This window comes from Ptychodera flava, chromosome 1 (genome assembly GCF_041260155.1).
Source record: "Ptychodera flava strain L36383 chromosome 1, AS_Pfla_20210202, whole genome shotgun sequence".
Taxonomy (NCBI): Eukaryota; Metazoa; Hemichordata; class Enteropneusta; family Ptychoderidae; genus Ptychodera; species Ptychodera flava.
The window spans coordinates 4691495-4835673 of record NC_091928.1 but is presented as its reverse complement, the minus strand read 5'-3'; the positions used below and the strand labels follow the sequence as shown (position 1 = coordinate 4835673).

At 37.9% G+C, this 144179-nt stretch overlaps 10 protein-coding genes and 1 long non-coding RNA gene across 11 annotated transcripts; 4 read left to right on the top strand and 7 right to left on the bottom strand.

The window, feature by feature from the left end:
• Positions 1 to 22991: 22991 nt before the first annotated feature.
• On the top strand, positions 22992 to 70544 carry LOC139151856 (uncharacterized). The gene is made up of 6 exons (XM_070724919.1): positions 22992 to 23076; positions 41415 to 41567; positions 42007 to 42171; positions 42606 to 42887; positions 43145 to 43493; positions 70362 to 70544. Exons 1-5 carry the CDS (start codon positions 22992 to 22994, stop codon positions 43273 to 43275), a joined length of 816 nt encoding a protein of 271 aa, XP_070581020.1. The 3' UTR covers positions 43276 to 43493; positions 70362 to 70544.
• LOC139151780 (mRNA (2'-O-methyladenosine-N(6)-)-methyltransferase-like) lies at positions 45690 to 46489 on the top strand. Its single transcript, XM_070724801.1, has 2 exons — positions 45690 to 46170; positions 46446 to 46489. Exons 1-2 carry the CDS (start codon positions 45879 to 45881, stop codon positions 46487 to 46489), a joined length of 336 nt encoding a protein of 111 aa, XP_070580902.1. The 5' UTR covers positions 45690 to 45878.
• LOC139151697 (uncharacterized protein F54H12.2-like) lies at positions 48002 to 49192 on the bottom strand. Its single transcript, XM_070724692.1, has one exon. The coding sequence runs from the start codon at positions 49190 to 49192 to the stop codon at positions 48002 to 48004; it is 1191 nt and encodes a 396-aa protein (XP_070580793.1).
• On the bottom strand, positions 52842 to 58396 carry LOC139151526 (uncharacterized). Its single transcript, XM_070724452.1, has 3 exons — positions 57307 to 58396; positions 55091 to 57088; positions 52842 to 53431 (listed from the first exon to the last, which is right to left on the bottom strand). The coding sequence occupies exons 1-3, from the start codon at positions 58394 to 58396 to the stop codon at positions 52842 to 52844; spliced, it is 3678 nt and encodes a 1225-aa protein (XP_070580553.1).
• Positions 58238 to 60511, bottom strand: LOC139129340 (uncharacterized). The gene is made up of 3 exons (XM_070695004.1): positions 60416 to 60511; positions 59527 to 59627; positions 58238 to 59344 (listed from the first exon to the last, which is right to left on the bottom strand). The coding sequence occupies exons 1-3, from the start codon at positions 60506 to 60508 to the stop codon at positions 58495 to 58497; spliced, it is 1044 nt and encodes a 347-aa protein (XP_070551105.1). The 5' UTR covers positions 60509 to 60511; the 3' UTR covers positions 58238 to 58494.
• Positions 70545 to 71157: 613 nt separating the features above from the next.
• On the top strand, positions 71158 to 74955 carry LOC139129439 (uncharacterized). The gene is made up of 4 exons (XR_011551590.1): positions 71158 to 71334; positions 71676 to 71732; positions 72872 to 72964; positions 73954 to 74955. It is a non-coding gene; the product is annotated as an uncharacterized lncRNA (long non-coding RNA).
• Positions 74956 to 76652: 1697 nt separating this feature from the next.
• LOC139151465 (25-hydroxyvitamin D-1 alpha hydroxylase, mitochondrial-like) lies at positions 76653 to 83398 on the bottom strand. The gene is made up of 9 exons (XM_070724330.1): positions 82896 to 83398; positions 80758 to 80951; positions 79985 to 80188; positions 79636 to 79811; positions 79120 to 79286; positions 78641 to 78719; positions 77941 to 78018; positions 77591 to 77797; positions 76653 to 76887 (listed from the first exon to the last, which is right to left on the bottom strand). The coding sequence occupies exons 1-9, from the start codon at positions 83348 to 83350 to the stop codon at positions 76774 to 76776; spliced, it is 1674 nt and encodes a 557-aa protein (XP_070580431.1). The 5' UTR covers positions 83351 to 83398; the 3' UTR covers positions 76653 to 76773.
• Positions 83399 to 94232: 10834 nt separating this feature from the next.
• On the bottom strand, positions 94233 to 117610 carry LOC139151394 (cytochrome P450 10-like). Its single transcript, XM_070724208.1, has 7 exons — positions 117156 to 117610; positions 97333 to 97526; positions 96653 to 96856; positions 96309 to 96484; positions 95711 to 95877; positions 94594 to 94672; positions 94233 to 94430 (listed from the first exon to the last, which is right to left on the bottom strand). The coding sequence occupies exons 1-7, from the start codon at positions 117608 to 117610 to the stop codon at positions 94344 to 94346; spliced, it is 1362 nt and encodes a 453-aa protein (XP_070580309.1). The 3' UTR covers positions 94233 to 94343.
• Positions 103497 to 106203, top strand: LOC139122630 (uncharacterized). Its single transcript, XM_070688247.1, has 4 exons — positions 103497 to 103606; positions 103965 to 104228; positions 105213 to 105370; positions 105901 to 106203. Exons 1-3 carry the CDS (start codon positions 103519 to 103521, stop codon positions 105356 to 105358), a joined length of 498 nt encoding a protein of 165 aa, XP_070544348.1. The 5' UTR covers positions 103497 to 103518; the 3' UTR covers positions 105359 to 105370; positions 105901 to 106203.
• A 3750-nt stretch (positions 117611 to 121360) lies between the features above and the next one.
• Positions 121361 to 129006, bottom strand: LOC139151334 (cytochrome P450 10-like). Its single transcript, XM_070724072.1, has 8 exons — positions 128543 to 129006; positions 127271 to 127464; positions 126570 to 126773; positions 126229 to 126404; positions 123829 to 123995; positions 122738 to 122816; positions 122223 to 122429; positions 121361 to 121489 (listed from the first exon to the last, which is right to left on the bottom strand). The coding sequence occupies exons 1-8, from the start codon at positions 129004 to 129006 to the stop codon at positions 121361 to 121363; spliced, it is 1620 nt and encodes a 539-aa protein (XP_070580173.1).
• A 1904-nt stretch (positions 129007 to 130910) lies between these two features.
• Positions 130911 to 138638, bottom strand: LOC139122824 (25-hydroxyvitamin D-1 alpha hydroxylase, mitochondrial-like). The gene is made up of 8 exons (XM_070688641.1): positions 138113 to 138638; positions 136516 to 136709; positions 135685 to 135888; positions 135366 to 135541; positions 134777 to 134943; positions 133772 to 133850; positions 131841 to 132047; positions 130911 to 131133 (listed from the first exon to the last, which is right to left on the bottom strand). Exons 1-8 carry the CDS (start codon positions 138574 to 138576, stop codon positions 131008 to 131010), a joined length of 1617 nt encoding a protein of 538 aa, XP_070544742.1. The 5' UTR covers positions 138577 to 138638; the 3' UTR covers positions 130911 to 131007.
• Between the last annotated feature and the right edge of the window lie 5541 nt (positions 138639 to 144179).

The window sequence follows — 144179 nt, the reverse complement described above, 5'->3', positions numbered from 1 at the left end:
CCTTAACTGTGACTAAGGCAAATAGCCATCAAAGTCAGAACTACTTTCCACAATGTTAAATGTCGGACATTTACTTTCTGGTATTGAAGTTTGACGTCCAACATATTTCCGTCATACACAATCTATATATCGGGTCTAATATCGGTACTAGACGACACAAAAATGACTTGCCGTCTGTCGCAGCACGCCGGGTTTGAGAAATTGCCGATATTTTACTTCAAGCTGATACATATCGGCGATTTTGGGACTCTAAATTATAGTAATCGACACTGGGCAATTCTAGAATGACTTGCCTTGCGTCTCAACACGGCGGATCTGTGAAATCACATATATTTACTCGATATTTATCGGCGATTGGGACCATATGGTCACTAGAATGACTTGCCTTGTGTCTTAGGCACGTCTGATCTATGTAAAATCTCCGATGTTTATCGGCGATTCCGTACAAATGTCCGATATATATGTCAGAGATTTGCCACCTCCCAGATCTTGCAAAACCCCCCGGCAAACCCGATTTCCTCAATATGGCTCTAACTTCGATACTTAACGATACTATACTTGTCAAATCGTGGGCAAATAATTGATGTTTATCTGGGAGATCACTATGTGTAAAAACTGGTCCAGTGGTCTAGCCAAGCCCGACTTCCGTAGTCCGAATCTGACTTAAATTATACGATACTTGTCTAAAACAGTGGGTAAATATCCAACATCGGAGATTTCACCATCTAACATATCTGACCATAAAACGTAGTTTTTCTCGGGGGTCCACGATCTGACCAAACAATTCTAATTTCGATACTGTGTCGTCCAAAAGTCCAATGTTGCAGTGTCCTCGAAATTCAGTTTACTGCGACACATGCAACACGGTCGATGCGCTTTAAAACAATTACGCTATTATGACCACAAGGAGATCTTGGACCTAACAAATGAAATGCTTTACAAATGGAGAGGATATTGCATAGCGCCACTCATTACTTTGGCGATAAAACGTGAGGTGGGCCTAGGCCTAAGGTCTTTGGCTTTGACGTCGTGCCGATCAGTCTGTTAACTTTTATTTGCGAATCGCGTTTTGCAAATCTCTTGAAAGAATAAATTTCGTATCTTTGAATAATTTTGTCGGGTATTTAGCTTAGCAAAACATTTTGGTAAACATCTGTACATACAGGAAAAGTTTAACGTTACTGTCCCTCGTCTTTAGGAACAGCAGGACATCTGTCAAGTGTTACTGGTCCGGCATGAAAACAGCTGGTCTTAGGCCATGGGGTTAGCGTGAATTTCGCACGCTGGCTATGCGTGGCAGGTTGGGTGTAACCTCGCTCTGCATGGCAGGGCTGTGTGTTACCGGCGTTATACGGCCTGCCTAATTGGTGGGATACCGTATAACGCCGGTAACACACTGCCCTGCTACGCAGAGAGCTAGGTGTAACCACAGTTCCTCTACTCTGGGATGGAGGGACTGTAACTGCCTAGCCTATAGCTATGGAGACATGCCACCGTCGGCTATCCCCACCACAGCCCAGTTCCGCCGCCGAAAACAATCGTTTTTAATCCGAAATCGTGGTCGACCTCTGTTTTCGAGCACGCCCAACTATTCTAGATACGCGATATGCTGAGCTGCACTTTAAAACTTACGCAAAGCCCGGTTTTTTCTCTCTGTCCGAGGAGACCGACCAAATCACAGCCGCCATTGTGATGTGCAATGATTTCTGGGTAGGGTTCAAATGCAGGTCAAATAATGAGTTCAGATAAGTAGGTCAAATAATTGAAAGCCAAGCTAATGTCATAATAATGTCGTAATCATGACTGAATAATCGCATAATAATGGCTAGTAATGACACAAAAATGACCCAATCACCAAATAATGAAATAATAATGATGAGATAAGTTCCAAAAATTCATAATAATGTCGTAATAATCACCAAATAATCGCATAATAAAGACCAAATAATGACATAAAATGACCAAATCACCTAATAATGGCATAATAACGATGAAATAAGTTCCAAATCAAGACATCAATGCCGAATAATTGAAAAAGAACCGAATTAACATAATAAATTCATAATAATGTCGTAATAATCACCAAATAATCGCATAATAAAGACCAAATAATGACGTAAAAATGACCAAATCACCAAATAATGGCAAAATAATGATGAAATAAGTTCCAAATCAAGACATCAATGCCGAATAATTGAAAAAGAACCGAATTAACATAATAAATTCGTAATAATGTCAAGGTAATGTCGTAATAATCACCAAATAATCGCATAATAAAGACCAAATAATGACGTAAAAATGACCAAATCACCGAATAATGGCAAAATAATGATGAAATAAGTTCCAAATCAAGACATCAATGCCGAATAATGGCAAAAGAACCGAATTAACATAATAAATTCATAATAATGTCAAGAATATATGAAGATAATGTCATAATCATGACCAAATAATCAAAAAATAAAGACAAAATAATGACATAAAAATGACCAAATCACCAAATAATATCATAATAATTGTGAAATAAGTTCCAAATCAAGACATCAATGCCAATAATGGCACAACAACCGAATTACCAAGTAGGTTCCTTATTATATCAAAATAATATCCAAATAATGATCAAATAATTGCATAATAATGGCACAATATTTACATAATTATCACAAATCACCAAAATAAATGGAATAATAATGATAAGGTAAGTTTAAATAAATATTTCAAGATAATTTTGGCGGTCTTCTCACCCCATAGCGATGCAGACGACAACTACACTTGTCACGCACGGATGTATGCCACAAACACAGACCGTTGTCCAGTGGCATCATTTGAAAAATATCTGAGTTTACTCAATCCTACCAATACATCCTTGTTCCAGCGACCAAAGGCTCCATTCAACCCAGAAGAATCGTGTTGGTACGTGAACGCGCCTGTGGGTGAGAATACTCTGGGGAACATGATGAAAACTTTGAGCAAAGAGGCCGAACTATCAAAAATCTACACTAACCACTGTATCCGAGCCACGGCTTGTAAACTCCTGGATGATGCTGGGTTTGACACACGGCATATTATGTACGTCAGTGGCCATGTAAACGAGGCAAGCGTTAAAAGCTACTCTAACCAGCCATCAACGGGCCAACAACGACAGCTGTCATCAACCTTGTCCGGTAGCGTCTACGGAAATGACTCTGTAGCCATTCAAGGTCTCGTTCCAAGGTCAGCTACGGCAACAATCATGACGACCGTGGGCTCTCCGTTGATCAAACATCTCGGCTACCTATTTCTGATCAACCAGTTGTAAATAGGCGACAAATTTCATCATCGGTTTTTACGAGTTCCCGGCAAAGTCTCTCCAGTATGTTTGTCAACTGTACCTTTTATGCACCCGTGTAGGTCGAGTTTTCCCGCACACCAAAATTCAATAGTTCTCCGCAAGAAGCCATCGAAATTAAATTCATTGACTCAATTATTAATTTTCTAAAATCATTAATTATGCAAATGAGCAAAAAGTAAGCAAGCCACATCCGACAAAAACTAATCAGTTCTTGCCATTTGCAAACTGAATCTATGTACCAGATTTGATTCTGATCTGATGAGCCGTTTTTGAGATATTGAGCACACAGACAGACAGACACACAGACAGACAGACAGACAGACAGACAGACAGACGGACAGACAGACAGACAGACAGACACACAGACAGACAGACATCGCTGTGACATATGCTCACGTGTGTCAACACGTCGTGAGCAAACAAGGCCAGTCACGCATACCATTAGTAACAACGTTTAACCCACACCACCCCAACATCAAACAAATTGTCAATTCCCACTTCGATATCTTACACAAATCAACTCGCTGCAAAACTGCCATTCCAAATCCACCAATAATAGCTCATAGACGAAGTCATAATCTACGAGACCTCTTGGTCCATAGCGACATACAACAGTCAAAACTTCCAGCAGGTTTCTACAAATGCGGTTCAAACAGAGGTTGCAACATCTGCAAGTACTCCACTAATGCCACGCAATTTCAAAGTCACGTAACAAACTCCGTTTACACCATCAAACATAACATTACTTGCAAATCCAAAAACCTGATTTATCTAATCACATGTAAAAGATGCAATAAACAGTATGTTGGAGAAACTAAAACAGAATTACGCCTCAGGTTCACTAACCATCTATGAACCATAAGACTCAAAACTAACACTCCCGTCGCGATTCATTTCAACGACAATCAACACACCATTCACGACATTTCAATAATAGGGATTATCAAAATAAATAAACAAGATGACACGCTTCGCAAGAAAATAGAATCCATCTGGATTTCAAAACTGGGTACATTGTCACCAAACGGCCTCAACATTTTTAGCTAAAGTAATTTAAATAACAATTGCTCACAGCGCCCTCGGACAGGCACTATAAACACGAGTAACATATAAACACAGAGTAACAGAGTAGCAACACTTGCATGCCTTTTGTTCCATGGTCGTCTCGGTAGACTATTGGCTTTTCATATTACCAGATATGAACTGAAAATGCTCACGTGTTTCATACAGTTATGTGTAAATTTGAACCTTTGCCCATAGACCCTCGAAAAAAACGGGACAGGCAACTGCTGAGGTTTCTTTGTGCGATCTATCTTTGAATACATTAAAGTTTATTTGCCAAGCGGTCCCTGACAACAATACTTCGTACTTAACACTGAATCTCATTAACGATCAAACTGACGTTCTGAATATGTACACTTTGCTCTTGCATGGCACGTTCCGAGTAATGACACAGAGAATTTTGAGGGTTTTTTGATACTAGTCATGGTGAATGTTCTGGTAACGATGAAGATCACATTTTGGATTCAAGCCGAAGCCAAAGGGAAAAAACTAGACGATAAAAACTGTGTACATTTAGCCATAGACGCTACAGAAAACTCTTGCTAAATATCTTCAATATAAGTTTACATTCCCTACCATAAAAATCACCGATAACAAGAAACATTTACAAGTTAGACAGGTTTACACTTCCCCAGTCCTGCGAAACGAAAATCTGACCTTTATTTCATCTGTCACGCAACATTTGACGAAAATCAGGGAACACAAAAAATGACTACTCCATTGGAGCTCAAATACACGACCTCTAACATTTTGGTACTGTTTTAGCCTAAAGAAACACCAAAGTTCGGATAAGCTACACATGTTTACATCCGCAAAGTACTAGAAAATACATTTGTAACACTGACTTTTGCTGTCAGGAGAAACTTCGTGATAAATTGGTACTATCCATCGGTTGATGGATTCAGAAGCAGTAAGGTAGACATGCATTTACACAAAGCTGAACGCTGTCCTCGTAAATTTGGCCGTTCACAGTTTTCAAACAACAACATTTCAGTAGTTAACATACATACTTTACCGAATCATGGAGCACTCCTCGCACAGAAAATATTCCGACGGTTAAAATACTGCAAAAACGAGGGAAAATTCGAAGATACACGGACGATTGCGGAATGTAAACAACTCTGTGATGTCAACTGCTGTCAAGTCTGGAACTGCAGCGGTATGTGTTTCGGATTTCTATTCGAAACTTTGTCACTTTACAGCAACATACTGACTCCCTGCAGACTTCTAGTTGCGTCGAATCTCGCTACCAATATGTAAAAAGTACTTTAAAACCATTTTGACGAATTCTTCTCAAAGTAGTTGTAACACTTTTATTTCTAAAATGGACTTACGGGTAATCCGAAATAACTTATAATCCGAAAACATTATTACCGTATACCCGCATGCACGTGTCTATGAACCGGACCTTGTGCAGTCCCCGACCCATTAACACCTCTTAATTATTCAAAGATAGATCGCAAGCTGCTAATCCCATAGACCCTTTGTTCTCTATCGCAGTTGCCTGTCCCGTTTTTCTCGAGGGTCTATGCTTTGCCACATGTTTGCAACTTCATTGAAAGTATTATGATCAACATAATGAACAATATCACCGCTGATTAATTCTCAAAGGTCATGAAGTATACAAATATGTAATTAGCTGAAATAAAAATATTAAAGTTCTTTGACTGCTGTCATTTATATAGCAAGTGTAATTACCGTTGGCCAAGTCCTTCAAGCCATATATGCCGAGCTGTGAAAGCTCATTAGATATGCAAATTGTAAATTAGCTGACATGAAAATGTGAAATGACTTTCGATATTGTTTTAACCAGGTATAATCATCAATGTTGTCATGTTTTGCCAACTTTGATCAAGTAAATCCCAGTATATATCCCTAATAAGCAAAGTTCATTAAATATGTAAATTAGGAATTGACTTAAGTAAAAATGCTTAATGATTGTCAATAATGTTGTATCATGGTATCTGCATTATATGTAGCAAGTTTTGTCAATTTTGGTCAAGTCAATTCAGATATATATCTCTAATTAGGAAAGTTCATTAAACATGCAAATTAGGAATTTGCTGAAGAGAAAATGATTAATGACTTTCAATAATATTGTATTACAGTGTCTGAAATGTACATAGCAAGTTACATCAAGTTTGATCAAGTCAATTCAGATGAATATCCCTAAGTATGAAAATTCATTTAATATGCAAATTAGGAATTGGCTGAAGTAAAAATAGCGTCAATGACACTGTAGCTCCCATCCTGGACTATTTAGTGTTTGTTCTCTGGTCAGATATTTGAACATGTGTGAAAGGGATAAAGTGCATGAAGTGAAAATACTTAAATGAAATGTACTGGAGACAGTGAAATATGTTTAATGTAATTATTCAGAATATAAAAGGGAAAAATACAGAATTAGATATATCGAATACTGTGATACAACCATTAACTCAACAAGTCATTTACAATGACATAGTCCCCACTTGTAATAGGAGTACTAGTCTTGATGGGGCAGGAAAATGTGGTCATTAAGAAGTAGTCATGAGTATCATTGGAGTGTATATGTTGAGATCTATGGGCACATAGGTCTATGTCGTTGTTCCCAATTTGAAACACATGAGGCATGTCTAAGTTACGGTTCTAAATCGGGAAAAAAGATCAGACCTCTAGCAGTATTGGCCAGCCAAGAAATACATATGCGCATTATAAATGAGGTACAAGATGTGACATCTTAAGGTCTAATATCCTATCAAAATTGGAGGGTATAGAACTTGTGGTTACTGAAATATGCATATATATGTATAATCAAGGTCAAAGGTCATCAAGGTCACATGACATTTTCAAAAAAAATTATATTCCTAATTAATCCCTGTATGCCAAAAAATCAGATCTCTAGCTCTATTCGCTTGCCCAGAATTAGATGTGTACATAATTAATGAGGTAAAGCGTGTGCTGTCATAAGGTCTCCCATCCTACTAAATACAAAGGACATAGCAGCACTTGTGGTTACTTATTTATTGACATAAACATATATTTTAGGTAAAAGGTCATCGAGGTCACATGACATTTGGTCAAAAATTTCTCTCCTATAGTTATCCCTATATACCAAAAATCAGACATCCAGCTCTATTGGCTCGCTCAGAATGAGATATGCGCATAATTATTGAGGTACAGTATGTGGCATCATAACGTGTCCCATCATACCAAACATGAAGGGTGTAGCACTTGTGGTTACCGAGTTATGGAAAAATATGTATATTTGAGGTCAAAGGTCACCGAGGTCACGTGACATTTTGTCAAAAAAATTGTATTGCTAAGTTATCCCTATATACCAAAAATCAGACCTCTTTTTTTTTTTTTTTTTTTTTAATTTTTATTGGCTTTGCAAAAAGAAAAGACACAACACAGATGGACAGGCAAAAACACAGAGAAAACAAAAAAAAAACAGAAAAAGGAAACAATGGTTATATACCTCACTTTAAATCAATTAAAACAGAGTCATGAAAGGAAAATTTACTTTTTAAATTTTACAGAACTTGCTTAAATTTTTCCACTTTGTATCTGTATCTCCCGTGAGCATTATTTTATCTTTATATCTTTCTATTTTAACCTTCTGTTGCATACTTAGTAGAAATTGATCTATTTTTGGTGTTTTCTCTATCCGTCTACAATCATAGATATATTTTTTACCCATTATTATTATGTAATTGATTGAGAAAAAATTATATTTGTTTATATTAGAAGTAGTACCATCATATTTCGGAATACCAAGTATAATATTCTCTGGAGATAGCATGATTGATATTTCACAGTAATTTAGGAGACACAATTCAACATCTGCCCAAAATTGTAAAATACATTCACATTCATAGAAAAGATGTACAATACTTTCGGTCCAAGTTCGACAAAAGTACATTTGTCTGATTCGGAAATCTTTGCCATTTCAAGAAATTTATTTGTCACTATAGTTCGTGTGAGGATACTGTATTGGAAACTGCGCAGGGCTGTTTCATTTGTTATTTTGAAAGCTAAAGAAAAGTGGTCTTGGAGATTATTGATACCAAAATAATCAATCCATTTTTCTGTGCTTTTTTGTATTTTAACTTTTTTCATCACAAGAGACTTCAGTAACATTATGTAAGTCTGTCTGCATGTTTTCTCAGACACTGTGTGATTGGTTGTTATCTGTAATTGTTGTTGTTGCAATTGTTTGGCACATGACTTCCAATGTCTTGGAATGGCATCAACTAGACCTATGTATTTTAACTTATCAGAGTGGGGTACACCGTACTTGACACTAAATTGCTCAAAATTCATGACACTAAGATTCTCATCCAACAAGTCTTGAAAATTACAAATACCTTGTCTATGCCAATTTACGTACTGTACAGGTTTATTGTTGACCGTGACCCTGGGATTGAGCCACAGACACTGTGTGGGTGTATTACTATTAATTTCTTGATTCCCAGTAATAAAAATTGACCACGTAATCAAAACGTCTTGCCAGAATTTATTTTGGGTAAAACAATTTTGAGCAATGTATTTTATGTGAGTTGGAGTCATAAATTGCAAACAATTCCCGCATAAATTACTAACTGATTGAAACCATTCTTTCCATTGACATTGTTTTTCATTCCTTAATCGATATATCCATGCTATGTGGAGAGAATCGGCAAGCGTAGAAATATCTGTCATATTTAATCCTCCATTTTGTATATCACAGCACAATCTTAGCCGGTTCACTTTTGCTCTTTTGCCATTCCATATGAAATTAGAAAATGCATCATTTAACTTTTTCATTAAAACTGTGGACATTTTGGGTAGAATCTGCATAATGTGAATGAGCATTGGCACAGCTAGCGTTTTGATTACACATATTTTCCCACACAGTGTTAGTGGCCTTCTTGCCCAGCAATTTAACAGTCGAATTATTTTATTGACCGCAGGAATGTAGTTTAGCTCTTCGCATCTCATTAATTCCACATCGAAGGTAATTCCCAGAAGTGTGAACGGTTCATCTATCCAGAGTATATTTTGTTCTGTTTCAATTTTTTCTCCACAGTGAATTTTTGACCCAATCCAAACTGCTTTGGTTTTATCAAAATTTGGGCAAAGCCCAGAAATTTTTGAAAAACGATTTAATATGAGTAGTGTTTCTTTCAAAGATCTCTCAGACCCATCTAGAAACAGAAAGGCGTCGTCTGCATACTGCCCCAATAAAAATGACTTTCTTTTATTTGAATTCCTTCGATAAGACGAGATTTTCTGAAGGCTATTGCTAACAGTTCGACTGCGGTAATAAAAAGATACGGTGAGAGAGGATCTCCCTGCCGTACTCCTCTGTGTAAGTGGAAAAAAGAAGAAAAACTTCCGTTGTTTATAACACAGCTGCTTATATTTGTATAGCTGACTTCAATCCATTTACAAAAATTATCTCCAAAGTTAAAATATTTTAATGCTTTAAGCATGTAATCCCATTCTATTGAGTCAAATGCTTTTTCGAAATCAAGCAACAGCAGTAGACCCGGTAACTCTTTCGTTTTAGCAGTTGATAAAATATCGTAGACAAGACGTGTATTTTCTCCAATAAAACGGCCTTTTAAAAATCCCTTCTGGTTTTCGTGAATAATCTTTGGCAAGATCTTTTTCATTCTATTTGCCAAGGCAGATGAAGCTATTTTATAGTCAGTGTTCAGCAATGTTATTGGCCGCCAATTTTTCAACAGCTGTCTATCTTTATTCGGCTTAGGTAAACACGTGATGACACCTTGTTTCTGAGATATTGAAAATTCACCCGCTTGGAATGCTTGATTTAAAGACCGGACGACACATGGCCCAAGACTTGCCCAGAACATTTTATAAAATTCCGGCGGAAAGCCGTCTGTTCCTGGGGTTTTGTCATTGGGCATTTGTTTTAACGCTACGGCACACTCCTGTAATGATAATGCGCCTTCCAAGCTATCCCTCTCTTCAATGGTCAGTTTCGGAATGTTTTCTGTATCGGGGAAGAACTCGTTATCAGAAACAATTTCTTGACTACGCTTACTTGTGTACAGGGATGAATAAAAATGTTTTTGTTCTTTTAAAATTTCTTCTTGCCTCGTAATAACATTTTCACCTTTTTTTAATTTACAAATTGTTTTATTAACATAGTGTCTCTTTTCAAGAGAACAGAAATATTTTGTTGATTTTTCACCATCTGAGGACCAGCGCGCCTTTGAGCGCAAAATCGCCCCCTCTACTTTGTGACGTCTCAGATTTTCTATGGATGATTCTTTTCTTCTAACCTTTCAAATTGTAAATTGTCGGAGAGTCTGTACATTCTTGTTCTAAAACTTCAATTTCTGCTTCTAATTCTTTTTCTTTGGATTCTCTTTCCCGTTTTTTCCTGCTAGAGTACGGTATAGTAGCACCTCTTATTTTCAATTTAATCATATCCCACAGTAATTGATCTGAAATTGTGAATTTGTCCTCAGTATCATTTGAATCTGGATCCCTATACTCATTAAAAACTTCTGTAATAGTTTGATTTACTAGAGATATGTATTTTTCATCCTGTAATAAAGATGTATTCAGTTTCCAAAAACCCTTGCCCCTTTTAAAGTTTATAATTGAGATATTGAGAAAAATTACAGAATGATCTGTTCTATAGCCAGGTGAAATTCGACACTGGTGTGTCATTGAAGCAAAATCCGGTGAGACTAAAAAATAGTCAATTCTACTTTGAATCACTTTTGGCCTTTTTCTACGCCATGTATAGTATTTTTTATCCTCGTTCTGTGTACGCCAAATATCAACTAAATTAAATTCTGAGCACATAAGATCGATAGTTTCTTTTGCTCCAGGGTTCACAATGTTTTTGTAGCCGGAAGTGTCTATCACTGGATTTCTGACGACATTCCAGTCCCCGACCATTATGATTGATTCATTCCAAATATTTCTAGTTGCTCATGTAGAGCTGTGAAAAAAGCAGGCTCGTCAGTATTTGGGCCGTATAAACATACAAAGTGGACCGTTTTCCTTGTATAGTCATATCTAAAAAAATATATCTCCCTTCTAAGTCATTTTTTGTTTTGTGAATCTGATACTCAAAATTATGACCGAACAAAATAGCCACACCTCTGCTGTTGCTTGATCCCGAACTGAAAAAGCACAGTGCACCCCACTCGATACGCCACCTGTTCTCATCAGCTTCGGTGCAATGCGTTTCTTGTAAACAACAGATCGAAACTTGCTTTGTCTCAACCAAAGGAAAACATCTTTTCGTTTTTTGTATTCTCGTAAACCACGGGCATTCATAGAAATTATTTTAAAGTTATTATCTGTCATGACTTAAATAGTGTTTTCTTAGAATTTTAACCATTGAAGAACAAAGACACGAAAAAAGCAAAACACAGAAAGGGCAACGAAAGAGCGCACAACGAAGCGCGCAAAAGGAAACGAGCACTAAAACAAACAACGGCCACAAGCGTGGAAGGGACATGGGCAACATCAAAAATGGAAAAAAAGTTGACCGTGCATGGCGACTCCTCCTCAAGTATGACTAAAATGCTGGAGTCAAATACATACAATTTTGGTTTCACTATTGAACGAAAAGACTGCTTTAGTTTCAGTTTAATTTCTTACTGATTGTTCTTGTAAAAGTCCATCTCAGTCCAGTCATTTAATTTCATGTATTACCTTGAACACTCGCAGTACACCTTGATCTGCCCAAGCTCATTTCTGTATTTCAGCACAGCAGGGAAGGCTATGAATGGACGGCTGTTCGGCTTGTCTTTGCGGAGTTTTCTCAGGACCGGAACCAGTTTCTTTCTTGCTTCTCTTATCTCTCGTGGAAAATCTTCACTAATAAATATGTTTTTACCTTGGTACGGGTTTTCCTGAGTTGCGTTGCAGCATTTATCAGCACATTTCTTTGTCGATGTAGCTCATGAATAACACGTGTATTGGTCGCGGGTTGTTGGTGTTCTTCATATCTGTTGCTGGTTTTGTTGGTGTGCGATGAGCACGCTCAATACCAAAACGAATTACTTCCTTCAATTTCATATGATCCTTTATAAATTTGTCGATTAAAGAGAAACAGTCACCATTTTCACAGCCTTCAGGAAAGTTATAGAAGACAAGATTGTTTCGACGAAGGCGTGATTGCAAGTCAACAACTTCACGTCGCAACGCAATTACTTCATCTTTCTCTGCTTTCATATGTTTTATTTCTTCAACGTCCATGTTCAAACTCTGCATAGCTGCCTGTGTTTCTTCATTTTCTTTCTTTAACTCTCTCACCGTTTGCTCGATAGTATCCAGCTTTACCAATTTGCGTTCTATCGTCGAAAGTTTTTCCAGAACAATGTTGTTATTTTCTTGTTGTTGTTGTATTAGTCTTTCAATAGTCGAATCTCTACTAGTGCGGTCTTCAATTTGCACAACTCTCAGTTTTTGGCTTGGTTTTTCTGACCCACCTGTTGATTCTGCGACGTGGCCATTGTCCTCTGCCATGCTTTCACTGTCCTGGTTACTGCCGGTCGAACCACGATTTTCTCGACTGCATTTCTCGCCAATTTGACGGGTTGACATTTCGAATTTTTTAAACGGTGGTTACAGTTTGTCCGTGCGGGTACTATTTTCACTGTTTTCGACGAAAGAGAGAGCTTTGGCAGAGAGTTTTCTCAGCTGTTGAGGAGCACCCTGCAAAGTGATGTGTCCGTTACCAACGCATGCACAGTCGATCTCTAGCTCAGACCTCTAGCTCTATTGGCTCGCTCAAAATTTGATATGCGCATAATTAATGAGGTACAATATGTGGCGTCATAAGCTGTCCCATCATACCATACATGAAGGCTGTAGCACTTGTGGTAACTGAGTTATGGACAAATATGTATATTTGAGGTCAAAGGTCACGAGGTCATCGAGGTCACATGACATTTTGTCAAAAAAATTGTATTGCTAAGTTATCCCTATATACCAAAAATCAGACCTCTAGCTCTATTGGCTCGCTCAGAATGAGATATGCGCATAATTAATGAGGTACAATATGTGGTGTCATAAGCTGTCCCATCATACCATACATGAAGGCTGTAGCACTTGTGGTTACTGAGTTATGGACAAATATGTATATTTGAGGTCAAAGGTCACCGAGGTCACGTGACATTTTGTCAAAAAAATTGTATTGCTAAGTTATCCCTATATACCAAAAATCAGACCTCTAGCTCTATTGGCTCGCTCAAAATTAGATATGCGCATAATTAATGAGGTACAATATGTGGCGTCATAAGGTGTTTCATCATACCATACATGAAGGCTGTAGCACTTGTGGTTACTGAGTTATGGACAAATATGTATATTTGAGGTCAAAGGTCACCGAGGTCACGTGACATTTTGTCAAAAAAATTGTATTGCTAAGTTATCCCTATATACCAAAAATCAGACCTCTAGCTCTATTGGCGCGCTCAAAATTAGATATGCGCATAATTAATGAGGTACAGGATGTGGCGTCATAAGCTGTCCCATCATACCATACATGAAGGCTGTAGCACTTGTGGTTACTGAGTTATGGACAAATATGTATATTTGAGGTCAAAGGTCACCGAGGTCACGTGACATTTTGTCAAAAAAATTGTATTGCTAAGTTATCCCTACATACCAAAAATCAGACCTCTAGCTCTATTGGCTGGCTCAGAATTAGATATGCGCATAATTAATGAGGTACAGGATGTGGTGTCATAAGGTCTCCCATCATACCAAATATGAAGGGTGTAGCACTTGGGGTTACTTAGTTATGGCCATATATGTATATTTGAGGTCAAAGGTCATTGGGGTCACATGACATTTTGTCAAAAAAATTGTATTGCTAAGTTATCCCTATATACCAACCAGATATGAACTGAATTGCCTCGCGTGCACATTTTGTAAAGTACTTCTTGGGGTATTGGCTTTTATGACATTACATTGTTTTTATTCCCGAAATTAATCCAATCTATCTAAATTTGACATTATCCCCACTGTATTACGCAATGAAAAAAAAGAAAAGAAACCATTTGAAAAATTATGATCCAACAATATCTGTCGATGCAAGTGCAAATGGCTGAGCAGGCTCTTAACTGGCAGAGGTCGCGTTTGCGTATAAATTCTGCATATTTCACATATAATTGCCATGTAGAACGAGTTGACCTACTTCACAGTATCTCAATGCGCCCAAAAACGATACAATCATCTGTGCCGCGCCGTGTAGCAGCAAAATGAGTTCGTGACCTTTGAAGTACGCGTTTCAAAAAATAAATACCCATGGGAACCTGCTCACCACGCCACGCAACTCATGTACAGCTGACTATGGTGCACTTGTCAGGCGATGGTCGATGATTCTGGTTATTGCCTATATTGTCAAGTTCAATGCCTAATTTACGGAAACACGAACTCTGTCTAGTGTATTCGAAGCTCTGCGTACAGGTTGTGCACACGGCCTCTACCACGTGCTGTCCTGTGGACAGTGTGGTACAAGCCGTCGGCCTACCACCGTACCGCCGGGAAACGCAGACCTATTGTACGCAGGAGCATGGCAGGAGCTAGCCTACTGCTCCTGATTTAACATCAATGCCAACATGGAAATCTCATGAAAAATTTGTCATTGTTGGTTCTGTAGCTAATACAATCTTGAAAAGCAACTTAAAAGACACAGACTGTCAATACGTCGCCATAATATTATGCTGATCTCAGCGGAACCATGCCGGAATATAAATTCGCTGACACACACACAAGATTGAAAAGTGTCACTCTACATCTCATTCTCAGAGAAAAATGCATTGATCAAATATTATGACGCTAACCTTCGATAATCTAGCTTTTGGTTCGCTATGTCCAGAGTAACCCACACGATTCTTAAAGTCAAACGTCGACACGACGACATCAACAGTCAAAACTCAAGATTAGCGATCAGCGCGGCCGAGTGACTGAATTCAGAAATCACTTTGTGTAAAATGTTTTAGTGCAGCAGTACATGAAGTAGGTCATGGCCTTGGACTCTGTGCACGAACCTGATTGGACACTTCAATACCTTTGACCCAAAGTTATTATTCATCAGCACTTCCATGCCATGAGGCTAGGTAGAGAACGTATTACGTACGCAGTGTACGCTGTGTGTTAGGAACGCACACAGGGAATGCACAGCGTACACTGCGTACGTACGCAGGGCTAGCGAGAGAGTTGCCGACATCGACGGTTATTTACGATAAAAGAATAAAGACTGGCATTTTTGGAAGCGATCGAGTAGCTGCGGTAGGCAGGGATACGACTTGGGCCCAAGAACGCTGAATTTCGGCAGTAATTTGGCTTTTTACGTCAAGTCCAAAAATGGATTTGAAGTCACCAACTCTACGTACGGGTCTTTGCAGGGCTGTGGTGAGCGGGCTATTAATAGCTGTAGCGGAACACACAGCATCGTACGCAGGGCTAAGAACGTATGTACTCATTTCTGGCGATCGAGCAGCGAGGGAAACAATCAATTACCAAGGATGAAGCTAATTTGCTAAACGATATTTTATCTTGAATAGTGAGTTGAATGAGTAATAAAATATCATATTTTTAATGTTCATACGAGGTTGAAACACGGAGGGACCGTGGTTGAAACCAGAGCTATCCAGCTGTAGCCAACCTGGACAAGCACATTTCACAGCGCCCTCAAACAGTCGATTGTTTTCACTTGTCATACGCGGCGTAACAGAAAAATTAAAACTTTCATAACTTCATTAATATCCAAGCCACGCCCACCAAAACCTTTTCAGTTCTAGCCATTTGAATTCTGAAGATGTCTACCAAATTTGACTGAAATACGTTCAGCCGTTTTTGAGAAAATGGACCAACAGACAGACAGACAGACACACAGACACACAGACACACAGACGGACAGACAGACAGACATCGCTGCGACATAACCTCGCTGCGCGCATGCGCACGCGAGGTAAAAATCAGACCTCTAGCTCTATTGGCTGGCTCAGAATTAGATATGCACATAATTAATAAGGTACAGGATGTGATGTCATAAGGTCTCCCATCATACCAAATATGAAGGGTGTAGCACTTGTGGTTACTGAGTTATGGACATATACTCATATTTAAGGTCAAAGGTCATCGAGATCACATGACATTTTGTCAAAAAATTTGTATTGCTAAGTTATCCCTATATACTTATTTTCACTTTGTTTAGTGTGATTAGATATTATTTTAGCTCAAAAAGGGGTCCAGGGAAAGAAAGTAAGGAAAATCCAGTATTCCACAGTGTAACAATTGGCTGAAAATATAAAATTTCTTTCAGTCTCTAGAATCCGAAACCGAATCCGAAACCGAATCCGAAACCGAGTCTAATTTCAGCATCGTCTAGCCAGAGTGTAACGTGGGGATAGCGCCCTCAAACCACAGATACCGGCTTCCCATAGACTACCATGTATCAGAAAAATTAAAACTGTGATAACTTCATTAATATGCAAGCCACGCCCACCAAAACCTTTTCAGTTCTAGCCATTTGAATTCTGAAGATGTCTACCAAATTTGACTGAAATACGTTCAGCCGTTTTTGAGAAAATGGACCAACAGACAGACAGACACACAGACAGACAGACGGACAGACAGACAGACAGACAGACAGACATCGCTGCGACATATGCTCACGTGTGTGAAACACGTGAGCAAAAATGAGCTCCAAAGGTGTGAAACGTTTTGGAGGCTTTGTTTGTGGTTGATGATTACACGAGATTATGCGAAAAATATGACGAGATGGCATCGTACTGCCAGTCGCGTAGCAACCATAGTTACTTTGTGAGCTCTCAGGCCAGAAACACTGCTTCACGCCAATCAAAACATAACACGCCAGCAGTTTCATAAACATGTCCTTCCTTGACGCACATGTAAAAGAGGGTACGACTGACCGTAAACCATTGAGTAAAACCAGAAAGTATCGATAAAAGACTTTCAAATTTGGTTCAAACACACTCATTATATATTCATAAAAATATGATAGAAATTTTTAAAACTTTCCTTAAGCTCAAAACACTTCCGTTTTCGCCAGCACGTCAATTCTGCTCAGCACCACACAACAACACAAACTTTGCCGAACATACTTTCGCTTAACAATTGGCTAAAATCCGAAAACTACCGAAGGATTCATGGTCGGCACTCTTCGGAAAAGAGAGGCGAGAGCAACCTGAGGCTAGGCGAACATGGATGGGTTACGTAACCGCTTCACGCCTTAAACAATAAACCCGTTGCCACTCTATCTATCTTTCTCTATGCTATAAATAACCATTACCGCCAATTTTGAATTGCCACTTTCCATCTGCGCCACACATAAACGGTAAGAATTGTCATATTCTATATCCTTTGTAACTTTCTAATTTACTCAGCCTATAAAGTCCGTTTAGCATTTAATTAGGATCAACACTATCCGTACACTGTTCTGTATTTGTCTGTATTCTCCCTTGTAGACATCTTCAACCTGATAAAGTCCTACTTTTAGGACGAAGCGTTGTATCAAAATTACCAACAGAATAAACAGAAAATATACAAGCAGATCCGTAGACGTGTGCAATTTTATTCATCCGCTATGTATATGGAGTCCATGTCCCTATGGGCTCTCTATGGAGTCCATTGTAAAGATGACTTTCCGTGTCCTTGGAGTTCATCTGTTGTTTTGTTGTTTAGATTAAATGGCTAAATGGTCATACTTCATGTTCAAAATCAAAACTGACTTATTAAAGATTCAGTTCATCGCACCTCTACTTATACCTCCAACCGAAGTTGACCGGGGGTCACTGTCATTAGGGGCCGTCGATAATAAAAGCTGACGCACAAGAAACGTAATTCCTTCGTTTTACTTGAAACCCCCTCCCTCCCCCCTCAAAACGAAAGTTCTTATGCGAAATCAATTTCGTATTATGATGTCGTTTCTGACAAACCCACACGCACCTCTCCGATCCGCACGCCCATGAAAAAATACCGGAAGGGCACTTTAATTGATGTTTCACATACATGTTTCGCGTTGAAAAAGGGATACAAGTTGTTATTCACATTCATGTCTTTTCGTTGTCTTTTCCGTCTCCGTATTTTGTGGTCATTCTGTTCTCGATGAACGCGAAGGTAGTTTTGCGTTCTCGCTGCAAAGTCGCACTTCGAAAAAAATAGAAAATCCTTATGCGATTTTGACGCACACAAAACGAAATGAGCTCTTACCCCCCCCCCCCCCTAAACGAAGGAATTACGTTTGTCGTGCGTCAGCTTTTATTATCGACAGCCCCTTAGTATGTATGTGTTAACAATAACATGCCCTGTGGTTCACAATGCGCTGGCGCTTGTCAGGATTACGTTAATTCTTTCAATTTAACATAATAACAGAAACATTACAAAATATATTCCCTTTAAAGACCAAACTAATGAAAATACTATTAAAAATTCAAGTTCGTATTTAAAGCGTGACGGTGTATCTATATTTATTCACAGTGCAAACTGAACAATCAACACTGATAATTGGAACGTCGCCTTCTAGCACGACTGGTAAGGTTACATTAGAGTATTTGCAATATCGAACTTGGACTGCATTCACAAATACTGGGGAGCGGTATGGCTAGAGGAATCACGATTAAAATCTGGATTGTTTTAGGCCCTAACTTTAAAATCGTAATTGGTTTTAGACCTCAACTCTCTCAATATCCTATTACACATTTCAAATCCCCTCCAGTGTAGGGTGGTGATGCACGTAATCTTACAGTTTTTTAAAGAAATATTTCTCATCAAAGATGAAAGGAAACTTCTTATACTATATGTTTTCAAAAAGTCGAGAATATAAAATTTTGGTATGGTAACAGGCTTATTTGACGGATTAAGGGGAATATATTTGGTTAGTAAACGTCCATTTTAGTATTAATGAAAAAAATAAATTGAAATCAAAACTCGGGACTATTTTCTGAGATATAATATTTCACTTTAAAGGGGAGTGTTTATGGAAAAAGACGACCATTTTATTTTTCATTATCTGTCCAAATTCTAAAATGGCAGGGTTGAAAGACCGACACTGCAAAAAGTGAATAAATCATGATAAGAAAAATTAAAATATCTGCAATTCAAATTTTAAAACTGTTATTGCCAAGTCAAACAATCCTTTTGTTTTTAAGTATTTCAATAGAAGAGGTTAAGTTTCGAAGTTGTAGTTTTAGAGAGCCGTCATTATTTACGGCGTTAGCGTCGTATTTCATAGGAAAGTCTGAAATTTCGAGTAACTCCCGTGCCAACCATGATGAATTTGAGTAACTCCCTTCTCATACACAAATATTTTGACTGACCGCCCCCACTTGAAAGGTTAAATATCAATTCATGTATTTGTAAAATCTACAAGAATATAGCAATAAGTAAAGACTTCTCAAAACCTGGTGTACTCTGCTAGATAATCATCAGTTATCCCATGAGGGTTGAGAAAGGTGAACCATAGACCTCGTTTTTCTCGAGGGTCTATGATGAAACTACAAAATGAAATTCAAAGTTACAACATAATACGGCTATAAAAGCTCACGCTATAACCAGTATCCACCATATACTATTGTTTAATTTGGATGTATATCATTGACAGGGGTTTCACTAGGATATCTTTCAGGGTGGCAGAATTTTACGTACGGGGGACACGCAAGAGGCTGGGGAAGTGTCAGATTGAGGATGTCCCCTCTCTTTCGTGGAAAGTTTGAGAAATTAATGTTTTCAATTATGCAATGGTGTTTTTCAATTTGATTTTTTCTGTTTAAAAAGTGTTAGAACATCCAAAAGTAGAGAGCACAAGAGAAGGTGTTCCTCTTCGCTTCGAAAAGTTTGAGAAATTGATGTGTGCGATGTTGTAATCTGGAAAGGTGTTCAGCATGGTGTTTTCAATCCGCAACCTACGTTATCATTCACATAGCTTGAATTGAGGGGTTTAGTTTCAAAGTTGTACGTATAAAGTATACTTTATAGGCATATACATCACACCTTTCGTGATGACAAATCTGTTTAATAACACATGGTAATTGAGCGAATGGTATAATTTTTAATGATTTTAATTGTCAATCCGACGACAATTAATGATTCAGTGAGCTAAATAATACAGTATGCAGATGTCATCATATGTTTTTCGAGTCATTGAAGTTCATCGTACTGACTGGCTGGTCGTGCTTCATGTTCACAAATTTACATTTCACATTTGTGTTTCAAATTATCGCATTTCCACAACTTGAAATTCCTCACTACCAACATTACCAAAGGTGCGTTACTAGAGTTCATGCGTCAACATTGTCGTGGCTTATTGTAAACAGGCACCGTAGTTTTAAGACTAACACTTTATATTTTAACATACTTTCGGGAAAAAAAATAATATTGTTTCTCGCATGAAACATAAGTAATCAAAATGTTATCAAATATAACAGCTATTGTCCATTTAACACGTGTCGGCGTATTTTGCATTTATCCACAGTACAACCTGAACCATCAACACCGGTAACTGGAACTGACATTTCTACCAAGACTGGTAAGGTTACATTGAAGTATTTGCAAAATTGTTCAAGGCAAAGATTGAAGGTTACAGAAAATATATATATATATATATATATATATATATATATATATATATATATATATATATATATATATATATATATATATATATATATATATATGTATGTATGTGTGTGTCTCTCTGTGTGTGTTTTCCATGTATGAAAGTATGTAGATATGGTAAGATGACTTTCAATGTCATTGAAGTTAATCTGAATAGTAAGTCTAAATGGTCATACGTCATGTTCAAAATTATTACTGACTTATTAGAGATTCAATTCATCGCACTTTTACTGATACGTGACTTCCAACATTGCCAGTGGGTAACATTAGTATTCGTATGTCAACAATAACATTCCAAATTGTTCACAGTGCGCTGGTGTTTGTAAGGATTACGCTAACACTTTCAATTGTAACATAGTAACAGTAACATTACAAAATATGTTCCCTTCAAAGAACATTCTAATGAAAATACTTTTACAAGTTCCAGTTCGTAAGTATGCGTGACGGTGTATTTATATTCATCCACAGTACCAAATGAACAATCAACACTGATAATTGGAACGTCGCCTTCTAGCAAGACTGGTAAGGTTACATTAGAGTATTTGCTATATTAAACTTAGGCTGCATTCACAAATACTGGTGAGCGGTATGGCTGGAAGAATAGTGATTGAAATCTGAATGGTTTTAGATCCCCACTTTGAAATCTTAATTTGGGGTGATGCACGTAACAAGAGAGTTTTTCAAAGAAATATTTCTTATCAAAGATGAAGGGAAACCGTCATACTATATGTTTCAATAAGCAGAGAATCTAAAATCTAGTATGATAGCAAGCTTATTCGAAGGATGAAGGGGATAAATATTTGTTGTAGAGAACCTTCATTTTAGTATAATTGATACAAATTAATTAAAGTGAAAACTTGAGACTTTTCTGGGATATAATATTTTATTTGAAACAAGAGTGTATGTAGGAAAAAAACGACATATTTTTCATTATCTAGCCTCACTCTAAAATGTCAGGGTTAAGGAGCCGTCATTATTTATGGACTGGGGTTTGGAATTTGATCGGAAACTCTGAAATTTCGAGTAACCCCCTACTAAACGTGAAGAATTTGAGCAATCCTCCTCTCTTAAACAGATTTGAACAGACCCCCCTCCACTTACAGAATGTCAATACATGTATTTGTAAAATGTACAAACATACATCAAGAGAAAAACTTTAAATCCCTGTGTATCCTGCTAGATCATCAGCCGTTATCTCGTAACAGTTGAAAAAGTTGAAACCAACAAAATAAAATTTAAAGTCACAATAACTATACATCTAAAAGTTCATGCTATAACCAGAACACAACCATACAGTATTTTTAGTTTGGATGGTATCATTACACGCTTTAAGCTTGGATATCTGACAGGGCAAAATTTGAAAGTACAAGGCGAGAAAACGCTACAGGGTGTCGGGGAACGGGTCAGATTAGGGTGGTCCCTATCTTGCGTGGAATGTTTTGAGAAATTGGTGCAGGCTGGTGCAATCTGAGAGGTGTTTTTCAATGTGTTTTCTTCACTAAGTAAAACATTTAAACATCCCAAGGGGAAAGTACGAGAAAGTACGAGTTCGCTTCGCAAATTTTGACACATATGTGCAATATTTCAATCTGAGAGGAAGATTTTGCACCACGAATTGATTAATGATGCAGAAATGTATTGAGCACTACATTTATGCTTCTGATCATTGCACTCCTGCAACTTGAAATTTCTCACTACCAACATGCCAGAGGTTCATTAACAGAGTTCGTGCGTCAACATTGCTGTGGCTCATTGTATACAGGCACCGTAGTTTTAGACTAATACTTTGTACTTTAACACATTGTTTCTCGTATGAACATAAGTATTCAAAATGTTATCAACAAAGGCGCCCTTCTAAATTCCTGGTTCTCGCATTGGCAAATGTGTCAACAGCCCATTAACAGTTTGTCATTCTTTTGTTTTCCATTGAATATTTCATCAAGTAAATAATATTTATATTAGATAAATCTAATAATTGAGTGGGGGCTTTAACATGGTCGGCGTGTTTTGTATTTATCCACAGTACAACCTGAACAACCAACAACCGGTATCTGGAACTGACATTTCTACCAAGACTGGTAAGTTTACAATGAAGTTTTTGCAAAGTCGTTCAAGGCTAAGATTAAAGCTGTTAGCTCAATAACGAACCAAGAAATGAAAAGAAAATTAGGTTAACAAATATACTTGCCATCAGTCATCCTCACGCCCTTTCAGTAAAAGATGAATTTCACAATAAGTCATGTTATATATATAAATATATATATATATATATATATATATATATGTGTGTGTGTGTGTGTGTGTGGTGTGTGTGTGTGTGTGTGTGTGTGTGTGTATGTATGTATGTGTCTGCCTGTCTGTCTGTCTGTCTGTCTGTCTGTCTGTCTGTCTGTATGTGTCTGTCTGTCTGTCTGTGTCTGTGTTATATGTATGTAATGTGTGTGTTCCATGTATGAAAGTATGCAGATATCATAGCCATAGCCTGAGGGGGTAGGGGCAGCTGCCCCCCCACCTCCCTGAATGTTTACTTTTTGTCGTATGTTAAATAAAATGTTGCTCTTTTGCGGTTGAAACGAATAATTAAACATCTTTATGCGGGAAAATGCAAAAAAGAAGCCTGCGCACACATGGACTGTGCATTTTTAGTTAAGTAACATAGTTAGAGTAGTCGCTTTCATCTGAACACTGTCAGCTACCGCAATTTGCCAAAAATGTCATATAGTGAAAGTCCGCAGAAACGACGTTGTGTCTAGCAGTCTATTTTGACATTTGTCAGGAAGCAGGCAGGGTAAGCATAACATTTTGTAAGAGACCATAAGAAAAAAGTCGTTCAACATGACGTCAGGTCGCCTGAATGCATCGCAGTGAATACGAACATGTTTGATCTAATCCTTTAAGGTAGTGTGCGCCTCGAAAGTGAAAGACTTAAACTTTTTCTCAAACTTTCCTAAATAATACTTTGAATCATTCTCTTGACAAATCAACAATGAAAATCGCAGGTCACGGTGCAAAGTTTGGAACTAGCGAAACAAATTACACAACGTTTTTAACGATATTTGATATTCAAATTGGCGTCCACCCCTTTGCTCACTCTAAGGGGGAGTTAAATTTCCGATTTTCGAAAACTAGGACGGTGAAAGTTTTTCTTTCTCCAAGAGCTACAACGAAGCTCCACAAGTGATTCACCAGAACAGAAATGTAGAAGTTTGAGAGTCGGAATATATGTCCCTGGGGCGTGTTCTATCTTAATGGCAGTCAGATCTCTTTTTGGTATACTTGATGGCCCTGAAAAGGGCCGTTTGGTTTTCGAGCGCTCAATATGATCACTGTGAATCAGAGCTTGGAGTCTAGCTCTTTTAAGTGTTCAAGTGCGGTACGGGCAAAAAAAGGAAACGTTGCTGCATTTTCGAAGTAGGCTTCTACCAATGCAGCAACAGTACCGGAAACACATTCAAATATGTCTCTAAACTCCGTGTATAACTGGAGGCGAATAGCTAATCATAAGCTCACTCAGAATTCTGGTGTTACATAGGGAACCAAGAAATATGGTTGTTGTCATTTGTGTTGTTGTTTATGTTGATATTAGTCATGCTGGTGTTATTGACCAATAAAATTCAACGAACATAACTATTGTGTTTTTGTAGTTTCAAACTAATGTAGATGTTCCGTAAGAGACTACAAGGACGCTATCATTATTTGACCCAATGCAACTCTCTCACAACGTACTCTCTCCACCTACGCTAATAGGTAGAGAGTATGTTGTGGAGAAATTTGAATTTACTTATCACTAAGTCCTAATCAGAATTGAAAGGGAAGAAACAAAAATCATTATCATTGACGTGTGATTTTTATAAACTTTGGCCAAAAATATTGAACTCGAAATGCATTTTTTGGTAACGGGCGTTCACTTTATATAACACACACATATACTATATCATTGTTATAGCTTAGTTTTTCACAATGACCAAGACGTACATCGGGCGGATGGGCAGACATAGTAATTGTTACATTCAGTGTTGTTTACTAATTAAATGCAAATGATATGTAATTTATGTACCCAAATTACCAAATCATAGCTAAGCTAGGGTCTGCCCACCTTCGCAGTTTTGTCAGGCTACGGCCATGGATATTGTAAGATGACTTTCAATGTCATTGAAGTTCATCTGAATAGTAAGTCTAAATGGTCATATGTCAGGTTCAAAATTATTACTGACTTATTAGAGATTCAATTCATCGCACTTTTACTGATACGTGACTTCCAACGTTGCCAGTGGGTAACATTAGTATTCGTATGTCAACAATAACATTCCATATTGTTCACCGTGCGCTGGTGTTTGTAAGGATTACGCTAACACTTCAATTGTAACATAGTAACAGAAACATTACAAATATATTCGTTTCAAAGAACAAAACTAATGAAAATGCTATTAAAAGTTCCAGTTCGTATTTAAAGCGTGACGGTGTTTTTATATTATCCACAGTACCAACTGAACAATCAACACTGATAAGTGGAACGTCGCCTTCTAGCAAGACTGGTAAGTTACATTAAGAGTATTTGCTATATCAAACTTGTGCTACATTCACAAATACTGGTGAGCGGTAGGGCCGGGGGAAGCGCGATTGAAATTGAAAATAGACCCCCATTTGAAATCTGGATTGTTTTAGACCCCAACTTCAATATCCTCAATCACATTTAGACCTCCCTTTGATCAAACCTTTCAATAACCCCACTATTATATGGTCAAACATTTAAGGTTGTACAGCACGTAACCTGACAGCTTTTTCATACTATATATTTTCAAAAATCAGAGAATTTAAAATTTAGTATGGTAGCAAGCTTATTCGAAGGACGAAAGGGATGTATATTTGGGGTAAAACATCTCCATTTTAGTATAAATGTTAAACATTAATTAAATTCAAAGCTTTAAATTATTCATCTGACAGATTTTTGATGTTTGGATGATATCTGGCAATTACAAGGCAATACTCTGGGAATGTGCAATATTTATTGGGGAATTTTTCAAAAGTATCCGATAGTGTTTTACTTTGTTTATCAGAGACCATTAAATCTGGTTTCCTTATCATTTACAATCTGCCATCAGTATCTAAAAGTATTTATCAGACATCCGCATTTCAGAGAGTGCGATTCCTATTCCTTTTTTAAGATATATTCATTCTCAGCCATTGTTTTAAGTTTTCTATGTTGTTTTACTAAAGATGATTACGACAGAATTGTAGCTTGTTCTTTTATATACAGTAGAGAAACTTCTGTCTAGGATTCTGTGTAACAGTACCATGTTCTTTAAGAACATTCTGCTCAAGAACTATACTAAAATGCACATGTATATATCTTGTCGAACACAGCCTTTATAGTATGTTTTATTTTATTTGTGATGTAGCTGCAATATTTGGAGACACTTTTATGTATTTTGTGTGTCAACAGTTTCTTGCTTTCCTCCGGAAACACAAGTATTTTGCTTGTCAACAGTTTGTATAATATAGAGTCAGCATAAGCCAATACTAGAATTTAGTGTTAAGATATCAATTGATATTAGAAGTAAATACATAGTGTTTATATAAATATACATATATATATATATATATATATATATCTATATATATATATATATTATTATATATATATATATATCTTAAAGAGGCACTCCCACTTGGTAACATTTTTAAAACACATTTTTTAATGCCAACGGTCGATATTTCACATGGCGACTGCGCGCGGATCGCGAGATATCGATAAAAACATGTCCTCAAAAAGTTAAAGTTTTAATTCCGATGGCCCACCTGAATTCAGCTTCCGAACATAGAACGTTCGGCACTGGGGCCATTGTCAACTAAGCTATGGAGTACGAGTCTACGCTGACGCTGCTGTACGCCACAGCAGTACCACTCGCGTCGGTGAGCGGTCATGTCCCGTGGGAGAAAGCCGAGTCCTACTGACTCGGCAAAAAAACGAAAAACAAAGTTACTTTGCTGATTCGCATAGGTGACTAGTACAGATAGGTGCGGTTGATACATAGTATGCATAGTGGCCGCCGCGTGGTATGCGCGCATACCACGCGGCGGCCGCTATGTATCGAACCACGCGTAACTGTGTGGCAGACGACAAAATGTAGTCGTCAGAGGCAACTAATATTTTACACGTAAAAACTGATATCTACGTGGTATTGTTTAAATATTTAATACAACTAATTGAGAATAATGAAAACGACAAAAACTAAGGAGAAGTTTTAAAAAAGATTACCAGAGGTAAGGCATTGATAATGATGAAGTCATCGCAGTAGGAGGTAAATTAATTGCGTCATTCGAACGTTTTTGGACTCCTTAGAATATCGTCAATCAGCACAACAACACACTTTCGGTGGATTTCGGGTCATAACCACGATCGTAAACTTCGGGATGTGAAAAATACGCTCGGGAAATTACATGTTTTTATCGATATCTCGCGATCCGCGCGGAGTCACCACGTCAAATATCGGCGGTTGGCATTAAAAATATGTGTTTTAAAAATGTTACCAAGTGGGAGTGCCTCTTTAAGGATCAGAACAAGAAACTATGGCTTATATGGCTTACAGAAAAAAGTATGAAAGATCTATCGTTAAATTCATTGTCAACACTCATAAACATTTTGTTTCTATATAGGCTTTGTTGAAAAATGTATTTTTGGTTTTGTGCCGCGTTTTGGGAAGTAGAAACAAAACTGTGTTAACGCAACAAAAATACTTTTAAACTATTACATCTACAGTCTCTTTAAATGATTAAATGCAGCACAGTGCTTACTGCTTTACTTCTGTTGCTTTTTTCAAGATCAACAGTTTTCACAAGGCATGATCTGATGATATAGGTCTATGACATCAAAGAGGGTATAAGATTAACATTAAACAGGGCATGCATGCACTGCTGTTAGGATATTCATGATATACCATAGGTGTGTAGTAAGGTTTTGGATGGTACCACCACTCTCAATTTTCCTTACCATTAGTACGTGACTGTCATACAGAACTTTAAGTACATGGCAATTGTCTGGAAATTTTGCTTGTATTGTCTCCATACGCATGCATTGCTGTAGGAGTGAAAGGAACAGGTCAGGGCTACATATTGCAGTGGATATTGAGGTACACTGATCTTTCTTTAATAGAAAGTTGCTGACAAATATCGTGCATTTCCACCACGTATTATTATTATTATTATTATTATTATTATTATTATTATTATTATTACAAGTTTAGGGGCTATAAGTATTATATAGAAATCTAATAACAGTTCATTGAAGCTGTGAGAATTCTGAAAAAGAGGTGTTGTTTATTTTAATTTTGTCAATAGGGGTGACTTCTAATTGTCGTACGTATATTCTCCCCGCCAAGTTAGGTGTTCCCTTTGACATCACCACCCTTATGAATATTCATATACTTGCAAAAACTGACAGTCGCTGTGTCTATCAGCGCGTACTCACAGCTGCTGAGCTGCACAGCGTAGCCTTCGAATGCAGGCCCATCGTGGCACTAGTCGTGGGCGTGCACAAAACAAGGCACAGCGACTGTGGAGATTCTATGCCAGTGTAATTGGCCTTGTAAACGTATCATCAGCGTGGCATTTGTAGTTGTGGCGAAAACCATAAACCCTCTCCCTATGCTGACGTTGTTGGTTTTATTTTGTCCATGTGCATTAAATGTAAGCAATCAAGGAAGTTTTGGGATGGAAATAGAGCAAAGGCATGAGTTTCCGCGAGATCTGTGCTACAAATATAACTTTACGCATGCGCACTCTTTTGCCACTGTAGTCTGCCAATATGAGCATGCGCAATTGATAGGAATCAAGGAAAAAGTAACATTTTCAGTCCAAAAATAGTTACCATGGCAACTCGAAACATTAAGATAAGTCTGGTTTTTATGTTCTCTGACCCGAACTCCCCCACTATGTGATTTTCATATCAATCAAAGTAACTTTTCATGGGATATTAGAAAAACTGAAATTTTCAACCCCTAAAATGGTTACCATGGAAACATGGGGCAGTGAAATCGATATCATATTTGGTCTTTTCGACCCAAAATACCCTTATGGTGAAATTTTCATGGAAATTGAACCTATTATTATTCGCGTTATTATTTCTATATAATACTTATATTAATTATTATTATTATTATTATTATTATTATTATTATTATTAATCTTTATTTAAACTCGATAACTCCATAGATGAAACACCTCTTTTCATGGAGGTCGAAAAGTAAAAGAAAAATATATTACAGCACAAATTTGAAACACAAAAAACACAGAATTACAAATAGCAAAAACATAAAATTACGAAAGAGGCATCAGACAAGTAAATAGAATAAAGAAAGTTACTACAAGATTTCTTAAAACTAGTGAGAGACTCGGAGTCCCTGATGGATATGGGAAGATTGTTATATTCATCCACACCCGCAACAGACAAGGTGTTTTGATAAAGAATTGTACGTGCTTTGGGAACTTTAAGGAGGTTCTGATTGGAAGAACGAAGTGATCTGGAAGGGATATAATTATTGAACATACTGGTTATGTAGTCAGGGGTTAGATTGTGAGTTGCTCTGTAAATTTGGGCCATACGGTTAAAACGGAGTTTCAAGTTAATCGGCAGCCAATGAAGCTGAGTATACATTTGATAAGTGGAAAGAGGCGGAACAGTGTCAAGAATAAGTCTCATTGCATGTCTCTGTAGACGCTCCAATGCATAGATATTGCTATTGGAAGTAAAGCTCCAAACATTAGAACAGTAATTGATGTGTGGTGAGATGAAACAGTAATATCTTGTGTGAGTTGAGAGGAAGAAATGCTTTTATGCGTGCCAAAAGAAACAATTTGAATTGATTTTACTTTCAATGGTTGAAATGTGTTCACAACCAGTCTAGGTTATTAGAAATGGTGACCCCTAGTAACCTCTCTGATGAGACGCGGTCAATAGTTTTACCACCCAAAGTGAGGTAGAAGTTTTCACTGTCAATGTGCTGTCTCTTCTGAGAAGTTGTGATGATCATTTATTTTGTCTTACTGGGATTAATACAAAGTTTGTTAGTAAGACACCAATTGTCAACTATTTTCAGATCAGCATTCAGGTAAGTAGATATAGTGCTTCAGGACTTGTTTGAAACATGAAGTGTTGTGTCGTCTGCAAAGGAAGTACAGGATGAATTTCAAGGGGCAAATCGTTAACATAAATAATAAAGAGCAATGGCCCCAGTATGGAACCTTGCAGCACACCGACACTGACATCAATTACATCTGAGTTTGTACGTTTAAACTGCACAAATTGTTTATGTGTGAGTAAGTATGATTTAAAAAATGACAGGGTATGATCAGAACACCCATAGATTTTTAGTTTTTGACGACAAGATTGTATGATCAACGAGATAAACGCCTTGCTCAGGTCTAAAAGTGCTGAGCCAACGATGTTTCCACGATCGATTTCTTTAGAGTTGACCAGACCAACAAGTGTACTTTCACAAGAGTGTTTAGCGCGAAATCCAGATTGGTTAGAAAAGAAAAGATTGTGTGTTTCCATGAATTTTACAAGGTGATTGTGAATATGGCGTTCAAGAAGTTTGGAAAGTACAGGAAGTACACTTATTGGCTTGTAGTTACCAGGTTCATCTATTGGACCTTTTTTATAGATTGGACTAACACGGGCCAATGTCCATAAAGATGGAAAATGACCTTTGATAATACATCAGTATATACTGAGATAATGTAAAAGTGACTATCCTGTTATTATTATTGTCACTCTCATTTATTATCATTCCAAGGGCATATACAGGGGCAGTAACTGTGTCAATTTTGATAATTTTGGCAGTGTGTTTTGTTCGGTATATCAACTAGTTTGCTGTTTTAATCCCTAATCCACCGTTAATTTGACAACACAGCTTGTATTTGTACCGTAATTTGTATCGTTTACATTTGAAGTTCAGTCCGTACTAAAATTCAATGCGTTCTAAAATTAAATTATCAACAATAGTGTTTATATATAGGCTTTGTTGAAAAGTTGAATATAATTAGCTTCAGCATGCTGTGGGGAGATACAAGATGCCATAGTTGATACAGTGAATATAAATATTAAGAAAGAATTTTTGAATAAAATGCTATAAATTGATTCCGGAATTTGACTAATTATTATTAACATTAGAGTCCTTGGGTGACATAACAGTGTCATTATTGTATGACCAATTAAACTGAAATCTAGAAATGTAAATTATAGAAACAAAACTACTTTATCTCCCTTAACGCAGTGCAAACCTTCCTATCCCCCTCTACTAACCCCAGAAAGTTCAAATCCCACCCCATTTCCTCTGGCTTCCCGCCTATGGGATTTGTGAATGTAGCCTTAGGCGAGGGTTGAAGTATGTACCTAGCATCGAACCAATCGAATGTTGATGGGACCATTACGCAGTAATTAATCATAAAGTTGTCACTGCCAATGCCACGTAAACAGAATTCATCGTTGAAAGTGTAAGGTGTTGTAAAATGAATATTCTAAATTATTGATATTCATCTCTTCTCAAAACTGAATGGTTGACCATGAATATTGACTCACTTCTTTATGTTTCGTATTATCGCTCTCCACATATTCCTTGCTGCCAACATTGCCAGGGGGTACATTACCTAGAACTGGTTCTATCGGTGCTGGTATGTGTCTATTTCTTATTGTATAATCATCCTGAACTGCACTTCAATACTATGCTTTACTTGTGTCATATTATTGGTTAAAAACTATTTCAATGAAGTTCATAATTTTGGAAACGTCGTTATGATGAAAATATTGAATGTCGTAAATACAATGCCATTTAAATGGAAACAGTCGTCGGAACTACGCTTTATTTCGTGCACGATATCCAGATGCACCTCGTCATCAGAGCTGCTATGTAGATTAAGACAGACATGTTTTAACTTTCATCTATCACCATCGTACCTTGGTTACAGTGTTTACATTGGTCCACAGAGTACCATAAGCAGAGTGGCAACACTTGCATGCCTTTTGTTCCATGGTCTTCTCGGTAGACTATTGGCTTTTCATATTAAAATGAGCTTCAAAGGTGTTAAACTTTTTGGAGGCTTTGTTTGTGGTTGATAATTACACGAGATTATGCGAAACATACGACGAGATGGCATCGTACTGCCAGTCGCGTAGCAACCATAGTTACTTTGTGAGCTCTCAGGCCAGAAACACTGCCTCACGCCAATCAAAACATAACACGCCAGCAGTTTCATAAACATGTCCTTTCTTGACGCACGTGTAAAAGACGGTATGACTGACCGTAAACCATTGAGTAAAACCTGACAGTATCGATAAAAGACTTTCAAATTTGGTTCAAACACACTCATTATATATTCATAAAAATATGAGAGGAATTTTTAAAACGGTAAAACCCACTTTCCTAAAGCTCAAAACACTCCCCGTTTTTGCCAGCACATCAATTCTGATCAGCACCACACGACAACAACAACACAAACTTTGTCGAACATACTTTCGCTTAAACATTGGTGAAAATCCGAAAATTACCGAAGGGTGCATGGTCGGCACCTTTCGGAAAAGAGAGCCAAGAGCTTCGTGAGGCTAAGCAAACATGGATTGCTTACGTACCGCTTCACGCCTTAAACAATAGCTGTTGCAACTCTGTCCATGTTACTCTGTGATTGGTCGTATGGGTCAAATGCGACCTTTGAGCGAAGTTTCGACGACCGCATACCTTTAAATTCATGTCACATCTATAAATGTCTTTTACAGCCATATATCAGCAGTCACTTTTGTATTATAAAACCAATAGGATGAAATGTTTGGAAACAAGCGTACAGTAGCTAAAACTATATATACCGGACACGTACGGTAAACACGTTCTGCCGAGTATAGTCACTGAGAAGCATTTCTAGCCGATTTAGACCTCTAAAAAGTAAACTTTGCCTCTAAAACTATTGCGATACTTTCTCTTTTTACGAACTCTTTAGGTGCAATCGTTGGTATAGTCATAACAGTCGTTATCGTAATCCTAGTTGCGGGATTCTGGCTGTGTTCATGTACAGAAGGTGAATATTATTGTTATAGTAATGACGCAGTAGTACATACATTGTTAACTTTCACTAATTTTGCATCGAATTGGATAAAACTTTAGAATTCACAGGTCAAGTCGCCATAAATGTTTTGTAAGGGCTGTAAGCCGATATTGTTGTAGTCTACTAAGTTTTAATTTCATATGGGATAGTGACGATTTATGTAAGAATGACACGTTGAAGCACCCGATATGTTAAATCATCAATTCCAAAACTAGTTTCGATATCCGTGAACCATCGTATAACTGCCTCTATAATCATATACACTGAAAAAATGTAAACTTTTCTATTCATCGGTATCTATCCACAACAAGGTCGGTAGCAAGGAGGAAGTTCTCCACCTCAGAGGCAACATTCAATCTTCAAAGAACTCCTAGGGCAAGTGACAATGCTGAAGAACCAGTTCGGTATGAGTCAACTCCTGTCAGATATGCAGACCTGGTTTCCAGACAGGGACGTCGCCATATTGATGACGATACAGGTGAAATGATAAACTATGACAACGGATCTGTCGAACAGCATGGAATGGTGGATAATATAGCATACGAGTCAGCTGGCCAGGACAGATATGATAATGAATACACTGTAATAGATCACGTAAAAGTAAATAACTGCGATGGTATGGTCGATAATATCGCTTACGAGTCAGCAATCAGCGCATTGTAATGATGACGTCATAGCTACAAACATTTCAGCTAACTGTGTTAATTTTGGCCGCAGGAAATGATTGACAATACGACATATTGTCAGTCAGCTGAAGACCTCATTACAGAATCGTCTGACTACGCTTCTCTCGACAAATGTTAAACTATGCACATCGTCCGACACAAGAATGACATAACCGTTTCTACAGAAGAAAATGTCATAAAGCCCATACTATACACAACCTTAAAAATTTCAAAACCTTTGAGGTACAATAGGTGAATAACTGTGTTTCTAAATTTTCAGGGAGTAATATAACGTAAAGACTCCGAAAAGGTTATCCAGAGAATCCTTTTTACTCAAAATATTCACATATTAGAAGTTTTGCTTTGACATATAGCCCGGATTAGTTTTGTTTTGGTGTTTAGTTTTGACAAAAAGTGAAAGCGGAAAATGAATAGTCTACATTAAGTTAATGGTACTGTGAGAAAGATAGGAGACAACGTTAACAAGATAATCTCAATAACCTAGTAAGAAACAAAATATCTGGTCGTCATAAGTCAGTATACTATCATAAATGAAATGTTAACCGAAAAGTTCGGATTTCACTTGACGTGGCAAATATGTCAGAGCTCACTATGCACAGGATCAGTGTACCAGTATGACGTCATATTTCAGGATTTGCAGCTTACAGGAAAAAAGCAACTCTTACTGTACATAATTAATTGCAGGAATTTGCCCCTCGTTAAATAGAGAAGTAAACGATTATTTGGTTACCGACATTGGACACAATGCTTTGAAAAGAGCGTCAGAATATTGAGAGATTAAAGATTGAGATATATATATATGATATATATTACTTTTATCAGCAGCCAATAATATTAAGTGTTATTACATTTCTTCCTTATTTTCCTGTCATTATACTTTGCCTTTCTGCATTTTTTGTTGCAACTCATTTTATATTTAATGAAAAATTAAATCTCTGATCACGTAAAATAAATTTGGGTCGTTTTCAGTTTGTGAATGATTTAGATGAGGAGAATCAGTCGGTTTTACCGTAAGCGATATAAACCTTTAGTGAGGCTTAAGCTACTGAAACCGCGATATGCAAATATCTCATTTATTATTCACCGGTTGTCATTAAACTATTTTGTCATTTGCTTGGCGTCTTGCAGTTGCATTCACCAAAACGCCATGGATATTTCAGAGAGAGAGAGAGAGAGAGAGAGAGAGAGAGAGAGAGAGAGAGAGAGCACTCTATCAAATGTTGTGAACAGACGAAGGTAAGTAGTTTAGACAAGCTCCGACTTAGTCGCGGATCCTGTTTCAAGCGTTATCGTGCTAGCGAATTGTTTCCTGAATTTCAGATTTCATAAAATTGTCCTCGGCAACACTGGCAGAAGGGATTTATGACATGGTGATTTATTGCACTTGTCGCAGCTGGGTTTCTCTTGTCATGATGTTAAGAGAAGTAGAAAGAAGAAATACTTCCCGAATTTTAACCCCTGAAGCCCCCCTCGTAGCGCCACACTGATAACATATAAGCATAACAGTGGTGCTAGGCACCAAATGCATGTCTTTTGATAACGTTTGATTAAATACAGCATTTTGTCATAAAACACATAAATTTTATGGTCCTTGATGCCATTACTTAGAAAATTACCTTGATAAGATGACAAGGTGAACATGGCATTCCTCAAGTTACCGTTTCAACTACGCAGGTCGACGCAAAAACAACCAACAAATGTGGTATATTTAACTGCTTAAAAATTGTTTTCTTCCAGGAATATTTTCACTTCATCTCTAGATTGGTAGTTCAGTGGTTCTATGCGACTAAATACTGTCATTGACAGAAGCTATGCATTCAGCCATACAAAACGTTTAAGAGACCGTTGTCAACAACTTTATGTATGATTTTTAGAATTTATAGCAAAACAAATAATGTAAAATTCATATTTCTGAAGGCTGAATTTGCAATCCTTAAAATTCGTAACGAAGGCAGGTTGACATCATTTAAGAGGAACTGATATTTTGATATTTCTCAGCTGACAGCGCTATCAGCCACCGTTACTAGGGAAGTCGGAGCGAGAGTTCACTACAGTCATGTCTCGAAGCAGAAATAGAGTAATAAAATAAACAGTATATCTGTTGCTCTCGAGACAATCACGTGTTCAGTATTGACACACTCGTTTCTACCCACTGCTTCAAACCCGCTATCAGTTCTGTAAAATGTACTGCTGTAGTACAGGAAAAGTAAAATAAGAAGTTTTGTCATAAATTCGAACACATCCTCTAAGAGAAACATTGATTACTTGGGAGCTAATTTTAGTTTCATTCAATTGGGATTTTAAGTCACAATTTCTGTGCCTGAATATTTAGGAATTTCGGGAGAAAAACATTTCGCCGAGAGAAAATGCGTACAGAATTTGATCTACGTGAAAATCAGACTACTCTGTAATATAATAGATAAGTTATGGCTTACGAATTGTCACATGAGATTTACGACATCACAAAGTATTTGACCGGGTACATACATTAGCTACATGATACTTGCAAGACAAAATATGGCGACTCCTGAAGCGGTGACGTAAACAAAGTGGTGGCGCTGTGTCTAAAATGACGTACACGTCCTTCTTGTAATGTGAAACACAGTAGACGTGTATTTCGGTGAATAGAATAGCGGATAATTTACAACAAAGACTATTACAAATGAACAACTCACTCACAAAGCTAAACTTGTTTGTATAATTTATGTATGCCGTAGCAAAACTGAAATGGATAAAAATAAAGTGAAGTCGATTGCCTGTTTTTTTCCAACGATGCAGTGATCAAATGGGACTAAGCGAACGGAGTAGAATCTCGATAAAAGTGTCTTTTATAAATTGGTATCATTAGTAAGTATATCTGAAGCAATTGTCTTCTTTCGTTAGTTTTGAGGTAATCCAAGGTACAGTATAGCACTGACTGAAAGAAGTTGAAGTTGAAGAAATTGAACAAATAAATTGATAAGTGGCAATAATCTACGTTAGTGAAGTTTCATTTCATCAAGAAATAAAACTTTGAACTTCGCTTTATCTAACAGATAATCATTGGATGCGTGGCTTAAAGTTACTTTCATTGTACATTCATACGCTAATGTAATACATCATCATTATGAATATTTCGTTAAAGTTGCTTTCCTCAAACATGACCCATTATAAATATAAGAAGAGCACTTGAATAATAATTTTGTCAACTCACAAACTTTCATTGACGGATATCGCACAGTACGTTGACTGTTCATCTTCGGAAATCATCACTGGTGTTTATTTTTCGGGAGAATATGATCGATTACGTTGCAAAATAATATGTGACAAAGTTTGCTTTCCTGAGAATGCAAGTACTGCGAAACGCAAATTGAAGCCTTATTTACACAAAACATATGTTCGGGGTCGTATTTGTTACATTTTGTCCCACATACGAAAGTTGATAAACTGTCATCTGTCAAGAATGTATATTATTCAATAAACAGAAATTGTTTTGGATATCAAATATGTGTTTTCCCGATTCGTGAGAGTTAACATTTTAAATAAATCTCTGATTACACTTTACGTATCGGCTTGTTATTAACGCAAATTGTCAATTATCCAAGGCCAATTTTGTCCTTACTGCATTTCGTAGTTTATCGCGTACCCCCTCTCTCTCTCTCTCTCTCTCTCTCTCTCTCTCTCTCTCTCTCTCTCTCTCTCTCTCTCTCTCTCTCTCTTTTATGTTACATGTTACTCATCTTAGTTCCACTTTTACAGTGACGGCCATCATTAACAATCGTCGTTGATCTATTGTCGTAACTGCTGTCTAAATTACCAGCCAACCATCCTTACACACGTAAACCTTTACCTTTATTACGATGTATTAATACTGACTGTACTTTTTTGACAGAATCTTGCTTAAAGTTGCGCTAATTAAAGGGTTGATAGTTAGGCGTGAACTTGGACTCTACATTGAACTGTTTATAAGCTAAAGTTAAGCCGCTTGGCACTAGTTTCTGACAGAATTTATAAAGTCATTGATCGGTTGCTGGATTGATTGATTCACTAAGCATTTAACAAAATTTACTGCTACGTATCCATTGAGATTTTAAGATTGAAATTAATTTCACTTGAAACAAACATGGAATCCAGATATCAACACACCTTTCAAATACTCCTACACAAGTTTATAACATATTTGTAATATTTTCTAATATGATGGAAGCAGTAATGTTTTGCAATGTATAAAAAACACTATAGCGTTATCATCATTTTGTACAACAAACAAATGATGTTGACAGAATGATGACGCCCATGAGACCACTTTTGCTGATACCTACACATAAATGATATTTGTCTGATTAGTCCTTCTGTCAAGGGAACTCAGAAGTTAGTCAATATTTGTAGTGACTATGGTGATACTCATGATATTTTATTTAATAGCAAAAAGACCAAATGTATGTGTGTGAGATGCGATTCTTCTATGATTCGTCACATTCCTTCTGTGTATCTCAATGGAGTTAAATTAGTATTTGTCACAAAGAAGACACATTTGGGTTTTGTTCTCAACGATCACTTTCGTGATGATGACGATATTGAGCGACAGATGAGATGCTTTTATATATCAGCCAATATGCTTATGAGAAAATTTTCTCGATGTACCTTTGAAGTCAAGAGTGTTCTTTTCAAACATATTGTTATCAATTGTATGGCGGTCCAATTTGGATTAAATATTTTGTTAATATTATGAGGAAATTGAAAGTTGCTTATAATAATGCTGCTCGTCTTTTATTGGGTTATGATAAACGTAGTAGTGCAAGCTCTATGTTTATATCTAACAGAATCAATAACTTTGATGCCTTGCTACGAAGGCAAATTTATGGTTTAAAGCAAAGACTTCTGAGAAGCAGTAATGATATTGTACGATGTGTGTATGACTCATTATATTTAAACTCTGAAATGATAAAGTTATGGAATAAGCTTCTTTTGTATAACTTAACCAAGCTGTGTATATTTATCACCAGATTTTCTTTTGTTGTTATATGGACAATGAGTCCGAAATAAAGTTTATAATAATAAAATATTGCCCTTACTACACAAACAATATCATAGCCGCACTCTCAATCTTTGTATTTTTTATATCAAACTGACAACAAAATGTTAAACTTTGTTTCATTAGATGAGAATCTGCTCACTCGTTGTGACTTTGACTCAAAACAATGGAAGATGACTGCTAATGACTTGATGTTTGATCTCAAATAGAGGAGGAAATGAGCATTCTGTCTCCAGTATGCTATAGAGTTGTAGAAGTGAAGAAATGATGAAAGTTTGTACGCACCTCTAAAGTGAAAGACTTCAACTTTTGCCCGAACTTTTCTCAAGGAATCTTTCAACAATTCTCTTTCAAACCCAAGAATAAAAATCGGAGTCAACGTACACATTTTTGTACCAGAGAAAAAAATTACCTAAGATTTCCCGATATTTGAAATTCAAAATGGCCCCAATCCCTGTTTAACTCTATGTAGAAAAATAGATTTTCGGTTTTTCAGAAACTGAGACTTTAAAACAATTTGTTACACCCGGAGATTCAACATGAACCCAACTGGTGGTAGATCAATAAAGAGTTGTACAAGTTTGAGAGTCTGAATATCTGTCCCCCAGGCGCATTCTACCTAAAGGTGACACATGTATATATTAATATTTATGAAAACGCAAGTTTCCTTTCGCTGTTATAGCGGTGACTTGAATGGACATCAGTTTCTCTGTAACGGCGTTAGCCAATACTTTTAATTACGATTATTTTGTCTTTGTTTTCATCCTTTTTTTTCTCACAAATTACTGGTCATGACTAACAGGAAATCACTTGATCAGCTGCAACTGATCATATTTCCTCGTAGACAGTCAAATGTGTTACGTTTAGAAACCGCGATCGCTCGCGAACGAAACAAATTGACGTACGATTCGTGTGCATAAACCATTGACCATAGTTTTCGAATGTTTCTTTTATAGTTGTCTTTAGTGAAAATGTGATATTTGGATTATTTTCAAAAATTTTCCCAAGGATTTTCTCTTGTCGTCTCGGTAGTAGAATGTGTTGGTACAGTTGTACAGGTACAGTTCCCACATACTTGATATCCTGGAACCAGTGCTAGGCAGTGACTCACACGGATATGATCGTGGGCACTGCAATCACGTCATTTGGCTCATGGCATCCAATGAAAGTCATCTATAACAATATTTATTTTGACAGCAAATGATAAGAATGTGTAACAAATCGAAATTATTTTGTACATTCCTTGGAGACGATCTGAAGGAAAGCTAGATCAAACCAAGGAGCGCTGTTGAAGTGACTGAAAGAACAATACTTACGTACGTAAAAAATACGACTTTTTCAAGAACTCCGTTTGTGACATTCACTATCAAACTTCGTGTGGCCTATTACGTTTTATCCTAATAACATGGGCTATCGCAGAAATCTTCTTTCAACGAACTTAAGCCTTGTCTTCGTCATTTCAGCGTTTAAATTTTGTCAAGCACAAGGTAAGACTTACTATCGTTGTCTTATTTTTTACAAATGTCATCTTTGTGTATTAAGTACAACCATGTAAAAAAGATGTTACCTTTGTCACGTGTTCAAACTAAATCAATGTACTTGTTTCATTACTTATCTGGTGCTTTGTGGAGGAGTGATCAATATACTCAAGAATCAGTGGGATGGGCGTGTTGTGGCAAAATTTGTTTGTTTTATGTTGTTGTTGTTGTTTGTTTGTTTTTGTTAACGTTGTTTTTGATTCACGATATCACGATTGAGAAATAACGACAAAGATTTAAATATACTTGATGAATGTTTTCATGGATGGAGCCGTCGACATATCTACAGTCAGTCGGGAATTGCATCTTAGCAGCTAGGCGATGTTACAGTGAGTGTGTTGGGGGTTCGAATCCCGTTAGGGTTATAGTAAAAATTTATATTGCTTTATTTTGTATGTCTTCACATTACCACTGATTCGACCATAACCACTGTGTACATCATGCGAGTAGTTGTCGATGTTATATGCAAATGTCGAATGTTTAGACGCCTTATTTCTGCTTGTGTACACATGCTCAAATAATGTGTTGGACAGTTGGAGCGCGTTATAGTTCTCTTTTGAATTCGGGTATACGTGTTACAGAGTGAAATACTACTAATCAAAATACTTCATGTTGATCAAAGATTTAGCGCAGCCATGTATCGATATCATTGTTCAGACGTATTTCTCTAATTTGAATAATACACATGCAAGGACAAATTTAAGTTTAATAACAAAAGCTTGAAGTTTTAGTTCGGATTTAAGGCAATTTGTTATATCATCACACATATGCGTTTCATTTTTGTTGTGGTTCACAGCCTCCGTAGATCAGGTAGATCATATTTCGTGTATAGCTTTAGGCAAAATAAAAAGAATGCGTGTTTTCCAGTATTATGCCTCTGAAAATTAGGTAAGACGGAGATTTTCATTTTCCTTTTTGTTGGATAGGACCCACCCATAAAATACGGTAAAAGTTAGAAAGGTCATTTTTTAAAGTCAAAAAGATTGTCCAGGTCAGCGGACTTTTCTAGATTAGGCCGGGTCTCCTGAAACACGCGATATTTAATTGTCTTTTATCATGTATTGCCTCATTTTCTTTACCCGAAGTGGTTTCAGGAACGTCTCCATCTGTCAGGCTAGTCGGAGGCGAAACTCCATACGACGGCCGAGTTGAGGCTTTCCTCGCAGGAAGTGGATGGTCACCTGTACTTCGTAGTAGTTGGGGAGCTACTGATGCAAGTATCGTCTGTAACGAATTAGGTAATGTTTTTTAATTTGGCAAAGGCGCGATCTACTTATCATATCAACGATACTTCAACACGAGACACATTCTTATTAAGTAGGCAGTTCTAAGAATTAGGGAGTCTGTCCTTAAGAACCCCTGGCAATCAAGAGAAACACCAAGAAACCAAAACATTCCCACGTAAAAAGCAGCTTTTAACAGTTTTCTGTCAATTCTGAGTGCTGGCATATTTTAGATTTTTGTAGGGTAAGATTACATCACAGCTCTTCTTTCTAAGCAATACAGGCTCATTTAATTATCACATGATAACGTCCGTGTATGATTATCAACCCATATCCATTAATTATTGACACAGTCTACGTTTAGAAATGTGTCTCATTTGAAACATTAGCTACCCTATGACCTTTCCTGCATAAAAACGTTTTAAAACTCTAGTTAAGTGTCTTCTTTGGGCAGGTTATCATGGATTTAGATGGTGGAGTTGGCAAGACAACGCCCTGGTCGATGATACTAGACTCAGACTTGTAAATGTTAGATGCATTGGAAACGAGACATCAATTGTTCGCTGTGCTTACAAGACAACACTGTCATACCAAACAGCAGCAACAGTTGCCTGTAATTGTGAGTAATTCCTTTACAATTATACTTTCATTTATTTGCGAAACTCAATTATGACACCTAATGAACATTAGATTTACGATACTATTTGGTGTTACGATACGAATGATATCTCATTTGTGATGACGATATCTCATTTTATAAATAAACCAACTGATATTTAAGATTATGATCACCTTTGTCTTTCAAGCGACAAACCTCGTCAAATTTGAAGGGTATTTGACGGGGTTTTTATGTAGTTTAATAATTATGAAAGCAATTTTTGTGCTTTGACGTGTTTAAATGATTCATCATATTTAACTGGATCTACAGCATCATTAGGCAGTAAATTTATACAATAGTTACTTAAAACATTCAAAAACGTTTATTTAATGATTAGGATAATCGATAAACTTTAAACAAACTTTCAATCAACAAACACATCTCATATTCGACAGATGAGTCTTACGTCGGTTGCTATAACAACGACAGGAATGATCCCATATTTTCAAATCACATCAAGTATTCCCGTTGGATGACAATCCAGAAATGCCTGGAATATTGCTACTCCCATAACATGACCTATGCAGGCATTGTGAATGGAAATCGATGTTACTGTGGAGACAGGGACTCTGATTATGGGAGATTTGGCAGAGTCAGTGATGAGATGTGTACGGCCAGATGTCGCGGAGATTACAATCAGATTTGCGGGGGAATCGATGAAGCCTCCATATATCTAGGTACGCATTTGTTTTACGATCTTAGCAGAGACGATATTTTGATTTTTAGATTTCAACTTTCGACACGAAATGATAGGACTATGTCTGTTATGTCAGTTATGCCAATATTGGCCGATTTCGTTGACTTGAAATTGACGGAAAAGTTTGAAGAACGCTATCGATAAACACAAGTACTAGGTTGTCATGCTATCATTGCCGCTATACTTTTCCTTGACGTGTTCGTGCCTCACATTCACGGAATGTCTTTTCCCGCTCAGCTTCCATGGGATCATGTGGAGGTCACGTGAATGGATCAGGTACCATATTTTCCCCAGGATTCCCTGGAACTCTGCCCAGGACAATCGGAAACTGCACCTGGATCGTAACTTCTCCCTTGGAACAAGGATAGAATTAGAGTTCACCTTGTTGCAGTTGAAAAGACCTGGAGATCACGTGGTCATTTTTGAAAATCCGGACGGCAAATATCAAGAAGTAGGAAGGATTGACTATTCACCGCGACCGATGTGTGGCGCTCTTGCTCGAATGACGTCTTCGTGGAATTTCGCTCAGAAACCCAGGAGACTGATGGCGAGGGTGATGGGGGTATGTTTGTTCTAAAAGTTAACGGTGAGTAGTCTTGGTCGAAGATTCATTGTTGACATAAACAGATGTGTTAATGTAACATTCGCATCATTCCTCTTTTTATCGGTCAAATTGTCGTCTCTAACTTCGACAAGGTAGTAACATCCTGGCGGAAAACATTATTCTTCATACACATCATTTCTTGATATAAATACATCCAGAATCATCCAAAAGTGCAGGATGCGTAGGCGTAATAACATGAAAGCCCTAAATGCAGTTTATAAGTAAGGATGTCAAGGCAGCTTGATTAGGTTTCCATTGATTGATTTGTTATGGCTCCGTCAGTAACTACTGTAACATTCCATCTCCGATCACATGATTGTTGACTTTCAACATAGTACGGCCAGGCCGCCGTTTCTTCTTCCCAATCAATTTTTTCGAGTATTCCGAAGCGCATTCCACAAAGACGGCATCAACGAATTTCAGATATTCGGATATCATAGCGTAGTTGGCTGTCGTATGTCAAACGATTGTATCGATAACTGCATGATTGCATGATCGATTATAGAACGCTAGCATTAAAATGACTCCATAGTTTACGGGAAGATGCACGTAACCTCCAGCATGTATATACGATAGAAACGTTTTGGCATCATAGTTTGAAGACGACGACATCTGGATGACAACAGTACCTATCGATCCTATCAAATAGAATAAGGTTTTGCATTAGATGTGAAGGCGGCATACTTTAGAAATCGTGATGAATTGGTCCGAAAAACCAAACACTATAAATCGTTCTCTTTACATCAATGTCTTTGTATTCAGTGACACACTTCAAGCTACATTTTAATATTTCCTTGTAAATACCGTCCTCATGCATTCAATTTGACATCACATTGTCACTCTGCAGACTATGTTCTGGATTGTAAAATATTAAAATATTATTACTGGCGATGGGATGGAACCGCAAGAAACGTTTGAAGGTCTCTGTTTATCTGTTTTGTGTTAGCATTCATATCTGTCAGAATTTGTTGTAGTAAATTCTCAAATCTCATTCCCACAAATCAAAAAGATCGCTCTTTATGTATCAATCAATCAATGAGTTGCTTTATTGAATAGCAATTAAATGGTTTTGAATAGTATTCTCTGGTTATCTGCATTGTCTGCGATGAGCTTGGTGTAGTAGTCATGTTTGACTTGACGATTTACCTTATTGGTCTGATGAAACTTGTCTTTGTAAATTTGTAAGTGAATATCCAGTTTAGTGGAGCGCCATTAACGTTCAGCTGATATCCTTTTCAGTTTTCCTTGACGTATTCAAAGAGTGTACCATTCAGTATTTGGTCTGACATTAATGCGTTTCTTCATTGCTGAATTTTGATCGAGAAGATTTGACAGTTGTGAGTTGTACATAAATGCTACTGCCAGATGCACATTTGTTGGCGTCCGTTGAACGTCAGGGTCGGAGATGATATCACTTGAAACGGCACGACGAGAAAGGACAGATGAACTGGTCCGTGATCAGATAGAGTTTGGTGATGATTATTAATTGAATAAATAATTGTATCAGAGTTTGTGGTGATGACTAAGTCCAAGATGTGTCCAAGAATATGAGTTGAAGCCTGTACCATGACATTGTCTTAAGCCACAAAACTCAAGAACATCGATTAATTTGTCAGTGTAGGTGTTCAGCGATTCATTAATATGCAAGTTAGAATAGATGGCCGTCATATGCACTTACTGTTCAGGCAGAGAACCAAATAAGGGACTGGTCAGTTTCTTCGGCCGGGGGGCGGTGGATTATTTTTTTTGCCGACGTCAAAAAGTGGCTGATCCCCCCCTATTCCAAATTATGAAAACAGGGTGAACCCCCGCACGCGACAACTGTAAAACAAAAGATGGACATAAATATTATATATATATATATATATATATATATATATATATATATATATATATATATATATATATATATATATATATATATATATATATATATATATATATATATATATATATATATATACTGAGAATCTAGGAACTTGTAGTTGTCACTCTACAGGCTGTTTCATGCGCTAAGCAATCATATATATATATATATATATATATATATATATATATATATATATATATATATATATATATATATATATATATAGTAGTACATGAGACGGTATAGAACACTTGGGTAAGTTAGGGGGTCTTTTTGACTTTTTTTCACATGCTAGGGGGTCTCATTGACCAGCTTCTCCCATTGGTTCATTTAAATGCCGCAAGGGAGATTGGGATAGCAATGTGCTTTCCTGATTGGTCAGTAGCTTAATATATGCAAAAATGAGGGTATATAAGTTCTGAGAGGGCCATCTAAGGGCCAGTCTTGCTCTAGAAGTCCCACCCTCCACAACAACAACAACTCAACTCTTCATAACCATGGCAACTCCAATACTGTCACCAAGACTACTGGAAGAGGGATGGCGCAAGTGTTATTCAGTGAAGGCAGAACTGCCGTACTACTTCAACGTTAAGACTAACACCAGTGTCTGGACAATGCCCACCGTCTCTGACCAAGATGAGAGGTATGCTGATGTTCCAGGGAGGAAGAGCCCTGACTTGCCAGAGCCTTCTCAGGAAGTGCCCCTGCCTCATAAGACTCCGTCCAGTCAGCCATCAGCAGCTGCTTTGGTCCCTCCACCTTCCAAGCCTGGCACCACCAGTCAAGCAGGTGAGAGACAATTCAGATTTCTTCTACGTGACACAGAGACGTCAGCTCGGATTGTGAGTGTGCAGATGTTCAAGGGAAATGTGTACGTGGGGATACGTGAATTCTTCAAGAAACCTGACACTGGAGAACTGATACCGACAAAGAAGGGCATCAATTTGAATTTGGATCAGTGGAGTCGATTGAAAAGTATTGTGCAGAGTATCGATGAGGCTGCCAAAACACTGACGTGCAATTGACCTGGTACTCACAGACCCGTCTTTCATCCCTTTTTTCAGAGCCTTCCTTCAGCGATATGCCAAATGACTTGGACAGGAAGTAGCAAGAAGAGTGGCAAAATATGTCTATGCCAAATTTATCCTGGACCAAGTCAATGCTATCATCAACGAAAACTGTGAGGGGTGCCGAGAAGACTACCCATCTCAAAGAGACCATGAGTGCCTGTACTATGGCGATACCCCAGCAGGTCAACGAGAAGTCATCAGCAAATACTTTACGGATGCTGCCAAACGAATCAACATGCTGGCTGTGCAGAAGTCTATTCTTGCCATGGCTGAACTGTGTTACATCACCCTGGATCATAATACCCCCCTTGGATTACTTGATCTTGATGACCTGTTGGAGTTGTTGTACTACCGCTGGAGTGAAGACCCTGAAAGATGTTTTGAAGCTCTATCGGACAGTCTGTCCATGTATGGAATGGTCTTGTGCAACGACATGATCACCGCAGTTTGTTCCACAATTAGTTCTGCAAGCAGTTAATCATTTCAATTTCCTTCAATTTATAAATGTGTTTTTTCTTCGGACATTACAAGTTTGCCAAGGACACTGAAAGACACTTGCAATAAAAAGTGTTGTGTTTCATGCTTTTTGCCTTGTTAAATTTGTTAACTTTGAGAAAATAAAATTTACTGTTATTGTTTAAAATGAAAATCCAATATCTTGTCCGTCTATACTCTTTGTGAGCTAGGGAAGTATGATTGTGTTATGAATGAGTATGATTGATTGCCCCTCCCCTTCCCCCTTTATACCCATCATCCTTGAGAGAGAAAAAAAACACAGACGCACATGCTTTGTATTTTCAATTGAACAAGTTTGAAAATTTATTGAACACCAACTGGAAAGTCAACACAAGAACTAGTAACAATGTAATGAATATGACTTCTAAGTCAAACGAGTCTGTAAAAAGTTAACATCATAAATGTCAAAATCAACACCAGTCAATATTTCAATGAAATCATTCACGAGAAAGTCATTAAAAGTCAAGTCCTCCGTAAACTGCTTCACAATGTTCGACATGGACCATCCCCGGCAACGATGTAGCAGATAGTAAAGGACGTATTGTCCACACACTGAAGAAAGAGGTCCCTGGAGCCTTTGTCTGTTATAGATCCAGTCGAGAGAGTTCCTGTTGAGGAATGCCTTGAAAGGTGTCCTGTTGGGTGGACGTCCGTATGAATCGAAATATTCACCACGGTTGCTATCGGCAAAGTAGAAAGCCACCCAGTGTTTCCCTGGTTTGGTACTTGGGTCCACATTGGCCACAAAGGCAGCAGGATAGGACTTTAGTCTGGTCTTAGGCAATCGGTCTGATGGTTCCACCCCGCCAAAAGATGATGCAGTGTATCGATCTGTACTCAAGATCTCTTTCAACTTTAACGTGTCCATCTTTCACTGGAGTCAAGGAATCAACTTCAGTAATCAAAGAGGATGTTGCGGTCTCTGTCGATTTCAATGATGTTATCCAGTTCGCCATACACCAGTAAATTCACAGTATTTGGCAGGGCTTGTCTGAACTGCAGTTCGATGCCCAGGTTGCCTTCTTTGACCAGGTTCAAATGTCCTCCGTCGGCAGACAAGTCTGGTGTGAGATCAATGCAAACAGTGTGTATCCATTGTCGTATTCATAGCGATTGATGTTGATTCCTTCATCCCTGCCTATTTTATTAGTCCCAGTAAACAGGGAATAGTAGGCCATGATGAATGATTGACCACCAGCTTTGGTGAAGTCCAGTTTCAGGGGTTTGCTCTGAACTTGCTTTCCACTGACATTAAGGACCAGTGACGTCATGCCGTAATGTTTGAAGTTGAAAGGATTTTTCTTGTATGAACCGTTGAAGGCATCGTTGTCCACCAGACCCAAGACCACACGTTTAGGTAGCTGTCCCAGAAAGATGTGGTCTTTGTTGAAGGACATGGTGCCTCCAGGAATAGACAGAACCTTCATCACACAACGATGTATGGGATACTTGGACGGTCCCTGCTTTAAAGCTTCTGCATGACCCAGCTGTACCGATGGACTGAGTTTTATTTTCCTGATCAGTAGTGTTGCTTCGGTGACTACAGCTTTGAAGCCTGGATTTTCTGCAGAGCTCACAAGGGAGAAGGCATTCTTGCTTCTATTGAGTTTGAGACGTAATTCGACACCATTCATTAGATACTTGGGCTGAAAGAAGAGATCCGAATGGATGGGTCCTACCATATCGACAACTTGACTGCCCGACGTGAAGGCATATCGGTTTTTCAGTCCCTTGTTCACTTCTCCACCTTCTTTAGTGGGGTCCACTTCGTCCATTTTCAAGTGATAGTCCTTGAAGAAGAGGGCTGAACCGATATGGGTGTCTTTGGCCTCCTTACCATAATTCAACAAGGTCTCCAACAAGGCTCGGTAGGGGTAAGTAGGGGAAGGGTTGGATATCATTTTGCCATTGAGGTGTACATCCACCTGGCTGAACAGTGAATGGAGCCACAAGTTGACGGGACCCACTGCTGCATCTGCACCGAGGTTAGTACCATCAACTTTTGTAATCTTGGCCTTGATCAGAAGGAGTGTCGAGGACAGATCGATGTAGTCTTCCCCTGAACCCGAAATCACAAATTCGATGGGTCCCGATTCCACAATGTGGGTCAGGGGATGCACTTCTTCCCATTGTCCCTCTTCCACACTGGTCTGCGTTGGAGGAACTGTGAACAAGTCAAGTTCACTCTTGGTGCACTCGCAGGAGTGTTCGTGAAGAAATGCCATGTTAGTCAAAAATGTCAGGAGATCTTCTCTTTCGCTTAGCTTTGGAGGAAATGACTCTTCGTTTCGGAGTTTTACGTTTTATACCACCGCCAGGGGGAACTGAGTATCTGGAACCCCTGCCTGCCATCAACTGTTTCCCGGCTTCCACCAACCGTCGTTTTGCCGAGTGCTTGATGTTACGTCCACTGAGTGCATCCCCTGCAATGTTGAGTCCCGTTTTCAACATCTGTTTCCCTAAGACTTTAGCACCTTGTTTGAGCAAGGGTGTGGCTGCACGGAAGAGGCCTCCCAAAATACCACCCAAGCCATATCCTCTCTGCACGGCTGCCCCCTGGAACGATGCTCCATTTCCCACCTGATCCAAATAAAACTTCTTGTATGTGGCCGGATTGCTTTCATAGATTTTACGTCTATACGGCATGGTTCAGGCTACAATAGTGTAGGGCGTCGTTTTCTGAAGGCTAGTGTCACGATCACTTTCCCACCTTGAAATGGCACTTTCTGACCCATGTCGTCTCTTATGTAGACTTCTACCGTATCAAATTCACGGTTTCTCAGGGGAAGAAAGTATGGCGTGTGGAAGGTGCGGTTGATCATCTGTCCATGGATCCCTTCCACATTTTCTATTCTCAACAGGGGTGCAAAGGTATCTCCCACCAACTGGTCGTCCACTAGGTCGCAATACACATACAGAGAAGAGAGGTTTCGAACACTGAACATGAAAGGTGCATCGTTCTTCTGCCTCAAGATGGTATGGGATAAAATCCCATGATTTCAGCCAGACCTGGTAGAAAGTAGAGGCTGGTACCCTCACTCACATCAGCGGTTACTTTTCTTGATACCGGGTCAAAAGTCAACTGGATGTTGTCGGGTAAACCTTGCTCTCTCAGAGTGGTCAGTATACTTCCAAAATCATCGTAGTAACCTGCAGGTATTTTGACAAGTGTTTTCCTATGGTCTTGAATTTCGTACGCCAGCACGTTTCTGCCCTCGACCACATTGTACCAAGAGAAAGGGTAGTGTATGTCCATCAAGGCCACTTCCCAGTTGCCCCGCAGAGAAATGTTTGGGTAATTGTGTGGTAATTCACAGTGTAGCCGGTCACTGCATTGTCTGGGAAAACATCCATGGATGCATTGCTCGGTAGTGTCATGAAAAACGGATGTTCAGCCATGATGAAAGTGGCGGTCAGACTGTGAGTCTCCGAACAGAGTCATCCCTCTTATAGTTTTGCCAGATCCCTGACCCAACTATTGAATTTGGATGGCCAACCATACCACTTGACCAGATATTCAGTCTTGCCCTTTCTCTTTCTTGTTTTGAGTATTTTTTCCACTCTGAAGACGTCGTCCTCTTTCTTGACGACTTTTTGTAGTTCTTGTTCATAGAAAGTACCTTCTAATTCTCCTCATCAAAATCTTTCAGCTTGTAAGGGGTGGTCGACTTGAGATCCTTTTCGACACAGTGAAGATTTCTTCTGTCCAATTTGGCAGATAACCTTTCTTGAACATACGTTTAGTTTTGCTGATTCTCACTTGTTCTCCCACACTGAATTTGAATTTCACCGTTTTCTGTTCATTGTTACTGTACAGAGTATCCCACACCTCTTTTTCATTGGTCTTGTTGACAGACGCTGGTTTTCTCTTGATGCTGCGATGCCAAGTGTTGTTGTAAGATTGCATTAGCTGAGGAAGCACCGATAGGTAGCTAGGGTGTTGTTTCTGGTAAAGTACTTCCACATTTTAGTTTTCAGGGTACGATTGAAACGTTCAACCACAGAGCGCTTGGTTTCGTTTCCGGTGGTGAAAAATTGAATGTCTTCACTCTTCAGAAATTTCTGAAATAGGTGGTTCACGAATTCTTTGCCTTGATCCGTTTGTAGTTTTTCTGGTTTTCGTCCAGTCTTCAAAATCTGTTCAAACGCTGCCACCAAAGTGGCTCCTCGTTTGTCTTTCAAGGGAATGGCCCAGGCATACTTGGATAAAATATCAATGCAGGTGAGGATGTATCGGAACCCTGAATTGTATTTTGCTAGTGCACTGACATCCGCAAGATCAGATTGCCACTGTTGATCCATTCCACCGACAATCACTCTAGCCCTTGGAAACTTCCACCTCACTGGTTTGTGTAATGTGTAAGTGTCCTGATGTTGCATCCATTCTCTCACTTTCTGACGGGTGGTCTTTATTCCCTCCTCTTTTGCAGCACGGTAAACAGCATCGATTCCTCCAAAACTTGCGGAATGACTTGGATCGTAATACACCTGGCTTAGGTGCTGATCCAAGTCCGTCAATTTCGTCACAGGTTTCATGTTTGATGACGATGGATCCAGAGCAGCAAGCACAGAGGCACCTCACCCGTTTGAGGACATCGCCAAGGGATAGAGAAGGTGGACAACACTCCATGACAGAGGTCTCCTTTGGAATGACTATCATCAAATTGTCGAGTGATGTTTTAAAAGTTGAGCCAATTCCCTGTCATGGATGGTCGATGTTGCGGTCTTGCAGCGGTTGAAATGACAGGACGTATCTCCCTCCTTATCTTTTTCTTTTTGGCGGATGATTGTCCAGCAAATACTCCATGATCACCTTCTTCATCATCATCACCTCTTGGCTGAAACAATCCTTTTGATTTTCGCTGAGACTGAATCCAGTTCCATCTTTCCTTGTTGCCAATCAGATCTTGGGGTACATTCATGTCAGACAGCACTCGGGCAAATTGTTGCCACCCTCTAGGAGTGAAGGTTTTCCTCTGACGTAAGGTGTCGTTGATGAGGTCTACCATATGAGTTCCAGGTAAGGGGTTGCCGTCGTACGTTAATTCCCCTTTCTCATTCCAATCCACGGAGTCATGCTGTTTCACTTTCTGAAGGAGCAAGTGTGCTTTTCGTCGGAGGGATTTTGGCACACTTTCCATCACATCCTGCTCCACACTACCCAAGGGCTTTGGCTTGTCTATGCCTTCCTCTTCCGTGCCCTTAGCTAATGGAGACCCTGAAGAAAACACAGCGGTAGTGGTACCCGTTGAAGTTTCAGAGGGGAGGATGCTGATTTGAACAGGTTCCTTCCTTTTATCAATGTAAGCCCTGTACTGCTGAAGAGTCTGTTGGTACAGTTTTGCCTTTTCATCATCGGTGATGTCTTCTCTTTCCAAGATTTGTTGCATCTCCCGATCGAGAGAGGACAGCATCTTCGTCACAGGGTTTGTTGTTTGATTCTGCTGTAGTTGTATGGTATCTAGTAATTCCTGTGGCACAAGTGCCATCTTCTTGGCATGTTCCATGGGCATGGTGACAATTCACTTAAAGAGGAGACTTCCCAACACAGACAGCACAGGCCCTAGGACGGCCGAGAGAAATCCACCCTTTTGCACAAGTATCTTCTTCTTCTTTGATGTTGAAACCTTTTTATTTGACAGTGTGCGAAGATGATGTTTGTATTTGCTCAATTTCTTCTTTTGAGCAGATGACAGTGGAACACTCCCCCGAAGAATGTTCAGACAACATTCACAGAGACAATGGATAAGGTCGTTACTGACTCCCTCGATGATCCCCTCTGTTGCTTTGGATTAACCTCCTCTAACACAAAGAGAAAATGAGCATGTTTTTTCATTCAATGAGACATGATGAAATGTTTGCATTTCATCTTGTCTATTTTATGTTTTCCTGACGTAAAAAAGGCAGTCTCTCCTGGAAAGATGTTCTTGCGCAGGCGAAGGACTTCGGTGTGTTGGGTTTCAAGTCAATGAGGAGATAACCATAGGGTTCACGAGAGGCATCGGTGAAAGCTTCTTGGATGAAACGGGTGTGTCCTGGGTACATTTGTTTGGCTAAATGAGTGATCTGTGATCCGTCTCTTGGATTTTTAAACAAGACCAGATAATGTGAATTCAGACTCATGGTTCGAGTCTCTTTACCTTGATGAAACAGATTTTGTAAGATAAGCATGACAGAGAGATTACGATGATGAGAACCTTTGGTGAACAGATTGGTAATTCTCTTGTCATTTCCAGTTTCTGACATCAGATCATCAATAATCAATAAGTTGGATTGGTGAGGGGAAAACATACTGTCCAACTCTTCAGGAATGCCTTCAACAAAATGAATGCTAGGGATAAGGGCAGCCAGTTCCGTATAGGCAGGTTGATATTCTCCATAGCACCAGACAATACGCTCAGGTGACGGAAAATCATAGTTTCCCGTTCCTTCAGCAGTCGTTTGACGAATTCTGTTTTGCCTGACTGTGTGGGTCCACATATGAGAGCAGTGAATGGATGTTGTAGTCTTGCATCCATGATTGACTTGATTGATGTTGTTCAGACAGTAGACGAACGATTCGTATCAACTGGCACATCAATTGATGAGTGTCAGATTGTCTGGCCAGTTTCAAAAATCTCTGTCTTTCAACTTTATCTTCAATATTATGCACTTGTGTGAGATGATTTGCCAGTCTTACGAGATGTTTTGCATGACAACCAGGGTAAGGACAGTTCTTTCGCATTCGTGGCATGGTATACCAAGTTGACCAACTTGATCTTCACCGTGATGGGACTTTTTTGGTTGATTTCCTTTCAGTCAATCTCTCCACTCAGATCAATGTTTTCATAACATGAGACTGGCTTCCTTTTGAAAAATTTACCATAGATGATGTATGGCAGCACACACAAATACAGGAAGAACATAGGATTGGAGAAATCTCGATTATTGATGATCAGCTTCAAGAGTGTTTGCAGAATGAGACCCATCACGTCAAATGAGCCTTACTCTAAAATGGTACGAGCTTATACTAGAAAGGATGTTCTCATTTCTTGACAGAGGGAGGGCAAAATAAGGCCCGAGGGGCTGAGGGGCCTTCAAAGGGTCAAGACGGGTGGAGGGAGTCCATAAACAGGGAAAGTGTGATCTCATTCATCGACAAAGACCAATCTTCCTAGGTGGCCCTCGGGGCAGTGGGGCCCACTTTTTGGCCTTCGGGGCAATGGGACACACACACACACACACACACAAACATGCTTCCTCACTCAACAAAGGTTTACACATAAACACTCACAAATAAATTCAAACCAGCCTCTGTATCATTTAAAATAAACTCAATTGATGTCAGTTTATTACTTTACAAAAAGATTAATCAGGAAATTTTGTTTGGTTCACATATAAAAAGTTTTTAAAGATGAAAGTTGAGATCTACAGATTATTTGAACTCTCTCTCTCAAAAGACGCGAAAAACAATCCAAAGTCAATATCTAAAGTTTCATGGAGTAAAATGTACATTCTTATCTCTTTCATTTGCAAAATTTCATTTCAAAACTTCTTTTCTCAAAAATTCAAACACATACATTTCAATACTTTAAAAATGAATGAAATTTACAACTCTAATAAACAGAATGATCAGATTTCTTTTTTCTTTAAATTGCCAAAACTACCTGTATGCAAGATCACAAGTTTGACATTTTTTTTTTGAATAGGATTTATACAATAGATTCATTGATTGCTGAAACACACGAGCATTGTGAAAACAGCTTCACTAAAATTCTTTACATTATCCTCCTAAAACAACTTGAAATGCAATACGAAAATACAATGAGTTCATGCCTAAGTATAAACATTTACAATTCTTAAAATTTTCTTTAAATGAGATCTTTAAAACCTCTTGAATTGCAAAATACAATACCTTTTTCTGACAAAGCATTCAAAACTAGTTTGATAACACAATGTTTTGAAATACTAGAAAACATTTGCCACATATTTAGTAACATTAATTGATATTTCTTGGGGGGGAGGGTTTCAAATACAATGTACAGTTTAATAACCGTAGGGAAGAGTTTTGTAATTTCCAATCAGAGCTCTTTTATCATAAACTAGGGCATACTTTTTACTTTCGCTTTTTGATACTACATTACATCCAACACGTCGGATTTTGACAGGGTCATTCACGGTGATGGTTGATGTTGGACAGGTGGTGACAAGACGAGTGATGGCATCAAAGTTGACGTCTAAGCTGTTGCGGTAATTTAGGGTGATTCCCCTGACTTTACACAGAGTGGTGTTACCTTTCCTGTCGGGCTGTGCTAGACAGAAGGCGTAGTTTTTAGCTCCCCCTGACACGAACTTGGTGATGAAATTGCTGGGAGGATCCAGTTCGTTGGTGAGATCACCCAAGTAATCACCAAGAGGTGGTTCATACTGGTCTGGTTTGCTGACAAAGATGACTGAATCAGTGTCGAAGTACAAGACCCGTTCACCAATGGCCTCAAGGAGATCGTACAACTTCAGACGAGCATAGGCAGTGGTAAATGCAGCGATGACAACATTGGTGTTGACAGCCCCCTCGACAAATTCATCCCGAAGCGTATGTTGAACAGCAACCATGTCGTCATTGACGAAAGACAAGTTGTTGACAATGTGTTGTTCACTTGTAAGCAGGCGGAAGAGTTCTGCAGGTTCTTTGATGTACTGCAGCTGTGGAAAGTTGTTGCGTTGTGCAAACTTGCCCCACATAGAATTCAGCATTAGTTTTGCCAATGCTCGTTGGCCTGGATTTCGGTGAATCTTTGTCTTGTCAAGAAGGATTCCCTCTCTGTCATAGTACTCACGGATGTACCGATCTTGGTCATCTTCTGTCTGACACCATGAAGGCCAACCACTACTCTCTTGTTTCAACTTGAAGAAAGTGTTGATGTAATCGGTAAAGAGCCCTCCTGTGTGTGATTCTGTGTTGTACACTTCTCTTTCTCTGTAGTGCCATACCTCAAACACTTTGATGATCTTGTACCCCTTCTCGACAGCTTTGGCTAATTCAGGTGTTGTCCAAGTTCCCACAAAGGACCGCTGTTCGTCATTATGCTCACATGGTGACTGTTGTTTGGTGTCTGCACAACTTCTGCAAAGGGGAAACATCAGCTTCTTTTCCACTCGGAGGGGGAGAACAGGAAAGTAGAGTTTTCGAGGAGGCAGAACTCGACATTTCGCCAGACCAAAGTATGATTGAACGGGGAGTACAATGTTCTTGGTGCGGACTACTGGATGTTTGACAGGGTACTTACAGTACTTGTTGACGTAGGGGTAAAGGCTTGTGAAATCCACGTAGTGAATTTCTTCATCATCAACACATTCGTGGTATAGTGTAGTGGCATTGGTTCTACCGCCAAAGAATGCATCTCGTGGATGAAGGGGCTCCTGTAGGTCAAGTGACTTGATGAATTCTTGCAGTTCTTGGTTTTCATGAATTTCTTTCTTGAAGTCACACTCCCACTTTTCGATCACTCTAAAGCCATGGCAACGTAGAAATCGCATCTTATCTTGGGTACTTTGGTAAAGGTCTGCCATCGTCTTCTCTACTTTAGTGTTGACAATGTCATGGTCTTCATAGCATCGAGGACAGCCATGGTAGTAGCAACCGTGCATCTCATATACTGTGTTGCTTTCTTCGTCATACCCATCTACCCAATAGCGATCAATTTTCTTCTCACCTCCATTGTGGACGTGTTGGATGTTGACATCATTCTTGAATGTGATCCATTCTAACCACTGCAATGCAATGACAGATTGATTTCTTCGTTGGATGTACCCATGGTCTGGAATGACCCCGATGGTATCTTTCTTGAGAAAATTTTTGCGTAAAACGACATTGCAGGCTGATGCGATGGTCACACAGTCTCTGAACGGATCTACACCATTCTGTTGTTTGAATATGTCTTGAAATTTCAAACAACTTCTCCTCAGGATGTCTACATCACTTCTGCAGTAGTCTTCGAGCTCTTGTCTCAGGTTGAAAGGGCGGTTTTTCAATCTTTCGTCATCATACCACTTTAGGAATTTCTCTCTCGCATGCTGTTTCATACCATCGGGGCCGTAGTATCTGGAATCTGGGAGAGGACCGATGTAATCTTGATTCTCTGCTGTATTGAAGAAATGGGGGAAGTAGCCTTTGTGCAGTTCATTCAGCTCAAACATGTCAGGAAGTTGAGCCAAACCACAGGTAGAAAATTATAAGAGTCAATGAACTTGATGTTTAAGTTGGGGATGAAGATGCGCATGATTTTGGTTCCATTGATGATGACTTCAGGTTGAACGTTGTTTTCATGGCAGTATTGCAGTATGAATTGTCCGTCATAACCTTGCAGATTGTGTGCGATGAAAGTACTGACGGCGTTTTCTTCTGTGAGTGCCCAATCGCAAAACTCTTGCTTGGTGTTAGGACCATAGAACACCTGCTCTGAACATGACTCGGACTGGACAATGCACAAGTTGGGTACATGGACGCCCCCATCTTGGGTACATTCAAAATCAAAGAAATAGTACTTCATCTCTTCTTCACTGTCCTCTTCGTCTCCTTCTTCAGCTTCAAAGTCGAATAAGTCAACATCATCGTCATGAATACTATCTCTGGTGGACTTCTTCTTCTTCTTTTTCACGTGGATGGGCTGGATGTAGCATAAATGGTCACTGTCTTGGTACAGTCTACATACTCTGCAGTATTTTTCACCACAATTGTGGTCATTATCTTTCTTTCTGTTTTCCCAATTGATGGTTACACCACACAACTTGCAGCGACGAATGATTTGACATGTTGCATATTGAGCGAGGGGACCAGGTGTTTTATGGTTGTTGAAGCATTGTTGACCTCGAAAGTAGCGATGACAATCTTGGCAGTAGACCTGATTATCTGTTGCTGGACATACAGATGGAACATAGCAACACTTGCAGAAAACTTCACAGATGTGATCATGCTTTCTTTGGTACCCTTTGTGACAATGGTGACAGTAGTAGTTTCTCTGTAGAAATGCGGGCATTGACGTGATGACATCATAGTGATTGTTATGATGGTACAGGTAAATATTGTGTTCAGCGGCGGCCTTTCCCTGATAAGCAAGTGAACCCGACGTCTCATCTGAAATAACATGGATTCGATACGATGGAAGGACAGCTTGTAATTTGTCAAGTTCTTCATGTCCACATGGCCCTGATGAAATTCCTGCTTTGGCAATGAGTTTGGATGCACGTTTTTTCTGCTCTTGTCGCCCCGTTCGGACAGAGTTCCATCCTGGATCACTGTTACGGTTGATGTGGGCTGTTGCTGTCACTATCGCTCGTGCACAGCATAATTCATCGGTATTAGTGATGCGAATGATACTTTTCATCAGTCTGAGGCGACGGGCTATGTTGACAGGTCTCCATCCCCACTTCTTTCCCGTCCCAACAGGCATGTGCACATGAATGAAGTTGATAGAAACATTCTCATCTAGGGTGAATTCTTCATAGGACTGCAGTACACGTTCAATTTCACCCAACACTCTGTCCACAGTCAGTTCTTGAACAGGGAAAAAGGTAACCAGATTTGATAGGGAAGGGACGGACTTTCAAGTGTAATGCGTACTCTGTCCCTGGGAGAGATGCCATGGGTGAGTCGGCTAATAATACTCTCAAACACATCTTGTAGTACTACCATCACTTGCACGAAGCCACGCACCGGTTGGATGTCATTGAATTGTATCTCGTAGTCATGAGCTGTAGCATTGAATTTCTTTACTTGTCGTTCACGGACACGTATCAATGCTGTAATACTTTGCGCCGCTGTCTTCATCTGATGGTGAATCTTCTGACGGCAGGTCATCTGTTGACCCCCGCCAATCTGACATGTTGGATGTGATGAGGGGCAAGAACTTTGTGTGGAAGGCGGATGATTATTTAAGAGGAGGGCCTGCCATTTAGTATTAAATTCTTGGGTATTCATGGGGACAGAAGAATTGGATGAAGGCTGAGTATCTTGAATATTTGAGGGGGAATGAGGAATGTAGGAGTGGCTTTCTGTGATGTGGCTATGATCACTATTACAACTATAAGTATCTTCGCTTTGAGAACAAGAGCTATCACTATAATGACTATCAGTACTATCACTATCATGGGAACTATGACTATCACTGCTATGAGAATTATAACTATTGCTACTATTACAACTGCTATGAGAATTATAACTACTGCTGCTATTACAACTACTACTACTACTACCAGTTAATGTTGATGTTGACCCCACAGTACCGTTTTCTTCACTGCTGTTGGTTTCTTCTTCCCAAGGAAAATCCCACGCTGTCTTCACCAGAACAAGATTTTTCCTCAGCCTGATGTATTGCTTCTTTGGCTTAGCTGTTGTTTGTCTATAAAATAAAAATAAAATAAAAATAAGAAAAATAATAATTTTACAGAAATGGTGCACCATGAATGAAAACTTTAAAACATTACTATATTGTTCACAACATACAGGACATACATTAGTCAAGAAATACAGTTTACTCTTTTTCTATCACTTGAAATGAGCAAGTACAAAATTATAACTTACCGCAATTGATCTCGATTGACCACTTTATCTTCATCATCATCATCATCATCATCATCATCATCATCATCATCATCATCCACACATACAGAGTCATTGAGGTCCTAAAGAGGGGATAAAGGTAATTACAATCAGTACAATATGAATGAGTAAAAAAAATAAAAAATAAAAAATAAATAAAAAATTTGTATACTGTGACCACTCTTATGAAAACAGAGACACACACATACAAAATACTGATAAAGAATAAATAGAACAAAGAATATTGTCTTTACTCTGAACGGTTGGACTGAACACCGGTTTACCTTAAATATCAGCAGGTCACCACATAATTGCTGAATCCATAGATAGACATACAATCAACAGTGTAGTACCTCAGTGTACATATCTATCTCTATACAGACAAGACTCCTGTTAATGTTCCGCGCATTGTTATATGCAAAGATTCAGGGGGGGGGAACTGTGTTAATCTCACACCACCAGAGGGAGAATACAAAATTACAAATTTCTACATTTGTTTAAAGAAATAATTGTTTTATATTTATATTGGAAATCACAGACAGCTTCGAGGGCGAGGGGCAACATCAAACATGCCTGAGAACATTTCATAACTGAGCGATGTTATGTCTTCAATTGATATGTCGACACGTCTATGTAGTGTTTACAAACACTTGATCTAGGTCACACTGCACTACTCAGTGTGTCCATGAACGTACGCACACTGAACAAACGTTAATCAGAAATTCGAAACAATTTTATCACCTGTAGACAGCATTGTGAGCATAACAATGTCACTTCGACACATCGGGCAACCCTGCCCGACAAACACATGCTCAAAATCAACCACAACGCACAAGGCAATACGTCAGTAGATAAATAAACACACACTCACATTATACTGTTGGTCTTCAGCGGCGTCGACGGCGGCAAACACGGTATCCAACTGGGAATCTGTCAGAGACAGGTCATCCCACTCGACGTCCATGGTTTGATTCTGTACAAATAAAATTACACATAAGACAGACGTTCCTCGAAAGAAAGGAGTTTACGTCAATTTTATCACATGCAGGCAGCATTATGAGATCAAACACTTGATCTAGGTCACACTGCACAACTCAGTGTGTCCATGAACGTACGCACACTGAACAAACGTTAATCAGAAATTCGAAACAATTTTATCACCTGTAGACAGCATTGTGAGCACAACAATGTCACTTCGACACATCGGGTAACCCTGCCCGACAAACACACAGGTTCACAAAATCAACCACAACGCACAAGGGAATACGTCAGTAGAATATAAACACATACTCACATTATTTCATAGTGTTGGTCTGCAGTGCTAGCGGCGTCGACGGAGGCAAACACGGTATCCCACTGGGAATCTGTCAGCGACAGGTCATCCCACTCGGCGTCCATGGCTATTCTTGACCGCGGAGTGACGTCACTTTCACCTCACGCACGCGAGTGAGGTGAAATGGGATTTGACTGTACAGGACAGTGAACAATGCAGAAATTATGTGACAAGTACAGAACTTAGTGTTTATCATTGACATAATGTTGAAACTTTGAATACTGTTGTAAATGTTGAAAAATCCACACTTCAATATTTGTTCTCACGGCAGTGTGACGCAAAAATGACGTAAAAATCCGCAAGTTCCCGGATGTCCGCGGTCAAGAATAGATTCTGTACAAATAAAAATTAGATTAAAAAATACACATAAGACAGACATTCCTCGAAGAAGGGAGTTTACGTCAATTTTATCACATGCAGGCAGCATTGAGCATAAAACAATGTCACTTCAGTGCATCAGACAACCCCCGCGCGACACACACACACGTACCCAAAAAAAAAAACCCACAAAAATCAAGACAGAAAATCAATTACAAGCGAATATACTACTCTACATTGCACCTGTCACTCCTTGTGTTCGCTGTCAGCGCTGGAAAACTGCGAGGAAGCGACCAGCAAATTAATATGTACACGAAGCACGTCTTTTCGATGAACATTTTGACTTATTCTAGTATTACTAATGAAGCTTAGCTAACAACAAAGACACAAGCTACTTTTTACCTTAAAAAAGGGGTGGAGTTAACCTCCGTGTCAAAGGTCTTGAGTGCACCTAGAGTTCATAATTTGACCTCTGTTTATAAACTTTGGGCGGATCATGTCCATATGTTTGCCAAGATTAAACCCTAAACGGAAACACTCATTGTCAAAGTCAACCCTAAAAGGAAACACTCTTTGATACAAAGTATCTAGATTTTGGAACTCTGCCAGTGAACGATAAAATCTGTCAAATCTGGCCGCGCGCGCATGGGACTAAAGGCTAAGGGACGGACCATTAGATCTTGGGAGGGGGGTGGTCAAAAACAGAAAAAAAAAAATTTTCAGAGCAGAAAGTTAGGAAAAAAAAATCTTCAAACTAGTTTGCAAAATAAAAAAAAATAAATAAGAAGACAAAGGCGTAAAAAAAAAATCTGCAAAAGTCTTTAAAATTTTGAATTTTTTTTAGATTTTACCGACAGAAAGCAACTTTCTGTATTTTTTAGTACATCCTCCCGGCACATTTTTAATTTTAATTTATACATTTAGAGTGACTGTATCCCTTATACTGGAAGTTGTGATTATCTTATCTTTTCAGGACTTTTGTATTCTGATCACTTGAAAATTATGAAATTATAGAACCTGTTTTCTACTTGTTTCCTGTGTACAAACCAAGCAGGTACACTAGGTAAAACATTGAAACTATGGTATGGTTGTCAAGACAGAAAGTTGTATTTGCCTTTTAAGATCAAGGTAAACAGATGCAGGCCACATCAGTTTCATTTTTTTCACAGCATTTTATTGCAATGATGAATGCAAGAATGGGTGAACAAGTAGAAACACGTCAATAATGATAAAACAACATATCAAGTCATTATGTATTATTTTGCTTTTAAAAAGGCATTTTCAATTCTTTTTTCTCAAAAAACAGCCTCAAAAAACAACAGCAACACATGTTTTAACATTCAACAATACACTACGTAGAATGCCATCTATCCAACAAATCCCAACACAAAAACACACAAAAGGGTTGAACTTTGAAAGTTTCTCGATAGCAAATACTGAATAAATCTGCATGAATAATCGTTTTTGTGTAGCAAATTTCAAAAATTGGACACGCCCTTTCAGAGAATACAGATTTTTTGACCATGAATGGCATAAATTGCCCTAAAAAGACAAATATTGAAATTTCAACACATCTATACACATCCAATCAATTTGGACATGCTGCTACAGAGAAATAGATGTTTATATCAAAAAAGGGCAACATTGCTCTAAAACACACAAATATGCTAATTTAACTATATTATTTAGCTTATTTTAGCTTCTCAGCTTGTCAAAATCAATTGTAAATCATGAGATATGCATGATGCTTGGTGGGGTGAATGTAGGCATTTCACCACGCAGTAGAAAGGGAAGCCAGGAACCAAAATAGTCAATTTTCAAAACTTATAGGAAGCTACTGAGGAGCAAGAAGACCATGTTTCAGAGGAAGATGTGTTATCCGAAAAAAATGTTCCCAAAGTGCCACCAAATAACACCATTTTTATCTCTATTTTTCAAAAGCTCCAACAGCAGGAGGGGGACACCCCCCTCCTGACCTCCCCCCGCAAAAATACTCCCCAAGTGCCACCAAATAACACCATTTCAATCTCTATTTTTCAAAAGCTCAAACGGCAGGAGGGGGACACACCCCTCCTCCGACCACCCCCACAAAATACTCACAAGTGCCATCAAATAACACCATTTTTATCTCTATTTTTCAAAAGCTCCAACGGCAGGAGGGGGACACCCCCTCCTGACCACCCCCACAAAAATACTCCCCAAGTGCCACCAATAACACCATTTTAATCTCTATTTTTCAAAAGCTCCAACGGCAGGAGGGGGACACCCCCTCCTGACCACCCCCCACAAAAATACTCCCCAAGTGCCATCAAATAACACCATTTTAATCTCTATTTTTCAAAAGCTCCAACGGCAGGAGGGGGACACCCCCTCCTGACCACCCCCCACAAAAATACTCCCCAAGTGCCATCAAATAACACCATTTTAATCTCTATTTTTCAAAAGCTCCAACGGCAGGAGGGGGACACCCCCTCCTGACCACCCCCCACAAAAATACTCCCCAAGTGCCACCAAATAACACCATTTTAATCTCTATTTTTCAAAGCTCCAACGGCACGAGGGGGACACCCCCTCCTGACCTCCCCCCACAAAAATACTCCCAAGAGCCACCAAATAACAATGTAATCTCTATTTTTCAAAAGCTCCAACAGCAGCAGGGGGACACCCCTCTCCTGACCTCCCCCCCCCCCCCGTGACCGCTTGCGTGGCCGCTTGTGGTGCTTGGCACCACATCTTTGCCCTCTTTATCTTCAGACAGCGACGAACTAAAAAAAAATTATAAATCTGAAAATTTACTCTGAAAAAAAAAATTTGCACAGCTAATCTCAATTGGAAAAAAAAAATTTCAGAAATTTACAATAGTAAAAAAAAAATTTTCACATTTTCATTGTGACCACCCCCCCTCCCAAGGTCTAATGGTCCATCCCTAAGGCAATGACGTAATGTTGTAAGCCTCACGCATGCTCAGACTGATCTACCGTCACACCAGCACTCGTAATAAATCCATAATAATACTTACAGTGACAGTGTTGGTATGCCCGGGCAAATTACGCGGCAGCCAACTGAGAATTTGTCAGATTATCCAACGCGTCATCCTTGTTAGCGTGGTCGGCACTGCTGCACTGAAACCATCTGACGCACTTGAACACAGCCGAATGCCATGGCCCTGAAGATACTCCATGTTTATATGAAGTATACAAATGAGCCCCTAGCATGTGAAATAAAGTACGTCTCCTAGGTGATGAAAAAAAGACCCCCTAACTTCCAAAGTGGTCTATACCGTCTCATGTACTACTTATATTATATTTTACATACATTCATATTTTAACAGTCATTCTGTGTTTTAATGAAATTGTTGACATGTCAGTTGTGAGATAGGAATTTCAAAGTGTCAATCTTAAAGTTTGAATACAGTACATTTTGAATGAGCAGTGAATGTGTTTCATACTATCTATGCCTAACAGAGTGTCCTGAACTGTTGTACAGAAATCGATGTCAATCATTGATATCAAAGAGGAAAAAGCAGTAAATCAAAAACTATGATGGGTGTTTAAGACTTGCCAGCCATTCAATTAAATTTCCTGAGGAGCCATAGAGAGGCATTTTAGCTAATTCTGATGTGTGCAGTGTCTGAGATGACCTTTTCTTGTAACATTGAAACCATAAAAGCACAGCTAATAATGACAAAAACTGCCTTTTTAACTGTTATTTTGGTCAAAAAAGCATCATTCTACAGAAAACCTGAGACACAAAGGAAAACAGTTGCATCAATGAGAACGAAAGATATCTTGTCATTTTTCTATCTCTAAAATGAGTCACTGTATCAAATACATATTGTGAAATATTTGTGCATGTTGCTTTCTCATACTGAATTCTCATAGAGAGAACAGAAAAGTATCAGGAATTTGTCATGCTTTTCATATGAAATGCAGATTTCATAACGGTACACTTTCACTTAGCAAACATCAAGATATCTCTGGCATATATCTCTGATTTATTAAAGTATGGCGCTCGAAGGGCGCGGAGAAAAATATGAAACATCCTGATATCTCTGATATATATGTCTTGTATATTTAAGTCATGCACAGGAAGGGCGTGCTGAAAAATGTCTGATATATTAAAGTAATGCGCTCGAAGAGCACGCTGAAAAATATTGAACATACAGATATCTCTGATATATGTATGCCTGATATGTTAAAGTTGGGCGTGCTGAAAATATGTCTGATTATTAAAGTTACGCGCCCGAAGGGTGCGCCGAAAAATGCAACTGATGATGAAATTTGTGGCTGACGCTACGCATTTAGGCAATGATGAGCCTGTGTCGAAATTCAAAAACACACTGACCCCCCTATTGGGCATTTCAAAAACATGGTGACCCCCCTATCACCAAAGTCAAAAACAGGGTGACCCCCCCATGAATCCACCAGCCCCCAGGCCGAAGAAACTGACCAGTCCCTAACTGTGATATAGCGATTTTTAGCTCACGTGTGTAAACACGTGGGCTATTGTCATAGCGATGTCTGTCTGTCTGTCCGTGTGTGTGTGTGTGTGTGTGTTGGTTAGTGTGTGTGTCTGTCTGTCTGTCTGTCTGTCTGTCTGTTTACACGATAACTCAAAAACGCCTGAACGGATTCAAGTCAGCTTTGGTAGACAGGTACGTACCATATGCTACTTGCAAGAACTGATTAGATTTTGGTTAGTGTGGCTTGCATATTAATGAAGTTATGCAATATCGTTTTTTTCCGTACAATGGTTTCCCTATGGAGACAGTAATGACAGTGTAGACATATATCAAGAAATACTGCACAAAATTTCATGAAACTTTTCACAGATGACAATCTCAGAACATTATGATGATGCTGTGAGTGTCATGTCAATTACCTTCTCATTTGCATATTTAATGAACTTTTGTTATTAGTGAGATAACTCTGAAATTCCTGCACCAAACTTGATGATACTTGCAACAAATATTGATGTGATATATATCTAATTATACTTAGAAGCATTGGGCAGTGTCAAGTTAATAAATAGGTCATTTGCATATTTTATGAAGTTTTGTAATTAGTCATATAACTCCAATATAACTTCACCAAATGTGATGAAATCTGCTGCAAATACTGATCCGACTGATATGTAACTGTAGTGTAAAGCATTCAGTAGTGTAAAATTAATTAAGGGTTCATTTGCATATTTAATGAACTTTGTAATTAGGTATATAACTCTGAAGTTACGGCACCCAAGTCTTTGAAATCGGGTACAGATATTGTTTTGATAAATATCTAATTGTACTGAGAAGCATTTGGCAGTGTCAAGTTAACAAATAGGTCATTTGCATATTTTATGAAGTTTTGTAATTAGTGACATAACTCCAAAATAACCGCACCAAATGTGATGAAATCTGCTGCAGATACTGATCCGACAGATATCTAATTGTGGTGTAGAGCATTTACTTGTGGGAAGTTAATTAAGGGTTTATTTGCATATTTAATGAACTTTGTAATTAGTGATATTACTCCAAAATTACAGCGTTAAATTTGATGAAACTTGCTACAGATGTTGATCTGATAAATATCCAATTGTACTGAGAAGCATTGAACAGTGTCAAGTTAATAATTAGCTCATTTGCATATTTCATGAAGTTTTATAATTAGTCATATAACTGCAAATAACTGCATCAAATGTGATGAAAACTGCTGCATATACTGATCTGACAGATATCTAACTGTGTAAAGCATTTAGTAGTGTAAAGTTAATTAAGGGTTCATTTGCATATTAAATAAACGTTGTAATTAGGTATATAGCTCTGAAATTACGGCACCAAATTTTGTGAAACGTGCTACAGATATTGATTTGATAAATATTTAATTTTGCTATGAATCATTGAACAGTGTAAAGTTAATTTAGGGATTATTTGCATATTTAATGAACTTTGTAATTAGTGACATTACTCGAAAATTACTGCATTAAATTAAATAAAACGTGCTACAAATGTTGATCTGATAGATATCTAATTGTCCCATGAAGCATTGAGCAGTGTCAAGTTAATTAACAGCTCATTTGCATATTAAATAAAGTTTTGTAATAAGTGATTAAAATCTGAGAGTACTGTGCGATGTTGAAAAAAAACCTTCTTCATTTAGTGATAACATATATCTTATTGTTCTGTGAAGCGTACTACTATTAATGAACCTGTTGTAAAACACGTGAGCATATTCAGTTCATATCTGGTATTCTTATTATTTCGTTGCGGACGATACAGTATTATCTGCTTGATTGAGATGCCCTGATATGACAAAGTAGCTTGCGTGGCATCAAAGGATGTAAAGTTAGTGAATACTTTCCATAACCATGGCTTTAAAGGTGATCTGTTTGCCAGTGCCGACTCTCACACATCTTAGTGAGTTGCTGGCCTTTCTGCCTACAAGGCGCGCTACCATTACATTCCGATTTGTCTAGTTCAACCATAGCCAATAAGATGGCATATTATTATAGCGGTGGAAGGGAGAACACCACTACTGCGTGTAACTGTAGTTTGTATAAAGTCTGATAAAGAATTGATAGAGGGCCAAGTATTCATAATATTCAAAATGGCAGCAAAGAGGGTGACCAAAAGAGGATTTAACAATTTTTTTGAAATCTGTTCAGAGGGATACGCGAGTGCTAAATTACTACCGTGTCTATAGCTTTCGTGAGCCGTGCCTAGATAAGCTCACTTAGAAACGTGTCGTTGTAACCTGACCGATATGTCGGCGTTCACACAGACTGCCTGATACAGGTGTATGAGTATTGGCGACAATGCTTTCCTTAACGTGTTGGCTAAGCTCTACGATAGTGAAGTAAGTGAAAAAGTCGAGGTACAACGCTGCATTGAATGTCCCATGGCATTTTGTCAGATTTAAATAACAACACGCCAACAAATTCTTCTGACGAGATCTCATCGACTTGTATCTCGCGTTGATTATCAGGAGGTAAAGTCCGTTGACCCAGTTGCTGTTTCGCCTCCAGTACACTGCAGACACTGCACCAACCATTCACACTACGAAATCTAATTCTTCTGTGACACTTGTGACAAAATCATCTGTCTGAAGTGCACCACGCTAGATCATTCAAAACCACAACATAAATATCGATGTGTGATACTAGGCAGTCAGGGAGAACACGGCAGATTTGAGAACATCAATGTGTCACGGTTCTCGCCGTCGGGAATGGCCATTAGACACAATTAATTGTATCTCACCAACGTCGGCTTTATTACACTGTAAAAATGTAAAACATCACCAGCACCACTGACATCAAGCACTGAGGATGTGTCTCTGTTATTGCAGCTACCTTAAAATGGTTCTGAAACATGCATTGAATTAGTTGACTCAGTCGCACATGTGGGTAACCATGCCATCTGATTGGTCTAGGCATCTAACAGAAACACATGATCTTCTGGATGGGATGAATTCAGGTGCATCTGCAGTCTATTCCTGTAGCCAGATGCTTGATTAGGAGAACAATATACTGTGCAAAATTTGCTACAGCTATTGCCAGTGTACCATGTTTACGTTTGACTTGAAGTTTCGAAAGTCTGGTCAAGATGTACGTAATAGCGAAATAACCGTGTCGTTATAAGTTCGTTGGCAATAAACACCCAGTCTAGGTATACCGGTAATACAAAGTCACAAAGTTCTATTGACGGAAAACGCATGCAACTTTGCTGACGAAGTTCACATCGAACACTTGCCGTAATCTTCTAAGGCACCATTTTACAAGTGGTACAGCCACAAACTGATGACGTCAAATCGCCGCACACAATACACAGTGCTATAATTACAAGGCGTCTGTGTTTTGTGTACGGCAATTTGACGTCATCAGTTTGTGGATATACCACTTGTAAACTGATGCCTCCTCTAATTACAGTGTTGATACCCATCAAAACTGCTTCAAAGTTGAGTTCAATGACATCATCACGTCAAACTCTGCGCAGATATTTTTCCAAAATTAAAGGTTAAATGGCTTGGTACGCTACCAGCTTATCCAAGCTGTTCAGAACACTCACAGAAGAAACACCGGTTTAGCGAACTCTTCGTCCCCGTTAAAGGCGTTGTTCACACAGCAAAAGTTCGGGCGTGGTTAGTTGCCAAGAAATATGCATCTCACCACTTCGTCCGAAAACTTCTAGGAAGGATTAGGAATTGCCAATCCTGCCGACTACGCCAAATGTCATGGTTCTCGCCGTCGGGAATTTACCATTATGCCTATACACAATTAACTGTATCTCACCAACGTCGGCTTTATTACACTGAGAAAATTTATAACATCACCAGTCTTCAAGTTTCTGTTGCCTGTCTGGCTACTGGAATAGACTGAATTCAAAGTACGCGCCTTTGCTTTTAAGTAGCAAATCACGTGGTGCTAACAACCACACAACGCTGACTTGTACGCTTTCGATTGGTTACAATGAAATGTCGGTTTCCCATTGGTTCTGTGAATATGCAAAAATCTATACGAGTCAATGTGTTCAGTTGATTGAAAGAATGAATATCAATGGTGTGATTGGTTGACAATGAAATGTATGATACTTGAATTGGATAGTCAATCGATAAGAAAACTGGAAAATTATATTATCAAAGTTTATAGAAAATATCACATGAGAAGACTGCTACAAATGTACTTGAAGTGAAAACAAGTAAATGACACCTTTGTTTCCGTTTAATATCTTTACAAAATAATGTCCTCGGCCGGAACGGTCATTTCCGAATAAAGAAATGCCAGGCAATTGTTCCTCGAATATTTCTGGAAAAGCAACATGGGTGAGCTTTTTTCCGAATAACACCCATGACATCGAAAAGTTACCGATATCTTCCAGAATTGATGTTTATCAATTAACCTGGACTTCAGATAAGTAAATATGTTGTTATTTGCCGATTTTAGATATCTTGTGTTGTATTATGTTGCGCTGTGTTGTCCGTATTCGGCCTTTTGTGTTTTTTATGGCGGTCCTGATATTTGAAGACAATTTTCCATGTTTTATGGACTATAAACTATATATTGTCTTATCTCATCTTAATTGTCAAAATACAATTTAAGAAATTATCCTATCTTCTTACTATAATATATTAAATGAACCGTGCAATACAAGTTGATAGAATGATTGTGTTTGTTTCTTTCTTCATCGCAGAAGTCACGCCGGAATGTGAAATACCAGTCGACACAGATCCAAATGCTGATTTCACCGTTGTTGGCGTCTGTCCATACAAGTATACTGTTACTTGTCATCAAGGGTATGAAATAGCAACATCCCACTCTCACGTCTGGTGTAAAGAAGATGGATCTTGGAATGACGTCATACCACACTGTGTTGGTACGTTGAAAGTATAAATTTATTTTGTGACATTACCACTAACAATATGTTGTCGGCCTATTACGTGGAGGTTGGCCTCTTTCTAGAAAATAAATGATCTAAGAACACATACAGCGGTAGATTTACTCTTTCCTGCTAATAGAATGCACGAATTTGATTTACCATGCATTGGTTTTGATGTGGTTTGATTGTTGAGAAGCAAAGTTCAGCAAAATATCGGCGCTAGCTTATGTTTTACCTGAGTCGTGAGTGCATAATATTGGTAACTAAAGACTGCAGTCTACAGTTGCCTAGTTTTGAGCATGGGCTTTCACAATGTGCCACTTATTCTGGTATCGTAGCTCTTTACTTCATTGCCATATTTAAAGCAGACAGCAAGTGTTTAAATGTATCTCTGCTATAAACCGTTCTGAATTGAAGCCATGAACAACATATCGAATGGAAGTGAACAGCCAGTCAGTCAGTCGCAAGCACGTGGGGTCTACTTTTCAAGTGACTTAGAATATAGACACAGATTGATACAAAAATTGTTTAAACTTTGCTTTACATCAACGAATACATTGTATGTATAGAGCGCATCTTCTCATTCCACACAAACTTTCTTTAAACAAAGCTGTAGAGTGCGGTGATCCTGGTAACGTGACCAACGCAGTCAGAGAGGGCGATCGTTTCACCTATTTCGATACGGTTAAGTACACATGCAATCCAGGTTTCGTGAGAATGGGTTATGACGTCATTTTCTGCACCAGACTAGGCACGTGGTCAGAAAAGCCTCAGTGTGTCAGGAACGGTAAGTATAGCACAGTTGTTTGTTTGATTCTCATTGATCTGCTTGATTTGTGATTAGAAATATCCATACTTGGAGAAAAAGAAAAGCCAGCACTCTATATATCAAGATTATACGGGGCATGAAACAAAGAAGACAAGAACCTACAAGAGGTGACAATGAGCGATGCACATCTCTTTTCAGTTAAATAAATTGCAAAATAAATACAAGGTGTAGAGAAAATTTGTAATTGGTTATTCTTTTATAGTTGTGTTTTGTTTGAGGTACTTGTGTATTTTAATTTAACAGCATCGAAATTTTTTTCTCTGTTTTTATTTCTCTACCGTGTCTTCTAATCCCGACAGTTACGATTATTACTACTATTAGAACGCTGTCGTCTACGGAATCAAAATCTTACCAAGGTAGGAAGTTTATCAAGGCTGAAAGTTAGCGTAGTGCCGAGCGATACTTGATGGGTACGATGACATATAGACCAACAGACAGACAAACAGACAACAGACAAAGACCTTAACACGATCTCAGCCTTTTCTACAATTCTTTTCTGATCTACCACTTGTAAGGCGCATTTTAAAGCTCTTGGAGAAAGAAAAAATCTTTCACCGTCTTAGTTTTTGGAAAATCAAGAATTTACTTTCTCCCATACAGTTAACACAGGGATGGCGGCCTTTTTAAATTTCAAACATCTTATAATGTTTGGGAATTTTTTTTCGCTAGTTCAAAACTTTACACGGTGACCCCCGATTTTTATTGTTGATTTCGTAAGAGAATGGTTGAATGTTTTATTTAGGAAAGTTTGAGCAAAACTTTAAGTCTTCAACTTTCGAGACGCATACTGCCATAAACTTATCTAACTTGCTCGTTTATGTAAATTTGATGATCTCTTTAATTGAAAGATAATGACAGATTATCATTCAATCTCTCTCGGAAACTATCTGTTCTGTTGTGAATTATAGAAATAACGGGCGACGCGCTGACCATTAACGTGGGCAAGGGCGAGAGGAAAGCCAAAAATTAACGGGCGAGGCTTGCCGAGCCCGTTAATTTGCTTTCCTCGAGCCCACGACCACAAATAAAACGTTAATGGTCAGAGCGGAGTCTGTTATTTCCATTATATTATCAGCTAACCCAAGAAAACCGTAAAAATTTCCGAAAATTTCAGGAGCGAACGACAACTGGGCCCCAGAACTGAGCAATACGCGACGCACTGTTACGCGCGCTGTAAAATGTTGGCAAATCTGGAAATATTTTCAGAAAAAGGTATCTCAACTAGGCCCACAGGTGCTCCATTTTATTTTGTGATTGATTATGATTTACGTTTGAGCTGTAAAGTTACGATACTTTGAGTTGTTAATCTTATTATTCATATTCACGGGCATATAAACAGACCATTACTGTGTATTTGTGGTCAGTCACGTGGTTCAGCTCGACCAATCAAAATGCGACAGACAGGGCATGGTAATATAATATAAAATATGCAAATTGCTTCAGATAACCATCTAAATTTAATGGTGCTAGCAATGGTTCATTCTTTATTTTCCAGGTGCAAAGTACATAATCAACCTGTGTGTTGTTTGGTGATTTTAATACTGGCCGTTGTAATATTAGTATTCATCATTTTCTGGGTTCGAAAACGGTAAGTTATTTTGAGAATTGGAGAGCGTGGTTTCGCTATTTTATCATACTAGGAGACCCTTAGATTCAGGGTGAAATTTTTACCTGGCGATACACGCTAGTCCGTCGGAAACTTTAGTGACACCTGGGTGACAATATTAACCAAGGAAATCGAACTTTATGACGCGGCCGTCCTTACTGCGCATGTCACATATATCATGTTGTCTTTTTGCGATGGATTATCTTCCTTTTTATATCTGTTCACGAATGAAAATAGAAAGCGGTACAGAAAATCACTACATGTGAAAAATGAACTATTCATTGGTTGTAGATATCCTTTGTCAGACATAGTATCACAATGTTTGCTGAAGATGCGGAAGCGGTAAAATAACAACGCCGTTTCACGTACGCTATTGTCACAAAAGTTCTTCCACAATGTGCGTTGATCGCTGAAGTCCTGAAACATTTAGGCGCAGCCAAAATTCATTCAGCAGAGGTAGGGGCTTTTGCGGAAGAGACGAGAGGGGATTGGTTTATCAAATTGTAGAGGATAGTTGCGAACCCCGGTTGCGAACAGTTTCCACCACCCCCGACATTTTAATTTTTACAGAATATCTCAACTGGGAATTATCATATTTACGTGTTATAAACATTTTCTGTTATAATGCCTCAAAACCTTGATTTTCCTTCGTAAAAACGACTCAGAAATGTCATATGGGCCCGCTTTGAAAATGGCATAAAAGTAACCAGTTTAATTACATGTACTGGATGTGTTGGTTTTCAACCAGAATCCCTAAGTAAAGGTTTAGTTCAAAGCGTGTATCTTCACTTCTATTGAGCTACATTTTCGATAACAGAAAACTTTAAGAACTTAATCTACGTTGTTATCAGATGACTGAAGGATTGAACTATCTGAGGAAATGCGTTGTGAAGTTAGGTCAAGAAAGGAAAACAAAAACATTATGTCGAATGGGCTTTTCGGAAATAATTATACCTGTTATTATTTTCAAGGAACTTGAAAAAGCGAAATGTTGGCTTAACAAGCCTGATCCGACGGTTACCGAAGCAGAGCATACGCCGCATACGTCACTATGATAGTGATGACGTCATCGTTAACCGATGTCACAACACTGGTATCGCTGTGAACCCAAAACCAGCAAACGAGAGTGGCGTTAAGATGGCAAACGGTACAGGAGTCGGTATAATCAGCAAAAATGCTTGGTCGTCAAATCATAGAAGTGAGAAAACTGAAAGAATCAACAAACGTTACATCGAACAGAATCATGATATTCATAACGATACAAACCATGGTGATGACCTCACCGATACTATGGTAACCATTGACAAATCAAGAGCCAGATGCGTGTATGTCGTCCATGGATACGAGCCTGTAAAACGTGAATTCAATGTCGACAACATACCCGACGCTTGCTGTGGTACAGGATACGTTGACAATGTCGCTTATGAATCCTATGACCACGGAAAGGGATTACACAATGCTTCAAATAAACTTTGCCACTAATATTTTTTTTCAGATAGGTACATATTTTACGACCATCATTTCTTCTATGAAGTAGAAGCGAAAGTGAGGCTTAAACCTCCAAGTGTATTTTAACAATATCCAGCAACAGTTTCTAGCAATAGAGTGATATCTGTTTGTTTAACTCCATTACACGATGGCCACGTCCATCTATACTAAGGATCGCTTAATCTGTAATGAAAGCTTTATGAGACTATACAATTGTACGCTGCCGCAACAAAATGGTGTACGGAAAATATGTTCGAGCATTTGAGGCTACTATTAACAAGAAAACCATTCATTTTTCTAGCATATTACGCTAATTTCAAAACAGCAAAATCAGAAATGCTTAATCCTCGACTAAACAAAAGAACGCATTTCAACTGTTTACTTTCAGTATGATTGTTCCTTGTAATTCAAATCTGTGCCGTGAAGTATTTGGCTATCAGTAACATGTATGTTAACAATTATATTTCACGATGTAATACCAAATAATACACCTCGCGACAACTTTTCCTGGAAAATGTTTTGGCTCGCTTACAGGTTATATATATCAAATCCAAACACTTTAGGTAAATTAATCTAGCAATTCTAAGCTATTCAGCGGCCCTTAAATCATAGCTTTGTGCTATCGGACTGAAGACTTTGGACTTACGTAGACCCCACTCATCGACAGACTGCTTTTCCGTTTCATTTTATTGCTTCAAGGTCAATGTAGCTACACTGATGTACGTAAATATCTAACCTATTCTGGTGAATGTAGCCAGTACAAAGGACTTGAATGAATATAAAAATATGTGTATCATATTGGTTGAAATTTCACGATGGACGAGTTCCATACCTTAAATACTTACTGTGAAATGAAACAAAAGCATACGACCAAGCGATCCTGGCAACTTGTGTGAAATTGGTCTGTATATGCATAGTTTTAGTGGAAAGAGGGAAATTCTGCTTTTTTTCGTTATGCTATCGACAATTGCTACTGGCAAGAATAATTTGATTCTCCCGTCTTGCGATTTCACTTGATTCTATGTTGAATAACAAATGTATCGTAACACTTTTTCACAAAAAATCAAATATGCACCGAAATAAAACTCGATCGTTGAATGAAGGATAAATTTACTTCGTCAAAATTCCGTTGTTGAACCCATTATCATTAAAAGCTGTAAACTACATGTTCAAAAGAGATTTTATATTATTTTATTCAAGACAAAATTATTCGCTTTTCTGGTTTATATACATTTGAAGGAATATATCAAAAATATGAAAAGCAAAAACTCAAAGTATAACATCAATATTTTCAGCGAACAATCTGGATATTTCTATTAACGCTGTATATAGCAGCTTATAAAGCATGATAATGATATACCATTATTGAAAACACTCAAAGATATTTATCCGATAAACTTTTGTGTAGTTTTTTATGTCATGTCTATGTCACATGTCATTAGGTTTTTCTCACTTCTTGTACCTTTACGTGCTGTTTTCCATTATCCGAATAAACACTATATCACACTATATTTTTGTTTATTTGATCAATATGATTATCTCAAAATCTCGCTAACCTAATGTAACGTATGCAAGCTATCATCCGTAGGACGTCATTGTGGGTAATGAACAGCTACATTACCATGTAATATTCAAGATATTTGAAGGCTACAATGAGATTATTGACATCAACTCTCGCAGTAAAACAAAGACATCAGCGCATGATGTAGAAACTGATACATATGTTTCGCTGCAAAGCCCGAGTCAACTCCATTAAAACTGCTGACATATGTGACTATTGACTGTGAAATTCATCGCTACGAACACTACGATGACGATGAATTCATGTGGAAAATGAATCTAAGCAAATACAATTATATATATATATATATATATATATATATATATATATATATATATATATATATATATATATATATATATATATTAGTGGGCCATGGACTCGACTAGTCCTTATGGACTATTTCTATGGTCCAAACCAGATAAAGTCATACTTTCACAGTGACTGTAATATTTTTCTTGTAATTGTCCGTTTATCTGGTTGAATAAACAATTCATTCATTCAATTTATTCATTTATTTATTCATTCATTCATTTATATATATATATATATATATATATATATATATATATATCTATATATATATATATATATATATATATATATATATATATATATATACACGAATGTCTGACATCTCCAAGTGTATCAGAACATATATACATCTCAGAATGTCTTTAACTTTGCAACATTGCATACGGGCACGTAACGACGCATATCATCACATCTTCTATGGTCAAAATTAGAGACGCTCCACGAACTTTAAGTTCAAAGGTTTGTCACCCGCCAGAAGAAGCCTCATTCTTGGCTTCAGTGGCCTGTCACTGTTTGGCTCCAATATAAAATTCTGTACAATCTGTAAAAAAGAAAAGTTTGTTGCCACTTTACTGTAAAGAACAGGGAGTAACGGATCAGTTAAGTGTGCCAGATAGATGTTCTCATTGATATTTCGCCAAGATGCGGCTGTTCGGTTTTTTTAAAGAATTAAAAAAGAACAAAACAAATCTTCAAAACAGAAAATAGTTTCAACCATGTGTAAACTTTAAATGCATTCCATGCAGCTTTCTACATTTTTTAAGCTTAACGTTTCACTGATTCTAATTGTTCGTTAACATATCCGAAGGTTACGAATATAAGAGAAGGAAAACCGTCATCAAATTCAAAGGCTACATACACTCATGTATTTATTTACAAATGAAATCATTGATAAGATAAATCATTCTTCGCTTTGACCATTAAAGAAATCAAATATTTGTTGCAGTGTGCAGATGTACCAATGGATTAATATGACAATAAGTATCATGTAGTTTCCAATCCAGTAAGCCTTGTTGCCCTCCTTACGAGCCTCTATTTTCAAAGGGTTCGTACGGATTTGAAGGCATTTAGACTAATTACACAGCGTTTGTTATCCAAAATATCTATACACGTAACGTTCATGTATAAAAAGCATCATGATTTAGCAAATATTGTATGGACAAGTGGAATTTTATGAGCATGAGTATAGCACAATTAGGAAGACAGTTCTGAATGCAATCTATGCAAGCAACTTTACATCTCACCTTTGCCAAACAAAGATACATTTCCAGTTCAGCTAGTCTTCTACCGATACACTGCCGTGGTCCCGTGGCAAATGGTAGGGCAGCAAACTGATTGAGTCGTGGTATGGGCTTGTCTGATCTCAGCCACCTTTCTGGAATAAACTTGTCCGGATTATCGAAGAATTGTGGGTCATGTGACATCAGTCCTACGTGGACTATCACCGTAGTCTAGGACGCAAAGTATACATAGGATACACATTTAGTGGTTCTGGTGGAAACAAATAAAAATCATGATGTAGATAAGTATACGATGGAACTTATCAAATCCATTGGCCAAATGTTCACACGCAAAAAACAAAAAATAAACTTACCCCTGCTGGAAAGTGATACCCGCCGAGAATAACGTCAGATGCAAGGATACGGTTGAAGAAAGGCGCTACAGAGTAAAGCTGTTCAGTGTTGAAATTCAAACACAGATGACATGTTAGTTTACGAGAACGTACGCGACTTAAAAAGATAATTGGAAGCGTTTCCTCGAATGTTATATATTTAGAACTCCTGACAAATTTTAATGTTTTTACCAAACGCGTTTTCGGCTAAGCCAACAAGATAATACTGTCAAAGGTAAAAATCTATGGAATACTTTTTTGTGCAGTTTATGTAGTTGATCTTATATCAGTTAGTTTTTCAGAAATTCCTGCGCTTATGTGCATTATGCCAATAGTCAGATACATATGGTCAATAAGTGAAGAATTATGACATTTTTACAACTTAGTTCATTCATAGATCAGCTGACACCCCGAAAATGTTACGCCTGTTCCATTTTAGCGTCCTCTTAGTTTCTAAGCAAGCGTTTTCTCTTCCGATGGGTAAACAGATCAGATTTCCTCATCGAACATTCTGCTTTTTAGGTTATTTTACTAGAACATATCGCGATAGTATAAAATGTCGAATATGTTTCACATGGTCGAGATTTATTTATTAAACGAAGATTTTAAAGTTCCTGTAATGCATTATCGACAAATAAATTGCACTCTTCAAAAGTACAGAAGTTGACATGCCGTCACCCACGTGCTCCACAAAGCCGACAGTGGTTTCCACGGGACTCTTTGCAAGGAGTGATCTTTCATGAAAGTTTTGGTCAGTCTGACTGAAAGAATTATTAACCAATCCAGACAACATTATCTCTGCGAGCAGAATCAACTGCTGCTTATGGCAGTGGGAAATTACAAAACCTGTGGAAGTGAAATCTAAAACGTTCTGCAGCCCTCCCTGCTATCGAAAAAGATTTGTTTTGACAGTCGATCGAACACTGTTACTTACACTGTATAGGCTGATGCGAAAGTAGAATAATTAATTAAATAATAAATTTCCTAAACGAGAGTATCGAAGAGGACTGTTACAGGTAAAATGAGTCTTACTGTACCATTTTAAAAAGCACAACGTGAAACTTTGACACAATGATTTGCATCACTGTATCTGGAAAAGTACATTGCATATGTAATCATTAAATGGTTAAACCACAGCGAAAAAAGTATAAAATCAGTTACCTCATACTTTCACGGATGACAGCCTTCAGATAATGTAAATGTTTCAAGTGTTCCTGGGTGATTTTATCTCCTTTCTTCACCACTCCAGTAATTTCCTTGTGCAGCTTTTCTTGGACATTTCTGTTCCAGGCCAATAAATCCAGGGTCCATACCATGGTACTCGATGTCTTTCCAAAACATTTAAAAATATGGTCAGAGTTTTTGCGGAAACTGCGTTTCTAATACTAGCCGAGCATTATAAGGACATAAAGAAAACTACAAAATATCATGATAAATAGATGTTTCTATTCGCGTAGCTCACATTAATATGGAAAACATTCGGTAGGACTATACTATAGAGCCAGAATTATAAAATTCGATCTATCATTATCATACTAGTAGTTCCTCGAATGATAGTCTTTTGTAAAACTTGAAACTGCTACTGTGCAAGAGATTGAACATTTTGATATCCCCTCAAATACACTCAACACTCAAATCGTCCAGAATAGTTGTGAGCAAAAAGCTCAAATTTCTCACTGTATCAACGGCCGCACCAAAAAGCTCTGCTGTACTGGCCAGTATTTCACCGTCTGTGAGTTTTCCACTGTCATTCATGTACTGGATGATATGACGTATGTGTCCATCATCATCGATGTTTGAGTCATCGCCGGATCTCTTCTTGGCGGCGATGCTCTCCTTTATGTGGAACTGGGCTGAAAACAACAACATCAAAATTTTTGCGCGGATTATATTTCAATGTAGAAAGGAGTAGCTTGGCCTTTACCAAGCTGTAATAATCTCTGTGATGTATGGCATGTTGATGCAAGAATATCATGATTTGTAAATATGTCAAAAAGACTAGGAGTAGAATGTGATGCAGACTTACTGATATCAAAAATTGACTTGGCCGTCCTCCTTACACCTTTCCATGCTGGAAGATTCAACTTCACTTGCAGTTTGAATGGCAAGAAGAACAAGGCTTCTGAATATCGAAAGAAATCCTTAGTGGCATTTATAAACTCCTCTGACATGGGATCAACAGAATCTGATAACAATCCCAGACGTCTGTTGAACAATATTGCAGCCATACCTTGTGTACAATAGAAAAAGAGCAGATAAATATAGGTAGAACGATGTCAAGACGCTCTATTCATGTCAGTACTACTAATAATAATAATCATCATTATTATCATAATCAAAATATCACAGGCTCTTGCAGCTGTAATAAAGACATGGTGTTGATAGACTGCTTAAAAACGCGGCATTGATCGACTGTTTAGAAAAGCCTGACAGGCATCAGTAGACAACTGCCATGCAATCCATGGAGGTAACACGCGAGTATGCAAATTAAAAATAAACATATAATCTTTAACACTTTTGATCAGAGCTACATCTGACTTTGCTATGGTGACAACGTAAACCTTCGTCGAGTTAAACATGCATGATAAAATTGCTTCCATTGACACTTCTAGCTCCAACAATCTTACAATTTTTAAGTTGCCAGACGATGAATAGTTTCAATAATATCAATCGTTAATAATAGTAAATGATAACGTATTGGTGAATTTTAATGATGCAAAACCAAAAAATATTAACGCATATAGAAAAAATAATAGCTCTTTTCCGTGCAAACGGTACAAAATTTAAGGTCGTCTTTGCCTTCCGTGGACCACCGTGCTAATTCATCGTCCATAGTACTGGAACTCTTGCCGGGAGTTGCGTGTACACGACGGATCTTGGCGATGAGATCATCAGAAACTTCATTCAGTGTGTCTGTGTGTGATGCAACTTCCTTTGGTCGAAGTAATGGCTTCAGTAGAACACTACGATGACGCTGCCAGTCTTCTCCTTCACTGTACAAACCAATACAATCAATAATCGATACAGTAAATGCTATAGAAAATACAACATGGTAGAATTTCTGAAGGGCCCTTAAATCGATTGCTGCAAATAAACACATTTTCTGCATCTTTTAGGAATATGAATATAAGGACTCGAACCTCATTTCTGACGGTTGATTTTACATGTATTGGATGATTAGATCGCCTGTTCCTGTGTCGTATCAGCATGGGTGTCTTTTTTGCTGCGTCAGACATGAGACAAGGTCGAGCGTTTTGATGCAGCATAGATGACATGAAAGCTGATACGACTCAATGAACTGTCGATATTGGGTAACAATCGATTTACAATATACTCATGATCAGAATTTTACAAATGATAGGGAAAACCTTAAATTTTGAGGTGTCACTTTCATTCCGCCTTACGCATAAAATGGAAATATATAAACAAGCTTCATTCATAAACTACACGAAAAAGTTAACACCACGCACGACAAAGCCTCCATATCTCAATGAACTCATTAGGTACTGGGATTTCAAAGTAGTCGCACGGAAGAGCTTGTTCTGGTGCAATATGCTATTACAATCGCTACCGATCATAAACCGTCTTTTAAATCTCTCCAGATTTCGGTCTGCTCAATCGTTGCATGAACCGGGGAGAGGTTGATCGTTTTGTTTGTTTACACTGACAGTTGCCATGTCAACAGGCGTTGCGCGCACGACATGCTGCCATGCCTGTTTGGACTCGCAGGTAGACCATGCTGTGCGAACAGAATGTTTGCTAGAGATCGTCTAAAAATTACAGTAACTTAAGCAAACAACCATGGGATAAAATTACAAAATTCAACATATTATTCCAGAATTTAGCAACTTGAAATATCTTTGTTCCTCAAATCCCTTCAAATCTTCATGTCTGCAACATCACATCGCAGACGGAGATTGACATACAACTTGTTTGTTTACTTTGTTTACCGTCAAATGACAAAAAAGGGACTGTACACAAATGTAGTCGGGAAAAAGTGATGACGTTTATCACGCATATCTGACGTTTACCGTAAATTATCAGGGCCGATACACTCTATAACTTTTGGAATTGATCTATGGTGCATATTGTTTGTGACGTTGATCGCAACAATTTCAATGAAGCGGCAAACTTATGGCAAAAGTTTCAATTCACAGACAACTGCGATACATACTAAAATGGGGAGCATGTTCGGTTCATATCTGGTTCGACATTGTTTTAAATTTCACATCAATGGGAAAATATTGAACTGCATTACAGAAATTATCAATATTTCTTGTAAAAATTACTGACACTGATGTCTCAGCAAATTTGAGGTAGCGACAGCTTGGACCCTGGACCATCAAAATATTATATAAAACAAACTCTGAGATACTAGCTGCTTTTGAGCTTGTTTAACTGCTTGTTTGACCGTACTTTCGGTGGCCAGTACAAACCATCGCTGTATTATCGACATCAGGGAGGTATAGACAGTCGGAAGTTTAGTTTAAATAATATGCTTCTGAAAACCAATTACTTTAACGGCTCTCTCTATCTGTTCTATGTCATGCTTCTGACACTAGTCCTGCGTACAAGTCGGTAATGCAGTCGTTCAATGAACTGACCAATTTAACTTTAGAATTATTGATCAGTAAGCAAGCTATATGCAATCCTAAATGAAGTTTATCTGGAACTAGCCTACTCAGACTAGTCTGCTAACTGCACGAGGTACAGAAAAGTAAACCGACCAAAACATTGTCAAAAGTGTGGCGAACGTGTATGAATTGTCGAACGCTGTAACCTTTGTACAGTCTACTACGTGAGTCAAACGAGCAAATCGGGACACTGCATTGTGTGACCCCTTTCAACAATAACTGTTGGCTCTCAACACATAGGTCTGTGTTTTAAAAATAAATCATATAAACCTACAGATATAAACATATCTAGGACAAACTCACGCTAAAAGGACACCGAGCGAATATCCTCCCATTTTTCGGTAGAGTAACCATGGTTCCATCGGCATTCGACGGGGATATTTTCCCTCGGCACGAACAACAGCTTCCGTTGCGCTGGGATCGGCTACCACAACTCCAGAGAGAGTTCCGATACTTTCCTTCCAAATGGGGCCTAAGGTGTTTCGACGCCATGTGAAGTACTTATCAAGCCTCGCTAGACCACCATTGCGAAACACATTGATGTAGGTAGCAAGCTTGCTCTGTTGTCCAGGGATTGCTTCAAAAGGTTTGACCTTGCTCTCATCGATCAGCTTCGGTCTGTCATCGCCTTTATCTACAGGCTGTGCTACTGTTGTTGACCTTCTGACGGACAAAGTGAGTGAGCTCTGGGACTGACAACAAGTCTGGACTCGTCTAGCAAGCAAAAGTGTTAGAACTCGAATTGGAGACAACGCCATTACCACTGTGAGAAGTCACCTTGTTGTAGAGAACCACAGTCTATGTGATGATACAACACTGAACTTTGTTACCCTTCAAGCTGAAAGAAAGCGAATTGTAAACTCTAACCTTATTTGCATGTGATTTACATCGATGTTTGGTTTCCAGCAGTGCCGTATACAGTGTTTCCTGGCCCGGGGAAGCTTGTCCTTCAGAGCCTGCCAGCGACACACTTTGTCTTGATCATTACATATGCGTCAGAGAAGCGAAAAGGCCGGGAAAGCGAGAATAGACATTATTGTCAAAATGGGGCATCATACGCAACATTTATCAACCAACATAATATTGCGAAATACCTAATAATATTTTCCGTTCGCAGCAGCGCTTTCCCACCACATTTTCCAATTTGAGATCCAGTTTTACCAGTTCCATGACATCAATACAATCAAAGGAATTTAATTATTTTAAACTAACAATGTTGAATCTTCCCATAGCAAACTTTTTTCCATAAGTCGAAATGCCTGCTTGATGCCCGTCTCACTGTCATATCGCATGAGTAATGTCGGTGTTTTATGTTGTTCAGTTGTTGTTGTTGTTTTGTTGTTTGTTTGTTTATGTTGCTATTGGGTAATTAAACAGAAGTAGTAAGAAATATATTTGATACTGAGGATAATTTTTCTCCAACCTACTTCAATACCTACCGTCACAGATGGTTAGCTGACCTGTATACGAACTCACGTACGCTATTTCATCACAGTGTTATTACACATCACAGCACACTCCAAACAGTGGCGGCGCTCTCACTTCCGTTTCACTTCTGCTCCCTCTTTCACCACTGCCACTAGCGACTTTGCATGATAAAGGCGCATGAATATTAGCAATGCCATTCTTTCGTAATATGTCAGGCGAGGTCAATGATGCCATATCAAGACGTCATTGACCTAGATTTACGGGACCAAGTATAGCGGTAGATTTCAAATCCGCGGTAACACGAGTTTTGGACGCGCGCAACCTAAGTATAAACGTCAAAACCAAGACAGTCAGAAGTGCTAGAAAGTGTTTGGAACTCACAAGGAGACCCCGGGAAGGAGACATTGTAGTATCACGATCCCTACAGGCTACGGGAAAAGTATCATTTTCCATCTCTTGACACCGATGATGAAGCTAAAAAATGACTCCGTTAAAGGGACGGCACCGTAGTCATATGTCCGTTGAATATAATTCAAAGTGATCAAATAAGCATTTTAAAATCATGTGGTATATCAGCATGTAAACTTGACATCAGAGGACGTGAAACACTCTTGGCCGATGAAGGTGAAGACAGCAAGTTTGAAATGGCAAGAAAATATGTATACATATGTATAAATATTTGTTTTTGAGAATGTACAATAAGTAAAGTGAAAATGTCAGTTACGTTTTTAGAACGCGGATTTTCAAAGTATGCTATAAAAATTAGGTCACCGCTCGATTTTTAAAAATATAATAAAGGTTCTTAATTTTGTCAATAACATAACAAAATGCAGAGTAAGCCTATTTTTCACATAACTTTTGAAACCTTTTGTGGGGTTTATCTTAATATCTAGCATATTGAAATCTGGTCTGTTTTGACTGGGCAATGTGCCAAGTTTCATGAAAATTACAATGGAAGAGTTTTCTATCATCTGACGTCATCCTATGGCAGCAGACGTAATTGTTTCTTTTTTCTGTATCATTTTCATCTTATTGTCTTGAAACTTGAGACCACATCCAACAGGGATGGATGAAGTCTATACTAAAGATGAGAAATAGGAATATTCGCAATTCGTGATATTTTGCGGCAAATCGATATATCTAGTTGAAATCGGTAAATCGACATATCGGTATTTCGGCAATAAGCTAATTTACTATTTGATTTTCACACTTGCATTTTCGGTCAATCGCTGCATATACTGATGTATTGATATCTCGCATGACGATTTGCATATGGGACAATCTTGATCGCCATATGCTTCCTTTTTGCAAACTAAACACCGTCAATGTAACGTTTTAGAATCTAAAGCATATGCGGTACATTTTGCGGCCATTCAATTTTTGGAATATTAAACCTAATAATTTATATTTAAAGTAATCTGGGAAATGTGATTTTCTATCACATGTTGCATTGAGGAATATTCCATTCTAACTTTAAGTTTCTCATATATCGCTATTAATATTGGACGAATGCCCAATATTGTAATAAAGACTGTATCCCTTGAAAACAATGATAACTGCGAAACTGAAGGCTCCCAAAAACATAACTGCAGGCAGTTTTATTTGAAGTAGATAAAGATTCATGATGTTGTCATCATTATTTTCATATTGGAAACCCTCCTTTGATACTCAACAAATCGTACACATGTCAACCACATCACATTCCTGGGCTCGAAATTAGCGGTAGTCCCGCGTCCATAGACTACCAACTTTTCCCTGGGGCTACCAAAATCCATGAAATGGTATCGCACATGGACTACCAAAGCCTGGGACATGAAATTCAGTTAGTACTTGGCATGTCATGTCCAGTCCGTCACTTTTGGACGAGCTAACTGACAAGCACAGGAAATGATGGCCAATGAAAACGCATTTTCACTGCATTTTCATCAGAATGTGTCAATCACAATTACGCGGACATTATGCTTGCCCCTTCAGAAAGCCCATGGTCTATTTTTGCCTGCTACAGTTGGTCTCATGCACATGCTGAGAAGGTCGGGTCGTTGTCATGACGACTGTCAAAATTTGCATACAACTCTGAGAATGAAACGGGTTGTCAATAAGTTACCGTATTTTGAGGATCACTGCTGTCCATTATACCCGTTTCCTTTGGGTATTGAAGGTGTGCAAGTTATTCACATCAAATGACTAGAAAATTCGCTTCATGGACAGAATCTTGAAAAATAGCTTTTTCTTGTCTTGTTAATGAAAAAAAATTATCGCTAAAAAATAAAATGCGCATGGGCTGCCAGCCATTGTCACTGGGCTCCCAACTTCAGAAAATGGTAGCCCAAGTGAACTATCAGGGAAAAAAGTTAATTTCGAGCCCTGCATTCCGATGACGACAGCCATACGCCTAAAGTAATGTATCGTCACTGAAATTTTCTACTTCCTCTTGTGCAAGTCGTAGCATCTCTGCTACCATGTCATTTGCCTCAATCGACACGATGTCGTTCCCTCAAGACTGTGTTACTTTTACGAGCAAGGGCGATTGCAAAATGGTCAATGTCGGCTCAGAGTTAGAGGGAAACAGGGCAAGTGACGCATGGCATATTCTCGGGCAAAAAAATAAGTAGCCCTCATTTTATGACTAATGAAATATTATCCTGAGCGAGTTTACATCACGGATTTCACAGTCGTCGTCAAATTTCCTTTTCCAGACTAGGTTTTACATGGTCGACACTTGAAAATAGCTTGAAGTAAAACCATTCACAGAGAAACTGCAAATGACGACCGAATTTGAACGAAATAAAATGCAGCCACCAACAAGGCTCTAGTTACATAAGATTGTATGAATCCTCAATACTTTTGTCGACATTTTTTGTATTCTTATATTTTGCTACTATGTCAGCAAATCACCTAGCAATAAATTTAGCCCTCTGCACCCCTCGGCCAAATCCCCCAAAATCGAATGCGACAATCTAGTATAATTAGACTAAAACAGAAATACCGAAATATCGACTTACATATCATCAACTATGCTAGTTTCTTGTTTACAAACAATGTATTTCGTACCAATATCTAGATGCACCTCATCATCATAGCTGTAACATTTAAATTATACGATGTAGATAATGACAAACATGTTTTAACTTTCAGCAATCACCATCGTATCTTGAATACAGTTTTTACATCGGTCGTATGAGTCCCATACGACCTTTAAGCGCAGTTCCGACGACTATATCCCTTTAAATAACATGTCTGGATCAAATGACAAGAGAATTGATATGACCATTTGGCCGTATTGTGTACAGCGAAAAAAGAATGGCGTGCCACAGATTTTTGAACGCCAGTCGTTCAGATGCACTTAAAAGAAAGGAAAGTGCTAACATATTATTTTGCCCCAAATGTCACGGATTATTTACCAGTAATTTAAATAAGTGTCAGAGGCAATGTGAGAGTATAATGTGATAAAAACTTTCATTTTTGCTATTTAGTAAAGTATGATAGAAATTTAAATAAAATGAAAGAAAATTTAAATACAGCCATTCAAAACGTATTTACACAAAAGACACAAAAGTTTTTTTCCTCATCAGTGAGTGCTGCTAGTTTTAAAAGTTTATATGAGAATCATTTTTTATGTTATCACCCGTAAAGTTCATTTCAATGCTGGCCATTACCTGGCAGCAGTGGTTCAAGATATGATCATGTTTTATTGTACTTGCTCACTTTCCAAAGTGTGTTATTATGCAATAAATTGAAAAATGAAAGTGCCGTAAGTGTTTTCTACTTCGGTGCCACCCTTCACTCACGTTATTGTATCAGACACATTCACCCATGAAAAGTAGGTCCAACGATTTTCGCAAATATACGACAGAAACCAACATAAAGACATCTTTTATACTTAATTCTTTGACTTTGAAATTAAATATAGCCATACAGAGCATGACATTATTGAAATTTACAATCAAGTGAAGTTCGTAAAAATGTGGTAAATCACCGCATTTTTGTCGCCAGTGGCAGTGGTGAAAGCGGGAGCAGAAGTGAAACGGAAGTGAGAGCGCCGCCACTGTTTCGAGTGTGACATCACAGCTCACGCGACGATGGACGTAGTGCGCGGGACAGGGAGCCTGCCACCTGAGAAATGAAATGTGTCATGGGGGAATGCTCACGTTTAGTCACTGAGTATGAGATCAAAGGTCATAGGCCAGGCTTTTGCGTATGGGAATGGAGACTCTCAACACATCTCCGACCACAATAATGGTGTGACTTATCCATGTTCTCCTTCATTTTATGTTTGTAGTTTGTGATCTATTCTGAACAAGTTAAGCAATGAAATGAGAATTTTATCTATCCATTGACATTTGAAGCATTCGGAGTCACACACCTGTCAACACATCTCTAACTACTGTAGAGGTGTGACCTATCCATATTGTCCTTTATTTTATGTATTTGATTTGTGATCTATTCGGAACCAGTATGCGCATGACATGGGAAATTTATCTATCCACTGACATTTGGAGCAGTCAGAGTCACACACCTGTCACATGGGAATTGAGACTCTCAACACATCTCCAGCCACTACAGTGTTTGACTTAATAATGTTCTCCTTCAATTTTTTCTTGGTGAGCTATTCTGAACCAGTTGGAGCAATGACATCGGATTACATTCTATCAATTTACATTTGAAGCATTCGAAGTCACACATCTGTCACATGGGAATGGAGACTCTCAACACATTTCCAACCACTATAATGTTGTAACTCATCATATTTCTCCTTCACTTTATTGTTTCTGTGAGCTATTCATAAACAGTTTGAATGATGACATGAGAATGTTATCTATCAGCCGTTCAGCCGTTTTGTCATTTCACCAAAGGAGCAAGAATTATGTTCGTGAGATTTTGAGGGTACAAAATCGTGTGCTAACATTGAAGAGAAACGCATTGCAAGGTGATCTAACGATTTACTGCCAGTCTATTTTGGCCGATTGTCGTTGTCGATTTCAAGTATCTTGCGTCGTGAATATCGCGTATGACAGACCACATGGAGACTGTGGGAGTCGATGATTTTTCACGACTTGGTACTCATAAACATTACAAATTGGTTTCGGTCAAGTTGGTGTGGCGAGTTGGTTTCGGACGAATTTGTTTCTGGGCGGGTTGAAAAAGGTGCGAGTCAACGGATAGATACCAGCTCTAGCTGTGGGTCAATAGCTGTGGTGTTTTCAGACGATATTATTGCCTTTTGCGGGCTGGTCTTGACTTTTACGACTTTTAACTCCCGATGAAGGGGTAAAAGATATATTATACTACGCATTTGCTGTACAATCGGGCCAATCCTTGATTTACCAGCTGATCTCCGTGTAGTGTAGTGTAGTGTAATGTAGTGTAATGTAGTGTAGTGTAGTGTAGTGTAGTGTAGTGTAGTGTAGTGTAGTGTAGCGTAGCGTAGCGTAGTGTCGTGTCGTGTCGTGTCGTGTCGTGTCGTGTCGTGTAGTGTAGTGTAGTGTAGTGTAGTGTAGTGTAGTGTAGTGTAGTGTAGTGTAGTGTAGTGTGCAAGGCGTGCAGTGTTTCATCAGAGGGATTCCCCCTTGTTGACATGTTGGCATTTGTCGGGGGGGGGGCGAGGCCCTCCCCCCTGAAATGGTGCTAGTCACACCTTAGATATACAAGCAGAACACATGAACTGGTGAAATCAGTGACACCCCTAAATGTTCTGGAAAGGGGAATCCCCCTGATTATGCCATCCAGGATGCAAAATTGTACGTGCTGCAGTATATGCTTCTTTGACAACATCATTCCAACTCGGTATTGAACGATAGCGCTTTTGGTTTTATTGAAGGGAATACATCATCACTTACCTTGGTCAACGCATTACAAATTGAGTTATAAGTTTTATGATATGGTGTAAAAACCTTAGCTTAAAAGTGTATTTTACTTACTATTGTACTGTACTAACGGTAATACATGAGGTCAAACGAGCATTTGATTTTGGGATTTCGCCCCGAGTAATATTCTTTTATCAAAATCCGCACGACTGAACAACAATCTTTTATCGAAGTTCAATTCTGATTAAATTCAAGTCAGTCTTTATTTACATTTACACTCTTAATTTTAGCGCTTTGTTTTCCTGGATTGTTTTCAGTTTATATTTTCCACTTTTCGTTTTTGCATGCTTTAATTTTATGTCGAAATCTAATCATCTGTCACGGGAGTAGTACGTTGGTGGTTGTCCTATATTTTGAATGAATTGATACCGACAAGACATCCTCTACGGCAAATCAAAGCTGACAATTCAGGTTTTGAATTGGACATAAATTGAACTTACGAGAAATATCCAGAGAGAACAAATATAATGAACGGCTAAATTTTAAACCCCATGAAATGAAGAACTAAACAAAATAGTACAAATCTTGAAAATAAAAATCAAACAATTTTTCAAACGTCAAAATAAAATATTGATAAATATTTCTAATTTCATGGCCGACAATATAGGATCAAGTTCAGGGACATTGTTTTGGACACTATAGTTTTACACCACTGTTCTGTCTGCTGCTTCTGTACACCCATTGTAAACACAAGAGAGGACTTTTCAGCAAGTTTTTCCACAACTTGAGAGAACAGCATTCCTACGTGACTGAAATGATCGTTGGACAACATCATTACTCGGTTTTAATGATACGTATACTGCGATACTGGAAGTCTCGCAAAGTAACAAACATTAATCACATATAGAAGAAAAGACATTGACGTGCAGAGGAGAGACTGGAAAATGCATTCATTGATTTTACCAAATTTAGATCGCAAATATTTGTGAAAGAGAACTGAGAAAGAGAATAAACAAGATTCGCATTTCAGACCTCTCGCAAGCTTTGATAAACGGGATCTTCTCAGTATTGAACTTGCCTGTTCTTTCCTTGCCTTGGCCTTTCCTTTATGAAGGTCTTGTGGAATCTTTACTCCGTAAATTATTGTCCGTCGATCACCATTTCTTTACCTACGATATCCCCCTTTTCCTTCATTGGGTGTTTTGAGACATAAAAGAAATACTTTTTGTTATTGCTTCCTGAACATGGGGGACACTTTTCGTCGTCATGGAAAGATTATCAGGTAACTCATTTCCTCCATTAATACAGGAGAACGATGTCTACAGGACTGGAAATTTGCTGCAAATGTTTTTGTATCACCACTGTGCTTTCCGTAGACAGTGTTTTTCTCAGTTGATACATATCTTACAGAAGTCGATTCCAAATGTTTGCGTATACTTTCCTAACTCCCTTTCATATCCAAAAATAAATTTAATTACCAACCATGTAGAATTTGAATTAGAAACACAAAGTGCCTAAAATTGCCGAAACTTGAAATTAAAATTGACCGCTTTAGCTTCATGGACGACAGAGCAAACAGTAAATAAATCGATTATCTGTTGAAAAAACTTACAGCAAATATTGTTTTTACAGTACCAACCGCTGATTCTGTCTGACAGGACAGATCGGTGAGGCAGAGTTGTTCGCAAACTACGGATAGGGCGTAAATCTCTTCAAAATGTTGTATATTTTGATTTAATGGTATTTTAAGAAAAGTGAAAACTGGTCACGTAAAGAAAATTTCATAACTGGTGTAAAACATTACAGCTATCTTGGGATGTTCACATCGTCGAGATTACCTTGGTCAGCTGATAAAATAGAGTCAGTCGTTAGAGCAGAACGAGCTTTATTTGTACACATTCTTATTGTCATGAAACTCGATTGTACCGCAATCATTGTGTAAAATGACTAGCTACGTAAATAATTGTTAATTATAGTGACTTGCGTAACACACCAAGCTATAATAGGCTAATTATTACCACTTCAAAATGAAGTGGTCTACAGCTCGGGACAAGTTTTCCCTGGAAATGCTATCCATAACATGAATTTTTTGGCTCGTTTACGTTTACATACCATCAAATCCAAATACTTTAGGTAAATTAATCTAGCTATTCGAAGCTATTCAGTGGCCGTTAAATCCTAGTTTCGAGCTATCGGCTGAAGTCTTGGGACTTACGTAGACCCCACTCATCGGCAGGTTACTCTGTCATTTCATTTGATTGCTTCAAGGTCAAGGTAGCTACATGTACGTAAATAACTAACGATTTCCGATAATCATTAATGTAGCTAATACAAAGGACTTGAATCAAAATGAAAATATGTGTATAATATTAGTTGAAATTTCACGATTGACGATCTCCATACCTTAAATGCTTACTGTGAAATGAAACAAGCATAAGACCAAGCGTTCCTGGCAACTTGTGTGATCTTGGTCTATATCCATGCCCAGTACTTTGAGTGGAAAGAGGGAAATTCTGCTTTGTTTGTCGTCATTCTGTCGACAATTGCTACTGGCAAGAATAATTGAATAACAACTGTATCGGAACACTTTTTCCAAAAACTCAAAATATGCACCGATATAAAACTCGTTGAATGAAGGAAAAATTTACCATGTCAAAATTCCGTTGATAAACCAATTATCATCAAAGCTGTAAAGCACACATTCGAGAGAGATTTTATACTCTTTTACTCAAGACAAAATTATTCGCTTGTCCGATTTATATAACATATGAAGGAATATATCAAAATATAAAAAACAAAAACTCGAAGTATTACATCAATATTTTCAGCGAACAATCTGCATATTTCTATTAAAGCTGTATATAGCAGCTTATAAAGCATGATAATGATATACCATTATTGAAAACACTCAAAAATATTTATCCGATAAACTTTTGTGTAGTTTTTTATGTCATGTCTATGTCACATGTCATCAGGTTTGTTTAACTTCTTGTACCTTTACGTGCTGTTGTCCACCATCTGAAAAACACTATATCACACTATATTTTTGTTTATTTGATCCATATGATTATCGCAAAATCTCGCTAACCTAATGTAACGTATGCAAGCTATCCTCCGTTTGACCTCATTGTGGACAATGAAGAGCTATATTAACCTGTAATATTCAAGATATTTTAAGGATACGATCAAATTATTGACATGAATTCTCGGGGTAAAACAGAGATATCTGCACATGCTGTAAAAGCCGATACATATGTTTCGCTGCAAGGCCCGAGTCAACTCCATTAAAACTGCTGACAGATGTGACTATATTGACTGTGCTTAGCCTTATGAGAAATTCATGCTGAAATTCATGCGGAAAATGAATCTAAGTAAATATACAATTTGATATATATATATATATATATATATATATATATATATATATATATATATATATATATATATATATATATATATATATATATATATATATATATATATATATATATATAATGTCTCACATCTCCAAGTGTCTCCCAACATACATACATCTCAGGATATCTTTAACTTTGCAACATTGCATACGTGCACGTAACGACGCACATCATCACATCTTCTATGGTCAAAATTAGAGACGCTCCACGAACTTTAAGTTTAAAGGTTTGTCACCCGCCAGAAGAAGCCTCATTCTTGGCTTCAGTGGCCTGTCACTGTTTGGCTCCAATATGAAATTCTGTACAACCTGTAAAGGAGAAATTATGTTAGCACTTAACAGTAAAGAACAAGGCGTACTGAACCAAGTGTGCCAGATAGAGGTTCTCATTGATATTTCGCCAAGATGCGGCTGTTCGGTCTTTTTAAAGAATTAAAAAAGAACAAAACAAATCTTCAAAACAGTAAATAGTTTAAACCATGTGTAAACTTTAAATGCACTCCATGCAACTTTCTACAATTTTTAAGCCTAACGTTTCACTGATTCTAATTGTTCGTTAACATATCCGAAGGTTAAGAATATAAGATAAGGAAAACCGCTATCAAATTCAAAGGCTATATACACTCAAGTATACTCACGTTTACAAATGATATCATTGATAAGATAAATCATTCTTAACTATGACCATTAGAGAAATCAAATATTTGTTGCAGTGTGCAGATGTACAATGAATTAATATGACAATAAGTGTCCAGTAAGCCTTTTTGCCCTCCTCACGAGCCTCTATTTTCAAAGGGTTCGTACGGATTTGAAGGCATTACACAGCGTTTGTTATCCAAAATATCCTATACACGTAACGTTCATGTATAAAAAGCATCACGATTTAGCAAATATTGTATAGACAAGTGGAATTTTATGAGCATAAGCATATCACAATTAGGTAGACAGTTTTAAATACAATGTATGCAATTATCTTTATATCTTACCTTGCCAAACAAAGATGCATTTCAAGTTCAGCTAGTCTTCTACCGATACACTGCCGTGGTCCCGTGGCAAATGGTAGGGCAGCAAACTGATTGAGTCGTGGTATGGGCTTGTCTGATCTCAGCCACCTTTCTGAATAAACTTGTCCGGATTATCAAAGAATTGTGGGTCACGTGACATTAGTCCTACGTGGACTATCACCGTAGTCTAGGACGCAAAGTATACATAGGATACACATTAGTTGTTCTGGTGGAAACAAATAAAAATCTCGATGTAGCTGATAAAGCAGACGATGGAACTTATCAAATCCATTGGCCAAATGTTCACACGCCGATGCAGGGCATCGTTCCCGAAAACAAAACAAACTTACCCCGGCTGGCACGTGATACCCGCCGAGAATAACGTCAGATGCGAGGATACGGGTGAAGAAAGGCGCTACAGCATAAAGCCTGTTCAGTGTTAAAATTCAAACAAAGATGACATGTCAGTTTACAAGAATATACGTGACTTAGAAAGACAATAGGACGCGTTTCCTTGAATGTTATATATTTAGAACTCCGGAAGAATTTTGGCTTAAATTCTCCGGAAGAATTTAAACTTTTATCAACATGTTTTCGGCTTAGCCAACAAGACAATACTGTCAAAGGTAAAAATCTATGGAATACTTTTTAGTGTAGTTTATGTAGTTGATCTTATCTCAGTACGTTTTTCAATAATTCCTGGGCTTATGTGCATTATGCCAATAGTCAGATACATATGGTCAATAAGTGAAGAATTATGACATTTTTACAACTTAGTTCATTCATAGATCAACTGACACCCCGAAAATGTTACGCCTTTTCCATTTTGGCATCCTCTCAGGGTCAACGCGAGCGTTTTCACATCCAGTGGCTGTACAGATGAGATTTTCTCATCGAACATTCTGCTTTTTAGGTTATTTTACCAGAACATATCGCGATAGTATAAAATGTCGAATATGTTTCACAAGGTCGAGATCTATATATTCAACGAAAATTTTAAAGTTCCTGTAATGCATTATCGACAAATAAATTGAACACTTCAATAAGTACAGAAGTTTACATGTCGTCACCCACGTGCTCTTCAAAGCCGACAGTAGTTTCCAAAAGACTCTATTTAAGGTAGAAAACTTTCATGAAAGTCACTGTGAGTTGAATCAACTGTTTATGGCAGTCGCAAATTTCAAAACCTGTGGAAGTGAAATCTTATACGTTCTGAAGCCCTCTCTGCTACCAACAAAGATTGGTTGTGCCATAGGCTGAGGCGAAAGTAGAATAATTAATTAAATAACAAATTTCCCTAACAAGAGTATGGACGAGGACTGTTTAAGGTAAATAGAGTCTTACTGTGAAACTTTGACACAATGCTTTCCATCATTGTATCTTGAAAAGTACATTGCATATTTGAGAAGACATGGATGGGACCGTTAAATGGTTAAATCACAGGGACAAAAGTAAAACATCAGTCACCTCATACTCTCACGAATGACAGCTTTCAGATAATGTAAATGTTTCAAGTGTTCCTGGGTGATTTTATCTCCTTTCTTCACCACTCCAGTAATTTCCTCGTGCAACTTTTCTTGGACATTTCTGTTCCAGGCCAATAAATCCAGTATCCATACCATTGTACTTGATGTCTTTTCAAAGCATTTAAAAACAACGCCAATAATATCATGCTTCGATTGTGATCACAATTAAGTAGTATTGACAGAATATTGTTCATAAAGCATATCCAGTATTACACTGGTCAGAGGTTTTGCAGAACCTGCGTTTCTAATCCTAGCCAAGCATTGAATAATTTATATGGACGTATGGAAAAAACTACAAAATATCATGATAAATATATGTTTCTAATTACGGATAACATACGGTAGTACATACTATAGAGCCAAAATGAAAGCCAGAATGATCTATTATGATTATACTAGTAGTTCCTCGAATAAAATTGTCTTTTGTAAAACTGGAAACTGCTACTGTGTAAGAGATTGAACATTTTGATATCCCCTCAAATACACTCAACACTCAAATCGTCCAGAATAGTTGTGAGCAAAAAGCTCAAATTTCTTACTGTATCAACGGCCGCACCAAAAAGCTCTGCTGTACTGGCCAGTATTTCGCCGTCTGTGAGTTTTCCACTGTCATTCATGTATGGGATGATATGACGTATGTGTCCATCATCATCGATGTTTGATTCATCGCTGGATCTCTTCCTTGCGGTAATGCTCTCCTTTATGTGGAATTCGGCTGCAAACAACAACATCAAAATTGTTGCGCGGATTATATTTCAATTTAGAAAGGAGTAGCTTTACCTATGCCAAGCTGTAGTAATCTCATTGATTCAAGGCATATATAAGAATATCACGATTTGTAAATATGTCAAAAAGACTAAAGCAGAATTTGATGCAGACTTACTGATATCAAAAATTGACTTGGCCGCCTGCCTTACATTTTTCCATGCTGGAAGATTCAACTTCACTTGCAGTTTGAGTGGCAAGAAGAACAAGGCTTCTGAATAGGTAAAGAAGTCCTTAGAGGCTTTTATAAACTCCTCTGACAAGGGATCAACCGAATCGGATAACAATCCCAGACGTCTGTTGAACAATATTGCAGCCATGCCTGTAAAAGATAGAAAAACGAACAGATAAATATAGCTACAACGATGTCAAGACGCTCATATTCATGACAATAATGATAATACTTATCATCATCATCATCCAAATTAGCACAGGCTCTTGCAGCTGTAATGAAGACATGGTGTTGATAGACTGCTTAAATACACGGAATTGATTGAATATTTAGAAAAGCCAGGCGTGCATCAGTAGACAATTGCCATGCCATCCATGGAGGTTACAAGCGAGTATGCAAATAAAAAATAAACATATCTCCGATACTTTTGATCAGAGCTACATCTGACTTAACTTACGACGCAAACCTTCGACTATTTTAACATGCATGATAAAATTGCTGCTATTGACAATTTTAGCTACTACAATGTTACGTTGCCGGACGGAAACCCAACAAACATTAACGCATACAGAAAACGTAAATAGCCCTTTTACGAGCAAACAATACAACATCGCAGGTCGCAATACCTTCCATGGACCAACGTGCTAGTTCATCGTCCATAGTACTGGAACTCTTGCCGGTCGTTGCGGGTACGCGACGGATCTTGGCGATGAGATCATCAGAGACTTCATTCAGTGTGTCTGTGTGTGATGCAACTTCCTTGGGTCGAAGTAATGGCTTCAGTAGAACACTACGATGACGCTGCCAGTCCTCTCCTTCACTGTGTAAATTAGTAGACAAAATACAGTTGATACAGTAAATGCTATAGAAAATACAACAGGTAAAATTTCTGAAGGGCCCTTAAATGGATTGCTGCAAATAAACACAATTTTCTGCATCTTTTAGGAATATGAATATAAGGACCTCGAACTTCATTTCTAAGGGTTAATTTTATATGTATGGTATAAAACATCCGCTCATTTATTTTGGGTTTTGCTCATTTTAAGAAATCTAAAAAATGAACAATGTCAAGACCAATTTTTGGCGAATTAGAAGGGAAAAACAAAACTTTGGACATGTGAAAACTTGTGTTTCTTACCATGGAAGAGAATAGTCTCCTTTTTTCAACTGCAAAAATTAAAATGTCTGAAAACATAGCATTAAACTTCATTTTGAGGATGGCAATTCAGTAAATCTTTCAATTTCAAGTTTTTTCCATAAGTAGAATAGTTTACATTAAAATTATAGTTTTTGAAATACCTGTCTCAAGTCATGACTTTTTTATAACCTAAAATCAAGGTTGGAAGGCATCTTCACTATGGAGCATTTTTCATCATTGAATTTATAAAACCTTAATATAAAAATCTACAAATGGAGAAGAAAATTGCTCAATTATTGCGTTTGGCAGTATCTAGTATGCCGAGGTTAAAAAAAATGATTCCAGTGTGGTTTATTCTTTAATTTTATTAAAATGTATGAATATGTTTCTCATTTTAGGATAATATGTGTAGTACAATGAAATAATGCACATCAACAATCATTTTTTAAATTTAGCCATAGGTTTTTATTTAAAACATGCACACTCCATAAAAGTATTCCACATAATTTATTTTGATTGCATTCAAAATCAAAATAAAATGTAAACCATCAACAGGTAGCCTTTAGTAAAATGTTTTCAGGCGAAAGCAACTGACTCAAGAGTCTAGCCATTGGAACACTGTCAACTGGTAGCCTTAAGTAAAATGTTTTCAGGCGAAAGCAACTGACTCAAGAGTCTAGCCATTGGAACACTGTCAACTGGTAGCCTTTAGTAAAATGTTTTCAGGCGAAAACAACTGACTCAAGAGTCTAGCCATTGGAACACTGTCAACTGGTAGCCTTAAGTAAAATGTTTTCAGGCGAAAGCAACTGACTCAAGAGTCTAGCCATTGGAACACTGTCAACTGGTAGCCTTAAGTAAAATGTTTTCAGGCGAAAGCAACTGACTCAAGAGTCTAGCCATTGGAACACTGTCAACTGGTAGCCTTAAGTAAAATGTTTTCAGGCGAAAGCAACTGACTCAAGCGTCTAGCCATTGGAACACTGTCAACTGGTAGCCTTTAGTAAAATGTTTTCAGGCGAAAGCAACTGACTCAAGCGTCTAGCCATTGGAACACTGTCAACTGGTAGCCTTTAGTAAAAAGTTTTCAGGCGAAAGCAACTGACTCAAGCGTCTAGCCATGGAACACTGTCAACTGGTAGCCTTTAGTAAAATGTTTCAGGAGAAAGCAACTGACTCAAGCGTCTAGCCATTGGAACACTGTCAACTGGTAGCCTTTAGTAAAATGTTTTCAGGCGAAAGCAACTGACTCAAGAGTCTAGCCATTGGAACACTGTCAACTGGTAGCCTTAAGTAAAATGTTTTCAGGCGAAAGCAACTGACTCAAGCGTCTAGCCATTGGAACACTGTCAACTGGTAGCCTTTAGTAAAATGTTTTCAGGCGAAAACAACTGACTCAAGAGTCTAGCCATTGGAACACTGTCAACTGGTAGCCTTAAGTAAAATGTTTTCAGGCGAAAGCAACTGACTCAAGAGTCTAGCCATTGGAACACTGTCAACTGGTAGCCTTAAGTAAATGTTTTCAGGCGAAAGCAACTGACTCAAGAGTCTAGCCATTGGAACACTGTCAACTGGTAGCCTTAAGTAAAATGTTTTCAGGCGAAAGCAACTGACTCAAGCGTCTAGCCATTGGAACACTGTCAACTGGTAGCCTTTAGTAAAATGTTTTCAGGCGAAAGCAACTGACTCAAGCGTCTAGCCATTGGAACACTGTCAACTGGTAGCCTTTAGTAAAATGTTTTCAGGAGAAAGCAACTGACTCAAGCGTCTAGCCATTGGAACACTGTCAACTGGTAGCCTTTAGTAAAATGTTTTCAGGCGAAAGCAACTGACTCAAGAGTCTAGCCATTGGAACACTGTCAACTGGTAGCCTTAAGTAAAATGTTTTCAGGCGAAAGCAACTGACTCAAGCGTCTAGCCATTGGAACACTGTCAACTGGTAGCCTTAGTAAAATGTTTTCAGGAGAAGAAGCAACTGACTCAAGCGTCTAGCCATTGGAACACTGTCAACTGGTAGCCTTAAGTAAAATGTTTTCAGGCGAAAACAACTGACTCAACAGTCTAGCCTTGGAACACTGTCAACTGGTAGGCCTAAGTAAAATGTTTTCAGGCGAAAGCAACTGACTCAAGAGTCTAGCCATTGGAACACTGTCAACTGGTAGCCTTTAGTAAAATGTTTTCAGGCGAAAGCAACTGACTCAAGCGTCTAGCAATTTGAACAGTCAACTGGTAGCCTTTAGTAAAATGTTTTCAGGAGAAAGCGACAAACTGAAAGTCTAGAATTATTGAATTGTCAACTGCTACCCTTTAACCCTTTGAGCACCAATGTAAATTTCTGTCGCCTTTATAAAATATATCCTAGTCAATTTGTTTAAGATTTAGGCAAAAATTTTGATAAAAAACTGTAGCTAGTAAATAAGACTGACCACAGGGGCTCTGTAAGCCATGATCATGGTACAGTGTTAATTACTGTAATGTATGCAGTATGCAGTGCGCCCTCTATTGTGAACCGTTGTTGGATTTTGCCTTGACCTTCACACTGTTGCACACTAAACGTCTTATGAGGTCATCGTGTGGCATGCCAGAGGTTACCGTGGAGTGCACTTTATATACTGAATACATAGTTAACACTTTACCGTCAATCCTGACTTACAGAGCTAGGTAACAGGCTGAGAGAAGTGAACAAGGGAAAGGCTGGTACACAACGAAATAGGTTTATATTCTTTATTATCTGTTCATTGGCCATTGACAAGCCCCTGTGGACTGAAATAGCAGATGACAGTCTCTAATGACACTGGGTAGTTTGGTTGGGTAGGTATGACTTATGGTCATTTCTCATAATTCAGAACAGTATTGAAACTAGTCTTTCATTTGTCTCAATCTTTCATTTGTCTCATTTCAAATTTATTACACATCACTTTCCTTAAATTAAAAATACCGTCAAGGACAGTGTGCTCACATTCGGTTTGAATTGGTAAATTCAAGAAATATTTAAACCAGAAAAACAAGAATGACAAAAGCAAATAAGGTCAGCAACTTAGGTACTGGAGGTCATCTTTAGGAACATGTATATCAACTTCTATAGCAATGGGACAAGTAGATCCTACATACATAAAGCAAATGTCAACAAAAAAATTAGCCAGAGAAGCTTGACAAACAGAAAAGGTGGGAGATTGGGGAAAAAATAAAGAGTGGGAAAAAATGTACAAGGGATCTGGTAAAAAGTAATGCTACCTCATCAATCTTCTAGCCCTTACCCCCTCCTGAATATCAAATGTTCACCCCCTTACATAAGACCAGCTTGCGGGAAATGTATTTACAACCTTGAGGATGCTTTAATTAATGCTATGAGTGCTATCATTTGAATATAAACAACACTTAAATCAGTTACAGATAGGGAAATGCCTTCCACTGTGGGGGGGATTACGACATCTGGAATTATCCTGGATCCAAATTTCTCATCAGTTCTTGTGTGTCTTACATGCAAAAGTTGTAAAAATTGGTTCGGAATTAAAAAAATTTACCTCAACGTTGTTTTTCTGGATCAAATTTTCCTACAAATAGATACCAAATATGACAAAATTATGTTCACAGCCTTCAAAACTCTCTCACAACATATCCTGGGTTGGTGTAGGTCATTAAGGTCACGAACTGTTAAAATTACCTAAAATATAAACATTTGGGGGTTTCCCAACACTTTGACCAGAAAATTTATCTAATAACATACCTCGGGACTTCTGTACCAAATTACAAAGCTATCAAACAAGTAATTTTGAGAACAAGTTTTCTTGACCAAAAATGACAAAATTGTCTTAAAAATACAACTTTGTATATTTCAAAACAATTTCCACATATCTAACTATTGTCATCAATAAAATTGATATTACGCTACGCTGACTTGACCTAGTTTCTCGATGTTGGGGTCACTGTCATTTTACAAGTTTTTTTGCTTATCGTGCAATCGTTCTTTTGCATTCTTGTCATCTTTTTTTTATTTCGCGCAAAGTTTTTAAAAATATGAATTTGGATTAACTTTTTGGTCGCGAAATGATGTCTACAGTGCCATGTGACGTAAACAGGTCAGGCGATTTCCAAGATGGCGGTCGATGTGTGGGCTTTGACCGTTTCGCGCTGATTTCAAGTTCAGGTCTCGTTTTAAGGTTCGCTAAGGAGGCAAATTACTAAAGTTTTAAAACGACAGGGGTTTCATAAATTTTGGTGACGATCATTCGTGCAAATACGTCTGAAATTTCTGTTATGGTAAACCGTAACAGTCCCTCTATTCATTGGGACCATGACCGTAATGTGTTTATGTGCTCAAAAATTCGCTGGGCATGGGGTACACAGCCCTGTGATTGTGTGGCATTTTTGCTCTGTATAATTTCGTAAACAAGTGACGCAATGTTTCATCGCAAATGTTTCTCCATGCAATGAGAGTACCAGTTGAATTTTTACAACTGAAGTTGGACTACTGAAGAAAGCAAGATGTGACCGTTCAGTTTTCATGTATGAATTTATTGCAGTTCATGGTGCCACCTGTAAACTTAATTGTTTATTCCACTGATATGTATGTTCATGCAGCAGTGTGTAAGTAAATAAAAGGCATATTAAATGACTACAGTTTGCAGTGACTGTTTCATTTGTGTACATGTATTTAAATATATGTTAATGTATGCAAATTAAATATGTAAATTTTATGCAAATTTCCGACATGCTTGCCCTTGATCCTAGGGAGAACACTGCTGTTACAACTTCTCATCCATTATACAGTAACTACTGATACAAGGTATTTAAGGTTAATGACCACAGTATGGAAAAGTTATTGGAAATTCTATTTCTTTGACAGAGGGAGATTGGGAGGAAGCTCAACGAAGATATCCAAAATATGCAACTAGGGAATACCTGAAACGCTACATGAAGATGTCATTCAAGCCCATTCCTCCAGAATTCAAAAAATGGTGTGACCACCTTAAAACACAACGAAGAACCACGCATGAAATCCAAATGGGGATAAATGGCAAAGATGGTGCCCAAGCATTTACCATTAAAGGGGATGTCGGAAGAATTGGTAATGACCAGCTGAAGGAAGGCTATTCTGAATTCAGTGGGTTTCAGCTGGCTGTAATGGATCTACCTAAGGTAATTATGAAATGTTTGATAACAAAGTCTAAAGAATATTATTCAGAAATTCACCATCAGCTGATATTTAAAATTTGGTAATGAGATATACGGTGCAACAAAAACATGACTTTTTCCGGTTATGTTTTTACTGCAGCTAATTTTAATACAAGTTAACATTTCAACTAAATTGTATAATTAATTCCCTGTTTGAATTGAATCAAGATAATGACTTTGTTTGATACTGATTCTGGATCTCTGACCTCTTGTGAGGAGAAAAGGGTTTTCGATCAAGTATCATGATTAATTCATTAGTCCAGAAATACTTTCTACAATTGGTACGGAGTAGTTGGAAACAAGTTTCCCATGAATCAAACTATGTCCAGGAACCCCCTAAAGGTAGTTAAGAACTAACTGTGTTCATTCTCTGTTTCGTACAACATTTTTAATAGGTATGGTCTACGGAAGAGCTGAAGGCACTGTTCATTTCCTTGCATGCCATTAACATGGCGAATTCGGTTCCTTTTTTGTGGTTGTAACATGTGATATTGCTCAGATGGCCATGGTGAAAGATGGAACTATAAAATCTGGTAACATAGAGAATGTGGAATTTGCCTATTACTATGTTAGCAACACTGATACTGGTTAGTATAAAATTTGTTGGTTTGCTGTATTTATGTTTATCTTTTTATCTGACCACTGGCAGTATTTAAGCTAAGTACAATATATTTTGAATACCGGCAGGTACAAGTGTATATGCCACTCTATATGGACTGCTGCTATGGTCAATCTTATAGGGTTTTTTGACAGGTTAATGTAACTTTTTCATGTGTTTGACACTTTTCCCCCAGTGTCAACTGGCAAGACCCCAATTGAGTTTTAATTTGGATGCATTTAAGAAAAAAAAACCCACTGCAATTCATATGAAATTTCATCAGGCAGGAGCCTGAAAATATACTTCCTGTTCTGATCTAATACATATTACATATTCTTTTGAAATAGGATCTGCAGTGACTATGGCTCAGTCAGTGTTTGGAGTTGTGGTGTCCTATTGGTCACAACAGGGCACAGTTACTGCAAGCCAAGTAAACTTTGATGGAGGATTTTCTCATCATAACTTTTGGTCATGTACGATGGAAAAACTATATCGTGGAGAAGATAGAGAAATTGTCACGAGAAAGCAGAAGCCAGTTGACTTACTGAATCAGCTGATAAAACAATTCAGCCCTGAAGATGGTTTAGTCTTTGACTTGTGCAGTGGGATTGGTAAGTGTAATCTGTGATGTTAGATAATGCAGCTAACATGAACATGATGTTTATCTCATTTGAATTGAAAAGATGAAAGTGCAAAAGAGAGCTTTGCATAAAATCGGATTCCATGTGAAGCTCTAACAAAGGAATATTTTTTAACATGATTTTGTGAACTGTGGATACCTTGACATTTCAGTCATAGTAGATAAGCGAAATTAACCAAACCTCTTGCCAAAGGAGATAGGCAAACCGTGCACCCACTGCTGTCCCGAGAGATTCAAATTTACCGGTTTAAGTTATCAGAGACAAACACTGCTTTGCCCATTTGGCCATGGAACTATACACATCAGAAAGTAGATTCCTGTCGTTTATTCCCAAAATGTACAACAGATACTCGTAACTTTGGTTGAGCAAGTGTGTGCTACTTAATCAAAGGGGTTCCCCCATCATCAACTTCATGAATATATTCATGGGAAAAAGCGCTAAGCTATGCACTTTTATCTTGTGTAAAGAAGGGACCATTTTCCAATGGGTATGGCATTGTTCATCCATTCATAGTCCCAGTAACGCCAGGGTATGTGCTCTTGTGTGTGAGCAAACGAACAAGGCAATACACGTTGGGAAATGGTCCTGTCATATCACGTGATGAATGTGCCAAGCTTGGCTTTTTTTCCCATGAATCAATATCCATGAAGTTGATGAAGCCCTAGAATACAACTTCTGCTACAATTTTTAGCCATTTTCGTTAAAAATTGGGCATGTTATAAATAGTCAAAGTGGTGTCTCTTGAATAACATACCCATAGCTAGCACATATTTAAAAATCAGCCTTGGTTAAAGTCTCCTTTAAAGTGTAACTATGGACTTGGAGAAATCACAGCAATGAAATTTCATAGTTTGTCAGTAAAATACATACATGTATATGGGGTATGTTTCAATTCGAGCACCTGACTCATTTCATATTTTCATCTAATATATCTGTTTTCCCTTGCAACAACAGGATCAACTACTGTGGCAGCGTTACAGTGTGGCCGATCGTGCATTGCCATTGAAAATAACACCTACAAATACGACAATCTTGTCACAAGGCTGCTAATAACCTTCAACACAAACGATTTCAACGATTCAGAAGACACTGCTTCATAATTGCTTTGAAAGGTACTGTATTAGCTGACTATCTATTTATGTGATGTCCATCTTGTGCACAAACTAGAGCAGAAAGGCAGGGACTTCAATTTTACTCTTTATGATCCATAAGGGAACATAGGTTCAAAAAGTTTAGTGTCCTTTTAGTACATACATTATGTATATTGTAACTTGCTGTGTAATAGATATCAGATCAATCCTACAACAGATTACAAGTGTAGTGGTGTTGTTCCAAGTGAGAATGGGGTAAATTTATGTAAAGATTATATTAACCCTTTCACCACCATGGTTTGTCCCACATCCATTGTTTTCTGTGGTAAAGTTGGACCTGTATACAGGGAACTGGGGGTGAAAGGGTTAAACTTGAAAATGATCTTAAAGTCAAGAACTTGTCTGATAACTACCATGACACTACCATGATCATCTTGTAGGTGACTTTAGTTGAGCCTGTTTAGCCGTGATAAAGTTATAGCAACATTGCCTTGATTCTTTTAAGTGGTAATTTTTAACTTTCCTATTTATTTTCATAATTTTTTTTAAAGGCACAGTAGCTGTAACGTGTGACCCTATCCAAAATATGCAACTAAGGAATACCTGAAACGGTACATGAAGATGCGATTCAAGCCAATTTCTCCAGAATTCAAAAAATGGTGTGACCACCTTATTAGTACTTTGTGCCCTGTGGGCACAAGGTACTAATGTGATGACGCGGCCCAATATGGCCAACATAGTGGGCCGTATGCTGTGGACGCAGGTATCTCAGAAACGCTTCAGTAACTTTTTCTGAAATTTGGTCTGGTGGTCACTTGGGCATGTATCTCAAACGGTCTTTTTTCTTTTATTGATTGAATCATTTTCTGAAAACCACTATTTTCACTTTTTCCTCAAAACCACTGATTTGATTATTGTGATGTTTGGCATGGGTGTTCGTATAGTTGAAATACCGTCAGAAATGTTCAAAATTTGGTGATACATGCCTTACATTATTTTTAAACAATATTTTTATCCATTTTTATTTTATATTTACTTGATTTTGCCTCACTTTCGCTAAAGCTACCGTCTGCGCATGCGCACAACTGTAGGACAAAATCTGAGTTGAAGAATCGAAACGGACGCCATCTTGTTTCTCGGTATGGGCACATTTTTTACGTTGTGAACGTTTCACTGTGTATTTCAATGTGTTCTATAGTTATGCAGTTGACAGTGATGCACTTTTGCAGCTGTTGTGTATTTTTTGGTACGAAAGGCGCCTTTGATCGACTGAAGAATGATGGCCTCCGTAGGCGATAAACACCGGTACTGGCAGGCATATCAGTTCTACTGAGGAAGTAATCCACTGGCCCGTATACGTCAGGGGCTCACTTAGGGGAGAACCACTTGATTTCTGGGGGGGGTATGGAGGATTTCGAGGGAAAAAAAATTGTCACCAGGTGAAATAAAAGAAAAAAATTAAGCCTGTAATGGCTTGAGAAAAAAATATTCTCATAACAGACAGAAATAAAAAAGGAATTGTCACAATGCTGTTGAAATGAGCAAAATTTTGGAAACTTCATTCTCATGTATTCTTTGCTGGCATGCTGCCAAAGGCACGCAAATGTTTTTACCACAAGTAATTCTTATGTGTTTTTTTCCAGCACTTATGATATAAGCATTCACTACTTTACACCTCGGTGCACTCGATGTTTTCCTTCCCTTTTCTGACCCAAGAAATCATGTTTCAGGATTTCTGTTGCAATATCTCAATGGTATAGGCAATATCTAGATGGGACTATTTGACTTCTGTAAATCGTGAAAATTTAAAACACAAGATAGGAGTCAATAAACTAGTGTTAAAACCAATACATTATTCTCTCAATATAAATATGTTAGAAAGATTACAAGTTGACAATGAAAATTGAGGAACAACAAATTTAATGAAATACAATGTGTGAGCCTTGTTTCTCTGACCACAAAAGATAACATCTCCCCTGAGAACTTAAAAGGAATTGACTGTTTTAAAGAAAAGCAGGTATAGTACTGATCACAGTTGATTTGCCAAAAAAGTGTTCTATAATTTAAAGTTATATAATAGACTTTCCATTTTGTTTGTCATTTGTTGGAATGTAAAATGAATAAATAAAAACATCCTGTGATATGTGAAACACTGGCTTAAATTTGAAAAATTGCACTGCTACTCCATTTGAAAAAAAAAATTGATGCAGGTCTGACTGTAGAAATAAAAAAATGCTGTCTCTCTAACAAAAAAAAAGTTCCAATACCCACTTCCTGCATACCCCCCCCCCCAAAATCAAATGGGTCTCCCCTTAATATGCGCATGCGCACATAACAAGTTAGCGTTGTTTCTGTTCAAGGACTTTAAAAAATCAAACCGACACCATCATGTTTCTCGGTCAGTTGCGAATTTTGACGTTTTAAAGGTTTTAGCGTATATTTGATTGCTGTCATGTATTTTTTGGCACGAAACGCTCCTTCGATAGACTGAAGAATGATGGCCTCCGTACTCGGTACTCCCCAGTACCGGCGAATCCATTGCTTTTAATAGTGAGGCAATCCCACCGGCGGCCCGTACTAATAGCTGGGTGAGAGCGAGGGAATGCTCTGTCCTTCTACCTCCGGCCTCCATGTTATAACAAACTAGCGTCTTTTTATGTTGATGTACTGTCCTTTCGACACAGCGATAACTTTTAGTTTTCTGTTGCTTATTTTGGGTAATTTCGACAGTTGTGCATTGATTTTGACATCATTTTTTACTACGATCGCTAAAGTGTGTGCTTTTAAAGTTTTATGTTGACCGATTTACTGAGGAAGTACGCGCACTTCAGAATCACGGCATAATCCGACATGGTAATTTGGCATGATCATCAGATCATACACGATCCCAGATTGCACTTTAGCAAGGTCACGATAACTAATGTTGTTTGTTTCACTGTCGTTTAATACTTATATTTCCACTAAAAGACCATTAGAATTTCCTCCTGGCTACTTTAAAATCGTGCACTGGCATGCATGTAGTTGTCAACATCACTATGCTTTAATGTACAGTAGACTCTCGTACTATGAATATATCGACTGTCACTGCATGTGTGCAAATCACTCCATATCATATCAAAAAATGTAGTATTGCGACGTTTGAGCTGCCAGAAGCCAGAATTTACAGTTTACGAGAAAGTTATCTTACATGTAAAACTCAGTTCTACTGTGAACAAAATGCAAGCTATGTTGTATAACTATCGTGAATAGCATAATATTTTGTACCTATCACCGTGTCAGAAAATCAGAAGGAAATAACCAGTCAGACAAACTGTGGTCAGGATGATACTGTCCAATTTTAATATTTGTCTCTCGGCACACACCAGATGCTCATGACTGTAAAACAACATTTCCATATAATTGTATATTCAGTTTTTATATTTAGTTTGCTTTTCACCATATTCTATGTCCTTCCCTGCACTACATAATTCAAAATTAAATATTGTTTTTGGCCTATACATACTTGAGCGGTAAGCTTATTTAGTCTCATACATTAAGGTTCCAAGACAAGAAATATGACCTTTTTAATCTCACAATTCTCTAACGGATAATAAACTCAGAACCCCCGTAAAGTATACATTTTCTGAAAGCCTACATGTATGGGAACATTTTGGTAACCACAGTGTCACCATTGTTTACATAACTATCACGTGACAAGATAATTTGCATAACCTTTCAAAAGTCGGTTTTCCCTATGTTTTGTCTCAATACTTCAAAATATCTGACTCAAACTTGCTGGAATGCAAGCTGTCACAATGCTCTTTCAAAGTGTGTCTCAGATTTTTTATATCTTGCTTAGTTTTTTTGGAGCACAATTTTAAAGAAATCAACTATGGTAAAATTCACTGCTCTGGAAGTTTTTCTGGCATAAAAACTGTTTAAGAAGGTTTAAAAAAATTCTGAGACACACTTTTGAAGACCTGTAGGATAGCTTGCATTCACATGAATTTCAGCCACATATCTCAAAGCATTGAAACAAAACATAGGGAAAACCGATTTTTGAAAGGTTATGCAAATTACCTGTCACGTGATAGTTATGTAAACAATGGTGACACTATGGTAACCAAAATGTTCCCCTATATCTAGGCTTTCCGAAAATATACAATTTACGGGGGTTCTGAGTTTATTAAACACTAGAGAATTGTTAGTTTAAAATGGTCAATTTCTTGTCTTGGAACCTTAAAGATGCACTGTTGACCTACAGAGTCCAAACTTTTTATCATTGTATTGTAGATAGGTGTACACTCCAAATACTAAGTACAAGTGTGGTGAGTGTAACAAGCAAATGTTTTTTAGTCAATGGTTCATATCAAGGTTGTTGATACTTAGAATCCACACTTGAACTTATGCTGGAGCGGTAACCAACCAGTTCAAATAACTTTCATTTATGTCAAAACAATTTGACTTTTTGCCAAATTTCACATTTATGGCAATTAATAAACAGTAAGGAGGTACAAAGGACGTCGGTGCCCCCGGGCCCCATGTATTGTCCCTGCTATGTAACTGTAATTGTATTTTTCAGAATAAAATGTTCATAAAGGTAACAGTGTTTTCAGTTTTGTTATTCCAGTCAAAATAATATCCATACGTTAAAATTGAAATGCATACAATGAAAGAAGTAACCAAACTGACCAAGCACCTACCCTTCTACATCTGATAAGCATTCAACAGTTTTATTTTAACTTTCACTTACACAGAAAGATAGCCTATCGATAAAAATTAGTTTTCTCTACCTACACGATATTGAAACATGATTATACTACTTATTTTCAACCAAAATTTATCAAGGAAATTAAAAAAAATATAAAACAAATTTTTTCATAAATCATTAAGGTGCCTCAGTTTTTAGTTACTTTTTTGCCAAAGACACTCATTTTAGGTAATATGCACCCCGAAAGTTAAAGACTTAAACTTTTGCTCAAACTTTCCTCAGAAACTTTCAACCATTCTCTTACCAAAGCAAGAATAAAAATCCGGGGTCAACGTGCAAACTTTTGTACTAGAGAGACAAATAACTTGCTATTTCTCGATATTTGAAATCCAAAATGGCTGCCATCCCTGTGTTAACTCTATGAGAAATAATAAAATTTTCGATTTTCAAAAAACTAAGATGGTGAAAACTTTTCTTTTGCCAAGAGCTTCAAAATGAGCCCCCACAAGTGGTTGGTCAGAAGAAAATTGATAAAATTTGAAGGCCTGAATTTCTGTCCCCGAGGTGCGTTCTATCTTAACTGGAGACCAGTGTTTTCAACATGACATGTGAAGGATCTGGTGTCACCAGAATCTACACCCTAGACTTTGGCCGTAGTCTGTTTTTTTCGCCTCAAAACACCTGACAAGAAGCACATGAAGTCAGCATGTCAAAATACAAAAATTACCCCTACCTTGGCTTCAGTCAGTTGTTTTCGCCTGAAAACACCTGACTAAAATCATCTGAAGTTAGCATGACAGAATATAAAAATTACCCCTACCTTGGCTTCAGTCAGTTGTTTTCGCCTGAAAACACCTGACTAAAATCACCTGAAGTTAGCATGACAGAATATAAAAATTACCCCTACCTTGGCTTCAGTCAGTTGTTTTCGCCTGAAAATACCTGACTAATATCACCTGAAGTTAGCATGACAGAATATAAAAATTACCCCTACCTTGGCTTCAGTCAGTTGTTTTCGCCTGAAAACACCTGACTAAAATCACCTGAAGTTAGCATGACAGAATATAAAAATTACCCCTACCTTGGCTTCACTCAGTTGTTTTCGCCTGAAAACACCTGACTAAAATCACCTGAAGTTAGCATGACAGAATATAAAAATTACTCCTACCTTGGCTTCACTCAGTTGTTTTCGCCTGAAAACACCTGACTAAAATCACCTGAAGTTAGCATGACAGAATATAAAAATTACCCCTACCTTGGCTTCAGTCAGTTGTTTTCGCCTGAAAACACCTGACTAAAATCACCTGAAGTTAGCGTGACAGAATATAAAAATTACCCCTACCTTGGCTTCAGTCAGTTGTTTTCGCCTGAAAACACCTGACTAAAATTATCTGAAGTTAGCATGACAGAATATAAAAATTACCCCTACCTTGGCTTCAGTCGGTTGTTTTCGCCTGAAAACACCTGACTAAAATCACCTGAAGTCAGGATTTCATGAAAATAATATGCAGGTAAAGTCCAAAATAATGAATATGATATGAAATAATTAATTTTATAATGGTGAAGGCAGTATTGTGATGCAGTATGCAAAAAAATATATTTTTCCAAAAAGAAAGCAAGATTTTTTTAAAGTTATTTGTTAATGCAATAAATGGTGATGACTTTTGCAAAATTTCAAGACTCATTTGATAAAAGTAACCTAAACCGCTCAAATTCTCAATTCAAAGTGGGCGAAAATTGATTTTTAATGCCCAGGATCAGAGGAAATAGACATTTGGAATTTAAACCCTATAAAAAATGTAATTCTGTAGGATTCCCTTGTTTTCTAATTTTTTTAACCTCTCAAAAGTTGGAAAGGAGTAAATGAGCTAAACCCAAAATAAATGAGCGGCTGTTATAATTAGATCGCCTATTCCTCTGTCGTATCAGCATGAGTGTCATTTGTGCTGCGTCGGACATGAGATGAAGTCGAGCGTTCGATGTAGCACAGATGACATGAAAGCTAATACGACACAATGAACTTTCGATATTGGGTAACAACCGATTTAGGGACCAAGCACAATTAACGGCAGGGGGGCCGGAAGAGAAAATGGGGGAGGGGGGGCACGAAAAAAAATGAGTGTTCTTGGGGTGGGCCATGAAAATTCCAGGGAAGTTAAGGGGTGGGCCACCAAAATTTTTTACACCATGACAGACAGAGAATATTTTTCAGCATTTTTGTTCCTTGTTGAAGCTGGAGTTCCTTGTCAAACTTCTTGTAGCATGATGAAATACCAACTCTTAAACCTCACAATGCAGTTGTTATGTGTATAATGAGCAATATTATTATTGAAAATTGACTTGAGCTTGTTAGACTAACTTGGAGATGTGCAGTGAACACTGTCATCATTAAAAATAATTCATGTCTAAATCAATGCTTCAACTATAACAACTATAACAGCACTGAATGGAATTGTAGATTGTTTATAAGGTATTTGGTGATTTCATCATTCTTTGAGATTAAAATAGCACAACACAATACTGAAAAGTAGCTGTAGGTGTTACAAGTAGTAAAGATTGAACTTTGTGTTATTTTGTTTGTTTATTATTTATATATTTATTTGTTTATTATTTATTTCAAGAATGCAAGAATGTTGTTTTCACTAAAGCATATATTAAAAGTTATAAGGATTAGGGGCCGTCGATAATAAAACTGACGCACAAGAAACGTAATTCCTTCGTTTTACTTGAAACCCCCTCCCTCCCCCCTCAAAACGAAAGTTCTTATGCGAAATCAATTTCGTATTATGATGCTGTTTCTGACAAACCCACACGCACCTCTCCGATCCGCACGCCCATGAAAAATACCGGACGGGCACATGTATTTCGCACGTAGGAAAATGCTTCAATACATGTTTCATATTAAACAAGTCATCGTTGATGACACAGTCCCCACTTATTAATGGGTACTTTGATTACAGGTCCTCAGAGAGGATACAGTCCTCTTCATTAGGTCTGTGATAAAAGTACTTTGAATAAATTCGCTTGATACATGTCTGAGTTGTAGTTCAGGACATGAAAAAATCGTAATAAAATGGCCACATGGTGGCCATATTGGATCGTATCACAAAACAAATCAATGTGCAAATGTATGACATAGGTCACTGTCCTTGTACCAACTTTGATTAAAATCGGTTGAGATATGCCTGAGTTATGGCTTTGTACATGAAAAAATCATAACAAAATGGCCGCCTGGCAGCCATATTGGATCGTATCACAAAACAAATTAATGTGCATATGTATGACATTGGCCAATCTCCTTGTACCAACTTCGAATAAATTCGCTTGATACATGTCTGAGTTATGGTTCTGGACATGAAAAAACGTAATAAAATGGCCACACGGCGGCCATATTGGATTGTATCACAAAACAAATCAATGTGCATGTGTATGACATGTAGGTCAATGTCCTCGTACCAAGTTTGAATAAAATCGGTTGAGATATGCCTGAGTTATGGCTCTGTACATGAAAAAATTGTAACAAAATGGCCGCACAGCGGCCATATTGGATCATATCACAAAACAAATTGATGTGCATAGCTATGACATTGGTCAATGTCCTTGTACCAACTTTGAATAAAATCTGTTGAAACATGCCTGAGTAATGGCTCTGTACATGAAAAAATCGTAATAAAATGGCCACACGGCGGCCATATTGGATTGTATCACGAAACAAATCGACGTGCATATGTATGACATAGGTCAATGTCCTTTTTCCAAGTTTGAATAAAATCGGTTGAGATATGCCTGAGTTATGGCTCTGTACATGAAAAAATCGTAACAAAATGGCCGCCTGGCAGCCATATTGGATCGTATCACCAAAAAAATTGAAGTGCACATCTATGACATTGGTCGATGTCCTTGTACAAACTTTGAATATAATCAGTTGAAACATGCCTGAGTTATGGCTCTGTACATGAAAAAATCGTAATAAAATGGCCGCCTGGCAGCCATATTGGATCGTATCACAAAACAAATCGACGTGCATCTGTATGACATATGAAGTAATCCTTGTACCAAGTTTGAATGAAATCGCTCCAGGCATCTCTGAGATATCTGCGTGAACGGACGGACGCACGGACGGACGCACTGACGCACACACGCACGCACGGACATGACCAAACCTATAAGTCCCCCCGGACGGTGTCCGTGGGGACTAAAAACCATACAAGTTTTTATTTCACCTTCATGTCTTTTCATTGTATTTTCTGTCTCCGTATTTTGTAGTCATTCTGTTCTCGATGAATGCGAAGGTAGTTTGAGTTCTCGCTGCATAGACGAAAACAATAGAAAATCCTTATGCGATTTTGACGCACAAAAAAAACGAAATTAGCTTTTACCCCCTCCCCCCTAAACGAAAGAATTACGTTTGCCATGCGTCAGCTTTTATTATCGACGGCCCCTTATATATATGTGTACAACTTTGTACCTATGTAATCTTTCTTTTTTGGGGAGGGGGCCACAAAAATTTTGTTGCCGGTGATGGGGGCCACTAAAATTTTTACTGGTGTTAGGGGGGGGGGGGCTGTAAAAAATATATGCACCACATATTTTCTCTTCCAGCCCCCCTGCCGTTAATTGTGCTCGTTCCCTTGTCATACACACATGCTCAGAATTTTACAAATGATAGAGAAAATCTTAAATTTTTAGGCTTTACTTTCATTCCACCTTACGCATAAAATGGAAATATATAAATAGGCTTCATATCTCTCCCATTCATTAACTAAAAGAAAAAGTTAATACCACGCACTACAAATCCCCCATATCTCAATGAACTCATAAGGTACCGGGATTCCAATGCAGTCGCACGGGAAGAGCTTGTTATGGTGCAATATGCTATTACAATCGTTACCGATCATAAACTGTCCTTTACATCTCTCCCGATTTCGGTCTGCTCAATCGATGCATGTACCGGAGAGAGGTTGACCGTTTTGTTTGTTTACACTGAGAGTTGACTTGTCAACAGGCGTCGCGCGCACGGCATGCTGCCATGTCTGTCCGGACTCGCAGGTAGACCATGCTGTGAGAACAGAATGTTTGCTAGAGATTGTCTAAAAATTACAGTAACTTACGCGAAATAACCACGGGATAAAATTACAAGATTCAAGTTATTTTTCCAGAATTTAGCAAATTGAAATATATAATTTTCCTCAAAGCCCTTCAAATCTTCATGTCTGCAACATTACATCGCAGACGGAGAGTGACATACAGCTTGTTGTTTACTTTGTTTACCATCAAATGACAAAAAAGAGGGACTGTAGACAAATGTAGTTGGGAACAAACTGATGACCTTTGTCATGCATATCTCGACGTTAACCGTAAATTATCAGGGCCGATATTATACGGTAAACGTCACCAGGACGGAACGATATTAGCGTGGGCATACAATAGTTTTCTACGTACAGATAAACGGGAAAGCTATTCGTTGTCAATTACATAACCCTGCATGTCATGGTATATCTGGATTAAATGTAACTGAAAGAAAGTATATACGATTACGATACTATGTACCGATTGGAAGTATGAAATCACAGTGTATTATCCTCAACAAACCTGGCCATATGCAGTTTTATCAAAAATAACTCGAAATCAATATATCTGACAATGTCCTTTTAATGTTAGATTAATGAGCCAATTTTGACAAATATCAGACGGTCTAAACAAAATTGCTGCTGTGCGGTCATATAAACGTATTAACGATCATTTCGTGGTTAAAATTAAACAAGCTTGTCCCTACTCAAACCCTTTATGACATCATCGGTTACTGTTATGAGTTGATAGTGGGCCATGGACTCGACTAGTCTACAGTGGACGATTTCTATGGTCCAAACCCGATAAAGTTATATTTTACCGTAATACCTCTCTTGTTACTTTTCTCTTGTATTTGTATCTTTATCTGGTCAAATAAACAATTTCTTATTGATGTAGTTGCACTTCTGGCATATGCATGACATGGGGTCATGTCCTTATACGAGCACGGGCAGACATGATCCAAGCCTTGAGTTCCCGCAGAAAACCGATTATAGTGTTACCGTTGGTCTGAGTCATACTGGCATTAAAATAGTTTTCAGATGATGTAGTTTTCTATGTAAATCATTATCTACATATCTCCGTTAGAGCACTATTTTATTTAAATGAGAACTAGTAAAGTATGCACTCACTGCAATACTTACTCTCTTCGTGACGATCACTGTTTTAATCACTACGTCAGCTAAATGTAATGTGGTAGAGAGCTGTGTTTCACATGCATTGCATCATTTTGCTTGACAGCATGCAGGGCAGGGGATGTGTATTTTTAGCTGGCAGGGAGCAGATTTCAGGTTTGTTTTGGTCGGGCAGGGCACTGCCAGATATTGGTTGACTTTGGACCGGGAATGGGGAAAACAAGGAAAGCAATTTTTCCAGGGCAGGAGAAATCGACAAGTTTTTTTCGTCACAGGGCAGAGGAGCTTCAAAAATTCACAATGGGGAGGGGAATCACGCAAAAATATGTGGGGAGTGGTTAAAAATTAAGTTTGAGGGCGACAGGGTAAGTCGAAAAAATTTCAGTGGGAGGGCAAATAATGAACAGCTAATTAATTAGCCTCTGGACGTAAAATTAGTCAGTTCACATTACTTGCCATGCACAATATATCTTGTCATGATGGCCCCTTTAAAAGTGCATTGTTCGCTGGCTGCACGTGCTCTATGTCAGATTTCTGACACTAGTTCTGCGTACAAGACGGTAATGCAGTCAGTAAATGAACGAACCAATTTAACTTTCGGATTACTGATCAGTAAGCAAGCTATATGCAATCCTAAATGAAGTTTATCTGGAACTAGCCTACTCAGACTAGTCTGCTAACTGCACGAGGTACAGAAAAGTAAACCGACCAAAACATTATAAAAAGTGTGGCGAACGTGTATGAATCGTCGAACGCTGTAACCTTTGTACAGGCTAATAGCATACGAGCAAACGGGACACTGCATTGTATGACCCCTTTCAACAACAACTGTTGGCTCTCAACACATAGGGACTTTGCTTTAAAAATAAATCATATAAACCTACAGATATAAACAAATCTACGGCAAACTTACGCTAGAAAGACACCGAGCGAATATCCTCCCATTTTTCTGTAGAGTAACCATGGTTCCATCGGCAACCGACGGGGATATTTGCCCTCGGCACGAACAACAGCTTCGGTTGCGCTGGGATCGGCTACCACAACTCCAGAGACAACTCCGATACTTTCCTTCCAACAGGACCTAAGGTGTTTTCGACGCCATGTGAAGTATTTATCAAGCCTCGCTAGACCACCATTGCGAAACACATTGATGTAGGTAGCAAGCTTGCTCTGTTGTCCAGGTATAGCTTCAAACGGTTTGACTTCGCTCTCCTTGATCAGCTTCGGTCTGTCATCGCCTTTATCTACAGGCTGTGCTACTGTTGTTGACCTTCTGACGGACGAAGTGAGTGAGCTCTGGGACTGGCAACAAGTCTGGCCTCGTCTAGTAAGCAAAAGTGTTAAAACTCGATTTGGAGACAACGCCATTACCACTGTGAGAAGTCACCTTATTGTAGAGAACCACAGTCTATGTGATGATACCGACATAAAGAGACTGAACTTTGTTACCCTTCAAGCTGAAAGAAGGCGAACTGTGAACTCTAACCTTATTTGCATGTGATTTACATCGATGTTTGGTTTCCAGCAGTGCCGTATACAGTGTTTCCAGGCCCGGGGAACCTTGTCCTTCAGCGCATGTCAGCGACACACTTTGCCTTGGTCATCACATATGCGCAGAGAAGCGAAAGGCCAGGAAAGCGAGAATAGACATTGTGGCCAAAATGTGGCATCCGACACGACATCTATCAACAAACTTAATACTCCGAGATACCTAGTAATATTTTCCCATTCGCAGCAGCGCTTGCCCACCTCATTCCCCCATTTATGATCCAGTTAATATTTTATCAGTCCCACGACATTTATACATTTCAAGGAACTTAATCATTTTACAACGATGTTAAATCTTCCCACAACAAACGTTTTTCCCATAAGTCTAAATGCCTGCTTAATGCTCTTCTCACTGTCATATCGCATGAGTAATGTCGGTGTTTTATGTTCTTGTTGTTTGTTTGTTTGTTTGTTTGTTTGTTTGTTTATGTTGCTATTGGTAATAAAACAGAAGAAAAGACGTACTTTCTTTTTGTTGATTCAATTTTACTGTTAACCTCTTAAATAAGTGTGAAAGAAAATGATAATTAAAGAGCTTGCAAGGCGTTGAGGTGACAAAAGGATAGAGTACAGCGTCAGTGGCCATACTTTCCTAAATACACACAAGGGATAAAAGCTTCCACTGTAAGTGCCCACGTATCAATTTTTCAAGGCACTGAAAATAACCCCATCCCTTTCGCCAGTTATCGAATTAAGATGGTAGTATGAGATCAGACATTAAAGTAACTTACCTAATTTTGGCTTTATTTTACCAACTCTCCAGAAAATCTGTGGGAAAACGGCGAATTTCATGACCTATCACGATATATTCAATCTTATTTGAACCTTCCGGTCACGACTGTAGAATCTACGCCACTCAACCATCTAAATGGAACAATCGCATGGGCTGTAAAGACTGCCTTGGCCAGCTATGACGTCATTAAATTATTTTATATCAAGTCCAACTCAACCATGAAAGGTCCCTGCCGGTTTTTTCATCATTTAAAAGTAGAATCCGATACGATATATAAGGAGAGTGCTCGTATTCGGGCTTTACCCTATACATAAATCGCAGGTAATCGATGCAGCGGTTCATAGAGAAATCTGAAGTTTTTCGCAAACATACTAAATTTGCAATCTTTACTATTTGGCATTTATTCTCAAAATAGTTCATTTGATGATGACTCATTTGTTGCTACTCGCATTACTTCCACTGGGAGCTGAATATGGCAGCAAGCTATTGTGTAGCGACAGTACGTGTTAATAAAGTAAAGAGACCTAAACAAGATTGCGGCGTTTATACTCTGCGTGTGTACTTGAATGTACTATCAGTGATATTTTGATGAAGTAAGGTTGGTACTATCAATGATATTTCGATGTAGTAAGGTTGAAGTATAGACACACTCAGGGAACAATCTAGTCAGAAGTTTGTCGCTAATCTGAACGACTTTTATTACTTCGTTTGAATGACTAATAACTGTTTGATTCGAATAAAAACATGAGCATTTGATTCGTTTGATCTCTGCAAGTAGCATATCAGCACTGTTGGCTACAACTGCCAGGTATTGGGGACACAGCTATCAGTAATCACCAGCAGCGTTCGACAGTTTCTGAAAACGTATACCACTAAGGTTCTGTGGATGTATCAACCTTTCATGACATAATTGACCAGATTCTTTCAAAGCTTAACCGTTCTACATCATCTACATGGATGCAGACGACCTTAATAATAGAGTACTCCTGGAACACTAAATATCGCACCGATTGCGTTTGTCCAAAACGGGATGTTGGCATTTCTTAAATATTGATGCTTTAATTTAATTCGGTTCGCAAAAAGGTGTGACCCTCTAACCCCTTATATCGTCTGTATACTATTGTATCTAAACACTGTAAGCCTTATTCATGTGAACCACTGAGGTGATCTTCTTAAATGAATTTTACAATAACCAAAAGAGTGTCATAATCGTCACCACAAACCCTAGTCTTCATGATATCCTTTCTGGGGTTATTGTTTCCACTTTTGATCATCAAACATTTCTAACCAAGTGGAGAAATAGTAAACAGTAATTTGCCATGTGCTAGCTGCAGATCCAATACGCTCATCTTCTTGAGTACTATGTTAATTTGAATAAGTGTCATAGTATAGATATACGTTACTGTAATATTGAGCAGACTAAGCTGCAAATTTAACCCCTTACACACAGAATCTCTAGGAGCCCTTCACTTTGCAAGAAGAAAAATTGGCATGTTACTATTCAGATGATTACATCATCCGCGGTCAAAATCAGGTGCGCTCTAGGAACTTCATATTCAAAGATTTTTCGAAGAGATTCATTTTAGGCTTCAATGGCTGGCAACTGTTTGGCTTCAACAAATAACTCTATACAATCTGACGACGGAAAAGGGATATGAGATGTAAGACAGAAAGAAAGGGCATATGAGATATTGAAGCAATAAAGCACACCAAGCGACGGTATACCACGAGATTTTGACCAGTTCACGACATATATGCACGAGCGATAGCGAGTGCATATATGTCGTGAACTGGTCAAAATCGAGTGGTATACCGTCGCTGGGTGTGATTTATTGCAATTATATCATAACAGTATATTGAAATTCTAGCGTGGAACGTCAAAAACGGATTTTTCCTCAAGCTGAGAGCACGCGCGTATGCCAGCCGTGGTATATCGCCAATATACCACGGTTCTTTTCGCGCATCGACCAATCAGATGACCGTATTTGCGCCATCAATATACTGGTATCATATAAAAGCGCATATCGGTGAATTTCAGGTAAATGGAGCTGATACAAAGTACCCGCATTAATATAAAAATATGTGTATCCTATTGATTGAAATTTGACAATGGACCGTATCCATACCTTAAAAGGTTTCTGTGAAATGAAAGGAGCATAAGACTAATCTAGCCAAATAATTTATGTCATATGGGTTTGTATATGCATGGTTTGAGCAGCAAGTGGGAAATTCTGATTTTTATTTGTCGTTATTCTGTCAAGAATTAAAAGATTGCCACAGAAGACAAATATGATTGATGTGCACTTTATGATTTTACTCGACTCTACATTGGATCCGAAATGTATTGTCACATTTTAACAAGAACTTCAGCACCTTAAATAGTACTCCATATAAAGGGTAATAAAGTATTATTATCAAAATTTCACTACAACCATATGCGCATGACTTTATCTTAACAACCGGCAGGCGATATAGACATACATGTTCATAAAAGACTTTATACTCTTTTACACAAAACAAGGTTACAGTTGCCTGGTTTTGTTAATATTTCGTAAGGAATATCTATTTCTTTCTTTATGGAAACTCAACTCAAGAAAGTGTTACATGCATATATTCAGCAATCAGTCTTGGTATATTATAAAAGCTGTAAATGGTATAACATATGAAGACGAGATACCAACATGGAAAGCACTGGTCGATATTTTCCTCACAAAGTTCTATATTTTTTTAAATCTTATGTAACGTTGGTTTGCCTCACTTATTGTACACATATCTGCCAATCACACTTATATGAATGAGAATTCGTTTTGCAAAATTAAATACATGCACGTCATAATTTACATCATCACATTTTGTTGACGCTCCACAAACTTCACGTTCAAAGGTTTGTCACCCACAAGAAACATCCTCCTTCTTGGCTTCAGTGGCCTGTTACTGTTTGGCTCCAATATAAAATTCTGTACAATCTGTGAAAGGAGAAGTTGTGTAACAACTTTATTGTAAAGAACAAGGTGAAACGGATCACATTAGTATGCAGTATAGTATGGGTGCCATCGATTGTTTTCTGTCGGAAATACTGCTATTGGTAATTCGGCGACGTGCGGTTTTTCGGTCTTTTAAACGCAACTGAAAAGAAATAAAGTATCTTTAAAAGTAAATAATTTAATTGATGATATTTCAGTAACTATCGTGTACAGACCATTAACGCGTTCTATGCGACTTTCTACAATTTAGGAGCCTATTTTTCATTGATCGAAATCCAGTTCTTCGTTGCGGAGGTTTAGCATTATGAATTAAAGAACAAGGCGCTGTAAAACTCAAAGGCTATAACTACTTGGTATATATTTACACATGAAAGCATTGATGACATAAATTGTCGTACTAAGCTCCGACCATAAGAGAAATCACGCATTGCAAAGAAGATGTACCAATGGATTAATATAACAGTAAGTGTCAATAGTTTCCAATCAAGTAAGCCTTGTTGCGCTTGTGAAGAGACTCCATATTTAAAATGTTTCGTACGGATTTAAAGGTATTACAAAACGTTTGTTTTCCAAAACATCTCAAGCGCCTAACAATCATTTAAAATATCACGATGTAGCAAATAATTCAAGGTCATGTGAAATCTTATTAGAATGAACATAGCACTATTAGGAAGACAGTTTTAATACAATCTATGCAAGCAACTTTACATCTCACCTTTGCCAAACAAAGATGCATTTCAAGTTCAGCTAGTCTTCTACCGATACACTGCCGTGGTCCCGTGCCAAAAGGCAGGGCAGCAAACTGATTGAGTCGTGGTATAGGCTTGTCTGATCTCAGCCACCTTTCTGGAATAAACTTGTCCGGGTTATCGAAGAATTGTGGGTCACGTGACATCAGTCCTACGTGGACCATCACCGTAGTCTAGGACACAATATATACATAGGAAACATAAGGCTTGGAGTCCGAACAAGAATTTATGTTGGACCTCATGAAATGTACTACCAATTATCCATGCCCCTTGCAATCAAGTGGCGAAATGTTCACACATCCGCCAATCGATTGCCAAAGTTGGCAATCTATTGGCCAAACGTTCACGCCCCTGACAATTTATCGGCGAACCACACACATGACAATCAATAGGCCAAATATTCACTAACCTGGCAATATTGACCAAATGTTTACATACCAGACAATCCAGGGCAGCATTCATAATGGTAATACATACTTACCCCTGCTGGCACGTGATAACCGCCGAGAACAACGTCAGATGCGAGGATACGTGTAAAGGAAGGCACTACAACGTACAGTCTGTTAGGTTACGAAAAGAAGGCAAAGATGACATCATCATGATGTTAGTTTTCAAGATAATGCACAACTGTAAGAGGCAATAATGACAGGTTTTATCGTCTGATAGACTTTGATACATTTCATGGCATGTTTTAGGCTAAACGGAAAGACAATAAACTGTGGAATACTTCGCTGGTTTAATATGTAGATGGCCTGATCTGAGTCAGTAGTTCCTGCGCTCACAGGCATTGAGCGGCTAGCGAAATTCATAAGGTCAATTAGTGAAGAACCGTACCATTTCTACAACTTAGTTCATTCATAGATCTACTGGCACACTGAGGTTTTGCGTTCTTTCAATTTTGCGTGTTAAGTTTTGGTTGTACTTCCACTGTCTGTACAGATGATACTTTATCGTTAAACATTTCGAATTTTTGGTAGTTCGGAATATGTATTTTAATTGCCATATCACTTGAGAAAATCGACGCACTTCATTTTACCAGAATACAAATATTATCAAATTGATTAACTAGGTCGAGATTTGCCTATTTTGTGGACGTTTTGAAATTTCTGCAATGCATTTTATATCGATAAAAATGCCTTCTCAAAAAGTACGGAAGTTGACATGTAAACGCCCGCGTGCACTTGAAAACCTATGGACGATCCCGACAATAGTATCTCAGTAAGCTGAATCATTTCTAAATGTGTAGTAGAGAAATCTTACATATTTTGCAGCCTCTCTGGAGTCAAAGAATAATAGTTGTACCGGACGACTGAATACTGCCACTTAAAATATACAGACGGGGGCGAAAGTAACATATCTAACGACACAATTTTAATGAAGAGGGCCGTGAATCAAAGCTAAATTGTTGAGTCTAACAAGTCTAATAGTACTTTAAAGAGATCTAACACACCTTTGACACAGGGCCTTCCATCACTGTATATGGAGAAGTACATTACACATTTTAGAACGCAAAGGTGGATATATAAAATTTATAAACGATTTTGACAAACACAAAAATATGAAAACAATTACCTCATACTCTCACGGATGACAGCTTTCAGATAATGTAAATGTTTCAAGTGTTCCTGAGTGATTTTTTCTCCTTTCTTCACCACTCCAGTAATTTCCTCGTGCAGCTTGTTTTGAATATTTTTGTGCCGGGCCAATAAATCCAGTGTCCATATCATGGTAATCGATGTCTTTTCCAACATATTTAAGAACAATGTCAATAATGCCATGTGCTTCCGGTTATAGGGTATGGATGGATACTCAAAAAACATATAAAGTATTATACTGGTCATTTATGAAAAAAACCTGCGCTCTTTAAGCCGCACTTTTCAATCCCAGGTTCTCGCATTAGTGGAGTTCTCCTCCAAGTCAAATGTTTGTCCAGTACTATATTTGATTTCTATAACATTAATTACTGATCTCAACCTTTTGTCACATTTTGCTAATCCTGCAAACAGAGTTTATGCAAGCTTTTGATTGACGGTCGGTTCAAATCGCCAATTGTCATTGATTCCCCACCACAAATGCTAAAATTTCCGAAAAAAATTGTCTTCTAGTCGCATTAGACTTTGAATATAACCACAGAGTTCGATCAGCAGCAACTTCGCGCTGACGGCTTTGCAGTCTGTCTGTGTTTTTGCGGCCGGGGAAAACTAAAAAGTGTCACTTTCTGGAGCGTGTGCTCGCGTGTTGCCTGTTTGGTGTCCACTTACACAATGAACGCCGCCATACCTTGGCGTCCCTTTAAGGTGAAGGGCGACGAATTCGGACGCGCACACGCTTTAGAACGTTTCTGCGCAGATTTAACTCCAGCCTGCCGCAAATGGGTTATTTGTAGAGCATGTATTTAACATCCCCTGTCATTGTTGAAATTGCGCTTTTACCTAATTTTTTGACCCAGTCTCTTAGAAATGCATGTGACCTATAACCTTGTCATATTTTGACCCCCTAGGAAGCTGGTTTTTATTCAATATGAGCGAAAAATTAACATTTCTCTCCCATTTACATGGTGCACATTACCCATTCACCTGGAGATATTGTAAAAAGTAGCGTGGTGACACCCTTTTATTAAAAGTGTAAACTAAATGGTATTATGTCAGGATTTTATTCGCCAAGTTTGGTCAAAATGACACCATTCAAAGCGACAGGAAGAAAGTTCGAAATTATATAGTGATGTAATTTCGATATCGTCATTTTGTAATCGATACTTATGTTAAAATTTCTTTACAAACATCATGAAAGCTATACATTCGATAGATATGAATCTTAAGTCTTGGTATTTATTAAAATTAACTCATTTGCTAAGCGTTCTATAATTGCTTTCCTTAGTTTAAGTGAATTATATCATTTTTATTTATTTCTAACGACGCCATTTTAACGTCCGTTCCATGGAAACGAGCGCGGTGACCCCAATTTTTTATTTCATTTTTGCGCTTGCACAACTTCCAAGAATATTTGTGCAAAATTTCAAGAAAATGACACCACAACCTAATTTTGACGTAATTCGTAGTACTTCACCTTAAAGGGAGGCTCCGCCTTTAAAGAAGCAAAGCTTTGCATAATTCATTAGGATATAATAGAAAACTATAAAATATCATGCTAATAATGTTTCGAATTCACTTGCAATTTTGCATCGTTCGATACTATATGGAAAACATTATTTCTGGGACCATTTAACCAAAATGAGAAATTTCAATGTACTTTGATTATGGATTCTCGAATTGCTTTTATAAAACAAGAAAATTGAGTCACTGTGCAAAAAGTTCAACATTTTGAACTCCCCTCAAGGACACTCAACACTAAATAATATAGGGTTATTCACAAAATACGGCCCTGTATGGACGAGGGCTCAGTGAGTGACGTATTGGACGAGCCGAAGGCGAGTCCAATACGTCACTCACTGAGCCCGAGTCCATACAGGGCCGTATTTTGTGTATAACCCTATTATTATACACCTCCCTCCATTAATCGTCCGTATAAACTAATTCTATGGTAAATTTTGAGGGATGCAGCACGCGCGATATGAGTGGAACGTGCGCGATTGTTGCGTTGGCACGAAGCCAATTAATTTTCAGTGCAGTACAAGCAAACTTCGCTGAATGTTTTCAATTTAATTAGTTTTTTAAAATAAAAATCAATTGCATTTAGACTCAGTTTTGTGTTTAGCGTGTTTTAAACCTTATACTACGAATACATTTTGGAAGAAGTTGTTATTATGTCTATAACTCACCGTAAAATAGTTTGTTTACATCCGATAATCGCTAGGTCAAAGGTCAAACAGGCGCGTCGCGCGTCTCCCGTATTCGGGACTCCGCGTACTATACAAAATACGGAAAGTTATTGGACGGTCAAACTCCCATAGGTTACGGCAGTAGGTGTATAATAATCAAGAATACTTCTGAGCATTTTTTTCGAATTTCTTACCGTATCAACAGCTGCAACAAAAAGCTCTGTTGCACTGGCCTGCATCTCACCCTCCGTGAATTTGCCACTTTCATACATGTATCGGATGATGTGCAGTATGTGTCCAACATCATCGATGTTTGAATCAAGGCTGGATCTCTCATTCGCGGAAATGCTTTCCTTTATGTGGAACTCGGCTGCGAAGAAAAACACCCTTGTTTCGCTGATGAGTTATTAATAAATGAACAATTAAATACTTGCCCCTTGTCAATTCAATTTTTAGCAAATATTGTATGTTGATACCAGAGTATCAACATATGTAAGTATGTCTAAAACTAAAGAAGAATATGATGCAGACTTACTGATATCAAAAAATGCCTTAGCCGTCCGCCTTACACCTTTCCACGCTGGAAGATTCAACTTAACTTGCAGTTTGAAAGGCAAGTAGAACAAAGATTTTGAATGGCGAAAGAAGTCTTTGATGGCTTTTATAAACTCCTTTGACATGGGATCTACAGAATCGGATAACAATCCCAGACGTTTGTTGAACAGTATAGCAGCCACACCTGTATAAGAGAGAAAGGAGTGGATAAATTTTTCCACAGTCATGTCATGACGTTTATATTCATGACAATTATCATAATCAGTAGCAGCAGTAGTCAGCTGTAATATAAAGACTGGTGTTTATTTACATTTTAGACGAACCTGGAAGGCTTTAATATGCAACTGGCTCACCACCTAAGGATAAACTTCAAGGGTACGAATTTAAAAAACTCTTAATCTCCTAACTTATGATCAAAGCTGTATTTCACTTGGCTTACGACGTAATCCTGGACGATGTCATTATACATGCTAAATTTCTTCCGTTGACACGTCTAGCTACGATAATGTTAATGTTGCTTTCCTATCCTGACAATTACAAGTTTTATTTATTTCATAAACATGTAACACCGCGCTTTTGAATTTTAATGAAGCAAAGCATTAGGGATTGCAAATATTAATACAAAACACGAATGAATGGCTCTTGTGTTAGCAAACAATATCAATCGAAGCTCGTCTTTACCTTCCATTGACCAACGTGCTAGTTCATCGTCCATCGTATTAGATTTCTTGCCGGTCGTTGCGTGTACGCGACGGATCTTGTCGATGAGATCATCAGAGACTTCATTCAGTGTGTCTGTGTGTGATGCAACTTCCTTGGGTCGAAGTAATGGCTTCAGTAGAACACTACGATGACGCTGCCAGTCCTCTCCTTCACTGAACAAATCAGTGCAATTAATATAGGACACAGAATAGGTCACAGAAAATCAAACATAACATAGAATTTCTGAAGGGCCCTGAAATGCGTTACTACATATAAGCACATTGCTCTGCATCATTTAGGAGTACAATTAAAATGATTTCAAACTTAATTTCTGACAGATGATTATGAGTACTAAGAGTGAATATAGTTTCCAGATGATGTAGTTTACTGTACTTATAAATCATTACCTATTAATTAATTAAATTATTTATTTATTTATTTATTTATTTATTTATTTATTTATTTATTTATTTATCCTTTTACTGAGTGGCTAAATTACATTTTATCAAACTGGTCATCGTTTCATAGTGCACTAATATGAATATCATTTACACAGAATTATGTTTCAAGACTGTTCATCAATTGTAAAATATTGGACTGCATTAAAATACACTTCTCAGATATCAATATGTTTTGTCGAAATTACAAACGAAGTCATTGCAGCGCATTTGACGTCAGCTTGAGCCTTAGATCATCACAATTATGATAAACACCAGCTGCTGTTGGGTTGCCGTTGGTATAATCGTTTGCTTTGGGAGAGAGTGAAACATTGCTGTATTTTTTAAATCGTAGAGTTATAGACGGTCCTTAGTGTAGATACCTTATTGTTCATACGCCAATTTCTTTGGTAGCTCTATGAACGACTTCTGAAACTACTCCTGTGTACAGGTGCGTGATACAGTCGTTTGCAGAACTGAGCTGTTTAACTTTGGGGTCAGCAAGCAGTTAAAGCAAAAGCTGAAATTGTAAACGAATTCTACCTGGAACTAGCCTACCCAGGCTAGTCTGGTTACTACACGATGTATTGTTAAGCACTCAACCTAAACATTGTATAATGTGGTGGTGAACGTGTATGAATTGTCCGACGTATGAAACCTTTATACAGGTTGACGTAAGACAAACTCAGAAATTTGGACACTACATTGCATGGGTTATGTGTTTGAAAAATAAATCCCGTAGACCACCATGGGTTATGTGTTTTAAAAATGAGTCCCGTAGACCTACAGGTATAAACATACATGATTAACTTACGCTAGAAATATACCGAGCGAATATCCTCCCATTTTTCGCTGGAGTAACCACGGTTCAAGAGTTGTACGACGGGGATATTTGCCTTCGACACGAATAACTGCTTCGGTTGCGCTAGGCTCAGCTACCATAACTCCAGAGTAAATTCCGATTCTTTCTTTCCAAATAGGACCTAAGATGTTTCGACGCCAGCTGAAGTATTTATCAATCTTCGTTACACCACCATTGCGAAACACATTGATGTAGGTAGCAAGCTTGCTCTGTTGTCCAGGTATAGCTTCAAACGGTTTGACTTCGCTCTCCTTGATCAGCTTCGGTCTTTCATCACTTTTATCAACAGACTGTGCTACTCTTGACGATCTTCTGACAGACAAAGTCAATAGTGAGCTCTGGGACTGGCAACGAGCCTGGATTCGTTTAGTAAACGAAAGTGAAGAAACTCGTATTGAAGACGATGCCATTGCCATTGTAACAAGTCACCTTATTATAGAGAACCACGGTCGATGTGATAAAGGCATAGAGAGGCTGAAATTCGTGAACCTTCGAGCTGTAAAGAAGGCGTACTTTGAACTCTGTTTTATTGCATGAGACTTGCATGGATGGTGCTTTTATCAAGTAAAGCATATTGAGCCCCGGGGGAGTTTGTTCAACGGCGTCCGCCACATCACACTTTGTCTTTATTATAACATATGCATTAGTGAAGTGACAACGTCAGGATTACTTATTATTGCCAGCTCAAATATTGCCAAAATGGTTCATCCTTTACGACATCTATTAACAGACTTTCCATTCGTAGAATTGATCACTCTCCCTATCCATTATACCAGTTCTGCGGCATTTTAATGTATTCCAAAGAACCTTTTCATTTTAAACTATCGATGTTTAATCTTCTTACAGTAAACGTTTTCCTCCATAGGGCGACACGTGTGCTTAACGCCCTTCTAACTCTCATAACAAGATGTATTATCTTGAATTTTGTTTCATACGATGTTCTGATATGGTCGTTGTTCGTCACTTTATTCTAATCTTTGTGTTACTTTTACCTAGACAAAATACTCCTTCCTCAACAAGACAATATGACTAGTGTACAATGTATCTTTGTGTGTAAGAGATGATGTTGTACCCCAAAAGACAATATTTTACTTACGTTTCCTTTCACAAATCTTTGAATCATTTGATGATACTACAATGTCACCGCTGTCTCTGATGTTACTAGTTTTGGGGTTTCGCGCAAAAACCGAGAGGCAATAATACAAATGGCAATTTTATACTAATTACAGGTTTTAGTATAAGTACGTTACCTATATATGATATATTGTATCATAATCTTAGTGTCATACTTTATGGGGCAAGAAACGTTCAAATTTATAAAATCCACCCCCAAAACTGAAATTAATCAATCTTAAAATGTATATCTCACCTTTTTTGTATGTCTAAACTTAATTGAATCTTGTCAAACAAAGCCTCTATGCTTTTAGGAGGTAAACTATAATAATTCACAATTATTAATGATATAAATTTGATATGTAGATGATATTATACAGTGTTACATCTAGACAGGGGGGATAGGGGATTCCCCCTCTGTTGAAATGTTGGCACCCTAATTAATATATATATATATATATATATATATATATATATATATATATATATATATATATATATATATATATATATATATATATATATATATTTGCCCGACGTAAGGAGGGCAAATGGTCTCCTGCGTATAATGTTTTTTTATTACATGCCACTCTTACACAGTTTTCACTCAAAATATTTAGATTTATTGGCAAATGATAATCCAATGCTTTATTTCCATCTTACACAAAAATCCGTTAACAATGGAACGATTTTATCATCGAATGGCGCAATGATATATTTAAACTACTGTTATGCGGTTTATCAATTTTTTTTCTGCAAAATTTTCCGTAAACCGGATATCCTGTGCAAAAAATGAAATTTCACATTTTTACATAAAAAAATTGTCAAGTTGAAAATAGTTCCGGTTCACTTTCAGTCCAATGATGATTATGCGGCCTGCGACGTCATCGACGAGTTACCATTGATTCCTATGGAGCGCGCGACGTTCGATATTCGAGGTATGTAATATATATATATATATATATATATATATATATATATATATATATATATATATATATATATATATATATATATATATATATATATATATATATATATATATATATATATAATATATCCGGTTCACTTTCAGTCCAATGATGATTAAGCGGCCTGCGACGTCATCGACGAGTTACCATTGATTCCTATGGAGCGCGCGACGTTCGATATTCGAGGTATGTAATATATATATATATATATATATTATATATATATATATATATATATATATATATATATATATATATATATATATATATTTACGAGAATGTCTTTTATTTTGCAAAATTGGACACATGCATGTCACGATACGATGCACACCATCAAATGCTCTTTTGTTGACGCTCCATGAACTTCAAGTTCAAAGGTTTGTCACCCGCCAGAATAAGCCTCATTCTTGGCTTCAGTGGCCTGTCACTGTTTGGCTCCAATATGAAATTCTGTACAATCTGTAAAAAGAGAAGTTATGTTAGCACTTTTTTGTAAAGAACAAGGCGTAACGGATCAGTTAAGTGTGCCAGGTGGTGTGGGTGACACAGATTTATTTGCTGCCAGCAAGGTTCTCATTGATATTTCGCCCAATGACAGGTTGTTTGGTCTTTATAAACGCAGATAAAAAGAACAAATAGTTTTATTTTTAAAAGAAAATATTTCTCACATGACAACATTTTGGTACCTGTTATTTGCAGACTGATGACACGGTCTGTGCGACTTTCTACAATTTTGAGCATAATGTATTATTGATCAAAATTGTTCATTCATATATGAGCGAAAGTTTGAAGAACAGAGAGCTGTAAAATTCAGCGGTTTTATGTTATTTAGCATATATTTACACATTAAACCATTCTTAAGATAAACATTCCACTTAGCTTTGACCATTAGAGAACTCAAATATATCTTGCGATGAATTAATATATCAGTAAGTGGCATGTAGTTTAAGACAAAGTAGGCCTGTTGCCTCTGTTTTCATAGGGTTCCTACAGATTTAAAGGTATCATCTTTGTTCTCCAAAATATCTCATACACTTAAGTTCATTTAAAACATCATGATGAAGCTTATATTGTACAGATCACTGAAATCTTATGGCTATGAGTATAGCACAACAAGAATCACAGTTTTGACACAATGTCTGCCAGCATCTTTATAATAATCTTACCTTTGCTATACAAAGATGCATTTCTAGTTCAGCTAGTCTTCTACCGATACACTGCCTTGGTCCCGTGGCAAATGGTAGGGCAGCAAACTGATTGAGTCGTGGTATAGGCTTGTCTGATCTCAGCCACCTTTCCGGAATAAACTTGTCCGGATCATCAAAGAATTGTGGGTCACGTGACATCAGTCCTACATGGACTATCACGGTAGTCTAGGGCCCAAAATATACAAGGATACATATTTTAGAGGTGGTTACGGTAACAATAAAAAAAGCTCGATGTAGAGTGTGGAGGGGTCACCGTCAGAAAACAAAGGACCAATGTCCCTGAAGCTACTATAGACGTGGATAAAAAATTGATGTTTCCTGAATGTATGAAATTATCTCACTAAAGTCATCCTAGGGACCTGTAAACCAAATATTAAAGCTGTCTGACCAGCAGTTTTGAAAAAAAAGTAAGCTAACAGTCGACAGAGCTCCGCTGTGTTATATAAGCTTAGAGAATAACTTTTTGTGACGCATGTGTTGATGACAAAGGAGGAGAAGATGGATATCTTTGATAGCTCATTTCAAGGAGAGCCTGACCAAAAATGGCAAAATTAGCTGCAAAAATACAAAATTGAAGATTTCATCATAATTTCAATATATTACATGAAGATAAACCCTTGAAACCTGTATACCAAATATAAAAGCTATCAGGTGAGTAACTTGGAGAAACGAAGATTTTGACTAAATACGGCAAAATTGACCAAAAATACAAAAATGAAGATTTCATCAAATTTAAATCAATCTCACTGAGACAACCCCTGGGAACCTATATACCAAATACCAAAGCTATCAGACAAGTTGTTTTTGAGAAACATATTTTTTGACCAAAAATGGCGAAAATTGTGCCAAATATACAAAATTGCAGGTTTCATCATAATGTCAATATATCATATTAAGTTCATCTGTAGGAACCTGTGTACCAATTATCAAAGCTATCGAACGAGTACTTTTTGAGGAATGTCTTTTTTGACCATAAATAGCAAAATTGTCCTAAAAATACAAAATTGTAGATTTCATCATAATTTGAATATATCATATTTTGTTCATTCCTATGAACCTGTATGCCAAATGTCAAAGCTGTCAGCTGAGACAAGCTGTAAATTTTTGACCAAAAATGACTAAAAAATTCCTTAAAAATACAAATTTGTATATTTCATCACAATTTGAACAAATCTAAGTTGGTTCATCCGTAGGGACCTGTATACCAAATGTCAAAGCTGTCTGACCAGTAGTTATGAAGATTTTTATTACCAAAAACGCCTTTTTGTGCTAATTTCCATATTTCCAAAAATATCAAAAATAAAAAAGTTAGTTTGTCATAATCATATTTTGCATCTACACAACAAATATCAAATCTGTAAGTACAGCAGTTCTCAAAATATTTGAATGGACGGACATCCTCACAAGCGGACATACATACATACACACGGACGACGGGCGCCGATGGATACCCATCCCAATAGCTATATATTCTATAGTAGCTTAAAACTGTATCAGTGTATAGTACCTAAAAACTGTATCAACTCATTTTAAGGGCGTGGATTTAGCCGAAAAGTGTTGTCTTTGATGTTTTCCATGGCGATTGGCTTCTGAACGTTATGAGTTCGAATCTGAATTTTTTGAATTTGTGATGAAATTCATTACGCGCACTACCAATTACGCACGCCCTTCGCAATCCATTGCCAAACGTGCAAGTCCCTTGCAATCTACTAGCTAAATGTTCACCCTGACAATCCATCGGCCAAATGTTTACAAACCTGGCAAACGTTTGGCCAAATATTCACACAACAGGCAATTCCATCAAATTAAGCACACCAGACAATTGATTGGACAAAGGTCAACACACCTGACAGGCCAGGGCAGTTTTCCTGACGACAATAAATACTTACTCCTGCTGGCACGTGATACCCGCCGAGAACAACGTCAGATGCGAGGATACGGGTGAAGAAAGGCAGTACAGAGTACAGCCTGTTGGGCAACGAAAAGGAGACAAAGATGACAGGTTAGTTTCCAAGATGATGCACAACTTTAAAAGACAATACTGACAGGTTTCGTCGTTATATATTCGAACGTCTGATGTACATTGATATATTTCCGTTGCATGTTTTAGCCTGGACCGAAAACTTATAAACTTAAATACTTTACAGGTTTACTGTATCTAGATGATCTGATCTCAGTGGTTCTTGCGTTAGCAGGCCAGGCATTAAATCACTAGAGAAATGCATGGGGTTAATTAATGAAGAACTATACCATTTCTACAATTTAGTTCATTCACAGATCAAGTAGCATTCTGGCGTTTTTGCGCCCTTTCCATTTTCACATATTTAATGGTCTACGTACCGGTTTTCACTTTAACTGCCTGTTGGACATTTCGACTTTAGATTGATATGAATATGTAGGTGCTGCGGGTTTGGCGTCGTTGATGTAGACGGACATACATCTGCACACACACATACATACTAACATATATACATACATACGCCACCGACATACCATATAAGCTCTCTTTGGCATATATACATAATACAGAATGTGAGTCAAAATGTTTCTCAGGGTCGACATTTATCTATCAAATCTACATTTTGAAATTCGTGTTATGCATTTTGTATCGATACACAATACCCTTTCCAAAAGTACGGAGGTTGACGTGTCATTACCCACGTGCGCCGAAAAGCATATACACTGTACTCGTTTCTACCGGTTATTTTCAAAAACTTAAATTTCCTTTAGTTTTTGGTCAGTATAAAACGGTTTTTTTGGGGGGAAAATGGAAAAATCACCGATCCAGTATCATCAATGTTTTTGGAGCAGTACAGTAAAAATTTTAGAAGGCATAGATGAAACACAAAATCGTAAAACGATTTTGACGAAGACAAATATATTAAAACAATTACCTCATACTCTCACGGATGACAGCTTTCAGATAATGTAAATGTTTCAAGTGTTCCTGACTGATTTTTTCTCCTTTCTTCACCACTCCAGTAATTTCCTCGTGCAGCTTTTCTTGGACATTTCTGTTCCAGGCCAATAAATCCAGGGTCCATACCATGGTATTCGATGTCTTTTCCGAAATATTTAAAAAAACCGTGTCAATAATTTCATGTGGTTCCGTAGATATTGATATGATCGGATATCCATAAAACATATTCAGTATTATACTGGTGAAATATTATGCTAATATAAGCAAAGCTGTGCACAACTTATTTGGACACATAGAAAACAAAAATATCATGATAATAAGGTTTCAAATTAACACACACTTTCGCGTCGTTCAATGTTATACGGAAAATATTTACTAGGATCATACAGTGGAACCAAAATGAGAAATTCCGATGTACTATGATTATGATTTCTCGCATTGTATTTTGTAAACCAGAAACTGGAGTTACTTTACAAAAAGTTGAACATTTTAAGCTCCCCTCGAAAGACACTGAACACTCAATTGTCCAGAACGCTTCTGAACGAATAGATCAAATTTCTTACTGAATCAGCGGCTGCGCCAAAAAGCTCTGCTGTACTGGCCAGTATTTCACCGTCTGTGAGTTTTCCACTGTCATTCATGTACGGAATGATATGACGTATGTGTCCATCATCATCGATGCTTGGGTCATCGCTGGAACTCTTCTTCGCGGCAATACTCTCCTTTATGTGGAACTCAGCTGCAAAGAATAACACCCTCGTTTCACTGATAAGTTTTCCATGTACAATAAATAGCTTGGCTTTCAATATTGTATGTTGATACCAGACTATCAACCTTGTAAGTATGTCAAAAACACTAAAGGAGAATATGATGCAGACTTACTGATATCAAAAATTGACTTGGCCGTCCGCCTTATACCTTTCCATGCTGGAAGATTCAACTTCACTTGCAGTTTGAATGGCAAGAAGAACAAGGCTTCTGAATATCGAAAGAAATCCTTAGTGGCATTTATAAACTCCTCTGACATGGGATCAACAGAATCTGATAACAATCCCAGACGCCTGTTGAACAATATTGCAGCCATACCTGTATAAGAGAGAAAAGGAGTGGATATAAATGTATCTACACTCATGTCATGACGCTTATATTCATCATCATCAGCAGCAGCAGAAGCAGAAGCAGAAACAGCAGCATCCCAATTAGCTCAACTTCTTGCACCTGTAACGTAAAGACTGGTGTTTATTTGAGATGAGCCTGGAAAGCATTAATAACCAACTGGCTCACCACTTAAGGGTAAACATGGGAGGGTGCTAATTTAAAAATACTTCTAATCTCCTAACTTTCGATCAGAGCTGAATTACACTTCGCTTACGACGTTATCCTGGACGATGTCAGTTTTGGACATGTTGTTCTTTCATCTGAAATGTACCATAACCACACTCTCTGTCAGTGTGTGTTGAGTAATAAAAGATTGATTGATTGATTGAACATACATGTTCTATTTCTTCCGTTGACTCGTCTGTAGCTACGACAATGTTACTGTTGCTTTCGTATCCTGACAATACCAAGTTTTATTTATGCCATTAGCAAATAATACCGTGCTGTTGAATTTTAATGAAGCAAAACATTAGGGATTGCAAATGTTAACACAGACACGGAAAACATGAATGGCTCTTGTATTAGCAAATGATATCAATCGAAGCTCGTCTTTACCTTCCATAGACCACCGTGCTAATTCATCGTTCATCGTACTGGAACTCTTGTCGGGCGTTGCGTGTACGCGACGGATCTTGGCGATGAGATCATCAGAAACTTCATTCAGTGTGTCTGTGTGTGATGCAACTTCCTTGGGTCGAAGTAATGGCTTCAGTAGAACACTACGATGACGCTGCCAGTCCTCCCCTTCACTGTGTAAATCAGTACAGAAAATATTGGACACAGAGAAGGTCACCGTAACCTAACATAAATTTCTGAAGGGCCCAAAAATGCATTACTGCAAATAAACATATTGCTCTGCATCATTGTTGGTACGAAAAAAAGGACCTAAACACCATTTCTGACAAATGATTCATGGGTACGCAGAGTGAAGATAGGTTCCGGGTGATATACACTCAAATTCGATCAAAATGAAAACATAATTGGTCAAGGTATTGTTTTTAATCGACGTGTATCAGTGATTTTTACAACATTAACACAGCAGCTTGATGTGGTCTTGTACATGCTCTCAGTTACAAAACACACGACGGCCACTCCACACAAGTCAGACAGAGAAACACAAACAAATCACCACCCTTTGCAGTGTCATGTATGTCTCTTCTCTATTCCTGATGATCAAGTGAAAAGCATACCGTTGAGTTCAATAAGGAACTTCACAAACATTTTGAACATGTAAATTTTATATGATACTGGTCTAGCCGGTCAATTCCCAAAGCTGCCTGAACTTTCATGCTCACTTGTTCATGCATAGTTCCAGAAGGCAGAAAAACTTCAACTTCAAAACTTCACGTAAGAAAGGCAGATTTCTTCAAGATTGCAACTCGACTCATCAGAGAGGCCTAGACACCACTAACAAAACGATTTGAGATTTTAAAAAATTGAAAATATGGGACGCACTAAAATACACGACTCAGATATCAATATTTCTTGTCAAAAGTATAAGCGTATTTGACGTAAGCTTCAGCCTTAAATCATCAAGATGTGTTTAGACACTAGCTGCTGTCTGGTCGCCCTTTGAATAATCGTTAGTTTAACCCTTCTTTTATGGGTCAGTGTAAAACATTGCTGTATTCTTTAACCCTTTCATCACCATGGTTTTGCCTAAACCCATTGTTATCAATGGTGATTGTGGACCTGTTTACAGGGAATTGGGGGTGAACAGTTTTAAATCGTAGGGAAGAGGTATAGACAGTCCAATAGTGTAGATACCTTATTTTCATTGGCCAATTTCTTTGGCGGCTCTATGTCAGGCTTCTTAACTTAGTCATGTGTGAAAGTCCGTAATGCAGTCGTTTGCTGAGCAGACTAGTTTAACTTTGGAATCACTGAGTAGTTAAAGCAGAGCTATAATTCTAAACGAAGTTTACATGGAAGTAGCTGACGGTACCTAGACAAGTCTGCTTACTGCACGATGTATTGACAAGCTCTCAACCAAAACATTACGTAATGTAACCTTTGTACAGGTTGACGTTAGGCAGTCAAACGCACACATCGGGACACAACATTGCACAACCCCTTTCAACAACAACTCGCTATTGTTTTAAAAACAAATCATGTAGACCTACAGATATAAACACATATACGATAAACTTACGCTAGAAAGACACCAAGCGAATATCCTCCCATTTTTCTGTAGAGTAACCAAGGTTCCAGCGGCAGGCGACGGGGATATTTTCCCTCGGCACGAACAACAGCTTCGGTTGCGCTGGGATCGGCTACCACAACTCCAGAGACAACTCCGATACTTTCCTTCCAAATGGGACCTAAGGTGTTTCGACGCCATGTGAAGTATTTATCAAGCCTCGCTAGACCACCATTGCGAAACACATTGATGTAGGTAGCAAGCTTGCTTTGTTGTCCAGGGATTGCATCAAACGGTTTGACTTTGACCTCATTGACCAAATGCAGTCTGTCATCACCATTATCTGCATGCTGTGCTACTGTCGTCGATCTTCTGACGGACAAGGTGAATAGTGAGCTCTGGGGCGGGCAACGAGTCTGGATTCGTTTAGTAAACGAAAGTGAAGAAACTCGTATTGAAGACGATGACATTGCCATTGTACCAAGTCACCTTATTGTAGAGAACCACAGTCGATGTGATACTGGCATAGAGAGGCTGAAGTCTGTTACCCTTCAAGTTGAACTTTGAACTCTGTCTTTATTTTACGTAACTTGCATCGATGGTGGTTTCACCGTCAGGTACGTTTCGAGGCCCGGGGGAGTTTGTTCAACAGCGCCCCCCACTTCGCACTTTAAAACATGCGTTAGTGAAGTGACAATGGCAGGATGTCATTATTGCCAGACCGAATATTGTCAAAATGGGGCATCCTATACGACATCTATCAACAATCTTAATATTCCGCAGAATTGATCGCTCTGCTTATTGTTCCATTTTGTAATCCATTTTACCAGTTCTGCGACATTTGTGCATTCCAAAGAATATTCTCATGTTAAACGAGCTATGGTCACTCTTCCTGTAGCAAACGATTTCCTCCATAAGGCGACACGCGCGCTTAACGCCCTCTCATAACAAAATGTATTTTATTGAATTTGGTTTCATGCGATGTTCTGATATGGTCGTCGCATTCATTACTTCATTCTCGTCATCATTATTTTGCTTCTGGTTGGACAAAATACTACTTCCTCTATTAGACAATATGACTAGTGTACAATGTATCTTTGTGTGTAAGAGATGATGTTGTACCCCAAAAGACAATATTTTGCTAACATTTCCTTTCACAAATCTGTGAATCAATACATGATACTACAATGTCACTGCTGTCACTGATGTTACTAGTTTTTGGGTTTCGAGCAAAACCCGAAGGCAGTGGTGCGGCATGGCAAACCCATTGTGCATTTTGTGATAAAAGCACCAAACTTGGCTCAAATGTGTCTTAATATGTGCTGAACAAATTCAGATACCGAGCCACTGCAAATCTACCGAAGCGTTGCCATGGCAACCATTTTCCAAAATGGCTGCCAGACAGGTATTTCTCACCTAGTAAATGTCAACTGCAGAAGTTTTTGGGTAGCTTTAGGTTGGATATTTTCAATAAGAAACTGTGAAAAGAGTTATTTGAATTCTTTTTAATTTTCTTCACCACCTGACTTGTTAAACGGGGAAATACAGACAAAAAACACAATTCTTATGCATAAAATGCAGGGTATTATATCCTATAAAAGGATGACGCTATGTCAGCAGTCAAGATATGTTAGGCCGTGGGCTAGAAGGGTCTACTTGCACCCCAGGATAACAACCTGTCTTTGTAGAAGCCTTGGGATCCCTAGAATACGAAATAGAATTTTGACAGAAAAAATATAGGGATGCAATAACTGTTATGGTCGACTTTTGAACGGTACCGCAAAATAACCATTTTGCTCCCCACGTGCATTTTTCTTGTAGTACTTGTAAGCCATCTGCTAAGTTTTTTATATTACCTGACTTGTCGGATGCCATTAGAACGGAAATTTATTCCTCTTTAAAATGACATATGTAGTATGCAATATCTTCGATAGATTTTTTATGAAATGGGACAAAAACTTACCCAATACCCCAAAAAATCTGAAATTTTACCAGTTTTTATCTTGGCATAACACAAAAGGCAATGCTTTGTATGACATCTGTTTATTCGCTACAGGGACATGTCAAATTATGAAATAGTCTTTTGATAGGAAAAGTATAGGATGCTATTGGTCTAGCGGTCATACTTTGAAGGGTACCGCAAAATTACAGTATTGCCAACTCGCATGCATTTTCGTTAAACCTGTCTTCTTGTAAGTCATCTGCTGAGCTTATTTTTTTACATAACCTAGCTTGTGGGCTAACATTGGAAAGGGATTTTATTCTTCTTTTAGATGACATATTTTAATATCCAATATCTTCCATAGCTATTATAAAATATTACCAAAACTTACCCTATACCCAAAACTTTATATTGCAAATTACTGTCACTGCTTATCTCAAATTCTACCAATTTTTACCTGAACATATTGAAAGGGCAATTCTCTGTGTGCAATCTGTTTCATTTGCTACGGAGACATATGAAAATATGAAAGAGACTTTTAACAGAAAAAATATTGGAAAAGGGAACTGTAAAGTCAAAGTATTGCGAATCGCACCTAGTTGAACGTCAAATTCTACCATTTTTTAACCTAGACATATAATAAAGGGTAATGCCTTGTATGAAGTCTGTTTTATTTGCTATAAGGACCTGTCACAAATACGAAATAGACTTTTGGGCAATGCCTTGTGTGAAATCTGTTTTATTGCTAGAAGGCCATGTCACAAATATGAAATAGACTTTTAACTGAAAAAATATTGGACGCAACAGCTGTCACAGTCATGTGTTGAAGGGTACCGCAAAACTCACGATTTTGAGCTGAGACCAACGAATTTTTTTATTAACCATGTCTTTGTTTAAGTCATATGCCGAGCCTAACTTATACATAGCCTGGTTGTGGGGTATCATCAGCAAAGCGATCTATTTTTCTTTAAGGTGAACTTTTGTAATATACAAATATCCTTTACAGTTTTCATGAAATAGGACCAAGACTTACCTAATACCCCAAAAGATTACATTTCAAATTACGGCTTATCTAACGTTTTAGGATTTGCTTTTGCTCCACACAATACAGAAGGCTGAAATTAGTTTTGTTTGTAACAGACGTATGTCAAAATATGAAGTGAACTTAATATAATTTAGTCGCCACTGGGATCATATTTCTAGGGGTACACAGATACGGCAAATTTCCTGAAACATATAAATTTTTATCAAACACGTTTTTATGAAAGAATTCAGCCAAAATCATAGTCACGGATGATCTCAAAATATTATCAGCATCGTATATTAAATTATTTTGTTTCAAGTTTGTTTGTAAACTGTATCAATGAGCACAGCTAATTCAACAGTTTAGCTGATCCAATAATCGTTTCTAAACATTATACATTACATCAAAATTACCTGGGCGTCCCTGAAGAAAAACTTGTATAGATATATCAGAAAGTTGGACTTTCTTCATTAACAAAATATTATGGAATAGATATACCTGATATTTAGCTGCTCTAATTATCGTTTCCAAACTTCATAAATTAGCATAAGTGTCTAAAGATATGTCATATAGCTTTGCTTTCTTCAATAACAAAAATAGGGATATGTCCAATATTTAGCTGCTCTAGTGATAATTTCTAAACTTCATAAATAAGCAGAAATTTAGCTAGCCATTCTTAGGTACTTTATTCCTGGATATGTCCGATATTTGGTCGATTTCATTATCGTTTCTAAACTTTGTAAATTGGCTCAAGTTTAGCTGGCATTCTTCAGTAAAATATTTTCAGGATATATCCCATATTGAACCGATCTAATTATCGTTTCTAATCTTTACGAATTAAATCAAATGATATTCAATAGTTTAAAAGCATGTGTCTGATACTTGATCGACCTCATTATTGCTTATACACTCAGTATACTTTATAAAGTAGTTCAGATTTAGCTGGGCTGACATGTTCAAAACGTTCAAAGTTTGGTAATAGCTTTTCTGTAATTGTATGTCACTGAATGCGCAAATGATTTATTGTGAATACAAAACTGCGTAAATTCTCTGAGATTTATGTTTCAATCTGGACTACAGTGTCACTGTTTGTAAAGGAAGGTTCCCATTTGATCAGATAAATGGCCAGCCAACACTACCTTGCTTAGGTCTTGGGTGTATGTGTCAAGTGGATAACAAGAAAATGATTGGCAAATATTAAGGATTGTTGTTTAGACTTGTTGTCTTAGCCTATGTAAACACCATGGAAAGGAATAAAATACTCGCAAGCTGACTAGCTATGAAAAGCAAGGAGAGATCGGGGAGTGCCAAGCCCAGACATGACGGACAAAAGTGCAGGATTGTGTTTTAGCTTTACTTTCCCTACCTTCCATGTTGTTAAAACAAAAGAAAGTGGAGTAATACAATCTAATTTATGGTACCATGTTTTTGCATTTCAACAACAAGTTTGTACGACCAAGAAATTAGTACCAAAATATACGATGTTCAAAATACTATAGGCATGAATCCATAGATATATTTATGCAATAGACCATCGACATTGAAATATCTCTAAAACCAATATCTAAATCATGAAATAGATATCAAATTACAGAAGATAAGTTTCATGTGAAATGAATTATGAAAAGTTATGTATAAAATATAGTACATATAGCCGAAAAATAATATAAAAATATGATCGTGTTCTCCACGTGGTCAAATTTTAAACGGCCGCACTTATGTACTAATTGTAGTTACATGATAAATCTCTAACATTGACAATTATGGGATTATATAAGAGATTTCCCCCAAAATGTTATTGTTTTTAACGTTAAAACTAGAAGGGTTGTTATACAGTAAATATTATTGTACTTTTTTGTATGTAGGCCTACGCGTGAATGTAGATGAACAAGAGTGAGAGATTGGGTTAAATTCCCCGCACAATTTTCCATGTCAGGCTTTGTGATTTAACACCCTGCAAAACTTGTCAATGGCTGACTTATAAAAATTAGAAAAGATAATTAGTCAATGTCAAAATATTGCATATATTCAACATTTCTACTCAAGAACACTCCATCTATTGGAAGAACATGGAACAGGCTGTTTTTACACTCGGACGCATCATACCCTCCCCACCACAGCCATGGGCCAATCTAGGCCTATTTGCAAAACCTGGTGAGTGTCGCACGCACCAGCTACAACTCTAAAAATGCTTAAAACTGGTGCACCAACGATTAAAAATAAGAATAAAATAAATAAACTCTTAACAATACCTTCTGATAGTCTAACTACACAGAACAGCTGACAGCTGATCATCGTATAAAACATTCAATTTGACAATTTTGAATCTTCCACTTTGCCTTGTTTCAACCATATTGTCAATAATTTTATTAAGAGAACCCGTTTTTCTAGTAAAATGACATTATAAAACAATAAAAATGCAAATAGTAATCTTAATGTGCATTTATGATGGTAATACATCCACTATTCACCACAGAATCATCCCTAAAAGCAGCAACTATGGGATTTTACAGTAATTGATGGTCGTCATATTTGAAAATGGCCGCCACACCAGAACGAGGCTCTACCTGTAAGGGATCGGTATTCAAATTGATTTTTTAACAATAAATATGCAAATGGTAATCTTAAAAGGCATTTATGATGGAAATACGTCCTCTATTCACCACAGAATCACCTGTAGAGCAGCAACTATGGGATTTTATAGTGACTGATGGACGCCATATTTAAAAATGGCCGCCACACCAGATTGAGGCTCAACCTGTGGTGGCTCGGTATCCAAATTGATTTATATTATGATAATCTACATTCGTACCACATTTCATGCTTTTATCACAAAATGCACAATTGTTATGAAAATTTTGGTTATGCCGCACCACTAATGATACAAGTGGCAATTTTATACTAATTATAGTATAAGTACGTTACCTGTATATGATATATTGTAGCATAAACCTATTGCCACACGCAAGTTAATCAATCTTAAGATACGTCCAGGATATGTGCAGCAATTGTCAGTGTCGATGACTTTCAACGCGAACAAACCACGGTGATGTAACTGGTATTTCGAACTAATTGAAGTATTGCTGACTATATCAGTGAGATTCAAGGCAGTG

Excerpts from the sequence above, each read along its gene's own strand:
- LOC139151856 (XM_070724919.1), top strand. The coding sequence starts at position 22,992 with ATGGTCGGCGTGTTTTGTATTTATCCACAGTACAACCTGAACAACCAA. Across the intron at positions 41,568-42,006 it reads TATCGTCTGTAACGAATTAG|GTTATCATGGATTTAGATGG; the intron begins GTAATGTTTTTT and ends TTCTTTGGGCAG. Across the intron at positions 42,888-43,144 it reads TGAAGCCTCCATATATCTAG|CTTCCATGGGATCATGTGGA; the intron begins GTACGCATTTGT and ends TTTCCCGCTCAG.
- LOC139151526 (XM_070724452.1), bottom strand. The coding sequence starts at position 58,396 with ATGCCTGTTGGGACGGGAAAGAAGTGGGGATGGAGACCTGTCAACATA. Across the intron at positions 57,089-57,306 it reads CATCGCACACAATCTGCAAG|CAGAGAATCAAGATTACATC; the intron begins GTTATGACGGAC and ends TCTTCAATACAG. Across the intron at positions 53,432-55,090 it reads CAAAATCCGACGTGTTGGAT|TCAGGCAAAACAGAATTCGT; the intron begins GTAATGTAGTAT and ends GGACCCACACAG.
- LOC139151465 (XM_070724330.1), bottom strand. The coding sequence starts at position 83,350 with ATGGCGTTGTCTCCAATTCGAGTTCTAACACTTTTGCTTGCTAGACGA. Across the intron at positions 80,189-80,757 it reads AGCACGGTGGTCCACGGAAG|GTATGGCTGCAATATTGTTC; the intron begins GCAAAGACGACC and ends ATTGTACACAAG. Across the intron at positions 78,019-78,640 it reads CTGTCGGCTTTGTGGAGCAC|CTTTACTCTGTAGCGCCTTT; the intron begins GTGGGTGACGGC and ends AACACTGAACAG.
- LOC139122630 (XM_070688247.1), top strand. The coding sequence starts at position 103,519 with ATGGCCATGGTGAAAGATGGAACTATAAAATCTGGTAACATAGAGAAT. Across the intron at positions 103,607-103,964 it reads TGTTAGCAACACTGATACTG|GATCTGCAGTGACTATGGCT; the intron begins GTTAGTATAAAA and ends CTTTTGAAATAG. Across the intron at positions 104,229-105,212 it reads TGACTTGTGCAGTGGGATTG|GATCAACTACTGTGGCAGCG; the intron begins GTAAGTGTAATC and ends TTGCAACAACAG.
- LOC139129340 (XM_070695004.1), bottom strand. The coding sequence starts at position 60,508 with ATGGACGTCGAGTGGGATGACCTGTCTCTGACAGATTCCCAGTTGGAT. Across the intron at positions 59,628-60,415 it reads CTGAAGACCAACAGTATAAT|GACCTCAATGACTCTGTATG; the intron begins GTGAGTGTGTGT and ends TCCCCTCTTTAG. Across the intron at positions 59,345-59,526 it reads GTCAATCGAGATCAATTGCG|ACAAACAACAGCTAAGCCAA; the intron begins GTAAGTTATAAT and ends TTTATTTTATAG.
- LOC139151334 (XM_070724072.1), bottom strand. The coding sequence starts at position 129,006 with ATGGCAATGGCATCGTCTTCAATACGAGTTTCTTCACTTTCGTTTACT. Across the intron at positions 126,774-127,270 it reads AGCACGTTGGTCAATGGAAG|GTGTGGCTGCTATACTGTTC; the intron begins GTAAAGACGAGC and ends TCTCTTATACAG. Across the intron at positions 126,405-126,569 it reads TAAGGCATTTTTTGATATCA|CCGAGTTCCACATAAAGGAA; the intron begins GTAAGTCTGCAT and ends TTTTCTTCGCAG.
- LOC139151780 (XM_070724801.1), top strand. The coding sequence starts at position 45,879 with ATGGCAACTCCAATACTGTCACCAAGACTACTGGAAGAGGGATGGCGC. Across the intron at positions 46,171-46,445 it reads TGGCACCACCAGTCAAGCAG|AGCCTTCCTTCAGCGATATG; the intron begins GTGAGAGACAAT and ends CCCTTTTTTCAG.
- LOC139151394 (XM_070724208.1), bottom strand. The coding sequence starts at position 117,610 with ATGGCGTTGTCTCCAAATCGAGTTTTAACACTTTTGCTTACTAGACGA. Across the intron at positions 97,527-117,155 it reads TCGCTCGGTGTCTTTCTAGC|TGAAGGAGAGGACTGGCAGC; the intron begins GTAAGTTTGCCG and ends TAATTTACACAG. Across the intron at positions 95,878-96,308 it reads TTGGTGCGGCCGTTGATACA|ACATCAAGTACAATGGTATG; the intron begins GTAAGAAATTTG and ends TGCTTTGAAAAG.
- LOC139151697 (XM_070724692.1), bottom strand. The coding sequence starts at position 49,192 with ATGGCATTTCTTCACGAACACTCCTGCGAGTGCACCAAGAGTGAACTT.
- LOC139122824 (XM_070688641.1), bottom strand. The coding sequence starts at position 138,576 with ATGGCAATGTCATCGTCTTCAATACGAGTTTCTTCACTTTCGTTTACT. Across the intron at positions 136,710-138,112 it reads TCGCTTGGTGTCTTTCTAGC|TGAAGGGGAGGACTGGCAGC; the intron begins GTAAGTTTATCG and ends TGATTTACACAG. Across the intron at positions 131,134-131,840 it reads TGCATCTTTGTATAGCAAAG|ATTGTACAGAATTTCATATT; the intron begins GTAAGATTATTA and ends CTCTTTTTACAG.